The sequence below is a fragment of the Amphiprion ocellaris genome, chromosome 22 (genome assembly GCF_022539595.1).
Source record: "Amphiprion ocellaris isolate individual 3 ecotype Okinawa chromosome 22, ASM2253959v1, whole genome shotgun sequence".
In the NCBI taxonomy this organism is placed as follows: Eukaryota; Metazoa; Chordata; class Actinopteri; family Pomacentridae; genus Amphiprion; species Amphiprion ocellaris.
In genome coordinates, this window is record NC_072787.1 from 23,809,512 (window position 1) to 23,935,111 (window position 125,600).

Below are 125,600 nucleotides of genomic sequence, written 5' to 3' on the forward strand. Positions count from 1 at the left end.
TTTTGATAACTCCCGCGGTGAATGACACCCGCAGGAGGCCCAAAAAATTCATGATGCGAAGTAATTTCCAGACACCTTAAGACTGGCTCAGACTGCAGGAGTTTTACCGATTTACCCCAGTTTCACCCCTGACAATCGGAGGAGAAATCTGGTTTGTTGTCTTAGTCTGAACCAATGTTTGGATCAGATTATTCAGTAATGATTGGTGTTTACAGATCCAATCTGAAACCTCCTGAACTGCTTGCTGATAGTTAAAATCTCACCTCTAGTTCTCGCTAAAGAATAGAAAAAAAAACAAAACAAAACAAAACAACTCTCTTCGTAACCATCTAGATTCGTTCAGTCTTCTATTATTGTTTTTTAGTGTTACAGAGTCCAGTGTTCATTTTGGTACCAGATTTTGATTCAGCTTCAATATTTTGACAAATTTGTGCTTTTACTTACTTAGTTGCCATTAGATTTTTATTAATTTTAGTCAACAAAGCTGAAGACATTTTAGTCTAGTTTTCATCAAAGGGTCATTTTTGTGTTTTAATTTTAATATTTAATCACAGTCACTTAGGGCGGTGCCATCTTTGTGTACAGTTACCATGGTTACAGGTGTATGCTAGTTTATGACGACTTTAATTGACTCTCTTCTGTAAATCCTGTCATCATTTCCAAACCCTTCACCAGTCTCAAACCTAGCATTAGCATGACAGCAGCTACATGCTCTCTTCAGTGGTGAGCAGCAGCTCATTCAGTCTGTGATTCACTTACTTGTTCACTAAAGTCCTATTTTTTTTGTCTTTAACTTGAGAAGAGAAGCTAAATGGTTGGAAAACGTTTACTTAGTGAACATCTAGAGGACGCTTTACATGGAGCGCCATCATTAATCCGAGAACTGACTCATTCCTTATCCATTTCTGAATCCTTTTTGACTGAGCATAATGCTAGCATTACATCTGCACCATCTCTGTTCAGGTAGCAGTGTTAGATAGGCTTGCTTTGATATAAATATCAGCTGTTGTCTGCATGTTTGTAGTTTGCCTCCACTGTTTTGTTGCAGCTTCTTCTTGTAATTTGTAGATGAGTTTATTTTATAAATCTGTTTGCTTTTAAGAACTGCCAGACAACATTACTGCCTGACACGTTACTTTACTGAACATCAGGAAGTTCCTAATTAACTGCAGTACAACAGGTCAGACAGATAAATTTATTGAAGAAGAGATATTTTGAGAAACAGAGGGAACTTTGGTCGGGAGCTGCAGTGTGTCATTTCACACTAATTTGTTTGTCTTGAACAAAGTTAGTTGCTATTCATTGACAAACACTTCTTTTAGTTCCCATCTTGTCACATTACTCTTTATTTAGTCATAGTTTAGCTTCCATCCTTAAAAATGACCTCTTAATGATTATTTTTCATCATAGCTTTTATTGAAGAAATTCAATTTGTCACAGTCTCCATTTTGTTTACGTCTGTTTCCCCGTAAAATCATGTGAGGTGCTGCACTGCTCCTGATTACTCCCTATGACTCAATATAGTTAATATTATGTAGTGTGTAATGAAACGTTATCGTCAAATCTTGTATCGTGCATGTTTGAGATTATTAGAGGGAAGAATATCTATAAAGTTCCTCATGCAACACAATTTTAAAACTCCTAAATTATGAGCCTTGGAGCTGTTTTAGTGCTACAGTGCGGCTCATGAAGAAAGAGCGACATTATCTAGGCCACTGCCCTGCACCGTCACAGCAAAGAAAACAACATTAAAGAAACTTGCTTTGTGGAGTGGAAATGCTTGATTTGTGTTTTCCTCTCCAACACCCTCCTCCCACTCAATCAAATTAAAGCCATTCGCCGCCTCAGTGCCATCAGCATGGCGGCCCGGCGAGCTTCCCCCACAAGTCTTCATGTATCGGTTGACCCAGACAATCCTTTAACCAATGATGCACATGATGCGGTCCTCAGCAGGGGCCACCACCCTGGCAAGATTCCCTTTCGCTCTGAACTCCCCAATGAGGTCGCGGCCTCGCTCTCTATGGAGGTCACGGCCACAGATGGGGCCTTCACGTCTTCATTTGATTCCAGAGCTGAGTTACAGTCCAGGCGAGGCAGTCTGAACGAGCCTCTAAAAAAAAAAAAAAGAAAAATAGGTCTGTGTTTATGTTAACTCACAATGATTGGTTTCACTGAGCGCCAAGGATAATTACCAAGGGTTTTCCTTTATTGAATGGTAATTACAAAAGACAAATAGACTTCAAGCAACCGGCTTCCTGAGTAAAACAGCTCTCTCCCAGCGCAGCTGTGGGTGGCGACACCGCCAAGAGTCAGCATGTTTGTTGGTGTTGCTCTCTACTCAGAGCGCCGAAATAAATTGACAAAAGGTGGCTGATTAAAAAATGAATGTGTGAGGGAATAATTATACAGTTTGACCGCCTTTTCTGTATTTTTACTCGGCTCAAATTACTTACAGCTCAAGTGAGGGTAATAAATCAAAAGGCACTGCTTGCCTGTTGCTGCAGTCTGACGGCATTTCCAGTGAATGTGCTCTTGCACAGTCGATTCCAAACTTTTTTTCTTCCTTCTTGACTGACCTTCAGATTAATATTATAATGACCTTTGACAACCTGCCCATTCGCAACGTATACGTCCGGATATGGAGATAGCACATCATCACCGTAATTGACTTCTGTCCAGTTCTTGACTGAAGGTCACTCAGGCAGCCAGACAGATGAGTAATTAAAATCTCTTCTGCTCTTTAAGACACTCATTGAAGTCCACCCTTCATTTGGAACATCATTAGTCATGCTACAACTGACTCGACGCCTTATATCACGAAACTTCTTGGTGCACATTTGCATTCACACACAATGTATAATCATTAGCAATATCCTAAGTAATTGAAGGTGGCACTTGGGAAATGGTTACCTGACACTGACAAGTGGAGGATGGAGGGTACTGTCAGGGAGGTGCCAGGCTTGTTACCCTCCTTGCTTCATCAGTCACAATCTGTCAAAGGTGCGATGAGCAGGAGGTTAAAAATGTTCACCTCAACTTGGACTGAACTCCCCTTTCTTCACTTTGGAGAAGGATTAGAGCAAATTCACCGCACACGTTTAAATATCTAATCATCTCCGGTTAAACAGTGTGCTGCGGAGTAATCTGTGCACATTCAGCTCCGAGTGTTTGCTGTAGGTAAGCCCACAGTCATCAAAGTTAGCTTAATGCTTTGCTTTGAAAAGCTTCTCTGGAGCCTTTTTCTTTTTTCCTTAACTCCGTGAGAGGACAAATATCTCCAATCAACACTTTAAAGTCACGGAAAAGTCAACACTAATTACCTCTGGGATGTGTGAGCTGTAATAACAATGAGAGGAGGACATTTTTTAGAAAGAAAGTTTGCAGAAAGCAGTTCTAAATATTAAAATAATACATAGAAAAGAGCAGAAATAAATAGAAGTCTGTAAAAGCCTGTGTGTCAGCTGAATTGGGCAGTGTTTTATGTTTTTTCTTACAGATCTCATACTTGTATTCTATATTATATAGATAATCATTTTCTTTAGTCTTATCTATATATAGAATTTGTGGTTCTTTAGTATATACAGTACAGTTAAGCCTCAAATTATTCATACTGACGGCAAATTTTGATTCTTCTTCCTAACAATGACATCAACAAGTGACAGAAGGTGGTTGTGTTTGAGATGTTGATGATAAATTTGAACAGTTTCTATAGTTTTTGAATATTGACATGTCCAAAATTATTCAGACTTCTTCACCTTTATTTGCCACCAGACCAATCAAACACTTCTTGTGATTGCTAACAAGCTTCCTGCATGTCTCCACTGGGATTTTGATCTCATGGTCCCCAGTTCCCTCAAGTTGTTGATAGGAGTCAACTCAAAAATGTTCAAAATCCTTTCTTTCAGCCATTTCTTGACCACTTTGGTCATATGAAGGTCCGATGCTGCATGTTTTTCCATAGACTAACTCATGTTTTCCTCCAGAATCTTAATATTTCCCCTTGTGGCATTCATTTTAACAAGGTTGTCTGACCAATTGGCTGAAAAACACCACCGAAACCCTACATTCCCACCACCATGTGTGACATTGGGGATTTGTCCTTGTGTTTCAGTGTTTTTCTTTCAACCTTGCCTTCGTAAAACTCTATTTTGATCTAGTTTAGCCACAGAACTGATGACCAAAAGCTTTCTTCTCTATCCAGGTTACTTTTCTGTAATTTTCTTGGATGAATAGAGTCCTCATTGGTTGGTGTCCAAGGAGTCCAGCCTGCAGAGTCTGTCTTGACATGATGGGGCCGAAATTGCTCAGATTCAACAGGTGGTGATCCTTGGATCCTCTTGGCATCTTGCGCTACCATTTGTGCCAGCACAAGGGTCATTTTTGGCTTTCTACCACATCCTTGGAGATTTTTCACAGCATGGAACTCCTACCTTTTAATTATATTTTGCACTGCGTCCACTGGCACTTGAAAACCCTTGTATATGACTTTATAGCCTTTTCTGGTCTTCCATCCTCATATTAAGCTCACTCATCTGTTTGGTTGTAGCCACGGAAACATACTAGTAACTGACTAGAGAACTATGCCTTCAGCTATTCAAAATGTATAAAGTATTAGAACATGGTAGAAATTCCCAGGAACATTTGGAATACTATTGAAAATGCATTTTTTTAAAGGTTTACTGGAATTGTGAATAATTTAATACATGGCATGTAAACAGTTAAAAATTTTGTTCTTTTGTCACTTGTTTCTGTCATTTCCACTCACAAGAAACCTACTGGTCAAATGTAAATTCATTCTAAATCAAGATTTCGCAGGGGTATGACTAATCTGGGGCTTAACTGTTGATATTAGTTGAATCGAAGCAATGCGAGATAAATCCATTATCACACAGCTTATTCTGAGAAAACTCACTTGTGGGAGGTTTTGAAATGATGCAGATGTAGTTATTCTGCTCTCTTTAAGCACATTGTTCCATGATCCAGGAGCTTTCATTGTGACTAATTGTTATCTTGTTCAGTCCTTGAATGTGCAAGCATTTGTAAGCAGAAGCAGTATGCACCCAGTCGTACAGAAATGTGAGCTGAAATACCCATGAACATCCACCAACACACACAACAATCCAGTGAGAAACACTCACACAACCAGCCGCTGTGTCCCTGTGTTCTCGTTTCCAGCGTTAGCCGCCGCCACGCTTCGCCAACAGCGCCGCCAAGACAAACTTCCACCTTTATTGTACTTGGCAAATAAAGTGATTGTGGTTGTGATTTTGAAACAGCACACCCATAACTGGGAAAAACACACACACACAACCGCTGCACCGTACGGGCAACCACACATCCAGCTCCGGTCTAGTCGGCTGTGGTGAGCGAAGGGAGAATGGACACATCACAGCAGCCTGCGGTGCTGATGGAGCCTGGCCCATCCGTGGCCTTGCCAATCTGTCATCCACTGCGTGTCCTGCAGGGCACACACACATAGGCGCACATGTCCACACACAGCCCGCTAGCCAGCCCATGAATCAGTCATCTCTTGCTCTTCCACGACCTCCACTCATCACCGTTCGTTGCCTGACTGACAAAAGCAGCAGGCCGGCGTGCCACAGCTCAGCTCCCCCTCCTCTCTGCTGGAAACCTGTTTGGAATAGCCGCTCTTTGATTCCTGCCTGACCTCCAGGTATGACTCGAGCTTCAGGTCCACTTCCCTGCCCGGCAGTGTCAATGCCAGGTCTTTTTTTTTTTAGGTGCATTCTTGCTCGGTTCACTCGAGCAGGTGAGGACAATGTCATTTAAGCCCGGATGGAATGAAATAATTGCCCTGGAAACTGCAGGTTGCAGTTTCCCTTTCAAGGGAACCGTGGCACAGCTTGTTTGTAAAAAGAATGATATCCAGACCACATGAACAGGCCCAAACACAAGAGTTTATCAGCATAAAGAGGCATCTGTCGGCCAGCATTTCATCATACCCAGAGAGAAAAAGATGAACTGAGGACAAAATTCATTTTCAACAGCTGCTATTAACACGAGAGTAGGTAAAAGACAGCAAAGGATCCAATAATGATCAGCGACTGGGATACTTCAGGGAGTCAAATCAGAGTTATTTGCCCCACCACCCACCTCTACCCCCCACAGAACCCACCAAATCTCTAACCTGGCAGGATGACAGGTTACCAAAAACTTTGTCCAATTAACAAGCCACATGCGAGTCCATGTGACTTTTGTTTACAAGCCCTGGTTGGCTTATAATTGGGCATTGCCGACTTAAATGAGCCAAATGCAAAAATGCACCACGGCAAACTTCCACTGCGGTTGACAGAAAAGGAAAAACAAACTGCCGGGCACCAGCACTTGCAATATTGATGGCTTGTCCGATTAAATCTGAATCAGAATCAGAAACCTTTTTATTAATCCCCACTGGGAGATCGCTTCCGAGGAGTCCCTCCAGATCGGGGGAGATGCAAAACTATACGACCTCAGCAAGAAAGATGAGGAGTTATATAACTGGATGGTCACTGCAGGTCAATGTCATGTACCTCTGTGTACAAACAAAGATCCTGAATACAGCGTTTGAGTTGCAGATGCATTCATAGTTCTTCGTGAAACATTGATCCACAGCAGTGTATAAAGAAACTAGATGAATAGTTTCTCCAAAGGCATCAAAATTAACCAGGATGAAATGAAACTTTATTAATTGGCTGGAGCCTACCCCAGTTGACTTAGGGTGAAGGCAGGGGACACCCTGGACAGGTCAAAGGTCTATCAGTGGGCTACATATAGAGACAATCACACTCACATTCACACCTATGAATAATTTAGAGTCACCAATTAACCTCAGCATGTTTTTTGGACTATGGGAGGAAGCCGGAGAACTCGGAGAAAACCCACACATGCACAGGGAGAACATGCAAACTATATGCAGAAAGATCCTGGGAAGGCCGGGACACAAACTGGGGAACTAATAGCTTGCAAGGTGAAAGTGCAAACCAGCAAGCCACTGTGCAGCCCCATGTTACATGCAAAGAAAGATAAAAACAATATACAAAGAACATGCAGTTAACGTGAAAATCATGCTGGTCGAAGAAATTGGGAAAAAAAAGGAGCCAAAAAAGTTGGTGTTTAGAAAAAAGGTGCAAAAATAGTTGGTATTTACAATAAGGTGCAACATCGCCATATTGCTGAGTATTTAAAATACAAAAAGAAAAAATATTAATATCATGATGATATGTAAAAAAAAAAAACTGCAAGAGTATTTTCTCAAAATACATCTAAATCGATGATAAGATCCCGAAATAATTCTTGAGCCAGATGTTACCCTGAAAAACGAAGTGCAGTGCTCAAAACGTAGAAAGCAATAAGATATACATACATTACAAATAAGTGAGCTATAATAAGGCTAGAATGGAGCGATGCTGGCAATTATATGGTTGTAATAAGTAATATTATACATGATGATGAAAAAAACACCGCACATGAAAAATTAAATGAAAATTAAACATTAAACATCGTGACAATGCTGTAGATGAAAGTGAGCTGAAATGAAAATGAAATGTTTCACATGAAGGTGAAATATCACACCTGAGACATGACGCTATGAAATACTGCACATGGAAAGAAATGCTGCACCTGATGCAGGAACTAATATCTCACCAACTCTTGTTTAGATCTAAGTGTCTGCTAGTGTTTTATCTGCCATTCTCTGCAGAGAGGGGATGAGTTGTACAGTTTTGTGATTACTGAGCCAACATTAGTGCCAAGTTGTTACCAGTGACCATCTTTTTTTTCTGTCTTTTTAAAGCAGAAACGACTGCATCGGAGTGTTGCTACTCATCGTGTGTTATGTTGTCTGACAGACCTTGTTTTGCCAGGAAATCAGAAACGGAGGTAAGCAGCATTCAAACCCCACCCCGTCTGATGAATTAAACATTTTTCCAAAGACAATCAAACTCTCTTTGACATATACAGTCAAATCACACGCCCGGCTCTCTGATGGCTGTCGGCTAGAAACGCCAGCCCTGTCTTTTGTTGAGAGTGCTTGTGTGTGTGTGTGTGTGTGTGTGTGTGTGTGTGTGTGTGTGTGTGTGTGTGTGTGTGTGTGTGTGTGTGTGTGTGTGTGTGTGGGGGGGGGGGGGGGGGGGGGGGGGGGGGCGGAGGGGGGAGGAACGAGGGAGAGCAGCTCCAAGTCCATTATCTGTTCTCTCTCACTTAAACAACGTGGCTTCCCCTCGTTCTCCCCGCCATCACCTATGGACTTTCTCCCATGGTTCAGCAGCAGGGAAGTCTGATAATTGGTTAGACTGCTGCACAGTCAGAGAAACACTGTTCTTTTCTTACCTCATTAGAGACACCCATACAGCCGCATTGAAATTTCAATAAGCTGTTGGAATCAAGCCACTTTGACATTTGCAGATATTCTATTGACTGAACACATTGTTTCTTTTCTACACTCAGGATCACAGACTTGTGTTTGTATTTGATTTGCCCGGCCACATCTGAAAAGGAAACATCAAGCATGTTGAGGATCTGAAAGTAATGCCGAGTTTGATCTCAGCATTATGTGTCTTTCGTACACGGAGATGGTGTTTATTGCGAGCAGAACCTTTGATTGCGTTAACTGTGTTGAACTTTTATCAACCCGTACGTTGTTTTTTTTTTTTTTTTCTTTTTGCCCACCGGTCCAGATCTGAAAGATGTAAATACATCCATAAATCACTTTCTTTGCTCTTTTAACAGTTGTTTACATGTCTTTACAGATGCTTTCCGCGCATTGGTGGACAATACGGCAGCTAAATGTTGTCGGTTTAAAGGTTCTGAGGATTTTTCTCCTGCTGTTTTAAAGAAAAGCCAAACTGTCTTATTTACACAGGATCATCACAGCAGTTGATCGGACTATAAACTAAGATGACATAAACATTTTATCAGACCGATTTTTCACGATTGATTGATAGATTGCTTAAGGCAAAACTAGAATTAATGTCCATACTCTAAAAACAAATGTTTAAGATGGAAAAAAAAAACGAAATAAGGAAATCCAAATTTTTGAGTGGTGACAACTTCGAATGAAATTATGTCCAGCCAACAAATTATATTGAGTTAGGAGAAATAGTCTTTCCTCTTAACAGGGTTTTTAAAAAGAATTTTAAATTCTGAACTCAAGTTTTCAATCTCATTTTAAAAATTTACGACAACTTCAATTTAGTTTTAAATCAATGTGCACGGACATTAAAATGACATTGCACACAATATTAAGTTGGTGCAATTATCAACTTTATTATGTCAACACAACTCATAAAAACAATCTTATCTAAATCAGTAAAGTAGAAGTTTAATTTGAAATCATGCATTTAGGTAAGTGATGGTACAAGGTCTCTTGAACGACTTTTTTAGGTCTAAAATGGTATATTGAATGGATGCTATATAAATAAAACCAAAATAAACAGAATTTTGGCTACTAGTGACATTATGTTCAACCAACAAAATATATTGACTTTTTTCTCTACATGTGTTTTTTTAAGAACTTGAAACAGTGAACTCCTGTTGGAGAAAATTAAAATTTTCAAACTAATTTTGTTCAAGTACCTCAACCTGGATGTTTTGTTTTAATCTATTATTGCATAAATTTGAGTTTAAATTACACAAAATATTAAATTGGTGTATTTACCGACATTATTAACACAAGAGTTAATGCTAATGCTAATTAAATGTGAAATGCTAATTAGTTTTTCAAGCAGCTGTAATACATTTGCTACAACTGGAATTTAGTTTCAAATCACTTAAAGTTAAGTTTAAATTACATGCAATATTAAGTTGGTGTAATTACCAACGTTATGAAGTCAATACAGCTCATTTATCTAAATCCTTTTAATCAGACTTTTTATTTTTAATCATGTGTTTAGTTAGGTGGTGATAACAGGTCCCATGAATTACTTTTTAGAGTGCATGATGAAATATTTTGTGAATTGGTACTATATGAATAGAACTGAATTTAGCATAATTATCACAACTTGTAACAGAATATGTTCAACCAATAAACTATGCTGAGTTAAGGGAATTAGTCTTTAATTTTAAAGAACCAAATACTTAATAATTGTTGCATAAATGCAAGTTTTTAGGAACTTGAATTCCTGAACTTAAGGTGGAGAGAAATTAGATTTTCATACCAATAGAATTAACTTCCCACAACCTAAATTTCACAGAAATTTCAGTTACCAACATTATCATGTAAACACACTTCATCAAAATAATGTTTGCAATTTAAAAAGCTTACATAAATCAATGAATTAGAATTTATATCTTGCCACCAACCATTTAATGAAGTGGTGATAACAGGTCCTCTGAATTACTTTTTCTAGTGTAGCTGGGAGTGATAAATTTACAGCTGAACTCGGCTCTACGGAGCTGTATAATGAATTTTCAGCTCATTGTCTAGCTGTTCAGCCCACAGCTGTGTGTTTTGGTTCCTTCTTACTGCTCTTAAACCACTGTTTTTGGCACAAACAACTAGTTCCTCACTGTAGTTGAGCAGTTTTCTGTTTGGGAGCCAAAAATTCCAACCAAGAGCTGCTAAGAGACCAAAACAGCTTAAAGAGAGGCAGCAGTGATCTTGTACTTGCCAAGTAACCAAAAATAAGACTCAAAATGAAGAACAGTGTAATTCTACAGCTGCTGGATGTACGTTAAATGAATAGAATTTATATGTCAGTGTTCTGTTTACCTTGTTTTCTCTGCCTCCAAGTGACCAAAAACAACAAATCCAAAATAACTCTCATGAAAAGCATTGAAAGTTTTATTTACAGCATGTGAAAGTGTCGAAATTAAATACTATTATGAGATTACGTGGCAAGATGGAGCTACTCTGGGCTACTTTATATTCTGCTGCTAGTCTTTTTTGAAATGTTAAATCTTAATTAACTCCAGCTATCACATAGTAAAAATACCATTATGTTTCCTGAAGTGTCATAAAATGCAAGCATAAAGTAAAAGACAGTTGTTGAAAGTGCATTTCTTTACTTCACAGTGGTCTAAGTCACTATTTCCCCTGATAAAATTACAATGACTGCATTCCTTTTTGCAGAAATTGATTGATTCAGGATTCAATTTGTCATAATGACATCTTTATGATGAAGGAACTTCCCTGTGAAATGGATAAAAATAACCTCATGCGCCTGTATCATGTGAGTTTTCATCACACATCTATATGTAAATTCATCCCATCTGAAAAGCTATTTCACATGACAGGAAGGAGCCACGTGTGTGAATGCATCGCATGGGGAATACTGCATCCAAAACAGGTGTTTTTTTACATGTAGCATCTTACATTTCTCATTATGCTTTATGTATGGATATAATTTGATTTGATTCGATCTTAAATACCTCAAAACTGCATGTGTGAAACGGGGTCCCACATCTGATCAAAATGTAGAAAAGGATGAGTTTCTGTTTAATGCAAAATTAAAAAAAAAATAAATAAAAAAATAAAAAAAACCTGAGCTTAATGAGCAGCTCTTGATGAATGGTGAAGGAGTTTTCTCCATGCAGACAACACCTGTCCATTTTACTCCAAGGACCTGAATCAGCGCTGCTTCCCTTCTGTTTTTTTTTTCTCTACATCTGCATTATGTTTTGATGCTTCACGCTGATTAAAGTAAGTGTTATATTATATGTACGCCTTGTGAAAATTGACCACATGAGGGGGGAAAAGGAAGAAAAAAAAACACCAGCCATCTGATAGTTTTAAAGCAACTTGTTCTGTTTTTTGTTGTTCACAGCCGCTCATTATGATCCGGGATAATAGACGTATTTTTGCCTCAGTGTGTCGGTGATTATATGGGCAGGATGAGCCCCCAGCATGCCCCTGTTTTTGTCCTGCCATTTGCAAGGCCTTGTGGGATATGACTAATGGAGTGTTCTGCTTAAAGGATTGTGGTGTCTGGTGCGAGTGTTCCCTGGGTCGTGGTGAAGTTAATTACCTGGGATTGAACAGTTACTTTGTCCCTCTCTGGGGATCCGGTCGGCAGACGGGAAAGGAAAGCGATGCGTCTTGAACCGGCTGCATATCCAGGTCACCGTGGAGCAAACAACACCGTTGTTTTGTTGTTTTTTTTAAATATATATTTGTTTCCTCCCCTGCTTTAACCCTCCTGTGTGTCTCTTTGATCTCTGCTTATGGCTTAGCAGTCTGACTCACTTCATCAGAGCCATAGGACACCAATATCACCCCATGTGGAGATATTGGGAAGGTAATGGCCTCGTCTCTGTGTTTACTCTGAAAAAACATGGCAGAGTTATTCCCAAATTAATTACTTTACAAACTAATTTACCACATACTGTACGCTGCTTTTAAACATCCATCCGCGATGTCCTTGTAGAAGATTTTCTAAAATATATAAATAAAAACTAACTTAGCCACTCTTTTACAACTTTCTGTCACTGAATGATAAAAGTGGCAGATTTACTACTTGAAATTCTCAGTAATCTTTCAAATAAAGTGGCCTTGATTTGAGACAGAAGTAGAAAAAAGCTTCTCTTTTCCAGCCCGCGACCAAAATGACACCTTTAGCTGGAAGATTTTATCAGATGTGACTCACAAACGCTGTTGAATCTCATTTACTATAGTAGAAAATCGAGCTTTTTGAGCTTTTTAACCTATACATATGCTGTTTTTTAGATGGTGGAAGATCACATCATGAGTGAAATAAGGCACAATGACACTATGGCTGAACATTTCTGCCATGAACCTTCAGTGTACCAATGATAGTCTCAAAAATATGGTTTTTGGACTTTTGAAGTTTCATATATACTACTGTTCAAAAGTTTAGGGTCACTTAGAAATGTCCTTGTCTTTGAAAGAAAGGCAGTTTTTTTCAATGAAGATAACATTAAATGAATCAGAAATAGAGTCTAGACATTGTTAATGTGGTAAATGATTATTCTAGCTGGAAACGGCAGATTTTTAATGGAATATCTCCATAGGGGTACAGAGGAACATTTCCAGCAACCATCACTTCTGTGTTCTAATGCTACATTGTGTTAGCTAATGGTGCTGAAAGGCTCATTGATGATTAGAAAACCCTTGTGCAGTTGTGTTAGCACATGAATAAAAGTGTGAGTTTTCATGGAAAACATGAAATTGCCTGGGTGACCCCAAACTTTTGAACAGTAGTGTATGACAAACCTTTCAGAACCAATCCTGGAGGACTGAAAAGTATGACATTGTGTATCATTCTTCTTCTTCTTCTTCTGAATTGGTTTCCAATTTGAGCATATGTGGCAGAAATACTGCAATGTTACAACGTTCCATTGTGTGGCATAGAGAAATGAGAAGTTGTAGGTGAGCTGGTGTGCTTGAGCTGCAGCTAGTGGAGTGACATCTAAGCCATTTCAAGGCACTAAGGGATTAAATATACCTTCTAATATATATAACTCAGATATGTAGAGATTAGTTTTTAGGTCAAGGTCAAGGGTTAAATCGATGACCAGAAAGGGATTTAAAATGCGCAGTTAATCGTAGGAATCCAGGGCAGCTGCATAATAATGCAGCAGAAACTGCCCCGTGTTCGGTCCTTAGTTTGCGGTGGTGGAATCCTACAGCTTCAACCACAACATCAACTCTAAATGCACCAAAACAGCAACAAATACTAATTTCTGGACTTTACTCCAGTTCTAGAAGATCGTAGGAAGTAGAGGGGGTTGCCATGTTAGCCTATGTGGTGAATTTTACTGTAAAAATGGCAAATTGGCGAGAAAACTACTTGACGATGACGGAAAAGTGGTGTTTCTACGTTTTATGCATTGAATCGTTGTACAAACATGTTTTCTAGTAAAAAAGGGGTCATGAGTTGAGTTACAGATGAACTTAAGAAGTTTATATACCGGGGTTTAGACCCTACAATGTTATATTCATAGTGATTTACATATTATGGATTAAACCCATAAAGTACTACTTTTCCTGACCTTGAGACCCTACAGTGTTATTATAAGCAGAATAACCTAACTGATGTATTATTGTAGCTAAAACTTTACAGTGTTGTAAGCAATACATGGGGACTTTTAGATTTATATCAGATGTTAAATACTATTATTAGATTATTGGCCAAAATGGAGCTACTCCTGACTGCTTTATATTCTGCTGCTATTTTGTGGACTTATCTTTGATGCTTTTTAGAAAAGTTAAATCTTAATCAACTCCAGCTTCCAGCATCACAAAGTGTAAGTGTGAAGTAAAAGACAGTAGTTGAAACTGCATTTAGTTACTTGAGAGTGGTCTAAGTCACTATTTCCCATGATGAAATTACAATGACTGCATTTTGTATTGCAGAAATTGATTGGATTTACAAATGCACTTATCAAATCAGTGTATATACTGGGGTTTAGACACTACAATGTTAGATTTATTGTGATTTTACTTGCGTGATTTACATATAATGGATTAAACCCATCAAAAATGACGTGAAATACTACTTTTCCTTACCACGAGACTGTACAGTGCAGTCTAACTGATGTATTATTGTAGCTAAGACTTCACGGTGTTGTTAGCAATCTGCGTGGGGACCTACCTTGGAGTAGTAGTGCTTCTTTCTACGTTAAAGACGTTCTAGAAGGGCAAGTCTTGCGATCCGAACACTCTCAAAGGTTCAAGTTGAGTCGAAAACAGGCTAATGATATTTGAATACTTTCATAAAGACTGGTTCTTTTCACGCTAACACCTACCACACTGGCCTGTGCAGACAATTTTCAGCCTGTCTTATTTCTGTCCACTCTCAGCTGACACCTCCAGGAGGTGTCATCCTCTACAGCAGGCAGGGGTTAGTTAGTCCCCATGAAATGTAAGATGTGTTAATGCTGATATTATATGGATGCTCACTTCTAGTTCTACCTACAGTGGCAGTTTTTGAGGTTAGAACTTAACCTGCTGGATTGTGCGCAGCCTGCTGCTCTGTTCTGGCAGTTACTTTGATGGAAAAGAAACTACTAAAAATCAAACCCAACTTGCTATGAATTGGACGTTTTGAAGAGTTAGAATGTTGATGAACACCTGAGAGAGTCTAAGGTGGTTGAAAGAAAGGAAAAAAAACTCATTAAACTTTGTTGAGGAGTCACCTGCCTCAAGCTTTAAATGACTTCGCAGCTTCTGCAGATAGCGAAGTAGAATCAGTGAAGTCGACGTGGAAAAATATCAGAAAAGACCTTCTAGAATTCGACGCACTACCTGATGCCGACCTGAACCGACCAGCAACCTGTGAAAGTATAAAAAGCCGGTCTGGAAAAGAAGAAAAAAATATATATTTGAAAATGGCTGAATGCAGAGGGTGAAGAAATAAAAAATAAAATTAAAAAATAAGATGAAGAAATCCCTATGAGCGTTGGAGCGTTTATCAGGGGATATATATCCCCAACTAGTTGGCAAGTGTGCAATGAAGCCTGCCACAGTGTCACGCCGCACTGTGGCTTTTAATAGGAACACGGCTTAAGAGGCCCTTACATCTTTCGTTTCACTTGAAGTTGTCACTCAGTAATCCCTCGGTAAAGTGTAATGCCGCTGGATTAGCGCCGCAACCCCAGATTTCCAAATTATCATCTGAAAAAACCCACTGAATGATGTCGCTAATAGGAACCAAATTATGCAAAAGAAGGCCATTTTTCTCCCTTCCTTCCTCTCTCTCTCTCACTACCCTCTTTCAATTTGTCATGTCACTTTTTCTCTCTCGCTGTAACTTTTATAACGGGCAGATTAGCATGCCGCTGTGTCCACTAGCTGCTCGGAGAAGAGAAGGAGAAAAAAAAAAAGAAACGTCCAGATGAATATACAGCATCACAGGAGGATTTATTAATAGGGGGCAGTCTAAGTCCATCTGTGGTTGAGCTCAGGCCTAATCCTTTCCCTGCGACTGAATGAGACTGTACAAATTCCCTGTGATGGCCTACGTCAACAGCTCCTGGAGTGGGTGGGGAGGATGAGAAGAGAGGAGGGGGAAAAAAAGGAAAAGGAAAGCATCCAAGGCCTCCTCCCACTGTCCATACTCCCTGGAGTCATCTTAACTAAAGCCCAAACCCAGGCTGACCGTGTTTGTTGTGATCACTAAGCCCAGCGACTTCCACTTTCAGGATAAAGATGTTTTCCACCGGCCCCTTCTCCAAACCCCCCCACACACCAAGTTCCTTTTTTTGGCAAAACACTCTCGCTGTCTGCCTCTTTTCTTTCCACTCCTTACAGTACTTTCATCTCTCTCTGAGTTAAAAAGGGGCTGGGTAGACTCTCTCCCAGGGCGCATTTCAGTGCATCTCAACCATGCTAAATCTCGTGCACTCGGGGATCATGTGCTTTTTTTTTTTTTTTTGTCCGTACTTTGTCAACTCTGCATCAAAACGGCCACAAAGGCGCAGTATTGTGACCACACCGTGACTGCAATCGCTCTCACCCCACCCACCCAAAGACATCAGCGCTGATAGAAAAGAGAAAAAAATAAAAGAGGGAGTGCAGACATGTTTTTTCGCCGTTCTACTTCTTTCCTCAGACACAGCCAGGGGACATGGGAGGAGGGATGATGGTAGCTTCAACCTGCCCTCGCAGCACAATTGGGCTGCCTGCCATGAGCCCCATGATTTATGATGCCGTCAAAACGTACACTGTTTTTTTTTCTGTCGCTTCACCAAGGGTCACTGTGTTGTCTTAGATGCCTCTATCTCCCGGCGTGCTGTGATGCTCTCACTTCCAAAAAAGAACAACTAATCTCCGGCAGTCAGTGTCCATTTATCTGCCGTGCCGGAATATGATGTTAAAATGCTAATCCTGCATTTTTAATATTCTTTCTTTTTCATTCCTCGATGCTGTGATAGGATCTGTTCTCTCCCTTTGTTGCTGGAAAAGGAGCAGTATCTTAGATGCTCTATGCCTACATAGTCCTTAGATGTTAGCACCAATTACCAGAGAAACCTGCAGAGCTGCATATCTACATAGAAGGGACCATTAGGCTTTGAATTTCAGCCTAAATGGGGAACTCCGGAATATATATATACCTCTACATATGCATAAAGCTATGCTATTGAAACCTCTGCAGAGATGGTGAAAGAACTCCCACACGCCTTGCGGAAATTCCTGGAAGAAATCACGATCAAAGTTTAATGGGACACTTTTGTTTGTGCCAAATCTGGGCAAAAAGAGAATGATAAACTGTTCAGATGTGTGGCTAATTTGCTTCCCCGCCCTCCACACCCACACACCTCCCACCACCGCTGGAGTCGCAGCAGTTCGTCTACAGCAGTTCGTCTGCAGCAGTTCGTCTGCACTCCGACAGGGACAAGGATTTCACTCCGTCAGAGGACACGGCTCGGCTCGGCTGATTAGCCACGCTCACTGAGCATGCCCGGACGCCTCGGCCCGCTGTTTAAAGAGGTGGAAAGGATTCGGCTCCGGGTGGGGAGGGACGGGTTACAGGGTGGAGGGGAGTCATTTTTTTTTTCTCTCTTTTTATTTTTTGCATGTCGTTGCATGCTAATAAACACAGGGTGTCACAGTGTCATGCAAATCTAAACTCCCCTTGGCAATTTCACTGCATGTTTGACACAGTCCCAGTGTGCCATTTTCCTTCACTGTTGTCAAGGTGGCCTGAAGTGTACTCTCCAATTCAGCTTTTTTAGTTTCTGCAGAACATTAGGTCCCTCAAATGTGGGTCCAAATGCCATCAAAAATCCTTTTCAAATTCTCCACTGTGATTAATCTAACAGTATAACTGAACTGACTCAAAGTGCCACCACCTTCCCATTTCTCCTTTAAAAAAAAAAAAAAAATTAAAAGTGGCACTCTTAGTGCACTTTAGCTGCAGAGACGCCATGAGAGGCAGAATCATGACATTTTTATGCTTCTTCTATGAGCTTTTCAATAAACACGACAATCGAGACCAGATGATTTGCCTCAGCGTGTGACTCATCTGAAAGAAAACTCGCTTCTTTGCAATATTTCTTTGTTAGGAATATGAATGTTTGCCAGTAAAGCATTCACGATCTGGGATAAATTAGTCTCTTGGCCCCTCTGAGCTGCTGAGAATCCTTTAAAATATTCCCATTGACTAATCTGCTGATCAGCATGAGGTGTGGCTGCCATTCTGTCAGCAGAGAATTATGTTGATTATTGCACTATGTCAGAAAATCTGCACCGAGTTGGTTGGAGAGGGGGGAAGGTGGGGGGGGGGTTCCAGAAACAGTTATTGCACTGCTTTCCTCTGCATAGCACCAATCTTCACTCGCTGGAGAGTAATCAGGACATTTCGGTGTTGGAGCTGAAAAGAGATGGCTAAAGACAGATCATAATCCCTGCCTTGTGAATTTTTTTTTTCTCTCTCTCTCGTAGGAAAAATTGCAACAATATTCACTAATAATTTCCTGCTGAAGCTGAAAAGGGTGTTTTGGAAACTGGAAAAGGTCATCTTATTATTGGGAATTACCAGAGGGAGCCGTATCCTCATGTTCAGTATGTACACATAGAGGCCAAACACAAGTGCAAAGACCTTATCAGTCTTCCAAATTGGTAATATGTGCATGGAAGAAACAGCGCTAAGTCTGTCTCTGTGTTAGCAACGGAGATCCACACTTTAATTGGCTTCAGTGTATGCTTAGGTGCCCATGCCAGTGTCCTATTAAACCATGTTAGCCACTTTTTATTTATTTTATATATATATATATATATATATATATGTATATATATATATATATATATATATATATATATATATATATATATATATATATATATATATATATATATATATATATATATATATATATATATATATATATATATATATATATGGAGGCACTGTACCATACTGTAAGTTAGATTAAACAACAACAACAACTCCTCGGCCATTATAAAAAAGAGTTGATTAGTTGGAAGTTGCAGAGCAAAATACCATAATTTAAACTTTCATTTGCATGATCCACGGCCTAACCAGGAAACACAAAACTATCCTATATTAATGTGAGCAGTTTGAGAAAGAGTGACGTGTCAATGGTGGGCAGATGACCAACAGTATGTTAGAGATCAGTGCTTTCATGATCAACTAATGCTCATGTAAGCATGGTACATGAAAGTAGCGTAACCATTTTAAACAGAAGCAACTAGTGGAAGCTTTAGGCCGTAACTTTGAAGGAATATGAACAATTAGACCATATTTAGAAAGTACACCATTTAATTAGTCTAAAATCCTGTGTACATTAAAATCAGGCTTGTAGTTGCTGTGATATCAAGTAGACTTTTGATATTTCAGAGGTGAGAGAGTGACTGATAACTCATTTAATTGCCTATCTGAGTTGTGTTGGTTTGTTATTGCATCTACTGACTGATTCACCAAATACTGCTGATCACTGACAGCTTTGTTTCGTTATTATCTTGTAATTGAACAACAATTTAAAATAATTTGTATAGTTGAAATTGGTCTATATGGTAATAAGGCAATTTTTAATTAATATTCAAAGTACAGAGTAGGTGGGTACTTCTGTGTTGGCAAGCAGAGAGCATTGTGGGAGTTTAGCTAGTAAAGGAGCACCATGACAGAGACTTCAGAGAGGTTTATTGACCTCAGGCCAGCAAATGAGTGTTAAATTATGCTAGGATATACTGAGACAATGATCCAACACCCCAGTGGAACAACTTATGATTGTCCTAGTGGCTTGATTTTGCACTTTTGTACAAGAACAAATGTGAACAAAGACTTGTGCTGATCACTTTGAAAGTCCTATGATCGGCCCCAATCCCAAGTTTTGGATAAGGCTCAGTACATTCCTATTTTTGGTGCTTTGCATTTATTTTGATGACTTTAATTGAAGTCAAAGCATTTGAATGCATTGTTTTACTTGTAACAAAGCATTTCTACGCTGTGATAATGGTACTTTTACCAGATTTGAGGGCAAAGACTGAGGGGTGTTGACAACAGCCAGTCAAAAAAAGCGATCTACCCCATCTCTGAAGTCCATTTGCTTCCTCAGAAGATGATTTTCATCTGCGCTTGGTTCACGTTCACTCACATGCTATTCATACTCACAGGTTTTGAGTCCAATTAAATGGCATAGAAAAGTTCCTGTGGACAACTTCATGCATTTCCCCTTTAATCTGGGGCCGTTATTCAAATCCATTTCCACTAACTGACTACTGCGATTACAACTGCCGTCCTCCACAAAGGCTGTCGTGACAAAACTCTTGACAGGACTGAATTTAACTGAGGTGCGCTGGATCACTTGTGAATTAAACTTCCCATGCGAAAGAGTTCTTCTTTCAAAACTTGTGTAGCCTTTGCTTTAAGCAATATTCAGGGAGTCAGAAAGCCCCTAAAAATGTCTTTATCACCTGGGTATTGGGTTGACCACAGTTTATCTAGAGGAGCCTTTGAAAACCTTTAACACCGCCTACTTCCCTGCAACCAAATGTTATCAGGAGACTGTTATTTTTACTACGGTGCATATTGTCCTCTCCCAGATCAGCTCTATAGCAGAATTATTAATGAAAGCATACACACTGTGTATGAGCCTTAAATTGCACTCTACAGACAGTTGTGCAGAGCTCCTCGCAGTGATTCCCTTATCCGTTTGCATGTACTGAAGATAATGTCACATGTTCCAGAGTCATTAGAGGAGCACAGAGACATCCTTAGTGTGAATAGCCCTCTGACAGTTAGCTGGGCCCTTATATTCAGGTCTGCATTGGCTAGAAAAGGTGTTTCAAAGGCTCTTTCTAGAGGCGTCTGAGAGAGAAAAGTAGATCTCACATTTTAAGTTAGATTTTTTTTTTGCCTTAATCCACCTTTACATTGGTAATATTTGCAAATGTATCACATTAGCATCTTTGTTTGTCCGATTATCCCTTTTCTCCCACGCCGGAGGACTTTTTTATTTTTTCTACCTTCCTCGGAAAGGCAGCTTGGTCAGCAGTTAGCATGCATCACGCAGCCATGTCAAACCAATATTAAGGTCAAACCCTTAAGCACTGGAGGAAACAATCCACCATGCAGTGGAAAACTTGTGACCATCAGCCGTTTTGCCCGTTTCAAGTGTCAGTTACTTGAAACACTACGCCGATTCAAGAAAAGCCTCCAAAGATAATTACACAATGCACTGTATGTGCGGCGTAAACAAGCGCGGAGCTGAATCGCTTCCTTGTGTTAAACAGCGCTTCATCTTAGCTGAAAATGACAGCAGAAATATGGTCGACTTTGGGCGCTTTTGCAGTTTATGCAGGAGGCACTGCATTATTTGGGCTTGGAGAATATTTATGCCACCGAGGCCTCTAAGTCGAAAGATCCAGACATTTTGCTCTGTTTTTATTTCTCTCGGGATTTGGGGGAAAACTATGTTGATAAAAACTTATCTTTGCCCTACAGAACAACGCCGTATCTGATATTCTTTAAAGAAGACTATGATATTTGTGATACGAGGTGCTTGGGCGCCTGACTCCTCTGTGCTCCCTTGTTCACTTTCCTGTAGCGTATTGATCTTTTTCTGGGATTGTTTATAGGACTCCGTGTGTCTAAAAGGAGACCTATTGATTTCCTTTTTTTGGGGTTCTGCCACAGCGCAGCTCAAAGTCTCGTCTATAAAATGAAGTACATAATAAAATAAGTCAACTTAATCATCCATAATGAATCTCCAAAGTGAATAAAACACATTTATGATTGTCGTCTGTGATGTTTGGAGGTTTAAGTTATCTTTTATTTAATGTTTCTGCACCAAACTTTCTGCAGATGGCAGCATGAGTGATGCTGTTCTTTTGTTTGCAAACAATACACTATAAAAATACATGTGTAAACTGTTAATAAATAACATATAATGACTAATAAAAACATAGAAAACAAGTATTCATTTACATTTTAACCCTAACAAGACCCCCAAACTGTCAATAATGCCTAAAACAATGACTGACTGCAAAATAACACTATTTTTAAAATGTATTTAATTCAGAGAAATATGTCAAACAACAACATTTATATGCTATTTGTATAATATAATAATATTTATATATTATACATTTTTATATTTCTAATGTTCTATTATAAATGATTGTATTTACTTGTTTACTTACTCTAAAAATATTACACATATATATATATATATATATATTTTTTTTTTTTTTTAACTTTTTTAGAATGTCTGTAACAGGCAAGACTTGTAAATAACATCCATATCAAAAATTTGTATTTTCACAAAAGATAATTCATTCTTTGACAATATTTAATTGTAAAATTGCAGGATTTTTTGTCTATTTAAATATTTGCCCTCATTTAAATGACAATTATGTGTATTAAGGATTAAAAAGTGGCTAAATTGACCGATAAAATCACAGAAACAATAGCTTACATTAATTTACAACATCAAAATATTTATTTATTTTACAAAAGATAGTTTGTTCTTTACAATGTTTGACTGTAAAACTAGAGTTTTTTTAACTATTTAATCCAACACAAATGTAATTATTTTACATATATTTGCAATTTTTTTAAAGGAAATAATGTTTATATTAATAATTGAAAAAATACATGGTTATGATTATTTTGAAATAGCAAAAACAGAAAAAAAATATATATGTCGATTTACTTGTTAATTGTATAAAAGACCAAAATTGGATATTGTCCACATCAAAAATCTGTATTTTTACAAATAGTAATTCATTTTTTAGAATGTATGACCATACAATTACACACAAATATCGTTATTTTATAGATATATGTGTGATTTTCCAAGTTTTTTTTATTTTTTCCAAATTTTGAATGCTGGAGTTTTCCATCATTTTTTAAAACATATTTTTCTTTCTTTTTTTTTTGATAGAATTATTTTGTTTCCACAGTGTGGCATTGCTAGTAACTCAGCTGTTCTTCTAATCCAAAGAAACTGCCATTTGCTGCACTTTAAGCACAGATTCTATCACCTCCATGCTGGACCCAGACAGGTAAAAGAGGTAATAAACTTTGTGAAGGAGACACGAGAGAAGCTGAAACGGACATCTGCTGTATCTGCTAATGTCAGAGATTAGCACTTTAGCTTCTAAAACACCCCAACGCTGCAGAAAATGAGCCTCTGCAAGCTCCATTGTTGTCCAAAAACTATTAAAAAGACATCAGTGAATCTTGTTGTTGCGCCGGGTTCATTACTATAAAACGCGGTTTATTTTGTCCCACGTACATCGTCCTGATGCTGTAAAAAGTCATTAGAGATTCGAATTGGTTATGAATCCGCTGCTGAAAATAGTCCCTCCTCCTGTTTTTTAGACTCATTTTTTCTGCTGTTTACTTTTTGATTTTGAACATTTATGTCCCCGGTAGGAGGAACCAGTGGGCTTAGAAGTGACAGGCGGAGACGGCGAAGGGAAGGACCAATGCACTGCTGGTTTCATTATTTTACTTACTTTTACAAATCTGACTCCTGCGTTTACCCTCCAACAACTCAGATATGTAAATGAATAAACAGAAGACTTAAACCAACAAGCGCAGCTGCCAAATCGCCAGCTTTAATGAGTGAAAAAAATAAAAAAATAAAAAAAACTGGAGCTGGACCTGGAGGACTGAATCTGAGGCCGGACTGGTTCGCTGCCTCTGGATTGGCACCGTAGCTCATTGTGTCCTCTAGTTTTATTGGCATTTTCACACAGACTCTGGCAAGGTGAGACGCAAATTAATGAAATATGGACGTCTATAAACATGAGGCGATTATTTATTTATTTATTTTTTTTATTTTCCTGAAGTATCTCTGCTGTCAGGTATAATAGGAGTGCAAATTTCTCCGGAGGTTGCCCTCTACATCCCTCGTCCGACTCCTTGCCCCATAAATGTCCTTTTCCTGTAAAATAACACCGACGTGAATATCTGGGCTTTCTATTTTAACACCAGGCAACTTCTACGGATGCACAAACTGTGTTTTTTAATTTAACAAGTAACAGATACGACACGTTCTGACGGGGTTTGGTGTCTTTTCCACTGTTGTGATGCGTTGGTGAATTAAACAAACTGCACAAAATACTGAGGCATAAGCTCATTCGGCAGCAATGATGCAGTCAAGGGCAGCGGTTATTCATCTCGGGCTGATCTCCTGATAGAACATGATGCCAAATGCAGACATCCCTTTGGCTCACTGCATTTTGCGCTATAGGCAAGAGTTTGATGTTTGGTTGAGAGGACAGAGCAGCAGCAAAGTGGATGCTTGGAGCGCTTCCAGGGATTAAACTCATGAATCTAACAGCAGCCAGTGGTCATCATGACACAAACACTGCATGGGTGGTAACGCATGCACAGCGTGGGGTCTTTGGCTCAGAAAAAAGAGAAAAAATTGAAACCATAAAACCATAAACGCCTGCAGACTTTCCTTCCATCTTCATATTGCACACTTTATGTGCGCTGCATTTTTATTTGAAGTGACATGTGCTTTGTGGCTCGTGTCTTGCTGTAGATCTGTTCAGCATTTTGACACAGATGATGAAAAAAGCTGCCTATTTCAGCATTTCACATCTCTTTTTTTGTATTTTGCATGTCGTGCGTATGAATATACAAATCAGCTAAGTGCTAATTTTAATTTTACTCCCTTTATCTTGTGACATTATAACTTAATTATCCCCTTGTCTGGACAAATCACACTTTGTTTGTGCCTATAATTTATTATCTCCTTATCATAAGATAACACCAAACTGCTTTTGTAATATCACAACTTAATTACGGTTGCGGCGTCTGCCTCTTGCCGCACCTTGACGATGACGAAACCTCCTGGTGCTCGTGAAAAATATTCCTGTTCAACGCGTAACTCCACCAGATTCTCCTTAAAGGTCAGCGCTTGGTGAACGGTTGCTACGCAAACACACGCGTGTTTAATTAACTGTTAATCATGCGATAATTACAATAGCATTTTAATTATACACCGAGATACTTTTGTTTTACATTTCTTTCAACTTGAAGCCACTGAAACACCTTTTGAGTATAAAATATAGGAACTCTCATCTTTGCATTGCTGCACCTTCTGCATAAAAATAGCACGTTTCAAGTTCTTTCTCAACACCATGTGGTGTTTTCATGTGATTTTACAACATGCTAAGTGTTAAAAATGTGTGGCTTATCTAACATCATGTAAAATTAATGTTGGTTTTACGCGTGTGGCTTAATTAGTTATCATTATTCATTCAGTGTTTCGACCTAAATGTGTTTTTTTTTTTTTGTTTTGTTTTTTTTTTAATGTAAGGGAGTGACCTGCTCATCCTTCCTTGTTTTCTCAAGCAAATTGGATTTTCTAAAGTTCCTCTCCAGACATTGATTAAACCCCTAAAAGCTCATCTCCATTTATCAAAGTTACATATTTAGAAGCTTATTTTTCTGGGAAACGAATCCCTTCCTGCTTTAAAAAAAACAAAAGAAGGCTTAGGTGTAATTCTACACTGTTGCCCCCTTTAAGAAGGCGCAGATCTATGAAGTTTCTTCCTCTTTTTCCACCATCACCTCCATACAAGCGGTGTCTTGAGCACACCAGATCACCTACAAGAAACAATGTAAACAAAGTCCCATCCTGCAAGTTAATGGGATTGGTTCCTTTGGTTTCTTACGTGTGAATTTTTTGGTGGGGATGTGTTGTCTGTCAACACTTCTGCGGTAGGCAAGACTCCTGAGGGCAACACAGATCTCCATAGACACCGGAGTACTTAAAGGAGACCCTCTACCACCTTTCCTCTTCATCATCTGCCTAGACTATGCACTGAGGAATGCAATCTTGCCCTCTGACGGACTGACCCTAAAGCGTCGTCAAAGTTGAAGTCACCCCGAAGAAGTCCTCTTAGAACTTGCATTCGCAGATGACATCACCCTCCTGGAAAACACTCTCAGTGGAGCAGAAGAACTTCTGCATCGGGTATAACGAGAAACAAGACTGATTATTTCAGTCTGGAATAGGTGCACAATACATTTCACTGCACAGTATACTATGTATAATTGTGTTTGTGATAAATAAAGGTCTTGAATCTTGAATTTTGATTGGACTCTTCCCGAATGCTGGAAAGACGAAGTTCATGCACTGTAACCCAACATCTGAAGAGACATTGCATGCACTAGATGGGTCCGAAATCAAAAAAATTGACAATTTCCTATATCTTGGAGGCTACACTAACACAGCACATGATATAGAAACCAAAATTGGTAAAGCTTTGGGAGCATGAAAGTCTCTGTCAAAAAATATGGGTATCTACAACCAAAATGAGAGCATTCAAGGCGTCAGTGGAGTCCATCTTACTCTATGGATCTGACTCCTGGTCACTATTGAAGACTCAGATGGTACAAAACATCTCCTGGAAATCACACCTCACCAACAAGTTGCTATATGGCTCACATCCACGCTTGTCAACCATCATTAGGCAGCGTAGATCAGCCCTGGCTGGACATGTGGTGAGACCCAACGAAGCAGCTGGTTGAGTACTGCTATGGAAACCTGATACTGTCAGAAGGGTTGGTGGCCTAGCACAACATTAAGGAAGGTTCTAGAAGAAGACACTGGTCTGGAAGGCAGAGATCTTTTGACTGCAATGCTGGACAGAGGGAGCTGGATGAAGAACTATATTCATGTCACCGATTCTGTTGGATGCAATTGACTGAAAAAATCTGAATTTGTGCTTTTAAAACTGCCATCTATACTACAGTCTAAATGCTCAACTATGTGAATAACTACTTAGTTTGCTCATTATGGGTCCTCTTACATGTAAAAACTTTTAGCTAAACTAAAACTAGCCCACTTTTTTGAATAAGAGCTTCCTATTTAGCTGCAACACTGGAGGAAATTCTTTTTTCCATAACTTTCCATCAAAAAACTCAAGATTCAGACAAAAATTTTTCATATCTTTTAAAAAAAAAAAAAAAAAAAATCACATACTGCAAAGGCTGCTCAGCAGTAAATAGTGCTGTATTACACGTATATGCACACACGGGGATAAAATATAACAGATTACAGTGGGTATAATCTGGTCAAAGCACACAGCACTGGATAAAACATTTTATGAGCTGCATTAGTTTGATTACTCTAAAACCCCACAGTTTACATGCTTGGCTGGTAAACAGATTTCCCTCTAACCCTCTCCAAAAAAGGAATCTGACATCATTAGCAGCAGATCGATGGACTGTGCAGATTCAGTTTTTATTTTCCCGAAGTTGGGATGATCTTTCCTGCAAATAGTACCCACCCACAAAATGACAAATGGAGGCAAGTTTAGCTACAGGAAGCGACAAAGCTGAAAATTGAACTTTCTTAAAACAGCACCATGACAGTGTTGTAAACTGGATCCACTATATCCTTAAAAATGTTGTTGAATCAGGCTGTATATGTTAATCAAACACAACTAGCATCGTTTTGCAAAGGCTGGTACATTCACTGATAAACCTTCTAACAATATAACTGAAATATATTGTAGTATTGGTTTAGCTACATTTTTGTTGCACTAAATTTGGTAGTTGAGGATTTTTAGCACAGTTTCTGTCACAACAGTGTTACATAGATGTTATTTCTGCATGATTTCTTCAAGTCTCACTATGTTCTGTTGATAGGGACAAGTAAACCTTTGATATTTGAAAATACTTGAAGGTTTCTGTTATCCATAGAGACTGACATTGTTCAGTTTGGCCTTAGAGTTTTAGAGCTGTTGGTGACTGAAGTTGGGCATATTTTGCAAGGAAAAACCGCAGTAGTTTTAGCAACTTGTAGCTAATGAACAAGCTTGTTTTTGGTGCATGTTTGTACTACTACTACAACTACTACTACTACTACTCATAATAATAGTATTTGCATTAGTAGTGTTCATATTAGCAGCTGGAGCAGCAGGATGTAATAGAAGCAGCAGTGCCACACTACTTTTGCAGTGCATGGACTATTAATTGATTCCAAATTTGAAACAAAGCAATTAGCAAACAGCAGAGGCTGCAGTTTGAGATGGATGTTATGTAGCGCGTCTGACTCAGGGTTAAAACCGTCACTGGCTTTGCAAATTTTATGCCATCCTCCTTATGCGACAGTCACACATTTTGACGAGGTCTCATGTGGTAACGCTCCATCACATGTTTCACATCTATTTTACAGTGAATGTTGAACTGAGGCTTGACTTTAAATGTAAACGCAGCAAGTTATATTTTGTTATTCCAATGTACTGCATCAAGAAAAAAACAAGTATGCACTAGTCTGGTCTATGAGTGGACCAGAAATACCAAAGAAACAAGCCACATATCTGCAACTTTTAGAGTTAATGAGGTTTTAATGCTGCTTGTTGAATGTTGTCCTACTCCTCCTGAAGGATTTGGTGAAGCTGATGGACATTTTTACAGGAGAACATCATGTTTTAGGACATCCAGAGCTGTTTGAAATGGTTTCTTAGATGACAAATGGTCATTCAGTCTGTGGCATCGAGTCATTTGACTAAAACTGCACCTTTAAGGCTAGTTACTGGTCAAAGGAGTGTCTGTTTTCTGGTCATGTTATCTGATAATTGTTCTTTAAAGTTACAGTTGTGGATTTACTCAGTGGTTGAGAATTTATCAGCAGTTGAACACAAGACAAACTTCATGTGCACAACTGGCTAAATTTAAACCATTTCTAATTTGTTTCTTATTTAACTGTTTTTCTCTAAGTCAGAAAAGAAGATTGCATGCCGTGTTCATATTTTGTTCAGTATATGTCATGCAGCAGTCAGGGTTCAAACTATCCTGTCAGTGGTTTTAAAAATCCCTGTTATTCTCCATGTGTGAGAGTCACGCCTTTGGTTATATCTTGTGCTAATGCTCCATCACGTGTTTCAGGTCTAGGAATCTTTGATTCCTAATCAGTTCAAGCACACTTAAGTCTACAACACTCTGCTGCATGCACAAAAGAAAGAAAAGAAATCATGCAGTACAAAGTGCATTTATCTTTTTAAGTTGTGAAAATTTTGAATTCAATTATATCCAACCAACAAGCTACATTAAGATTCAATGGAATTAGCTTTTCCTCAATCATCAAATGTGTTTATAATTGTCAGTCTGAATGTTATGAAACTGTCCAGGCATATTAAAATAAAGAGTCTTAACATCTTGAATCGTGAATAAAAATTAATGTAATTAATTTATCTCAACTCTAATTTATTTGTACACCAAATAATTTTGAAATTTTGCTTGAATATTACGTTAATAAATAACAAATAATATTCACTATATATATATATATATATATATATATATAAACAGTAATTTAGAATGTAGTACTAACATAATAAAACACAGACTTATTAGCCCTCACTTGACAGTTGACGAAATACAGAATTAAATTAGAAAACTTGTAATTATTGACATTAATAATGTTGAACTAACCAACTATGCTTAGTAAAATAATATTGCTTTTCTGCTACTATTTAAACCAACCTGTGTGAACGTCAAGAAATCCTGAACTCAAGCAAGTTAGAATTGTTGAGTTGTCCTAGCTTGAATTTAGTTATATTTCAACTAATGCAAAAATATAAGTTGAAATTACACATAATATTAAGTCGATGCAATTACCATTTGGATACTAAAAGGTTTATTTTAATGACTATGTACGACTTGCTATCTTACAACTACGCATTTTAATAAGTGGACTACTTCATTAAATTGTGAAAATGGGTTTATTGTTAATGGCTGTTGTAGCTATGAACATACTAAAATACATGCTACAAAGGTGTCCATGCATGTTAAAATAGAGAAATCCTGAACTCAAGCTAGCTAAAGTTAATTCAATTCATTTATCTCAACTTAAATTTACTTGTAATTCGACTAACATAAAAATTTGAGTTGAAAGTACACAGAATATTAGGTTGAGCTCAAGCTCATCATAATATTTGCAACTTTAGTACCAACATATTAAACACATGCTTATTTGCCATGACAGTTCACTTCATGTTGAATTAAATTTGCTGTGGTCATCATATATGATCGGATTTATTTAAAGGCAGCAGCATCATTGAGCCTGGCTGGATGCTTTGACAAAACAATAACAATAATAATAATAATAATGAAACAGTGTGCATCAGTCTTCTTTGTGCAGTGAAAACATGTCCTAAAATTGTGTTCAACCAACAAACTATGTTGAGTTTAGCTAAGTTATAGAAATACTGAAAACAATCTGAATAAAAATGTGTTTTCTTGAGTTGTCTTAACTTGGATTTTGATGCAAACCAAATAATGCAAATACCTGAGTGCATTTAATTGAGTTGTATCAACATGAATTTAGTCATAGTTCAACTAACACAGAGATTTGAGTTGAAATTGCATAAAATATTAAGCTGATCCAATTAGCAACTCATCATAATACTTTAATACTAACATGTAAAACACATGCTTATTAGCCCTGACATGACCATTGACTTGATGCTAAATTGAATGAGCTGCTGTCACCATATATGATCAGGTTTATTTAAAGGCAGCAGCATCATTGAATCTGACTGAATGCTTTAACAACAACAACAACAACAAAGAGAGAGAGAGAGAAAGGTATTGATTGATTCCAGCCCACAGTCAACCTCTGACTGCAAATGTTAATGAGGGATTATGCAGATGTAAAGGAAACGCAGCACAAAGACATTTAGCTCCTTGTTAAACTTGAACATCGGCTGCCAGTTGAATCGCAGCAGCTCCGGAGCTCTAATCTGCGTTTTTCTACCATCTTCCTTTTGTTTTTGTCGCCCGTGTGCGCGTTTCTCTGTGTTTTGTTTTCTCTCTCTCTCTCTCTCTCTCTCTTTCTTCCTCCCCTTCTCCCTGTTTTTTTTTCGCCGTGTTCTGCTGGGGACTTGTGAATGGCAGCCAATGGGAGGGTTGAGTCCCCTCAGCCTCTCAGCCTCCCTGACATCCACAGCGAGAATTGATGCAGCGCGACTGAGACGCGCAGTTGAGGTGGAACAACGGGCAACCGGAAAGCTGCAGTGAACGGATACTCTCCGACGAGGTTTTTTTTTTTTTTTTGCTTGCTTTTGCGCCTTTTTCCACGAAAATCTGGAAGAAACTTCACTATCAGGTGAGATTATTCCTCTTTCTTTTCGCTTGTAACTTCTTCTCAACCCCTGCCTCATCTCATCCGCGGCCACTTCTCGCTTTTATTTCTTCTGCGGCGTTTTTTTTTTTTTTTTGAAACGTCCGATGAATGACTGTGTCGCGCCTTGGTGTAGATTCTAATAACTGGGGCAAGATTTCGTGTTTGCTTTGCGTGCTAATTAGTGAGATAACTTGGGGCTTTGAATTGGAAATGAGTTTGGAAGTTTATTTGTATGCGCGTCGTTCAACTTGGGTCCATCAACTTTTAGCGCATTGTGCTTTTTGCCCCCTCCGTGCGTAATTCTCGCCTCGGAAGGTGCCCCTCCTGGTGCAGAAGGTCCCTGCTTGCCCGACCGCACGACGCAGCGGCAGCGAGCCACGTTTTGCCCCGGCGATGCGCTCAGCTGATGCAGGCCGAAACCAAACGCACACTTTGGCTCGTTTTTGTCACGTATGAAACTTGGCCGCTTTTACGCACGAACCCGGTGAGGTTGATTTTATCCTTTCGTTTTCCCGCACGCCCTTCTTCTCCTCCTTCCTCCCCTCCGTCGATGATCTCGCTGCAGCCAGATCCACGGGATGTGAATCGATGCAGGTGGGACAGCGTGCTCTGATAAAGGCGGATGACTGTCTCTCTGTGGCTGCCTGCAGTCGCGCTGTGATGCTCTGCTGCCCTTTTTTTTTATTTGGCTACCACCTCAAAACAAGGCCCCCCGATTCCTGTTTTATTTCTTTTTTTTTCTTGTGGTGTTGCTCTCCTGGAGTTGACTCAAGTTCCCTCCAACAGCATGTCCTCCAGCGTTATTGACAACAAGATGATATCAGTGATGTGGCTGTGAATATTTAATGTGCTCCTTGAATAATGCAGACAGGACTATAAAGGGATTAACTCGGCTGTTTTACTCTAAAGTTGCAGGTATTGACAGCTAGGTGAGTGGGAGAGGTGTGGTGAATGTAAGAGGCCTGTGCGAATCCTGAAAATTGAATTAAGTGCTTGGAAAAAGTTTCACTGTTGCCCCCCTCTACTGCTTCATGTTGGCTCAAAGTGAGCCTGAGGTAATACGCCTGGAGGCGACCATGAAGTTGTTTGGGGGGGAGTTGTGAAACTACCCGGGGTGCATTCTCCAACTGCACACATGCTTTCAAAATTACAAACTAGTCCTTAGCTGTGCAGTGGGAAATAAAGAAGCTTTACATTTGATAGGAGTAGGTTAACTTCCTTGCTTGCTTTTTATGATTATTATTTGATTCTATTCAGCTTGGTGAAAGGAGATTGTCTGAACCAGAGCAGGGTTTTTTTTATGGTCCAGGTTTTTTTTTCATGCGCCGGTTTGAAGTTCAGAGATGAAAGGGACAGAGTGGAATCTGTAGCTGATCAAAGTCATACAGAAAACACGACAGGTACTGAATATTTAACGGCGGCTGCAAATAGCGCACGCATGTGTGTGGGGATCATACGGATAACATGGTGTATATGTATTTACGGGGCGCCCGGCTGTGCGAGCGCCTCGCCATGAAGACGTTAAAAGCAATATTGCGGAACTGATTTGACAGGCAGGGGGATAGACACATCAGCGCCATCAGCATTTTTTAAACCGCAGCTCAGATTACAATAGACAGTCGCTCGCATTTCATCTGTCTCTTCTCCCAAATATCTTCACTCTGCGGGTCAGACGCTCAAGGGAGATTCCAAAAAAGAAAGAAAGGAAAGTCTGAATCTGCCGGCCGACTCCATCCTGTCCCTGTGAGCGCTGACGTCACGGGGATGGTGGGTTTACCCGACGGCCAGACGACGATGACCGGTGACCCGAGTTGATTACATTATTTGTGCTCCAGATGGGCAGCATCATTTTTGATGTGTTCCTGCTCGTAATATTGAACGTTTTGTCGTCCTGTGCAGCAGCAGCATCTGGAGCTAATAAAATCATATCCCAGCGGCCGCTCCGATTCCCCCCGTGGTGATGTCTGCGGCCTTCCTTCTCCTGTGCTGTTGTGTTTGCATACTTGTGGACATTTGTTGATCCTGCATGTACAGCGAGTGGCTCTGCAGTGTGTGTGTGTGTGCTCGGAATGCTTGACGGCGGCGTCGGAGAGCACCGCTGGGCATTGTAGTTCGCCTGATGCACCTTGATTTTTTTGAGTGCATCAGTCACGCTCTGTGAGAAGCGATAATAAATCATGACGTTGCCTGTGCGCTGGGGTTCCTCCTATGATTTCCTCCTGCCAAATATTTATCTGGAGTTGCTTCAGCCAAGTGGAGCTTCTCGCTTATCCTCCTCTTTCTCCTCCGGAGCAACACCCTCTCTCCTGCTAGCAGATTCCAACTTTCACCCCCCACCCTCCAACCCCCTCTCCAACACTACCTACCATGACACTGTCTTTTAATTCTAGAGGCTTCTCGTGACCATTAGAGCAACGTTTCTGCAGGCACAATGGCAATTTCGCAACTGCTCCGTACTAATGAGACAGATTCCCCTCAGAGACGCCTATTTATGGAGCAACCAGAACCGTAATTGCGATGAAACCCAAAATAAGGGTGTTTCTTCGCCGCACCAACACACACAGAAGGAGGCAGAAAAGTGTGACGTGTTCTTCTAGTTATATTGCTATCGGCAGGGGCCCGCCGCCGTCACCTTCCCCGCTGAAGGTCAACTCCGAGTCCCAGATTGAATTTTGCTATGACTAAAAAAGACACAGGAATTAGACGGGACGGTTATAAGCCGCGGCGAGGCTGTTTCTCGACAGGTTTCAGCAGAGGGGATTTGAGCTGCTGGACGGTGGCCAGGAGAGTCGAACATCACTGTAGAGTCTGCACAAATCCCCCCACGAAAAGGCCAGTTTTGCTCTCTGTGCGTTTGGAAGATAAATGCACATGGATCAGACAAAGTATACCTCACTTAACAATGGTTAATTATCCTTCCCTGCTTTGTGTAGGAGAGCACCAATTACATAGAAATATACTCGTAAATCTATCTTCAGAGTGCTCGGACGGAGATGTTTGTGTGTTGTCTGTGTTGGATGAGGCTGATGGTGTACAGTGTGTAGCTTAAGAACTGGTGATAAGAGAAGAGTCCAGCTTTATACAGTATGGCACACTAGGACGGATGTGACTATGAAATCACTTAGATTCATGTCTTTGGGGTGGGAGAAAGAGTAAATTGCTGCCAATGTTGAATAATGCAGTCTGCCAACAGCTTTTTTTTCTTTTTTTTTTTTTTTCCTCCCTCTTCCCCCTCAAACTGTGGCTTGGCTCCACAGCTTTTCTAATTATGAAGTGGCTGAGAGATAGCTTCACAACTCCCGACACTGTAGTGGGGGTGAGCGGAAGCTGGCCGAATAGCAATCTAACTGAATTACCAACAAAGCCTGACAGACTTGTGGAGTTTAGCGAGCATATTTGCAAAAGTAACACCCCCCCACCTACCTATTCAGTCATGAAAACGTAGACACAGATGCACAGACGAGGCGCAACGCGCACATTTGCTAGCAGGTACACACAGACACACAAACAGGCACAAATGCAAGCAAACAAACACAGTACAAAGAGGGAAGGTGTACAGTTCTCCACACGCTTCTCAGCACAATTTAACAAGATATATTAGTCACCCAGGAGGCAGCAGAAAGCCAGGCATCCACAGTGTGCAGTAGACTGCAGTCTGACAGTGGGAGATAGTGATTTACAACAAAGCCCTGTAGACCATGGCACAATTTCAGAGTTGCGGAAATGACACTGGTAAAGCAGGGGCATGAAAGTCTATCTACCAGCCACGTCTCATTTCTTACACCATTTGCCCCGGGAAGGGGAGGGTTGAGAGCGAAGGGGCAGATGACAAATCCAGTATTGTAGCTTCCTCCACAATGCCCAAGTGGAGGCTGAAATCTTTTTTCAGGTGTCATCTAAAACATGAGCAAAAACTAGAGGGAAGCCACCTTTCAAGGACACCAGGCAGTCCTCCTGTCTTAAATTTGAGGTGAAATCGATATCTTGACCCTGCGAGCATACCGTTAGACTTTGGATTGGATTTGGAATTAAATCTCTATATCCAATATGTGCGTGTGTGTGTTGGGGGGGGACAATAATCATGTAATAGTGGAAATCACAAGTCCAGATCACTATCAAAATCTTATCAAGCGTTGGCTGGCCCCAGGCTGATCTCGCTACCAAATTTCATGGAAATTTGTTCGTGAGTTTCTCAGACGCCATGCTGACATACAGAACGACTGACAGGGGTGAAAATAGAACTTCATGTGAAGGTACAAATGAAGCACATTTCAAGATGAAGAACTTGATTCATTATGAGAATCACAGTGTGGTGCCATGTGATGTGAGGCTTCGAAACTTCATGATACATCTCTGTAATTAATAAAAAATCCAACTGAGTCTCCACATAATCCTGTTTCTATAAAGTTAAATTGCATTTCCAGTTACATTCTGCCAGACTACATCATATGTTTGCCATTTACTGCTTTACTGTTCATCTTTTTCAGCCAACCAGTCATATATTATGTTGTATTTTAACCCAAACCATGACATTATTGCAAACCTTTACCAAGTACATTTGGCACCAAACCTTAACCAAGCTACTAGCATGTAAAAGTGAAATTTCTAAACCTAACCATTGTAATGTAGTGCTTTTACTGAAACAGAAACAGAGTGCAACCAAAAGTAAACCGTGAGAGAAAAGTTCAGTTGTAATACTGATGATCTTTAGATGATCACGGGTTGGGAAACTTTGTGTTTTCAGTAAATAAAGGGTCGCTGGTTCTCCACCTCCTACCATGTAACACAGACTTTGTTGCTGTTTTAAACTTATTGCCTTTTATTGCAATACCTTCTTTGAAAATGAAATCATCTTTCCCTCCAATTCAGTCTCCACAAAGTCATATTCCTATGCAACTGAACTGCATTGTCATTGCATTTTGGGATCACGTTTGCATCGTATTACAAATATGTGTCTCATCAACGTATCTTTGCCATTTATTTTGCTGCTTCACTGTTGTTCCTTTTCAGACAACCAATCATTTCAAACATGTTGTTAAAGGGTCGTATTTTATGATGTTTTTCTGAACCTAACCCAAGTAATTCTGGCACTTAACCAACTGTCTAAAAGTGTCTCACAAATGTAGTTTTGGTGCCTAAACTGAACCAGGAAGTGAATGAAAACCAAAAGTAAACAACAAGAGAAAATTCAAAGTCTTGCCCATCACAAGATGCTAACCCTCGTATTCTGGGTGAAAATCCAGTCGCTGGTTTATGCCTCTATCTTCCTTTTGTTCCTTGCAACTTGGACTCTGTCACTCTTTCAAACTAGGCGCCGCAACTACCAGGTCAAAGCTCCAAATTCTCCAAATATTTTGCAGTGAAATTGCATTCCTGAACAACTCAAAATCACGTTTCTGTACAACTAATCTGCATATTCGGAATGTAATTTGTTACCATTGACCAAATAGGATTCGCTTCTCAGAATTGAATTTTGTTTTCTGCCATTTGTTTACTTTTAGTTTTCATTTGCTTCCTGGTTTCTCTAGGCACCAAAACTACATGATTTAACGCTTGGTTGGGTGCTTTTAATGTTACGCACCAAATTTACTTTAGCAGGGTTACAAAAAATGTCTCAGTTTGGGTTAAAATACCACCTTTTCACTGCATGTTTGAAGTCCAGTGTTCTGGGTTACCAGGATGACAAGTCCCACCCCATCTAATATATGATTGTTTAGCTGATAAGAATCAACAGTGAAGTGAAGCAGTAAAATCAATTTGCAATAGATGTGGTGATTAGAAACATATTAGTGATGCACGATGAGAATATACTTCAAAACAGATATGAGAATTCAGTTCACTTGTAGAGGTTTAGTGTCCAGATTTTGTCCTACGACCGAAATTGAATTCAGCACCTTAATATTAACCATTCTGTCAACTGCTGCTGTATGTTGTCCTACAGTAAGGGGGGAAAAAAGTGCTCCAGGAGTCGATGTCGTGTTCGTAGTGTGTGTTCCAGTGCTGCCTTCAGCTAGCTGGTTCAGGAGAAACATTGTGAGTGAGTGCAGCAGACAGATCATGTCCGCAGGTCCTGCCTTTCCCCTCTAGTTGGATTCCTGTCGGTGCAAAGCCCAGAGGCTTAACTCTGGCTGCAGTAAGTGGACTGAGGAACGCTAAACACTGTCTGGGGGAAGGCTGCTGAACATGACAGCCAGTTAATAAGTGTATGGAAGACGAGCAAGTGCACGAAGGGGCGGAGGAGGATGAAGACGAAGAGGTGGTGGTGGTGGTGGACAACATGTCTGACTTTTGAGACTTTTATGAAAGCAAGAGGAACAAGAGGGGAGGGGGTAATATTGACTGTCAGATGACAAGAGGGTAATAGGAGATCAGAGAGTCCAGCCACAGGACAAGGAGCATTAGCGCTTGACTGGAGCACAATGAAGACAGAAGGCACTGAAGGGAAAGGGTCGGGTTGGTGGATGAAAGAAGGGGAGACTTTGAAAGAGCGAAGTGGAGGGAGGTATGGTAAGACAAGGCGATAATGATGCTTACTTTACTCCTGCAAGGCAGCCGCAGTGAGAGCTGTCAGCTTCAGGCAAACGCTGGCTGGTGGGACACTGCTGGGATGCCTTGGCGTGTTAACCCTCCAGACACCGCTGGCAGTATGTGATAGATTACGGGTGTGTAATTACATGTGAGTGTTTGTTTGCGAGAGACGGCGGCTGGTTGGTCGGCCGGTTGTCGAGGCTAGGCCGTGCGTGTGCATATTGAGGTGTGCCTTTATGTGACTCTTAGCGTGTCAATTTTTCTTGGCAGCGGTGAAAGCAGAGTGATGTGATTTTCCCCTCTAACAGCCTCCAGGAGTAATGATCCAGGTTATTGCGGATGACGTGTAACACCTCAACCCAGCGGGCATTGGCGCTGCAAAAACCTGTCCTTATAGGTTAGGCTTCAGGGAGGCTGTTGTGTTGGTGGCAGCACTGTGTGCACAATTCCTCTGCCTCCCAAACCTGTCACCTTCAGACAGGCCCCTCCTTCTGTGGATAATGGTCTCCTGTCTATGTTGTGAATGATATCTGGACTCTATTGTGTGGCTGTTTCCTCTGCTGCGCTATTGTCCTGCAGAATGCCTTTGTGAGTTTTTTTTCTTGTTTTTTTTTTTTTTTTTCCCCCAGTGAGGTACAATGGGCAGGCTGTATTCTGAGGTGCTGTAAATGAACAGGCAAACACATCAGCAAAGGTCCTATTTACTTTCAATCCCGGGAGTGAAAAAGAGAGGTTTCCGCCATTGTTTTGGCTCCTCTCAAAACATTAGGATGGCTCATTGTGAACAGGAGAAACAGAAAGACCTCCATACAAGCTACCTGTCGAAGCAAAGCATGTGTTCCACTCTGGGACTGTATATTCCTCAGGGAAGGACACAATACAAGCTTTCTGCAGCAACATGGGACGTGCAGTAATAACTGCGCGCCACAGTTTTGGGCTGAATAATACCCAGGGCGTCTCTCAGACAGTCGGGGAAACCTGTCCCCTTTGAGAAAAGGTCATTCTTCAAGACCCCCAGCAGCTGAACACTGTGCTCTGACATGAATAACTGACAAACGGATGTGTTCGGGTCTCGGAGGCCTCCAATTACTGTTTGACGCTGCTGTCCGTCAAAGAGAAACTAGGCCAGACGACCTTCAAGTTGCAGGCAGCGTCTGAGTCTGGACTCTGCTCTGGAGGAGCTTTAAGCGCCCTGCAATAATTGAGTTTGATCAAATGAAGGCGATGCCAAACTTGGGTTATTGTTTGCCCGAGGACAATGCAACAGTCAAATTCGTTGTTGGGAAAGATGCCAGGGGAATTTCTTTGAAATGGAAAAATTGCATTAAACATTCCATTTGTATTAATTATATTGTGCCTCTCATTAACATCGGTGCTCAGCAGTGCTGCCGGTGGTGGTACTGGGCTTAAAGCGGCACTCGGAGCAATAATATTAGAGGCAACCATTCATGCCTGAGGCGTACTCAAACTGCCTGTGATGTCACAGAATGAATGAATATAGCTTTATTCTGGAGCATTATGTCTAGACCTTTGGTCCTACGAGACATCAGTCACTCAAGTTACACACCACTAGATTCAATTAATCATAGCCTTAATTCAATCCAATGGTCGGGCCTCCCAGCTGTAAGCCTCTAAGTGGGTTTTAAGAGAGCTGGAGTCTGCTGGTGGTGTTGGGTCCTCCATGCGGGAGCTGAAGGGCCCCCTGTCTACCAGGGATTTAGTGACACTCCACAGGTCAGGGGTTAAACTCACAAAGGCAGGTGGAGTGCTTACTTAGGTGCACTGGAATGAGTGTGCAAACACAAGTGTTTAAGCGCACACTTGAGCATTTGTGCAAAAAAAACCCCAAACATCTACATTCACCTATTCACCAGCCTTCTCCACCACATAAACACGAGGCAGCAGCAGGTGTGTGTTCACGCCGCGAACACGTCAGAACTCGACCTGCAGTAGCAGCAGCAGCTACTTGTGAAATGCAGTGTGGATCTCCTCGGTCTCATAAATAATGGACGTTGGTGAAGCATCTGTCAACTTTTCTGTCAACCCTCTTCCAGATGGGAGTCAGACAGGCCATGCCGGAGCAGCATGTTACATACACATAACAAACCTCCATCCAGTGCACTCGCGGCCTGTTTACATCAGCACACTGACACCGGCGCTCACCTACACGCTTCAACCCATCCACTGATTTATTAGGTCCTGCACCCAGGCTTCCTCCACCGTTTCTTCTTGGACGTGCTCGCCACACACGGAGACACAAATTCAATCATTGCAGTGAAAAAGAGCAAGTGCGCTCCGAGGACCTCACCTCAAAGAAATATATATATTCAGCTCTCTATCTAAATACACCCCCTCTAAAGCATCCTCAGCGGTTAGAGAGGCTGTAAACACACACCTCCCTGTGTTTGTTGACTCAAATATGGCAGCGCTCACTTAACATGAAACACTTCCAAACTCTGTACCCGCTAAGTCATTTTTCAGAGGAAATCTTGGGTGGCAGGAGGGCTCTTTGTGCGCTGGTACAAGTTTTTTCGGTCTCTTCCTGTCTTGCTTCCCTTCACATTGTGGCAGCTGGGGCGGTAGGATGAGTGGGCCGGGCACTGCCGGGTGGCGGTTACTGTACGGTTGCTTTATGGACTAAAGCACTGTCTTCCCGGCCTTGTCGTAATAGAGGATTCAGCTCATAAAGCAGCATCATGATTTGCAATAAGCAGAGTTAGGGGAGAGTAATGAAGGTGTAAATCAACTGAGCCATTCTTTTTTTCTTTTAATCTGACGTTGGCAGTCTCTCCCTCTCTCTCTCTTCTGTTCTGTCCTCACCCTCCTCCTCCTCTTCAGCTTCTTCCTCCTTTTCTCTCTCTCCCTTTGCAGTAATGGAAAGCCTGGCACTGTGTAATAAAGCAGAGTGAGCAGCAGTATTAGTAAACAGCCGCCGCAATCATTCAGCCAAGTCCAGCTCCTTTATTTTGTGTGTGTGTGTGTGTGTGTGTGTGTGTGTGTGTGTGTGTGTGCGAAGTATTTCATAGCCCCGTATGGTGTTAAGGTTGTGGGCGTGGGGGGCTAATGAATGAGGATGGAATGAAGAGTATTTAATTCCAGGCTGGGAGAGGGAGCGGTGGGGACTATTCGCTAGGCCTCCTCATAAGAACGCCTTTGTTTTCATTTTTTCACAGGACAAAAAAGCCTTCTTGTTCCTCTTTTTTTGGGGGGGAAGCTTTGGGAATGTAGATGCAAATTTGCAGCATACAAGAGGAATGGGACCACACAGCTGTCAGCAGGGCTTCCCCACCTCCATCTCCCCCCACCTACACTTTTTACCCTAAATAGAGACGTCGTCAGAAATTTTTTGGAGTTGGATTGGAAGCAATCATCAAAAAAGAGGAGAGGAGAGAGAGAGAGTGGAGGTCCAATACTCCCAGAGTTAAAATGCCTGGCTGGGAATCATGTTAAAATTTCCATTCCTCGCTCCAAATCGATCGTATGGGTCCCTGCTCTCCAATATCCATGGTCACCTTTGCTATAAAGTAGGGTATTACTTCTTTAATGCAGTGGAGTTTCATTCTGTGACCAGTGAGGAGAGGAAGGAAAAGAAATGTATCTAGTGACCTCAAACGCAAAGAAATGACGCCTGAGGATAATGAAAGAAGGGAACCTGAATTCATATAAATATATAGATATGTATGTGTGCGGTTCATGAGCGGGATTTGTTGCTTAAAGTCTGCCCATGACATTGGCTTGAATTATTTCCCTCGTCTGCCTGTTTAACTCCAGCTAGCCTCCACGTTAATACAGTATTGATTGTTTATCTGTAATAACACGGCGCTGCTCGGGTGACAACAGATGGAGAGGGAGGTAAGAGGGGGTGCCGCGGGTGGTAAGGTGGTGATAGATAATGCCCTCTTTTGACTGGTGCCTGGCGATTGTGAATCTGGGGGTAAAGAAAAAAAAAACGAGGTGCCTGAACATATCCTATCTGGCAATAGTCCAGGTGTGAAATGGGAAATAGAAACTGGGGTTGAGGACGTCAGTGCAATGTGGCCGCTGCTTGATAAGGCTGTCTCCGAATAATTCAATCTCCTGCTCCCACAGTTCTGGTAACTTCCCCAGTTGCCAGCGCCGCCGCCGTCCACCCCTCAACTCTCTTGCCCCTGGGCCCCGGAGCCCATATGGCCAGCTACAGTGTCTCTCCCTGACCTATGGCCGGGTCTGTTGTTGAGCCAAACCCCCCTGAGGAGCTCGGTAATTACAAATAAGCTGGAAGTCACACCAGCCACGAGGAAAAAGGTGAGTGTGATTAAAGATGTGTGTACAGCAAAGTTCAAGGGGTGCTCCACTGGCATGTGGGCGCGTCGAAACCGTGCGTCTCGGCAGCGCTCGGGAATCAAATGCTAACTCGGATCAATCAGGCTTCTTTGTTCATTAGAGTCGTCCGTTCCCCCAAGAGTGACAATAAAAAAACAGCCCATCACAGCGCTCATTTCAGTGATGAGGCCCCGGCGTCCCTCAGGGATAACAAGCCGAGGTAAATAAACATGAGTCACAGTTAAGGTCAGAGCAGATCGCGGCCGTCTGTTGTTCATCTCAGAGGATGCCCGAATCCCTTTTGACGTGATTGGACTGAGAACTGTGCAGAAAAGATCTTTATTTACCAGCAAACGCCGCAGGATCCACTCAGAATTGTATCGCAGTGAAATGAAAAGCCGGCTCAGGAAAATATGTATGTATATGCGCCATTTGATTCTGATGCCATCGCAAATTATGTGACTTATTCCTGAACGGTATTCATGCAATTTGTGCTATTTTTATTTGTTTGTTTTTCCTCTTTTTTTTAAATCCCGAGGCTGAGCTGAAGTCCTGCCCGTGACAAATGGCTTTCTTAACACTCGACTGCCTCTCTGGTTTTAGTTGGGTGCAGTCGAAGACGAATTTTTGTCCAATTTGAGGCGAGTCAAAAGCCGGAGAAATCAGTGCACGTCTCCGACTTCTGAGAGTCTCCACTATTAATAATGTAAAAACAGGTGCTCCTAACTGTCGCCGTGTTATTTTATGGTGGGCTTCGAGGAAAGGTCATTACTCTTAGTCATGAGGGGGGGAAACACATTTTCTCCGTGCGGCCCTTTTTATTAGGGCCATATTTTAGGCGTGGGTGATGTCTTTGTTTTAGCTCCATGTATTATTTAGTGTTGTGTGACAACTGTGTTTGTGGCCGCATCGCCGCTGACCCGCTGTTACAGTCGATATGCGCTTGGATGGAAATGTGCTTCCACGTCGCTCCCTCTCATGTAATTGTCACAACAGGGGAGGCCGAGAGAAACGTGGGAACACAACTCCTCTGCTGATTTTCAATTCATTGCACCAAGTTTGACCTTTGTGTAGTCCAATCAATGCATCTGCTTGTGGAGGCGCACTATTCATTTAAAAGTAGCCGCTCCGGCGTGATCTAATATCCTGGTAGGGCAATATTATTAGCAGGCAAACAGCGTTATTGATATAGAAATAACAGCTTTTAATCACCGGGCTTATTGTGAATATTATCCTTCCACTGATGCAGCTCTGGCCTTTTGCTCCAGATTTTGCAGGGCTTAAATGTACAGAGAGAAGAAAAAAACGCACAAGACTCGTGCGCTTGACTGCACACGGGACATGCAAACACTTGGGAAATGCTGATTTGCATAGAGACGGAGGCTCCAGTAACCACCAGTGTATTGCCACAAAGGCCACAGTGGGGGGAAAGCAGGAAGCCGGCGGACCTCCCATCCCTCCCCCCCTTCAGTTTTGCTATTATTGTCAACCCCCTCTTCAGATGACAGCGGTGTTAGACCACCGACAAAACATGTGCACACAGGAAAGCAAACATCTGCGAACCCCGGATGAATGCCATTAAGCTATTATTTCTTTGCTCTTTATGTGAGAGGATGTCTCGTGCCCATTTGTTCTGCCGTCGGAGCGAGGATGACCACATCTGTTTGCCACCGGGGCTACTAGGCGTTATTAATCTTCGCGAGAGGACATTTAGCGAAATCAAACCTCCATTTATTAGCCCCTAGCACGGCGGCTGAGGAACTGGCAAGAGGAGATAATGACTTTAAGCTCCCATTTAGTCAATTAATTCTCAGAAGTGGAATCAGAAACCGCTTGCTTTCAAAAAAAAAAAAGAAAAAAAAAAGAAAAGTGAGTCTCTGTTGTTTACAGTGACATAGTTCAAAACCCAGTCATTATTTGGCACTAGAGCGAAATGATGCTACCCTGAGTACACTAGGAGAGCCAGGAAAGGAGTGATTTTTGGAGAGGAGAGGCCCTTTAAAATAATGTGCTTAGAGGGTTCTCTTCCAGCCGCTCTGTCACTCCATGGTAAACACAGCCATAAACACTGCTGCAAGTTCATAGAGGCCCATCTTTGTTTTTGTCAAAGTGACAACAGGGAGAAGGGATGAGGAGGGAGCGAGCAGAAAGACGGAGCAGTGTGCCGAGAGCTGGCAACCCGCAATTTAGTCCAGACTGTGGAGACATAAAATCAAGTGCACTAGAGGAATGGTTACTTCAGGAGCCCTCTGTGGGTTCTTAACTGGGCCACTCCGGCGATGGTTTTTTGCTTCAGACTGAGTGATGCAAGCTCGGCTGAATGATGGCACGGGAGGAAATAAGTAGAAAACAGGCAAAGTAGCTCTCATTGACTTGGCCCAGATTGTATGATTTATATGGGTTATTTGGTATGCATTTGGGCAGCCAGGCAAGGTAATGTGTTTGCAGTGAGCTCTGGAGCGGTGCGCCGGGATGAATGCTGTGGGCTAACCCTGCGTCTGACACTATGAGCTAATTTGTTTGGATTACTGTCATCCACTCAGAGCCACAGAGTCACATCTGTGTCATGTGTGATCGGGAAATTGATTAACCGTAAAGTCCACAATGTGTGTGTTTCATACTAAGGATTTATGTGTAGTTTTTGCAATGAAAAACTAATTTCTCAGTGTTTCTTTAGATATCTATTGGTAGGAATTGGACCGATTACTGGATCCAATACTCAGTATTTTACCACTCATCGGTATTGTTTTGTTTTTTAACCTGTTCCCAATACAGTTAATAGATTTAAAAACCAATGTAGTTTCAAAAGGAAATATTGGTGTCAAAATTTAAGAAATATGCTTAACTGTTCGGCTCCTTTCAACATTTATCCTTTAACGTTGATGGGCTATTACTTATGCCGAGTAACCAATCAGATAGTGCCGTGGGCGGGACCTTGCTTGAGAGACAACTACAGAAGCTACAGAAGAAAGAAAGATGAAGTTGTAACAAAGCCAAAGTAGCTCTTTTTTTTACATTTATTTATTGTATCAGGATTCATTTAACTCTCTAAACCTCCAAACCTGTTCAAAAATCTGCAAAATTACACGATTGAAGTGAATGAGAAACTCTTAAAACAGAAAGAATTCAAGGTTCCTGATGGAAGAAGGTGTTGCATGGAGTTCTGTCAGGAAAATGAACATAATCTCAACTTTCACATCACTCCAGTCTTATTTAAAAATTGACCAAAAATGGACAATTTGTACTAGATCCTTTAAAAAAAAAACATAAAACAAAAAAAAAAAAAAAAAAAAAAAAAATATATATATATATATATATATATATATATATATATATAAAAAATAATTCTGCACGCACTAATTGATGCAACTCTCAGAGCCAGTAGCCTGTGAAACCAGAAAGAATCCTTCGGTTTTGACCTAATCGTGGGGAACACGGATTTCTGTCATTATTCTGCTTAATATATACTTCATTCTACATGTCTTGTTTAATAATTAACCTATAATTAATGGTTTGGTTGTAGATCCTGAAAAAACTAAAAATTCTGCGACCATTGGTGCACTTAGAAGCAATAAGTGACTCATCTGCGGCCAACATTCACATGGAAAAAATTTGACTGAATTGCAGGCATTGTGTTCACAGCGAACATAAAAGATAACTATGAAAACAAATTGAAATGTAAATAGTAAAATATCTATAGTATGTAGAGACACCATTTGTTTATCTGTTTTTTCTTTCTTGGTGTCATCTTTCAGTTTTATTTTTTTCAGTTTATGGAAAATAAATCTTATTTTTTTAATGATTTATGACATTAGAAGTATGCTATAGTGCATGAAAGACATGTTTGAGGTCTCCCTACTTCTAGTCACGAGGTGCAAGACTTCACTTTTATGGTGAAAAATGATCCAACGATGTGGAAAAAATGTGGAAAAAACACCAAGAAGCTGCTTGGGAGTTCAGACGGTTTAACATGCAATACCTCTAGTAACAGTCTATTGACAGAAGGATGAAGGTTTGAAGTTCTGTTTTAATTAAACATATGTAGAACATTAAAAAACAAAGGCATTTCTGCAAAGTTTTGTGTTGGAGTGTAAATTTTGGCTCGTAGATTTGTATTTTCACGCGTTTTGGCTGTGGATGATGTTTGTGCAGGGGAGTGTTGGTTCCACATCTTTGAGGGAAACCTGATTTGCTATTTAGAAGCAGAAAGGGGACTCAGAGAACCGTTAACTAAATCTTGGTGCTATTCCAGCGCTGTAGGTTGAATCCTAATTTTCGACTGGAGGTGTTTTGCACTACAGCGCTGACATTCAGTCAAGAATTTCTGCTCAGCTTTGCATTCCAATTTGACTGGGGATTTTCAGCTGTTTATTCGGCGGCGTTTTATGACAATGATTTTGTCCTCCTCAATCCTGTTTTTTTCTTTTTAGAAATGTTTTCCTTTGCTCTAATATCCCCCCCCACCCCCTCCACATCTGTCTGAAATCTCCTTTCAGTGATCAATTTCCTCACCTTAATCTGTGAGGCCTGCCTGTACATCACATCGGAGCGGGGTAAAGTTATTTTCAAAACAATGCAACAGTGTGTCTAGACACTGTTTCCCAGCTAAGCAAGAGATCAATACATATTGACAGGGAGAATTTTTCTGTTTGGTCTCATCTGCATCCATTTCGTGTCCCTGCAGTGACAAGGGACACGACAAGCTTGTGTTTTATTTGGAGCAAAAGCTCATCCAGATGCTGGAAGATGTGGGGGAAGAACTCGGCTGTGAACCACTGACCCACATGAGCAACAAGACGAATGGCGAATCCCAGATTTGGGTCAAGCGTAGTTTCTCCAAGTGTGAATGGCGGCCAAAGACGACAACCTGCACACATTAGCAGCCTTTAAGGGCCTCCTCTGTGGATTGTAACGCCACCACGTTACCTGTGGCACCCAGCCCTCCCATCTTTCTTGCCTTCCTCCGCATCTCGTCCCTCCTTTTCGCTCAACCCCTCCCCTCTTTGGCTGACATTCTCCTCTCTCACTTTTAATTGCACCCCCGGGGGTTTTTCTGGGTTGCTGTGGAAGTCTCCGGCTCAACAGGCGCGATAGGGTGCTTTGCCATGTCGCTCATATCCCTCGTTAGGAGAAAAAAAAAACAAGCTGGAAGAGGTAGAAGAAGGTGAGACAGGAGCGGCTGTAATCTAAGGGGTCAGTACCAAGTCTAGATTAGGCTACAAAAGGTCCTTTGTTGTCGAGCAGCACGTGTGCACCAGAAAAGGCCATTAGGCAGCCAGATCCGATATGTATTGATGAATGCATTTGTGTGACTCACGTTGCCCCCGTCTCTATCCTCATGGTCCCGTGTTCGATAAAGCCGATAGATACATTTAATAACTAATTGTTCTGATTCAAAATGTTATCCCAGGCAATTCTTTGAGCGTAGAATCATGGGGCATTCAAAAATTGGCAGCAGAAGCATTAATCTTGCTTACCCGGCACCCACCACAATGCGTGAAGCCTTATTGCTCCACGGCGACTCCACACAATCTGTGACAGGCAATTTAAAGCAATTTACTTTTTTCATTTTTTCATCAAGCATGTTTTTTTTCTTCTTTTTTTTAATGCAATTAAATGGCACATGATACGAAGCGAAGTCGGGCAAGGCGAGAGAGAGCGAGACAAAAAGGGAGAGAGGGTGTGAAGAGGAGGGAAGAAAATAAAGGCAGTCTTGTGCTTGTTGTAAACACTGCCTCTTAACTGGGAGAATATAATTATGGTGTCATGTTCTATTACACACCTTCATTATGATGACGGTGCTCCCTGAGAAAGCAAACAGGGGAAGACGAGACCTGTGGCTTCTTTTTTCAAAAAATCACCTCAGACAACAGGCATTCGAGGAAGATGAAACACAGATTCTCTCTTTTTTACACAGTTTTGCTCCAGTTCCTCCTTCGAAGTCGAGTTCATTGCAACTTTTAGACTTAATTTTTTAACAGCGTGGCTACTCAAAACAGTTACTTTGAGACACAGATTGCAAGCAGCAGAACCTTGTTAACTCTTTTCGCAACTAATCTACAAAGAGAAGTCTGTCTTTAAACATAATTTGCTCTGATTTAAGGCTCCTTGGATACACAGTTTACTTAACTTTATTTAAAAAACGCAGAATTTGTTGACATGCAGGTTGCACATGTGCACAGCAAAATGAGCAAGACAGACAGAAAAGGAAGATTTAGTTGCACAAAGTGATGCAGCATCAGTTGTGTGTAGCTGGGATGATTTTTACCAAAAACAAGACTTTAAGCTGATGTTTTCAGCTTCTTTGAAATGCTTTTTTTTTTCAGTTTTGATGCAGTTACACTCCCTAAAACTCACCCCAGTCATTCTAGAACGAGGAATTCTTTCCAAATAGTTAAATCAGTTCAGTTAATCTGGTGAACATTCCTCTATTTTTGCATACTGCAATATATATAATGCAGAAAAACCACATTTATTTATTTCCGGCATTGTGGATCCCTACTTTAGTTAACCTGTTTTTGGAGGTAAAACTAATAGTAAACACCCCAAAATCGTGGGATTAATGATCAGTATAAAGTTATACCACCTACAAGCTGTAATCGATGCTTGCAAAGCTTACAGTGGACAATTTGTTCAAAATAATTGTGTCTATGTTGGGTTCAGTGTAGATAAGGCAAGTCTTTCTTTGTAGTATTGAGGCCATATTGACAATAATCCAAGAATTACATTGGCACAAATCTGGTGAAAATTGCTTTATTTTCTCATATTGCAAAAATATATATTGCAGAAAGACACAAGTAATCATGTCTACGTTGGGCTTAGTGTGGTCTAGGCAAGTCTTTGTAATACGGATGCCGTGTCAACATTAATCCAAGAATTACATTATATAATACAGAAAAACTCAACTTTTTTCCAGTATCATACAGCTCTACTTTGGATAACCTGTATTTGGAGGTAAAACTAGAGTCAGCTCACCAAAATAGTGGCAGTAATGGTCAGTATATGGTGATACCATCTGCAAACTGTGATAGGTGCTTACAGTGGACAGTTTCTTCCAAATAATTGTGTCTACATTGGGTTTAGTGTAGTCCAGGCAAGTTTTGCTTTATAATATGGACGCCATGTCAACATTAATCCAAGAAATACATTATATGATGCAGAAAAACTCAACTTTTTTCTACAATTAAGCAGCCCTACTTTAGATAACCTTCATTTTGAGGTAAAGTCCAAAGTAATGAAACTCAAAATAGTGGAATTAATCGTCAGTATACAGGAATACCATCTGCAAACCATGATAGGTGCTCACAGTGGACTGTTTCTTCAAAGTAATTGTGTATATGTTGGGTTTAGTGTAGTTAAGGCAGATCTTTCATTGTAGTATTGAGGCCACATCAACACTCATCCAAGAATTACATTATATAATGTAGAAAAACAACTTTTTTTCTAACGTCATGCAGCCATACTTTAGATAACCCTCATTTGGAAGCTAAACTAGAAGTAAGCACACCCAAAATAGTGGTAGTAATGGTCAGTATACAGTAATATCATCTGCAAATGGTGATAGATTCTTAAAGTGTACAGTTTCTTCCAAATAATTGTGTATATGTTGGGTATTTGTGTAGTCCACAAGTCTTTCTTTGTGTTGAGACCTTATCAGTGTCAGTCTAAAGTACTATATTTGCGCCATTGGATCCAAGTCTTAAGAAGCCTGATTTTTCCTTCACTCTCCCTTCATCTTTCTTCCAGCTTCACTCTCGTGCAGCACAAATATAGAGCGGCAAGCGTTTTTCCGTTGCCGCCGGGCTGCATGTGGCACCGCGACGTTCTTAACCAGCCATGACATCTTTTGACGTAGCAAAATAAAGCTTTAGCTGACTTACTCCTAGTCGTGGTCTCTTGTCAAGAGAATTATCAGGGCAGGGAGCTGTACAATATGGCTTCCAGGGTATGACAAATGTGGTCAAGGGGCCAGCGCTCCTCGGGGACGGCGGAGCCCTCCATACAGGGAAAGCATTAGCTTTCCACAGTGACATTATGAAGAAATCTATTGAAAAGGCCGGCTTCCCAGTGCTGAGGGACTGGAGGTAGAAAGCTTCATGAGGCTACCCCAGAGACCGACTGGTATTTCCAACCACGCTGAAGCCTACAGCAAATCAATAGCTGAGTGTCCCACATGCTCCTCACCAGCGTCAATTAAGTAAATTCATAAAGTCGAGTGTGCTGGGAGCTGGAAGGGTGGGGGAGGGAGGGAAATAGAAGAAAAATAAGAGGGGAAAACACAGATGAAGAGAGGAAAGGGAAAATCAACCAGCAAATTTGGATGGGAAACAGAGCCATGTGAGTTTAGAGAAAGTGTGAGAGGCTATTCCTCCACGGGCGTTATTAAGAAGCCTGACAGTCCATCTCACTTTCCCCTGCCTCCATCAGCACACGCACTGTTGACCTGGGAGTCGGTGCTGAGCCAGGCAGAGGGCACATGCAAAGTGACTGGCTTTCAGTGAAAAGCCCTGCGATAATGCATATCAGCTCAGGCCTGTGCAAGCAAAGTAGGTGGTGGAGGGGGGGTGGTGATGGTGATGGTGATGGTGATGGTGATGGGACGGCGAGGCTGGAGGAGGGGGATGGTGACGGGGGAGTTGCTATAAACTGCAACGCATGAGGGAAAAGAGATAGAGGGGACCTAACCCCCAGCTTCAATTTGCCTCATAAGGGGAAAACAGGGCATGCCTGGGCTGCCTCTGCAAGACAGGTAGCGTAATGGATGGGCCGCTCTCCCAGCCTGACTGCTGACGCTGCTCTGACAGGACGTTTCTGCCTCTCCTTCAATGCCCCCCTCTCTCTCCTCGTTTGCCCCTTAGTGTTGTCACGGTAACTGCATCTGATGTCCAACTTTAAGCACCTGTGTTCTGGATGCTGAGGTTCCAACCCAGCATCTCTCCTGTTCAAAAGTCACCTCAACTTTGGTCATCTAGTTTGCACAGAATTTGCCATCAGTAAGTCTTATCGGTGCAAAAAAAAAAAAAAAAAACAAAAAAAAACCAGAGCAACCTAACAGCTGTGGAGTTACGTTAATTAAAAGGCCAAAATCATCAATCCTAAACTGGGAACCTGTACTGAAGTTTATCATTAATCTGTTTTTGTTTTTGTTGTTGTTTTTGTTGGTAAAATGTCCTGTTAACATGTTTTTTATATGCCGGAACACATCAGGAGTAAAATAAGCAATCAACACCATACAAATGCCATTTTTCTAGCAGTTTATTATAGACAATTTTTTTTTTTGTTTTTTTTTTTTCACAATTTCCTTTCATTTTGCAGGTTTTCTCTGTTTTGTTCAATTACAGATAACAGTTGGTAAAATCCCAGAAAAACTAGTTTAAATGTACATGTTAGCATGCCAAAATTGTAAATATTGGCCTTTAAAAAGTCTGTATTTTGACAAATTGGCTCTTTTGCGAAGCTTGACCATGAAATACCACTTAATCAATTAATTAAATAAGCCAAAATATAAATATTTTTACAGATACTTGCCATTATTTTTGAAAAATTATCAATATTAAGTACTGAAAATGTGTCTTTTTTCCCTTTTTTTCTATTTGCATTTTACCTGTTTTGTTTAATTACAGGTAAAATTTTGCAAAAATCACAGAAAAAAAGGAATAATATACATAAATGTTAATTTTAGGTGAGCGGGTGTGCTCAAGCTGAAGGCAGGGATTAGATCTGCACATCTGTAACGTGTTTCTGTAACACATTTTATGTCCATTGTTAAGTATTACATAGAAAAAGTTAATGGGAACAGATGGATGTGAAAAAACAAAAACTCCCAAGAAAAGTTTTTCTACTCCCTTGAAGTGGTTTTAGGTTTCCAAAAAGAGTTAATGTACTTCATGGGTCACGGAAACACTTTTGAATAAGTTCTGACGTAGCAAATGGTTCCAGTTTTATCTTCCAAAATTGAAAACACTTCCAGAAGACTTCTCTCCATTTTTCTCTGGTAGATGGCCAATGTTTTGTTTATTTCTTCTACTTCTACAAACAAAATAATTGTTTTGTTGTGTCATTTATTACAGCCATGTAATAAAGCAACCAAATGTATTTGCTCCAAAGCCGTTAATGGAAACAAGCCTAATTCACATTTCAATTTCTTGCAAAATTTACAAAATTTTCTTTAAAAAAATTGTGAGGAAGTTATCTGGAAACAACCCTTCTGATTTCAGAGATGAGTTGTTACAGGTTTAATCAACGACTGAAGAGGGACGTGAACTCTTGAACTTCTTCAAATCTTTGAGTTTTGGACTGTTAGTCAGATTAAGAATCCAAAAAAGGAAATCATCATTTGTTTTTGCTCAAAAACTGAATACACATCTGCTTAAAACATAGAAGTCAACCAGTGTGCTAAAGCCCTGATTGTACTCATGGATGGATGAATGTGAACACTGGATTAGCATGTACATCTATACTTACTACTAGTCCTGACAGCGAGAAAAGCTGTTTGGCTGTAAAACATGAAAAATTCCCCAATAAAGAGGAAAAGTTTGCACAAATAATGACACATGGAGCTACAACTAACAACTATTTCTATTGTCCACGAATCGGTTAATTATTAATCGATTAGTTGTTAGGACTTTAAAATGGCAGAAAATGGTGAGAAACATTTCAAATCTCAAAATGAGAACTGTATCAATTTAGTGTCTCAGAAGTGAAAGAAACCAGAAAATACTCACATTTAAGAAACTAGAATCAGAGATTTTAGGCTTTTTAACTTAATAGTCGCCAACAGTCAATAAACTGTTATGGCTCTAACGTGGACTCATGAGGACGAGGTCTTAAGTAGCAAGTAAACAAGCCAGAATGGTACCAGATTCCCATTTTCTTTTGTTGCTTTGTTTCCTTTATTCCCGTTTTCTCTCTTCTTCACTGTGTGAAGCATTTTTGTTCTGAAAAACGCCACGTACAATAGATGAAGTTTGTGATGTTGGGCAGCCCACTATGAGCCGCTCTCCGTTGGGTACGAAAGAAGCAAGAGTCTTTACATGACTCTGGAGTCTGTGGCCTCGCCGAACCCCGCGATGGGCTTCTGAAAGCAAAAGTAAACAAGACAGTCGAAGCGTCTTTATGAACCTCCGCCGGTGGAACAGACGAGCCAAACAGCTGAAAACACAATTTTTCCATTATGTTTTGAACCGAATCTTTCTTCGACTCTGACAGACGGGCACAGTAAGTGAAATATGCAGCTACTGTATTTTGTTTATCAAGCCTAACAAAGACGCCCAGCCGACATCAAACCTTCCCGTACAAAAAGTTGCTACAAAGCAGGCGAAGCATCTGTTTGTGCTGGATCTCAGCGGTGGTTCTGTGACACTGCTTGATGGGTATTTCTATTATTTTTAAAATTTTTTGCTTCATTTCTGTGGATTTTTGTGCAAACACTAAACGTGGTGACAGCAGCAACCCGGCACCTCTTCCTCTTCTCTCGCTCCATTTCCCATTCCACTCCTGTATGCAGGTCAGGCTACTTAATTCTTGTCCGGAGACGGCGTTTCATCGTCCCCCCAGCATGCCGTGCGAAGGGGAAGCCGACCAGACCTGTCGTACATTGGTGTCTGGACGCCTTCTGAGAGCACGCGATATGAAGGAACTCTGCAGATGCTCCCTAACGGACACCGCTGATAACCGTCCCACCAAACCCCCAGCTGAGGACGGCCTGGATATCGCCCCGCCGCCCAGGAATAATGAGAACAAAAGCATAATACATGGCCTTCTTTCTACCCACCCTCCTCCGCCGCCTCCTCCCGTTCCTCTTGTTCCCTTTCTTTCCGTTCGCCGGCGCTGGCCTTCGGAGGACAGAGAAAAGAGGACGGGCTGGGAGAAATAACCGGAGAGATACTCGGCTGCCCACGTCAGGGCCGCCAGATTTTCAAATAGTCATTTTGTTGGGTATCTTTACACTGATCTTAAGGTAATAAACTGGGGTTGACATTGCCCAGGGTCTCCGCTGGCATTCTGCTGGGTCCGATAACAAAGTGTGCCGAAGGAGATTGTTGGAAAAGATAGATTTACGCTCCACGTCCAGTACTTGCACTCTATTAGATGTTGATTCAGGGGCTTAATGCAGATAAAGTAGCTCTACACATGCTGGGAAAGATGTAAGCTGCATACATTGATGTGTAAAAAAAAAAAAAAAAAAAAAAAAAAAAAGTTCTAATCTGATGTTTCTCAGGTTAGGCAGCAATCAGCGCTGCACGTCAATCACATGACTGACATTCAACATACAGTGCAGCGGTGTGTGCACATGAATGTATATGAGGGCTCATGGGGATGTGAAATTTCGAGTTGCTTTTATCATTTCGGTCTCGTTTCTGTGTTTGACCCGCATTTGATCACTCAAACCCTCCGCCTCTGGTATTTTAATGAGTACAGATTTCACGATGATGGATCCGTATGAGGAATATGGCTGCGACTGATGATTATCTGCTGTGATCTTTTTCTAGAAATACCTGTTTTGGTGTCTCAAAAATCCCAAGGTGATGTGTTTACATCGATTGCAGGGCATTGGGAAGTTTGGTCTTGTTGGGGTTGCTGTTAAAGGCCTGTACAGATCCAATTAGAGGTTCACTACAGACTGTTATTGAAGGAAATTAGAGCACAATACATCATTCATATGATCAGCATGGACTCTGTTCAGTTTAATTTTTGGTTATATTGCAATAAATAAAATGAATGGCAAACATTTTGTTAATTTTTTAGCTTTGAGTTTCTGTTCACACAAACAGCAGCAGGAAAACCTCAGAAAATTGACTTCATTGTTTTACATTTTTACACAACACAAATGGGCAGATTGTGGGTTTTTTAATTAAAGATTCACCGATTGACAAACATGTTTTGTCAGTTTGAATTTGGAGCATCAGATTGGAGCGAACTGATGGAAAATTACCAGACAGATGTTTGTCGTCAGTCCTGCCAACCTGCACCATGTTGATACAAGTACTCTGGTACATTAACGTACACAAAAAGCTGGTGACATTATTGGTCCATTGCAGAGAATTTCTTTTGTACAGCAGCTACAATTGCAGTCAAGAACCCACATCTAAAAATTAGCATAAAACATAAAAAGTACTGTAGATTTTAAAAAGGGAATAGAAATGTGTGCAAAATGTAAAAAAAAATAATAAATGAATAAAAATATACATACAGTATGCAAGAAAAATGTGTTTAAATCATGTAAACAATGTTAATTTTTTTAACTTAAACTGTTCACATAAATACAAAAACAAAACAAATCAAAAATAAATGCTTGAAAAAACAAGAAAGAAAAATACTTTTAAATGATGCAGAAAACAATGTCATAAAGAATATGGTGTTTTTTTTATCACCAAAAATTATTCATAGAAGTACTAAAGTTATTCTGAAATACAAAAAAATGACCTGCATATCTAAATAAAAAAGAAGAAAATGAAATAAAAACATACATTGCAAACAAACAACAACAACAAAAAAAAACAGTAATTTTCATTACTAAAATGCAATTTCTAGCCTAAATTTTACATGAGCTCATGGCTTTTTAATGTTTAATGAAGTATATTTACATGCATTAAAACAATTAAATGACCTATACATAGGTTAGAATAATGATATATCACTGCATTACTGGGTTAGGGTTTAAAAAAAAAAAAAGCATTTTAACCACATATACCCAAATAGTTCTCACCAGCACTGACTTGGTAGGTTCTATTATTGTCAAAAAAATGAAACATGCATTGGTTCTAGTTTGTAAATCAAGAGTCTGTTTGTACGTGTATGATTTAGATTTAGCTGTAGGTTTATTAGAAGCTCTTCCAGACTCATAAAGACTTCAGGGATGAAACCTACTTTAAAGAACTGCTGAATAACGTGAGACTGACCCAGAACCTGCAGCCAAAAGACAAAAACAACTTTGACACAAGTGTTTAACTTGTACTTATCTCAGGTAATATCAGTTGTATTTTGCTGCATTAACAATTAAAAAAGCAGAAATTTAGCACCCTTTCCAGATGTTAAGTCAATTGAGGATTGCATAAAAGCGAGTTTTAGACATATCTAAGCTTGCATAATGAAAAGATCGGTGACCGAATTTGGCCTTTTGACGACATTTTGCCGCCACCAATGTATGGTTTCAGTCTGGCTGCATCATTGGTTCTTATGTATGCAAAGAGCTGGTGACTCTTTGCAAGTTTGTGCAGAGCTCAAATCTTTGCCAACGAGTGTCCGAGCTGCCAAAACACATAAGAAGGAGTCCAGAGATGGATGATTGACGAATGCGTAATGTCATTTCAGGATGCAGTAAATCGATTGCAACACTCCTGACCTTGATTTTTTTTCCGTCTCGTTCCCCCTGAGGACCATTTTTCGAGCTCCCTTTGCAAAGGTAAACTGACAAGGGGCTGTATGGAAAGTTCAGAATTAGCATTAGCCTGCTGTTAGCCATGTATTTGCATGGTAGCACTAGTTGTCGACGGTTAAATGCGTCTTTATAGATTGTTCACAATGGCTCAAATGCTGCCGTTTACATCCAGCATCCATAGATTATAAAAGAACATCCAATAATGAGCATTTTTCAGAACATTCGTTATGTTTTAAGCATAAATAAGGTGGAAAATTGCAACAAAAACAGCAATCCCAGCTCCGTATTCAGCTGCTGAATGAAAATAACACGTTTTGACATGAGATGGAATGAGGCAGAGATGTGTTAAGGTTTTACAGCAAGACTTTTTCAAGGTTGGCAAGGCTGTACTATCCACAGAATGTAAAGGAAAAATAAAATGTAAAAATCTTAGACATATGATGGTTTAAACCAGACAGAAGCTGAAAAGTCGAAGCCAAATAGTTATTTCAGTGTATTTTCGGGAGTTTGGGGCCAAAATATCTGATGAAAAACATTTTTAAACAAACAAAACAAAATCAATAAAAGAAATTAAAATTGAAAACTAGACACCCAAAATGTTGGTAAATATAAATATTAATCAAGAAATCTGAGGAATTTTATGTTTTTGCCTTGGGAACAGGCTTTATAAAGTGGCTGCTATAAAATCAGCTCAACACTTTTAACATCTTTAGCTCACTTAAAGCAACTAAAAACTTTTCTGGAAGTGGAGTTTCTTCTTTATTTTGTTGCATTTTTGTATGCATTTAAATAGCTCATAGGACTCCAAAGTAAATGTAAAGCAAATATGAAAGTGAGAGTAACTTTGGGTTCTAAATAAAAGGCTTCATAATTCAGTTTTAGTCCATTTGGGGCCAAAATATCTGACAAAGAAACACCTTTCAAGCAAACAAACACTCTGAGAGTTTAAAATTGAAAACTAGACACCCAAAAGGTTGGTAAATATAAATAATAGTCAAGAAATCTGAGGAATTTGCTGTTTCTGACTTGGGGCAGACTTTAAAAAGTCACCTCAACACTTATAGCATCCTCAGTTCACTTAAAGCAAGTGCAAACTGTTTCTTTTGAAGAAAACCTTTAACGTTAAAAAAGAAAAGTTGCATTCCTGCTTTCTGGAAATGGAGTTTCTTTCTTTTTATCATTTGTGTTATTTATTCCTTGTTTGGGCTAAACGTGCTTCACAGATCTTTATTTGTCTTTATTTTTTGGAGCGAGACATGTTGACGGGTTTTTGTTCTTGTGCACTTGATCTTCATTCAATCTCAGCTGCAGTGCATCTTCAAATAAAAAATAAATAAATAAAGCTGGGTACTAGCTGAGTTGTTCTTGACTGCAGGTTATGAAACAAAACGAGAGCTGTAACAAATTGCTGCCTCCCCTCCCAGTATTGACGCTCTGGTTCGTCTGTGTAAATATTTTTTAGGTGCCGGCTGCCGCCCCATGCGAGTCTGAGGAGCCTCTTCCTGCTTCAGTAGATTACAGCATGAGAGCTGATCCGATACTCTGACCGAAGAGACGACAGAAGGCCGTTGGAGGTGGTTGGTGGTCGGAGGTGGTGTGGCAGCCATGGACGGGAGGAGAGTTTGCGTACTCATGGTGCTGTGGGCCATGACCCACCTCGGCTCTCCGGGGCTCGGCCTCAGGGCCCTGCGGAGGACTACAGGGGGGCGGAGGGCGGGACGGATGGGCCAGGACGCCAACGGAGTGCCGCTGAGACGCTCGAAACGAGGTTGGATGTGGAACCAGTTCTTTTTGTTGGAGGAGTACACCGGGACGGACATGCAGTACGTCGGAAAGGTAACAATTTCCCTTCATCAGACACGCTGCAGCATCTACAGCATCTACACTAGAGACTATTGTGGCTGATATTTGGCATTTTTTCCAATTATCTGTGTCAGTATTTTTATTGACCAGTTATAGATAAATTAAATGCACTAGTCTCCTCTCTGTGGTCATAGAAATAAATCTTAAGCAGAGACTAAACAGGAAACACAAGCCACAAACCAGGAAAGTAGCTGCTCTCACAGTGGCTGAAACTATACTAGCGGCTCAGTTAGAAGGCAGCCACAATTAACCTAAAACAGTCATTAATATCGCTTTAAGATCTGGACCTTAGTGGACAATAAAAGTGACAGATCGGAAAGATTAAGAAACATTTATTTAGCATCTTTCTGGTAATCAGTATTGGTATTTTTATTGGCTGATTATTAATGAATTAAATGAGCTAGTTCAGGTCTGATGCGGCCTCCTCTCTCTGTCTGTCATCACTGTGGTCTCAGAAATGTCTTTCTAACAGCAAAACTAAGCAAGAAACACACAAGCTATATATATATATATATATATATATATATATATATATATATATATATATATATATATATATATATATATGTTAACTAGGGCAGTAAATTGAACATTTAAACTGATTTGTAGCAGCTAAAGTGTACTGAGTGCTTAGTGAAAGCATATCACGCATATTAAAAAATACGTAAATGAATCAGCAACCTGCTAAGTAACAAAAGCAGGTAGTGAATACCTGGTCAGATTCACAGTCCTGTCCACTTATTATTTGATCAGATAGATCTCAGTTTGAATTTAAAAAGTATTAAACTGATTGATCCTTGCAGAGTCCTTGGAAAGCTGCATATGTGAGCGAGTAAAATCCTAAGTTTTTATTTCATTTTGCTGTCAAGGTAGCAGAAAAAAAGTAATGTTGTGGAATTTATGCTGCTTTTAGCCCACATACAGACAAAGCTAACAAGCTTAGGGTGCATTTGCCCATATTTGTGGCTAATTTGTACAATTAAAAGCAGTTTAGCGCTTCTTATTTTAAAGATTTTGCATGGAAGCAATGCAGGTTTACAGTGAAATCCGTGTAACTCTCAAGGAATTTGAGTTTATCCAGTGAAAGTATAGATATTAGTCATGTTTTAGGACTGCCCAGAGGCTTTTAAGAGGATTCTGGATGGGTTTTTTTTTTTGTTTTTTTTTGCTCCTTCCTCAAAATTCAAACTCCCACTTCTTCAATTTCTGACTTGTGTTTGTTGCAAATGAAGAAAGGAAAGTGTTCTGTAGTTCAGCGAGAGCAGTCATAACCACCCATCATAGTTGAAAAGGAAAAAGAAAAGAGCCGCACGCACACAAACTCGGGCATCATTAGAAAAACTCAGGATGGCTGGCTGCACTGTTACCGTGATGAGTGGCCTCCGAGAAGAAGTGAAACCGCCGCAGCAGTGACCACTTTAGTGACGTCGATGTTTGCAGCAAGACTTCCATCTCACACAGTATAACTCCGTTTCCTGGAGTCCCTTGTTAGGTGTCTTTTTCCTCGATGTTCTATTGTTTGTTTACCCTTCTAGGATGCTTTTTTTTTTTAATCTTTCCATGTCTGCGCGACAAAACATGAACTTTTTACATGCCGACATTTGAAAAAGTTGCTATTTTGGTTCATTTAAAAATGCCTCATTATCTACTGTCTTGTCGATACCTATTTATGAAGACAGAGTTTGGCCGTTTTGGCTTTTTTTTCTTTGTTTTGTTCAGTTTTTTTCATCCATCAGTCCAAGTGAATGCAAATGTCTCCAGATATCTCTTCATTTGCATATTACAGTCGCACAATAAACTCTAAACTTTGTGATGCAGCAATTTTGGAAAGTTTGTTTTTTATTACGGCGCAGCAAAGGAGGGGAAACTAAACTACCTGTGGTGCCTTTTTTTCTCAGCAGCATAATGGATTTGTAGAGGATGCATGCAAACTACACTCACAGGAAAAGATCGTCTCTTAATGAGAAGCTTCTGAACAAATAGCATCCTGTGCAGGAAAGTATCGCTCTGAAAATTCACCGATCATCCTGTCATTTAATAGCCGGCATGACATGAGACTCCGATCGGGTAACGCTCACATATCGGACTTCCATCCATCCATCCTTGGGCTTTGTTTGCTGTTGGCTGTCCGATATAGTTTACGCTCACTGTCAGCTGCGTGGCGGCTTGCACGATGTCCATTCCGCTCACATCACACCGTCCTAAAGCGGCTGTCTCGCCCTACAGTGAAATACGACTTCCTCCGAAGGTATTATTTGTTCAACAGAACGAAAACACAGTGTCGACCCAGATAACGTTGGGTGACGCGCGAGAAGATGGGCCAAATAATGCTTGCTTTACATGCAGCCGAGCGGAAAGTCAAGATATCTGTCTCCTCTCCCAACCTACTGTAATTGAGGAGATTGTGAGGCATCGTGGCAAGGTCAGGACGGCTGAGGGGGGGAAAGAAAGAATGTTTTGTGCGAGGAGTTGAATGGGCCCGGTGCTTTGCATTCCTATCGTGCGTCCGCGGAGGATAGAGTCATCCAACCAAATGAGATTCTGCAACATACGTCCTCCCCGAGTGAGGAGGTTGACTTTCAGTCCTGGACTAAAAGGATTACAACGCTCGCCGTGGAATTAGGCGAACAAATACGGGAAGGAACAAAAAAAAAAAAAAAAAAAAAAGTTGAAAAGAACCAAAAAAAAAAAAAAAAGATCAAAAGTAAGCACAGAGCTTGATCAAACCACTTTGTCTTTGGAGAGCGGTGATTGATGTGCTACTCGTCCTTTTAGCTTGTTAAAGGACTAATAGCAAAAGAAGAATGGATTATCTGAGTGTGGTATACACTTAGAGAGCCAGAGGCCGTGGCCTAAGAGTCCATCTCCTGAAGACACCATTAAGGCATCAGCCTCCGAGCTGCACACTTAATCATGACTCTGAGCGCTTGTTGTTTCCCCCCCAAGTACATGCAGCTGGGTGCTTTTCCTCATTGTCAGCTCAGTAGCCGGTTGTCACATAGGATTGTAGTATGTAGATCTTATCTGATTGCAATTACTGTTTGTTAATTGCTAGATAAAGTACAAGTGATGAATGAGGCCCCAAAGGGAATGAATAGCTTTTTGAGTCGAACACATGGCTCAACGCAGCGAACAACCATCTGCATCCGTATCCTCAGGTGGAGGCCATGTTTTGGCAATGTAAGATGGTCTGAAAACGGGGGAAAAAATATGAAAAAAAAAAAAAAACTACAAGAAACACAAAAGAAAAAAAGGCTGTTGTCACTGCGAGTGACATCATGGCAACCGGAGAACACAGCATGGAACAAAACCACTTTTGTTTGTGGTGGAAAAATGAATTGGAAATAACACAATGACAGGTTATTATAAACAAGGGAGCAGCTCTTGACACACAGTAAAAGATAGAATGATGAAACTGTACTTGAATTACAACATCCCGTCTCCAGTTATTTGGTAAACTCATTCTCCCCCTGGTTGCTTTTTCCCTTTTTTTTTTTTGTCTTTCTTTTTTTCTGTAACGGCTTTATCTAGCTGTGAAGTGCAAACAAATGAAATTGCAATCTTTCCTGAACAAGCGCAACAAAAGCAGTTGGAAGAGGAAGAAATTAAGAGAAGAGATGAAAAAGAAAAGACGACTCTGGCAGCGTCTTCTTGGGGAGCTGGTTGGCTGCTAATCTTGCTAATCTTGCTGTATTGGCCAATGATTTTTCTGTTTTTTTCCTCTTCTTTCTCCTGCAGGAGGGGAATCGTACTCTGCCTCTCATTAGCAGGCGAGCTGCATACAGGCCTCAGAGGGCCTCGGCTGTCACTGGGGGGAGAGAATGTTTGTTTATTTCATTATTTCTTACTTTACCAAAGGGCACATATCCACTGAAAATGGTTAATGGCCTGTGGTTGAGGAGTGTTTGTGCTGCACTATCATATCTCATAAAGTATTTACAGCCCCTGATAGGCCCCAGTGGTTCTGGGCCTGGTGGGTAGACTCCACAATATAGTCCCTAGCAAGTGAGCAGTGTTCTCTGTATGTGAACAAACACCCCAACAAGCACACAAGCCTGCAAACACTCGCCTCCAGTAATGGGCTACGACTCGCAGCAAAGACAAAAAAAAAACAAAAACAAAAAAAAGCAAAGGCTGATGAGCACAGACATAATATGCTCCCCAGTGCTGCGTGACTCAGCGGTCGAGGCGACCTGGGGAAAGGACTCGAGCATCTTGTGGCAGCCGAGTGGAAAGGTGCAGGGATTTGTGTGTTTGTTTGTGGGGTGATTTCTTTCGTTCCCCCTCTGTTCTTGCTCCCCCATTACCAGCTGCTCACCTTGGCAGAGAGGCAAGGAGTTTGCAATATGGCACAGGCCTGGCTGTATCCGCGCCATGGCAACCCCTGCGGTCTCCAGCGGCGACCCAGAGCACGCGTTGGCAGTGTTTATTGATTAGGCGATAAGTTCCCTCTAGTGCGCCGGGAGGGGGCGACTTCAATTACGCTCCCCACTCCTCGGCGGTGGAGGACCAGGGCGTGATGAGGTCTTGCGGTGACGACACCCGGCAAACATCTGTCTGACAACGTTGCAGGGGCGAAACGATGTCTGATCGAGATACGCCAACAGCAGCGGCGCAGCACCTGCAATTATCTCCACGCTATCGCCTGGCCGCCGCCGCTCCAGACACCTGTCGGTTTTTGTCAGGACCAGATTAATTAATCTTCTATCGTCAGCATTCAGGCATCTCTGCTTTAAAGTACTTAAGTCGACCAGGAGTTCCTCACATGAGGGGAAGCCTCCCACCCGCTGACCACCTTCCTGATTAGAACCAAAATAGTCCATTTATTAACCCCCTGAATTCCAAGTCACACTTTGGCTCATTTTTCACTGCAGTATAAAAACCCTTGTGCAGTTATGTTAGCACATGAGTAAAAGTGTGAGTTTGCATGGAAAGCGTGAAATTGCTGGGTGACCCCAAACTTCTGAACGGTAGTGCATATATTTGGTTGTTTCCATACTTGTCTCCTATTTGCTCTGTAAAAACACTGAATGCAGTTCAACCCAGGTGTGATAAAAAAGTCTTTCAATTTTTGTTGCGTGACTGTTGGTTCCATCTGAGTCCCTAATAGCATTTCGATGCACCAAGGAGTGCTTTTTTTTTTTTTTTTTTACAGAATGTAGTTACTGCAAACCATGTGCTTTTTAGCATTTTTTTAAAATGAGGAGTGCGGACTAAAGTAATTTTACAGAAATTCCAATAGTTTCTAATAAAACAGGAAGTCAAAGATGAGTAGTTCAAGGACCATCAAAAGGTCAACAATCTGACAATTGTTTATATTTTTACAGTTTCTGGCTCTGATAAATTGTGTAATTTTGGAATTAAAAAGAAAAAATGACAACATGCCTTTCAATCCTGCCCGTAGGTTTCCAATGCCTTTATAGCCTTTTTGAAAAATAAATGTAATTTTATTTCATTTATTTGTTTGTTCACACTGTAAAGAATTGCAAAGTGTCGGGTCATTTATATTCACATTATCTTGGAAAAAAACAAAACAGTCATCAGTTGCACAATTTTCGAGGATTTTTTGTGTATTTTATTGTTTTCAAGCTGATGTCTTCTTTCTGCTTTAGGGTCACAAAAGATTGAACTTTAAGTATGATTTTTGTTGGGAACAGACTGCAGTATTTGTTCTTGGCTGGCATAAAATAAATATACATCGTAAGTCTTGTTTTACGGTGGGAAAAGCAGACAAAATCAAAGATACTGGGCGTAAAAATGATCAGAAAAAGCCTCGTGTACAGCTCTGACCACACTATCCTGCAGCAAAGTGAGTACAAACTGTTTACAACCACCTATAATTAGAATCTAAACTATCATGTCGGGTTTATGCATGATGCATGAGACACAAAACAAAAGATGTCAGATGTCCACGAGATGGAAATGTATGTTTACTGAGCTGACATTTCACCTTTAAGTTTCTGCAGCTCTGACTGCATATCTCAAGTTTACACATCACCAGACATTTGATGGGCTATTTTTGTGCTCACTCTGAGGCTACCATCTGGCTACAGAGAAGGCAGCCAGTTCTCGACAGGCCAGGACACAAGGCCTTAAAGGCTAACTGGCTAATTGCCCTAAGCAGCCCATTTCCAGTGCCATCTTTTTGGCCTAACTCGAGTGAAGCACAAATAGCGGCCAGATCGAGTCTGCGCTAACATTTGCTGCACTTGAAGCTGATTAATTTCACAAACAAAGATGGCTCGCCTCTAAGTTCTCACACGCAGATGTCTGATGAGTGCCACTTCACTTCTCAGCTCACTTCAAACTGAAAGATGAAGCATGTAGGAATAGAAATAAATATCTTCTCCTGTGACAAAATGCATACCATTGGAAATATTATGGTGTCACTTAGCAGAGAAGGCTAACTGAGTGGAAGGTTTGGAAATATATATATATATATATATATATATATATATATATATATATATATATATATATATATATATATATATATATATATATATATATATATATATATATATATATATATACATACATACATACATACATACATACATACATACATACATACATATATATATATATATATATATATATATATATATATATACATATATATATATATATATATATATATATATATATATATATATGTATACGTAGCATTTTATTCACGATGGAACGGTTTAAGTAACTGCTTAATAGTTTGTTTCACAGCTGATTCTCTGCAAAGAAATCTTCCCCTTAAGCCATTTTTTGTCTGTAATTGAGTCCTTTAAGTCTTATTTTCTCAGAATGGGAGAACAGTTCAACCTGTTTCCAATGCAAATCAGCGCGTTTCAAGTATTCTCTGAAATCAAGTTTTATTTTTCTTGATGTGTGACTTAGTGCAACTTTCCCTTTTTCCTTTGTCTCTCGGGATACTGACGGCAATTTGAGAAAATTATTGCAAACTGTTTGACACAGTAAGTTGCTTTAAAAGAACAATTTGACATTTGGGGAAATGCTCATTTGAGGAGATTGAAGTCAGTCTTGTGTCTTGGTAAATATGAAGCCAGTTAGCTCGGCATAAAGCCAACCAAATCTCTTCTTTTAATCTGACAGCATCCAAATGAGCAAGCGTAATGTCTGAACCTTACTCACTTCTCCGTTAAAGTACGGACGTCAATCTTACAATACCTAATAACATTCATGGATCACTTTAAACACAACAGAATGACATGGTTTGAATTGTGTAAATTGATTTGGGGATGATTTTTACACACATTTCAGTATCTGTATTGGTCCAAAAACCTCATGGGGAGCTAAAGAGTGCCAAAATTACGAAACCTTTGTTAACTTTGCCCCACAATTTCACATCTGTTGCAAACTTACTAGTGAATGCTCATAAAAATAGGACGTTGCTGCAAAAGAACAGAGTCTGTAACAGCTCAACTTAGTGAGACTCATGATAACTGATACAATCTAGATTTGACAGATTTCGTAGATTCTGGTGGTTTGTAGGAGTCTTTTCTCTGAGTTTATTAAATACCTGCAGCAGGATCCACATCAGGTTCTCCAAAATAAGAACGTTGCATGTATTTAACCACATGGAACAGCAGCTATATCTTCATTAGTCACTTATAATTTAAATCATCCCCAACATAGAGACATGATGGCTCAGGATCTAATAGTAGCTTGCACTGCAGACTTGCTTTAGAGTGATAAAAAATTCAAGTTTGAGCATGTTAAATGACTAAAAAAGATGATTTTTGATGCAATGGTAGTTAAATTACTACATAAATCCTGTTTTGCAGTGGACAAATGTAAAGATAATGTGATCATAAATGTAAAAAATTAACAGAATAACCCTTAAAAACATCCCTGTGTGCAGTTTGTGCTCAGTTCTGACCACCGTATCCTGCAGCAAAGTGTTTACAACTGCTTATAATTAGAAGGTCTTAATGGAAATAGCGTCATGCTCTCTGGCTTTTCTTTTCTTTTTTTTCTTTTTTTTTTTTTATGATTCGCTACCGTAGGAGGGCAGAGGAGAAAAGGCGAGCTATCGACATGCCAGGGCTTCTTGGTGACCATACCGACTGCACATGTGGCTTCCTTTTCTACCCCCGTGACAGTTTAATTGTATTTTCGATATAAATTGATCAAAGGGCCATTGTGAATGCACGTTGGGCTGCCACATTGATTTCCGGGAGAGTTTTCTTTTTTCCTCTTTCCTTTCCCCCTCCTCTTAATTTGAGTAGAAGGGCAGCAGTAAATTTTCCTCACCAGCAAGGTGGGCAACTGGGAGGGATGGGGTCACTGCAGCAGGCGCTGGGCTTCAATACTCTGTAATATCCTTCGAGGGGAAGCAAGGAGGAACTCTGCACCACCATAAGATCTCTCTGTTTCCATAGAAATGACAGTCGACGCAGCATATGTCACACTGTCTATCTCACATCTCAGCCGAAAGGAGAGGACTCGACGGTTATTAACTGAATTGTCGCGCCGGCAGAGATAGGCAGCTTGATAGACAATCATAGAAGAGGACATTGGAGCTATAACAGCAGGAGAAAGATAATAATGTTGAAGTGGATTGTTTTCAGCCAACTGAGTCTCTGTTTGGAAGCATGTACTGTAAAGCAGAACAGAAATCAAATAAAAATTCTGCAGAATATTCTCCTGGCTTGGTTAGACAGAGAAAATAAGGCGAAAAAAAAACAAAAAAACATGAGTTGTTTTGACCAGGATTCAAGTGGGTGAATGAAGCGACTCTAGATACTAATCCGAACATACTAAAATTCTGCAACACACTCGACTGGCTCGGTTAGACAGAAAAAAAGGAATGAAAATAGTCTTTTTTTTCTTTTTTCTTTTTTTTTAAACCAGCATTCAAGCAGGCGAACAAAATAGTGTTAAAGATGCTAATCCACAAAGCTGTTCGTCTCACATGTGCCAGCTTTGCCCCTGATAAAACAGCATGAATTAGTAAAGCTTCGGAGCACCTGGGATGAAAAGCTTTTTAATATATGATGAGAAGGAAGACTTTGCAGCGTGCTTCCACGTGACCCAGCTGCAACGCACAATATCCCCCCTCAGTCTGTCCACCGCCACCGGAGCCAGCAAACAGCCGTGATGGGCAGCGGCTGAAAAAATGCATTCAGGCAAATCAAAAAACACTCTTGAGCTAACGAGGTGTCAATAGCGGACCCAGAATTATGCCCACTTATCAGGGTAAACATTCAAATGACGTTGCTTGACATGTCTGCAAACATCCCTTTTCTGCCCTTTTACCTCTTCCTGCATGTCCTTGGTTATTACAATTTTTTAAAAAAGAGGGAAACGGAAAGTAGTCATGCAAAGCGGTGGGAGGGGAGAAGAGACCGGACAAGCTTTTGATGAGTTCTCTGAGATAAATATGTTGGAGGGGGGATTTCGCAGCGGAATTAAAATGTCAGAGCAATGCTAAGCTGCTGTTCATGCAAAAAAAAAAATTAAACAGGAAGATAGATAGAGATGGAGGGGAGCAAATAATAATGAGAAGCTCGGCAGACAAGTGGACTCTCGTGGTCTTCTGGCATGTTGGTCGTGTTGCTGATCCATCAGGGATTGGCAGGCGGCGGACGCACTCATGCTGGTACTTCACAGACTTCGACCCACTGGCATTCTGTTTTACAGCGCTGTGAAAATGCCACCGTGGCCCTGCGGTAGAGAGGAAGGAAAAAATAAAAAACCTGCATGTAACAATAACCAGTAAATGCAGCATTTTTGAAAAAAAAAAAAAAAAAACACACTCCGACTGTGTGTTTTTCTTCTTGGCAGGATTTCACGGAGACGAGGTGAAGCCATGGATGTGTAGCGTCAACAACGCAGTGACAGTTTACTAAAGATAATATGAATCTGTTAAATAACACCAAACACACTTATCAAAGCTGTCAGTGTTTATTTGCCAAGGCCTAGATTGGTCAGATCCCCGATATGTGCACAGTGTATCAGAAATACTTATGTGGAAAGCTGTGATTCAGCTTTGAAATTTGATTTTGTTGACATCTTTGGTACAAAGTGTTCACTGCCTAGATGTGTTTTTTCATATTTTTTTTCTTGCACTTCACTTCTCAGAGATCACCTGTCAATCAAGCAGGGCAGCCAGCGCTGTGATGTTTTATTTCTTCTCTCTTTTTTTATTGTAGACGAGGTTTCTGCTCACTGGTGCCATTTCTGCTCACGCTAACAAGATTTTCCCCCAGTAAAAGGCTAGCTGACACTTTGCCGTTCATAATAGCAAATTAAGCAAATGTGAAAGCTTTCATAAACCCGACTTTGAATCACTGTTGTGCTATAACAATTAGCAATAAGAGAGCAGCAAAGTGGAAATTTATTAAAATGAAAATGCCACAAACTGTTGCTGGAAGTGGTTTGTTTGCTGCAGGGATCATATTTTCTTTTATGTGTGTTGTTTTTTTTTTTTTTTTTTGTCCCAGCTTCACTCGGATTCGGACCGAGGAGACGGCAGCGTGAAGTACGTCCTCACCGGGGAGGGAGCCGGGTCGCTTTTCAAGATAGACGAGAAGTCGGGGGACATTCACGCCACCAAGAGGCTGGACCGCGAGGAGAAGGCCTACTACATCCTCCACGCCAAAGCTGTCAACCGCTTCACCAACGAGGCGCTGGAGGGCGAGTCCGAGTTCATCATCAAGATCCACGACATCAATGACAACGAGCCGCGCTTCACCAAGGACCCCTACATGGCCAGAGTCCCTGAAATGTCCGACATCGGTGCGTTTGCCATAAATATTCCCCATAATTTCCACGCGTGCACATGCATCAACGCCGCACGGCTGGCAAAAAGCACGTTTATTGATCATAAACCAGACAATTAAATGTTTACACAAATCAAGGTTTGCACCCGCGTGTGCGCTGAGCTGAATTAAAAGGATTATGATTCAAATAGGATAGAGACGTTGTAAAATGCCAGTCTTACTGGATCAATGGGACTTTATCAATCATAATAATGATGCCGACTCAACAAAGAGGCCCGACTAATTAAATGAGAAAGACGAGGAGCTGTTTTATGACCGGCGAATAAACAAGGTACTGTGACGGCTCCGGCGCTGGAGCAGATAATCTTTTAAATACAGTATTGTATCTTATTAAAAACAGTATTTGATTTAATTACCAGCATTGTCACGCCAGAATAACATGCGGATTTCATGTCTGCTGTTTCTCAGATTACCATTTGCTCATGTCACTCAAATTAAACTTTAACCGTGCACTGTGGCTCGAGCTCTTAGCCCCCCAAAAAGCGCATGCAAGCCTCATGAATATGGAAAACTATGTTAAAAAAAAAAAAAAAAAAAAAGGCTCCTTGGACGACTGCCGACGTCTGACGTTACGGTGAGCGTTTTGCGTCACTTCCTGTTGTAGCGCTGTGTTGTCTTCTGTGACTGTTGTAGCTTATCCACTCCGATAATTGATATTCATTAAATATGTGTGTAGCGGTAATATTTGAATCGTAACATACACGCGTTTTCTTCAAGCACCTTCTCAGTACTTAATTGTAAGTTAATCTGTTATCTCTGTCCGCTAGCCTAGCACTTAGCAGTTAGCATGGCTTCTCCCTCTTCCTCTCCTTCTCTTTCCTGCTCAGTGTGTCACATGTTTAGTTACTCCCCTGCCTCCTTTAGTGATAACTATACCTGTAATAAATGCAGTCTCTTTGTAGCTTTGGAGGCAAGGCTCTCTGAATTGGAAGTGCGGCTCCGCACCATGGAAAACACCCCGCTAGCTGTTAGCCAGGTCTCCTTAGCCGGTGCGGACCGCAATAGCATAGCTGCTAGTGTAGCTTCTGCTAGCCGTCCCCTAGCAGCTCCCGAGCAGCCGGGAAGTCAGGGTAGCTGGGTGACAGTTCGTAGGAAACGTAGTCCTAAGCTCAAGCCCGCTGTCCCGGCGCCCCACAAACCGCTTCACGTTTCTAATCGTTTTTCCCCACTCAACGACACACCCGCTGAGAAACCAACTCTGATCACTGGCAGCTCCGTAATCAGAAACGTGAAGCTAGCGACACCAGCGACCATAGTAAAATGCCTCCCAGGAGCCAGAGCGGGCGACATAGAAGCAAATTTGAAACTGCTGGCTAAAGGTAATCGTAAATACAGTAAGACTGTTATTCACGTCGGCGGTAATGACACCCGGTTACGCCAATCGGGGGTCACCAAAATTACTGTGGCATCGGTGTGTAACTTTGCCAAAACCATGTCGGACTCCTTAGTTTTCTCTGGACCCCTGCCTGATCTGCCTTGTGATGATATGTTGAGCTGTATGTCATCGTTTCGCTGCTGGGTGTCTACATGGTGTACTGCAAACGACGTTGGCTTTATAGACAATTGGAGCTCATTCTGGGGAAAACCTGGTCTGATTAGGAGAGACGGCATCCATCCCACTTTGACTGGTGCAACTCTCATATCTAGAAATATGGCTGATTTTATTAGAACTCCTAAAGCATGACAACCCAGAGTTCAGACCAGGATGCAGAATTGTAGTCTTCCACACCTCTCTGCAGTTTCCTCTCAGCTGTCACCCTCCAGTAATTCAGTTAGCTTCATTGAGACTGTCTGTCCCCCGACCACCAAAATTCAATAAATTAAACAATTCAAAAATAAACAAAAGACATAGTAACCATAAAAATCTAATAAAAATTAATACCACTATTTCAACTGAGTGAAGAAACAGGACAATTAAATGTGGTCTGTTAAATATTAGATCTCTCTCGTCTAAATCTCTGTTAGTAAATGATTTGAAAACTGATCACCAGATTGATTTGTTCTGTTTGAAACCTGGTTGCAGCAGGAAGAATATGTTAGTCTAAATGAATCAACTCCTTCTAGTCATACTGTCATGTTCCTCCAACCACAGGCCGAGGAGGAGGAGGAGGAGTGGCAGCAATTTACCTCTCTAGCTTAAAAATGAACCAGAGACCTAAACCTAGTTACAGTTCATTTGAAAATCTTACTCTCAGTCTCTCTCATCCAGATTTAAAAGCTCAGAAACCAGTTTTATTTGTTGTTGTATATCGTCCTCCTGCTCCTTACTCTGAGTTTTTATCTCAATTCTCAGACTTTTTATCTGATTTAGTGCTCAGCTCAGATAAAGTCATTATTGTGGGTGACTTCAACATTCATGTTGACGTGGACAGTGACAGCCTTACGACTGCTTTTAATTCAATATTAGACTCAATTGGGTTTTCTCAACATGTAAATAAACCAACTCATAGTTTTAATCATACCCTTGACCTCGTTCTGACTTATGGCATAGAAATCAAACAGTTAACAGTATTTCCCTGGAACCCTCTTCTTTCTGACCATTTTATGGTAACATTTCAATTTACAACAATAGATTGTATAGGAGTTAAGAATAAATATCATTACAGTAGATGTCTGTCTCACAATTCGGTGACTAAATTTAAGGAAATAATACCCTCTCTATTTAGTCCAGCACCACTTACTGATATAATGGAAGGGAAATATTATAATTTTACCCCCACAGAAGTGGATTATATTGTTAATAATGCTGCAGCCTCACTGCGTACAACACTTGATAGTGTTGCACCTGTAAAAAAGAAAGTTCTATCTCAGAGAGGACCTGCTTCTTGGTATAATTCCCAGCTGTGGACTTTAAAGCAGGCGTCCCGAAAGCTGGAAAGGAAGTGGTACTCCACTAATTTAAAGGAAGTTTATGTAGCTTGGAAAAATAGTCTAGTAATTTATAAAAAAGCTCTTGGTAATGCCAGGACAACATATTATTCATCTTTAATAGAGGAAAACAAGAACAATCCCAGGTTTCTCTTCAGCACTGTAGCCAGGCTGACAAAGAGTCAGAGCTCTGTTGAACCTTGTATTCCTTTAGCTTTGAGCAGTAATGACTTCATGAGCTTCTTTACAAATAAAATTATTACGATTAGAGAAAAAATTAATCTGGCCCTTCCTACAAATATTGTGAAAATCAGGAACATCCTGTCTCAGAGTGATGCAGAAAAACTAGTCCATGCATTTGTTACTTCTAAGCTTGACTACTGTAATTCCTTATTATCAGGTTGTCCCAAAAGCTCTCTGAAACATCTACAGCTGATCCAAAATGCTGCAGCCAGAGTACTGATGGGAGTTAGCAAGAGAGATCATATTTCTCCTATACTGGTTTCTCTTCATTGGCTTCCTGTTAAATCTAGACTAGAATTCAAAATGCTTCTTCTGACATATAAAGCTCTTAACAACCAATCTCCATCATATCTTAAAGACCTGATAGTACCATATTATCCTATCCTTCTACCTCTTCCCCTCTACCTCTCTACCTCTTCTGTCCCTCTCAACCCGCCCGGCCAGCAGCAGATGGGTCCCCCCACATTAGAGCCGGGTTCTGCTCGAGGTTTTTTTTTCCCTGTTAAAAGGGTGTTTTCCTTGCCACTGTCGCCTTTTGGCTTGCTCTGGGGGTCAGGCATATGGATTCTGTAAAGTGTCTCGAGACAATTTGACTGTAATTGGCGCTATATAAATAAAATTGAATTGAATTGAAAAATTAATCAATACTTGCATGAAAACATGGAGTGAACTCTGTTCTGCTGCTGCCGCTGAGCTGCTTCGGGGACTGAGGGATGTTGGTCTTGCAGTCGAGACATGTGACAGAGTTGTCACTCGGTTCAGCTTCCCCAAGAGAGCGGCCGGCACTTATCTAAGGGCAGCACGGGTGCCCATGGCAACAACCGAGGTGTGATGTCACCGCTTGGAAGAGCATGTGTTCACGAGTGACTGCGTTGAGACACTGGCCCTTTAAATGTGACATACACTTTGAGTTTCATTACAGCCGCTGACATTCTTCGCTCGGACTCTCCATCAGGGACGACTTTGACAACTGAGTGATTACAGTTGGGGTAATTTACTCCCCTTGCGCTAAAAAAGGAAAAAAATAGAGAAAAAAAATGCGATTATTCTTGACTTGTTTGTCAGAAAATTCTTCTCTCAAAGCTTAAAGTCAGCGACGAGATGGCTGATGTGGATCAGTGATATTTTCTAAAAGCCGCCATGTCAGAAAAGCCTCTTTGAGTCTAATTCCCTAGTTAAAGGTATTAGCGATCAAGGTTCGGTGAACTTGCTCAAGAATCCTCCCGAACTGTCACTTACACCAAATCAGACAGCCGTGGTCCTTCTCTGTCGGCTCTCTGGTCCCTCAGCTAGTTTTTTTTTTTTCTTCCTTACAACATCCTTCATCCATACAGATGACACTGATTTTAAAGAAGGGGGAAGCTCTCCTCTTCACCCTGCACAGATCTGAACTGACATCAAATTAGAGAAGTTTCATGAGGTCGTTATCCCATTGTATTGCACAATTCTATATTTATACCACTTTGCCATTAAATATTTCTACTCAATTAATTTTCTTCTGCATGTAATGAGGCAACACTTGGCCCCGGAAGGCGCCATTTGGGAGGTAGCACTTGGCTAACCGTTTCCCTTTGTTCTATTGAAATAGGGCTTCAGCCTCTCTGGAAGAGAAAATGGATCACAGTCGCTCGCCTGCTATCAGATATTTGGCTTCTTAGACACTCCAGATCTGTGGATACACTAATAGGCTTCTTGGGGTTTGCAAAGAGCCAGTATTGGTGCCGCTTACGTGCTTAGAGAGATATACTTAGAAAAATACATTAGGACTTATCGATTAGCTGCGAAAATCAATCACGCATAAGGGTATAAGTGGCCGAGGAATAAAGATCGCTTTGGGTAACGCGACGGGACAGAAATGATCAGTCACATTCTGCATGAGCGTGATTAGAAGAGGATCCGACACCTCATCAGAAGGTGCATCAGCTTAACCAATTATCCAGCAGGCAATTTTCAGCAGTATTGGGGAGTTGATCTAAATCATTGTCATGAATCTTCCTCCCGCAGGCACTTCAGTAATTCAGGTGACAGCCACCGACGCCGACGACGCCACGTATGGGAACAGCGCCAAGGTGGTGTACAGCATCCTGGAGGGCCAGCCGTACTTCTCCGTGGACCCAGAAACCGGTCAGTGTTGCGTTAAATCACAAAAAACCCCACTATAAACACCCTTAAACCCATTCATACACAGATAATCAGTGCTATACTTTCTGCTCCTGCTTGTTTTCCTCTCAGGCGTAGACATCATTACACCCGCTTCTTGGAAAAAAAAAACGGCAATTTAGGCAATCAATCAAAAGTCTACACTGCAGAAATCTCCATTTTAAGTCATTTCTGGCCATAATTGGGTCCTAAAAGAAGTGGGGCAATCTGACGGAACAGTATGAATATTTAAACCTGCGTCCAAGAGAAACCAACTTGTGTTAAGATTTCTGGAAAACTATTTCCTCTACGCTTGTCTGAGGAGAACAAACATGTTGATTCGTCTACTTTGCCTTGTTTTTCCACATATAATGGTCACGATTTGATACGAGAGGCTTCTCCAAGACATGGCTAAAATTCCTAGCTGAAATGTTTCTAAGACATGAAAAGCTTTAGATGTCTACCCTGCACTATCAAAGGGAAAATTCTCTTTTATTGGAGTTTTTTACCATAATGTTGCAGCTATACAAGAAGGAATCTGTCTTTAAAAAGGCAAAAGTGACAAAGTTCTACTGGCAGAAGTGAGCTGGAAAAACAGAAAGCCATTTATTAGCAGCCTTAGAAATAAATAGCAGCCTCCAAAAAGTAAAAAAAATGAAAAAAATGAAGCAGAAAGGGCAAAAAAAAGGTGACAGTCACTATTAGCAATGTGAACATTTAGCCAACGTCTCAATTCGTTGATACCAAGTGGTCAAAATAAGCAACCTATCTGTTATCCCTTCAATATTTACCTTAGTTATTCGTAATTGCACGACCGTGTTACTTTTGTTGCTCAAATAGGTTTTATTTTTGGCTAAATATGTGTAGTTTGTGTCCATTATTGTGTCCTCTTTGCTTGGTGTAAACACAGCCTGCAATTCAACCGAAAAGTCTTGTAATTTTTGTTCTTTGTTACTGTTGACAGAAGCCGAGTCAGTCGTGGGTTTGTTTGTTTGTTTGTTTTTTTTTTCAATTTATTATATTTTTTACTTTTTGCAGATGTTAGAATGAGACATAGACATAGCTTAGATTTAGTTGCGTTTAGCTGCAGAATCACACGGCAGGCGTGATCAGTTCAAGAAGTGTTGAAAAGTTCCGATTCTTTTGTTTCTGGTTTAAATAAATGGTGTAATTGGCGTTTAGAAAGAATATATAATTAAAGATCAGTAAACTGATTATTATGATGGTTACATGGTCGTACTGTACAATTGCAGGCATACAGCTGCCTACACTTGGAATGTACATATAAGTTTATTGACCATAGATGCTTTCATCTTTTAATTTTTTACAGAATCTGGTTTATTTTTGGCAATTCTTACAAGAAGACATGCTGAATATAGTCATTTTGATGAAATATCATTATTTTTAAGCTTAGATTTGGCTAATTTTCCAAATGAAACTACACATCACATATAATTACATCAAGGACTGTCAGAAAGTTGAAAATTTGCAGATTTCTTTTATTTTGACAGTTTATGTATGTGATAAATGGTGTAATTTTGGTGATTTAATTAAAGATAAAATCTGCCAGCAGATTTTTAAGGTTCAAAGAGTGAAACACTTGCACAAATTGGCTTCTACAAGGGACACAATCTGACAAGTGATGACTTTTAGCGTTCAATTTGCTTTTTAAATCTGCTTTAACAAAATCAAAGAAGCAAATTAAACTAAAGTGAAGTAGAATTCTGCTTTCAGCTACACTTACATGAAGGAAACAAGTAAACAGAACGACGTGTGCTTAATATCAGGCAGCCGGTGCTTCCTAAAGATGATATTTTCTCCACGTTGACTGCCAACCAGCATGAACTGAAACAGCTTCTTGAGTGGACAGGCTCTTAATGCCACTGCACTCTCCACCTACATATGTAACCCGCAGCTCGGTGCAACAGGTTTTTACACCCTTCGTCTGGAGGAGGAGGCTGTCATGGGAAACATAACAAATCACGTAACGAAACAGACACCGAGGAGGCACGCCGAGGGAAGGCTGCCTCGCCGGGAGAGTAAATTAAAACTATTTATCTTGAGATAACTCCAGGAATGCTGCGAGTTTCTGAAAGTGATTTTAAAACACACCTCCTGTGTTTGTGTGCAGGCTGACAGAGGGGATTTTCAGTGAGAGTGGCACATCACCAACCCCAAAATCTAGCCGCTTGCTACTTTTAATCATTAATGTGCGCTTTGGAACATATCCTGCTTTTTTTTTGCTTAAACAAAAGGGAAACGACACACAGGGGGTGGGGGGAAAGAAGCCATTTGCAGATTAGCGTACGGATTAACAGTAATATGGTTTATCCCACATGTGGTATGTAAGCTGACATCCCCCCTTTACACAAAGACATGCCTGGACATCACATTATAAGCAGGATTTGTTTCCTCCCTTTTCTCGTCCTCTTGTGTGTGATGTTGTAGTCATTAAGCGGCGAACAAAGGTAGACGGATGTAGGGTTGGCTATATGTTTTGCTTCTGCCTAAACATTTGCCGCTTTCCTGAACGACGTGAGATGAATTGCACGTCGTCAGCCTCATTGTGCCTGGCATTTGTGCCCATGTTCTGTATGGGAGGATGAAAAAGAGCAAGTCGGAGGGCCTTTTGAACAGCGTAGGCCAGTCTGATCTGTCAGCCTTCTTCCTTATTGTTTGATATGCGGTGAATCATCTATTCAGCCCGGCGAAGTTTGTCAGAGCAGTTTATTTAGGGTGAAATTCTGTTTTTTTTATCTTTACTCTCCGCCGCTGTCTCCTCCTTCCCGAAGCGGCGTCTCTTTTATGATGCTTCAAATTCAAATGTGTAATAGCAGGCGGGTTTCTAAGACCGACTGATGGATCGCACCTTTTGAATATGCTGCCAATTACAGCTTCACTCGCTCCCCGTCCCGACTCCAAACTCCAGATCTGACGTGTCGGGAGCGCAAGAGTAAGCAACGGCGGGGGCGCTTGAAAGGCTTCAACGTTAACAGAGTGGTAATTCAAAAAAAAAATTAAAAAAAATAAATGGCGGTGCATTGGGCCCCTTTTTGGTTTACTCACTAGTTAAAATAATCAAAATGTGGCCCTCGGTGGGCTTCACAGAGGAAAAAAATTTTCTCAGTGGTTTAATTCTGTATATCCTTAATTCAACAATAATGTAGATACTCATTTTTAGGCATGTGTCAGGTGAGCAGAGGGATTTTTTAGATATACGCAGTCTACCTGTGGAGGCAGTTTGTCATTTTTATGCTACATGCCGGATAGATTTTACGAACGTTGTGAGTAAAACTGACAGACAAGCGAGAGTTAGAGCTGCACAGACAGTAATGTTCATTCATTCTGTTCATATCACACGTTACGTTCACTATTACTGTATTTTTCATCAGTTACTCTTCTTATTATTGTCTCAAGGCGACAAATGTCCGAACAGCGATCCAAAACCCAAAGATATTGTGTTTACATTTAAAAATAGTCGATAAAATCAGCAAATAATCACTAGAGACGCTTGACTAAGGCTTAATACCAGAACTTATCATCATAAGTTTCCCAAAATACTGCTTTTTTTGTTGTTTTTCATAGTTTTGAGGCAGTTGATGAACTCTGAACCCTGAGGAGTTTCTGTTTTTGTTTGTTTTATTAATATGAATATAATGCCATAAAACATAACAAGAAAAAAAAACCTGTAGTTACATTTATGATTATTTATTTTACAAAAAAATGCAAAAAATTGGAATCAAAGTTTACAACATTTTCCATTACGAATACTCGAGAAAAAAAAAGATATTTTAGTACTTAAATTTGGACAATCTTAATCTGCAAATCAACTCTAGAAAGATGTTTCACCATGCTGAATTTATCTTCCAACAGCTTGCTCCTCTGTTTGCCGTTTTTGAACCAAGCAACATTTATTTTTTTAATCAAATTCTCTTTATTCTCTGATAAATCTCCCTATTGTGTTTCCATACTGGTCTCCTCTCTATTCTGTGTACACTGCCTGCAGTTCAACCCACAATTGTTTTAGTTCTTGTACATAATCTGGTGCAAACTGTTTATTTTTGGCAAATGTTTTAAAGAGACATGTAGAATAAAATGATTTCGATGAAATGTCACAGTTTTTAGCTGACATTTGATCCAGTTTTTCCAGACATGATTAGCTCAAGAAGTGCCTGAAAGTTAAAAATCAAGCTTTTCTCCAGTTTTTCCAGTGTCTGGGTTGGATAAGTGGTGTAATTTTGACAATTTCCTTTAAACAAGATAATGTCTTTCACAGTAATCTAGCTGCACTTGCATTGAACATACTGTATATAAGTTAGAAAGAGAATAGAATATAGTAAGGACAGGGAAAATGACTTTAAAAGAGCACTTATATACAGACATATCTGTCATTTGATGTATTTTTTTACAGATTTTCAGCAGAAAATCTCCTGTTATTAAAAGGAAGCAGGTTTCAGTTGGCGTTCGCTCAGATTTTATGTTTTCACACAACCAAAAAAATTAGCAGTAAGAGCTGTAAAAGTGAGCAGTGACCGCGGGTGAGGGGTGAACGAGGTCGCTGGGTCCTCTTGTTGCCGAGTGCACCTCAGAAAGAGGCTTTCGGTTGCAGGCGGTGAAGAGGAAAATGGGCAAACGAGCTGCTGATTATGCTGCAGCGGCTCGTTTTCTCTCCAAGCAAATAAACACGAGCGGTTCAACTTTTGAGAGTTTTGTGCAGATTGTTGTGGCATTTCGTTGTTGTCGTTTCCCTGATTTGTGCACCAAAGTAGCACGTAATCAAATAAAAGCTGAAGATAATGACTCCTATAAAGCTCCAGATTGCCAGATCTGTAAATATAATCAAATGCGTGGTATTATGTTTGTAAATCTGTGTTTTTTTTTTTTTTTTTTAACCCCAAATCAGGCCTGATCAAGACAGCGCTGCCTGGCATGGATCGAGAAGTGAAAGAAAACTACCAGGTTGTGATCCAGGCCAAAGACATGGCCGGACAGATGGGCGGACTCTCCGGGACCACGACAGTCAGCATCACCCTCTCGGACGTCAATGACAACCCGCCACGCTTCACCAAGAGTGAGTTTATCTCGAAAAAACACAGAGTTGACCAAACACTCACGGGAAAAAAACCCACTTGTCAGCGCGAGCCGGTGCCAGGCAGCCAGCCCCCATCTGGTGTCAGTTTCAAAATGAATTTGGATTATTGCAGGGAGCTCTGGGGTTTTGTGCCACTAAGGCAGCCCTCTTAAAGGCAGCGAATAATTAAATATAGAGCCATATGACGGAGCGAAGGGTCCTGCAAAGTGCATCAGATCAGCCCCGTAATCCCTATTAAATGAAGAGAGTACATTCACTGGGTTTTATCTCCCCTGCTCTTCCTCTCTCTTTGTCTATCTCCCACTATTAAGTCTTTCTTCTGCTGCCTTTTGCTCCATAAAACCAGTGTTCTCAATTTAGAGCTTTTTTTTTTCTTCGCTACTACACTCTCAATCATCAATCTTTCCTTTCTACTCTCTTTCTTCTCTCTCTGGCGAACGGCAGAAGCCAGATCGGATTGACAGATTACCGGTGTTCCCCCTCAGTAAAGGCAGGAAAAAAAAAAGCAGAATACCCCCCACACACCCCTCTCCACCACACACCCCTCTCCACCACACACCCCTCTCCACCTTCCCCATTTATCACTGGCTCAGGAGAGGAAGGGGGTTGGAGGTGGCTGTCGACTCCACCAACGAACGAGCAGCCGGAGGAGGGACGGGATGGAGGGAGATGGATACGACGGGGATGGAGGAGGTGACAGGAGATAGGAGAAGAAAGAGGAAGAGTGAGGCGGACGACAGGAAAGACACCCAGTGATGGAGGGGGGAAGCTGAAGGGGGGAGGTAGATTGAAAGGAGGGGAGAAAGAGGAAGAGATATTGTAATGGGACACCCAGAGGAGGTAGAGTGTCAGGCAGCGATATCATTGTTGTCTGCCGGAGTGATGCCTCCTTCTTTTCCACCCGATGCTAAATACCTGTTGGCCTAGGGAAACCTCCTCGCGGCTCGTGCGTCGCTTTATTCCTTCCCCCTCCTCCCCTCCCGTCCCGTCCTCGGTGTGTGCGAAGGGTATTTTGTGTGTGGAGGCAAGTGTCAGTGTCACGGAGACCTGCCGACTCAGGCGTTGCCAAAACACTGTCAGCATGTTTTATTAGTGTGTCAGTGGTGTTTGTCTCCGCAGGCTGTGTGTATATCACACCCGCTTCCCTTTCCTGCAGTCCGGCTATTTATTTAAGCATACGAGATGCAGCCGGGGCCGACAGGCAGCCATCAATTTAGCCGCCGTGAGCCGTGAAATCATCTCGCACAGAAGAAACAAGAAGAAGAAATTAATTTACGCAAATTGGCCGAGAATTTATCCCCTAAACTTTCGCAGCCAAATATCTGTTTTCGGAGATGAAATATGTTTTTTATCGGAGATGTCTGCTCCCAACAGCTGATCTGCAACTAAATCTAACACTCCTTTTCACACGCTCTCCCTTTTCCTTGGCTGGCTCTGGCATTGCCGCTCTCTGATTGGCTCTGACTCACTACTCTCTCCCTGACCTGCTCTCTTGTGTTGCCGCTCCCTGACTCACCCACTTACACTTTTTCACCAACAAGGTTGTAAAATAAATAAATAAATAGTCACGTTGTGGGGCTCGTCGGCCCAGTTTTGTGTTTATAAATCGATGTCGGTGTGCGGTTTTAGGGTGTTCTGATCTCCCATCGATTAAGCGAGCCTTAAAGGAAGCCTCAATTAAATGAATCGCATCTTTGTGTGGAAAAAAAAAATGGAAATCTGACATGAATAGAAACAGCAAGGATGTGACCTTGGTTGCCATAGCCCTTCACACTCAATCTCTGACTCGCTTTCACTGCATGCACCTTTCTTTTTTCTAGCTTTTTTCTGCTTTCTTTTCCTTCTTTGAACATCTTGACAATCTTGCCCTGATTGACCAATTCTTCTTTTCACAAAATCTCAGTGATGCGTTTCTTTGTGTGCAGCTCTCTACGAGTTCAGAGTGCCCGAGTCCAATGAGGTGGGATCATCAGTGGGAGTGATCCGGGCCATGGACGCCGACATCGGCCAGAATGCGGAGATGGACTACAGGATCATCGGCAGCGACGGCCCGGGGATGTTTGATATCACCACCAACAGGAGCACGCAGGATGGCATCATTGTCCTGAGGAAGGTGAGGCGTTCACTGCCGGTCTTTTGTGTGTTTGTCTTGTTTTGTAGGGTCATCTGAACAAGGACATAGCTTTCACTGCTAATATGTGGCTCTTTTTCCCCAACATTTTAAGAGTTTCAATTGGTTTACCAACTAAAAAAAAAAACATTCTAAACTGAGTTCTCTTATTTTTTCTGCTGCAAGAGGCTCTGGGATCTGATTGGTGAAGGCCCTGCAGGCACAAACCAGCAGAGATACCCAGAACAGTCAGATGTATTGCATATTTTCCAGGAAAAATAAAACATTTGTATTGCCAGGAAAAAGCTTGTTGACACATGAGAGGTGGCTGACCAACATGTGAGTCACTTCCAGCTGTTTCAACATTCTGTTTTATGGCATTTCACTTGTCCCACGTGCAACACTGTGTCATGATTTTAGCTTCCCAGAATTAAATGAGTGTGCTGTTCATAGAAAACTGCCCGTGTAATAAACTCACTCACTTCTGACTTGGGCAAATCTGACAGTAGAACTCCTTATTTCACTGTTTTTATTGTAAAGTGGAGACTAGAGGCTTCTCTGTGCACAGCCGACTAGCTAACATGTACTGTAGTTTGCATCGAGGCGTTTAGGGAACATTGGTAAATTATAGTGCCTGTCAGTAAGCAAGTGTTCAGCAAATGGTTTCATTGATATTTTGCCTCTAGAAAATGAATTCAACTGTGGATTATTTGCAGGTTTGTACGGCAAAACATGGAAATGAAAGCTCATTTATTTAAAATACATTTTGTCCCTATAACCAGGGAGTAAAATAAAACAGCCGGATACAGTATGGTTGATTTACTTCTTGGGATTTGCAAGAGTTAACTCTAGCTGCTGCCTCTTCTTCCGTTACCTGCTATAGTGTCCAGAATTCCAGGGGAAAAAAAACACAATTTTTACACCATATCTGAAGCATTTGGTGTCTTTTCTGACAGTAAAAATCAGTTAAATGCTTTTAATTTGAAGCAGTGAACAGCAAGACTGACACCAGTGAGATACAATTAAAGACATTAACGCAGGATTTAATGCTGCGTTGTGCTCTAACAGTAAAAACTGCTGTATCAAGATGTAATTAGTGAATGTAAATATATTAAGTGACTATTGCGGAAATGTTTTCGATTGGGCCGATAAGTTTTTTAAATTCGGTTTGCAATGTATTATTTGATCTGAATAAATGAGGCTACAGGATTGGAGAACCTTCATGCTCCCTCCTCACTTCCGAAGCCCGACCTCTGCTAATGAACATCACTCTCATTTCAACCAAAGAGGATAACAACCCAATGAACTGTCTTTTCATTTATACTTTTTTTTTTTTTAATTTCTGTATGCTCTGACAACCAGAAGACAGACAGATGAGTTATTAGATTTCAACTTACACTTGCCCACACTTCCAGTACATTTATTTTGAGTGAGATTCCTTCTCCCTACTCAGCTGAGACCAAAGCAGAAATATTGATGCTCGGTATGGATCGCAGCATTCAGCTGTGGTCTGTTTGATGTATTCAACAGTATCTGGCAGTTGCCTTATCAAGCGCCCTCTCTGCAGCCTTCAATCGATAGCTTCCATCATGCCATCATTAAGTGGGAGATGACATAATTGCCTTCTGTAGCCGCAGAGATGCAGCAGTGGATGTGGTGTGTGTGGGGACTGAGCATGCCCTAATTCTGAACCTGCTAATTAAATGGGCTCGTCAAACGGGAGTGCCGTCCCATCTCGGCTCGCGTCGGTCCTTCAAAGCAACATATTCCTCCCGCGGACATGCCCCCCCCCGCCCGGTGCCTTAACACGAAACAGCCAAAAATCAATGACTCATAATATGTTACTATTCATGGTTGCGGAATGCGCCTCGTTCCATCTGGGTTTGTTCAAGCTTTCGATGGCTGTTTCCTGCGACCCACCATCCTTTCATATGTACAGCAGGCAGCCGGCGAGAAAGCTCACTCTGATCCAGCTGCTAGTGTTTGACGCCGGGTGTGCATTCATTAAAAAAGCACCGCTCCCCAGTTATTTCCTTCAATGGAGGGGGATACCTTCGGCGGGTGGAACTTCAAAAATAAGTTCAGAAGAGGGACGTGCAAGCAAAAGCCCATTCTGAACAACAGAAAGCATTAGAAACGTGCAGCAATCAGGCTACTAATCATCATACACAGCCTATAAATTACAGGATGTAGCAGTAGATGCAGGATAATAGGGGGGTCATACATTAAAGATAACTAAGCTGCTTCCTTTTAAGTGAACAAATGGGTCAAATTAAATGTAGTGTATCAATCAATAAGGTTTAGCCCAAGTATAGGATAGAGCTGTCTGCAAATAGCAACCACGGAATAAAGCTTTCTTAGCAGGATTGGGATTTCTAACATTTTGAGATGTAAATGCAGCATATTTTAGTTCAGCTTTACCTGGACCGAGCAGCTACTTGCACTTCCTCAAATGGCCACTAAAGACTGACTCCAAAAGCGAGTCAATCCTCATAGACCCCCATGTTAATTAGCCCAACTTTAAAACAGAAATAAACATGTTTACAGCCTGGTACAAAAATCAGTTTTGGTTTCTAGGAGTCATTCACCTTCAACATTGCTGTGATTTGTCCATGTTTGAATACAGTCTATAGCCTGAACCTAAAGAATAAATTTAAAAGTAGTCAACAGCTGTGTCCTTCAAAAGAATAACAGGATTTTATTGTACTTTTTTTTCATAGACCGTCTATAAAGATGAATGTACACTCCAAAAAATGACATTAGCTGCCAGTTCCATTTACTAACGTGCAATAAAATTTCATGTTTCCAAATTTAGCATCGTTAAATAATGCAGTATTTGTCTGATATTCAACAACATTTATTAATTTAATTCATGTTGACGTAAAATCTAGCTTATCATGCAGAAATCCTTTTTTTAAGGACAGTTAGCTAGGTTGATTGTGTAATATATTAAATTAAATCATGAATAGTACTTCCATGTGGTGAAATTAGTATATTTCATCCTTAAGCAATTATGCTGGACGAGCTTAACTTGATGAACTACTTTGTGTTTTTATTACTACATGATGAAGCTAAGTTGGACCAAACCCTTTGAAATTAGGTAAGTCATCATAAATAAATTATAGTGACTCAACACAATTACATTAAGTTGGATCAACAGAATTGCTTAATTTAAAAAAAAAAAAAAGCTATTGAAAGAAGTGGACATACTTTCAGTGATTTAATTAAGTTAATTCAAATAATTATTTTTTGAGCATAGTAAAATATATTTACAGCCAAAAGTTTGGATTAACTTAATTGAATCAGTGGAATTATTTCCATGTAATTAAGTAACTTTCTTTCATCAGTTAGCAATTCTGTTGGACAAACTTAATTTACTTGGGCGGAATCAGCCTAATTTACTTGTGTAATTTTTCAATACTGTTAAATTAGTTGGCTGAGCATGATTAAGTTAAGTTGGACCAAACCCTTGGAAATAAGTTGAATCAGCTCTAATACATTATATTGATTAAGAGCATTGTTTGGTGCTTAAGGTAAGCTATTTAATCATATGGGAATACTTTTTTTTGGTAATTAAGTTTATTTAAAGAGTTATTTTTGAGTACAATCAAGTTTGTTTGCACTCAAAAGGGATCATTTGGATTAACTTAATGAAAAGTATTTCAATGTGATTAAGTGACTATTTCAGCATGAAGCAATTCTGTTGGACAAACTTCATTTACTTTGGTTGAATGAACTTAATTTAGGAGTGTATTTTTTATTTTTTTTCATTTTGTGAAATTTGTTGGGCCAGCATGATGAAGTTAAGTTGGATGGGACTCTTGGATATGAGTTGAATCAACCCTAATAAATTAAATTGACTCAACACAAGTACATTACGTTGAAACAAAAGAATTTATTAATGCTAAAATAGAGAAAAAGCTTTTTAATCACATGTAAATACATCTAAAAATATGTTCATTGAATAAGCTTATTTAAAGATCTGAAAAGTCAAACCACTGTGGAAATGCATTAAACCTGCACTATTTATAGCAACCAGGAGGGGGCGAGTCCTCTGGTTTTAGTAAGAAATAGAAGTATGTGACAAAATGACCTGATTTCTAACTTGATTTGTTACTTCAGTAAACATTTTCTTAATTAGATTATTGTCTCAATTTGTAGTTTCAGGACTTTTTAGAGCATTTAGAGTAAAATAGACCATAAAGTAGAGTATATTTATGGGCGGGCTTTAGTGGGATTTTATTTATTTTTTAATCTGTAGCATCAGAAACTTTTTCAGAATGTCCCTTAAAAACACAAGATTTATAACTTGTGATATTTGCGTGGCACTGATAGGTTTAATCAACAATGCGTGAACGTGTTTGAAGAGGGCTTCAAAGTAACAGACTTTCTTTTATATGTAAACTCCAGCAGATGTGGTTTTTTTTTTTCTGTCAAATGGAGTTCCACACCCAAGTCTTACCATGCATCGTCACCGCACTAATCTGGCACACTGATCTCTTCATTTAACACAAAGACAACAACACCGAAATGAACAGATGTCACCCTGCGAAGATGGAAAAACACAACTTTGATTGATTGTTTCATAGCGCCTGCAGTGTGCCTCGGATCAAAATCAGGCAGAAAAGCACAAACAGGCAAGACGCTGAATGTTCTGGTTTTCAGGCTTGTGTGGCGAAGAACACCAACTAATCAGATTTCTTACAAACACTGACATGAATCCTGTTAAGCCGGCCGCGTTGTTGTCATGTTAGTTTTCCACCAAAATGCCACATCAGTCACATTATTCAGCGGCGGTTTGCGAAGTGTCCGACGTGAGCTCGGTTCTGATCTGTGCAGCGGCCCATGTATGTCCATCAGCGGCCTTGTTAGTGTCCTTGAACAAGACACTCAGACCCTTCACATGTGCTCATTAGATGTTCTGGAAGAGGTTGTCAGTTTAATGAATAAAAAGGAAAAAACGTCTCACCTCAAATTAAATGTGGCGTGATGCTCGGAATGGAGATTAGCCGCTCCCGAAATCAACAGCGGAGCACGGTGACGCATACAAATGTTTAAAAGTAAATAATAACAGACAAAAACAGCAGCCACTGGAGGAAGTTGCAGCAGACGTTTGTTTTTAATTTGGTATCTCTTTGTTTCGCAGCCTCTGGACTTTGAGAGGAAGCGTCAGTACAGCCTCCGTGTCCAGGTGGAGAACTCCCACATCAACCCTCGTTTCTACTCCATGGGGCCCTTCAGGGACGAGGCCACCATCAAGATCGTGGTGGAGGACGTGGACGAGCCGCCGGAGTTCGAGCGAGCCAGCTACGTCATGGAGGTGAAGGAGGATGCCGCCAAGAACACCGTCATCGGATCCGTCAGCGCCTCGGACCCAGATGACAAAAACAGCCTCGTCAGGTATGAAACTGCACCACAGCTTTAAAAAAAACGCTTCTCAAATCATCAGGTTCCTTCTGCTCCACCATTTCTGATTGGTTTATCATAAACTGTGTATTTTTAAGATGGTATCTGTGGAATTTTAGCTTCATAGAGTAAATTTGAGGCTTTCAGCGACGATATCTCAGGAACTATTAGAGATAAAAAAAAAATTTAAAAAAAACCCTGACATTTCCACCATTGTTCTAATCGTCATTGATCCAGAGTCTGTAATACTGGACAAGTAGATTGAATAGTCTCATTAAAAAAAGAAAGAAAAATCATGAAAAGTTGCATATATGAGCACAGATTCCCCAAAAATTGTTACACCTGTGATACTGTCTGAACCATATGTAGTTGTAAGTGACGATCATACAAAGAAAACCCATGAAACACTTTTAAATATTAAATATTTGATTACATAAATGGGAAAAAATAGTTTTTGTTAAGCTTTCGTACTGTTTGAGCAAGTATGACAAGATGTACCATGGAAACAACCCAAGTAAACCACAGTTGTGCAGTTTGAAAGTGTTTCGCCAAACATACGCGACCATGTACTAACATAACTGCACAAGGGTTTTCTAATCATCAGTGAGCCTTTCAACACGATTAGCTAACACAATGTAGCATTAGAACACAGGAGTGATGGTTGATGGAAATGTTCCTCTGTACCTCTATGGAGATATTCCATTAAAAATCAGCTGTTTCCAGCTAGAATAGTCATTTAGCACATTAACAATGTCTACACTGGATATATGAATGATTTAATGTTACCTTCATTGAAAAAAAATGCTTTTCTTCCAAAAATAAGGACTTTCCTCAGTGACCCCAAACTTTTGAACAGTAGTGTAAATGGGGGAAAAAGTTATTGTTAAACTTTCATACTGTTTGAGCGAGTACAAGTTGTTCACGAAAACAATCCAAGTAAACCAGAGTTCTGCAGTTTGAAAGTGTTTCTCCAAATATAACTAAGAAAATAGTGCTTTAAACGTTGACATATTTTTCATTTTTGGACTTTTTTTGTTGGAAATTGTTCTAAAAATGTGGTAATTTGGGATGGAATAACCCAGGTAACCTTTTTGCACAATGTGCTGCATCATTTCAAGTTCAGTTTCATTTTTATTCATCTCAGTGCAGCACAAAAAACAGTAAAAAAAAAGACAGAACGCGATTCCCCACTCAAGCTCCAATCAATAGTTCCTTTTCCGGAGCTTTCAGCCACATCTGGAAATGCTCTTCTCTCTGGAGCTTTGAGTCGTCACAAATAGATCTTAAAAGTGCAGATAAACATCATGTTGAAGGAATTGTTGCTGAATTAAACGTCATTGTAAAAAACACTAATAGAAATAATCTGCTGTAATAAAAAATACATACAAAAAACAGACTGTGAAGCTAAATATGTGCTTTTAGTTAACACATAAGACTGTAAACAACTTGTCTTTTACACATTTCAGCTCTGACACTGTGTATAATTTCCATTTTTACCGTTTTCAACTTAATTCTGCTTTGGATTTTTGTACGTATTTTTCTCATTACTACGGGCAGCCATTAACTTCCGTTAATGTTCCCATGGAAGGAAATTAAATCAGCCTGTACAAAGTAAAACGATTAATGCAACCTTAATGGCAACTGGAGCCAGAATGACAAATCATGCTTCGTCTTTTTATTGTTTTTTGGACTGTACTGAAAGGAGACTTACACTTAATGGTAAGAAGGGATTACTTTAATGGGGAAAAACTTTAATGCACAGAGAAACATTTTTAAAGGTTAAACCAATGAATGGAAGAAACTTTAAATTATTATACGTTAACTAGTGATAGATTTTGATTCATTTGGCTGTTTTTATGATGTATTAATCAACCACTTGGACTAAAAATGTCAGAAATATAATCATATTTTCCTAAATCTAAAGCTGAATTTATTAAAAACTGCTTATTTTTGTCGAGCTTAAACAGCAAAACATTTAATTTACATTAAGATAAAATAAGTTTTTGGCCTGAAAAATTACTGAATTAAATTAGTAATCTACCGTATTGGCCCGAATATAAGACGGTGTTTTTTGCATTGAAATAAGACTGAAAAAGTGGGGGTCGTCTTATATTCGGGGTCTAGACATTATACCCATTCACGACGCTATATGGCGCCAGATATCATTGAAGCGAATGCTGAACTTGACTCCCCAGGCCAAAGCGAACCCCTGTCACGAAGAATAAAATAAAAATAGCGGTAGCACGAAGAAGAAAAATAAAAAATAGCGGTAAGAAAGAAAAGAGAAGAAAATAATAGAAGAGATAACAGAAAATGGAGAAACGTAGCGACAATCTGGAGAAAAGTGGGTCGAAGATCGGCCAGGTTAACCGGCAGCTGAGGAGAAGTTATGATGTAAACTTCAAGATGATGGTTATAAATGAGGCAGAGTCTTCAAACAATTGCAAAGCGGCTGTGAAATATGGTGTCACAGAGTGTAATGTACGGAGATGGAGAGCTCAAAAAGATCACCTAAAAAATGCTCACAGTCAGAGAAAAGCTTTCCGTGGTCCTCAGAGCGGCCGCTTCCAAGAACTTGACAGGAGGGTGTGCGCGTACGTGGACGAGAAACGAAAGGACGGGATGCCCATCAGCAGAGCTGTCATTCAGCTCAAGGCCGTGGAAATAGCCAAAGAGCTAAACATACCCACCGCTGACTTCAAAGCAAGCCTCGGCTGGTGTAAAAGAATGATGCGGCGTAACGGACTAACGCTGCGACGCAGAACAAGTCTAGCCCAGCACCTGCCCTCTGACTTTGGAGAGAAGCTGTTGTCTTTTCAGCGCTATGTCATCAACTTAAGGAAAAAGCACTCTTACCCACTGGATCAGATTGGCAATGCTGATCAGACACCTGTGTTTTTTGACATGCCAACACCTGTCACTGTACACAAGAAAGGTGAGAAATCAGTTATTATAAAATCCACTGGAAATGAGAAGAGCCGCGTTACCGTCATGTTAGCCTGCCTCGCAGACGGAACCAAACTCCCTCCGTATGTGGTTTTAAAACGTAAGACAGTACCTAAGGAGGCGATGCCAGCTGGCATTATTGTACGTGCCCAGGAAAAGGGCTGGATGGAGACCGAGCTTGTAGTGGACTGGCTCAAGGTTGTGTGGGGCAGACGGCGTGGGGGACTCAGAAAAAAGAGGAACATGCTGATTTTGGATGCATTTCGTGGACACTTGTCTGATCCAGTCAAAAAACAAGTGAAGGCGATGAACGGCGACTTAGTGATCATTCCGGGGGGAATGACAAGTCAGCTGCAGGTGTTGGATGTTGTGGTCAACAAACCATTCAAAGACAATCTGCGAAAGAAATACACAGAGTGGCTCCTGTCTGGTGATCACGCACTCACACCGACGGGAAAGATTCAGAAGCCTTCGGTACGTTTGCTCTGTGAGTGGATCCTCCACGCATGGGATGCAGTTTCCCCAAAGAGCATCATCCACGGGTTTAAAAAATGTTGTATATCAAATGCCCTGGACGGCAGTGAGGATGACGTGCTATGGGAGGAACCAGCGGAGCCAGAGGATGGGAGTGAGGACAGTGACACTGATCACAGCGAGGCAGAGGATGTTTGTGAGGAGTAATGTTCTGTCATGACAAATCTCAGCTACTCTCAAGTTTAACCAGTTTGCATTATTTTATTGCAATGTTTTTCCTTATTCAGATTTGTTTCAAGACTACAGTTACAGTTAGACTTCACTTTGATGGTTAATGCAGTTATTGCAATTTTGTTGTTTTATCACAATAGATTGGTTTATTTACATTTCAAAAACCAGAAGCCATTCATTTACGAATGTGATTGCACTTTAGTTTACATATTTAAATGTTCAGATATTAAGATTTGAATGAGGCAAAATAACATGCTTTTTCTCTCAAATATATTGTTATAATCATTTGTTTCAGATGTACTGTAATTATTTTCTGTATAAAAATTAATTTGGTGTTCAAAAAGTCTTTTTTCAAACTTGAGTCTTGAAAAAGGGGGTCGTCTTATAATCAGGGCCGTCTTATATTCGGGCCAATACGGTAATTGTTTCAACTACATCATCAAATATAGTCACTGAAATCCTAAAAATGAGAACCGAAAACCAACTTTTTTTAAACTATATTCAGCCCAGTTGATGCTCAGGATTCATTCCGCAGACGATCTTCCAACATTAAACAGTTGTCACACAATTACAGATGTTCAAATTTGTTTTTTTCAGAGCTTCCACAACATTTGAGGACTTTTTTTTTTTTTTTTTTTTTAACACGAAGCTTGATGTATAGACCATTTGTACTCCAAACAACTGAATTTGGAGCTAATAAACATGGAAAAACACTCATTTTTTTACCAAAATACTGCAAGAAAGTAGAGTTTATTCAGGGATTAGTGGAGCTGTGATTACCAGAAAGCAGCATATGGCTCCGTTGGCAGAAAACTGACTCTTGAGTTTGCATTTTGAGGAGGCCAGATACAATTCCAGTTTATTACACTGAGTTTAACAGAAGCATTATCTTTGAGTGATCAGTCATCACGGTTGTTGTTCTCTGCGTCCTCGGCTACACTTCATCACAGCAGGTTCAAGTATAAATCGCTGCCGAAACAATGCAGATAAAAGCCACACGAACCTGAGATCTAACGAGGACGATGTTCTCCGGTAACCTTGAATGTTTTCACGTTCAGAGGAGCATCAGTGATGAGTTTCCATCACAGCAGTTCTGAATGACACTCGCTAATATCTAGTAAGAAACAGGCCATTATGCTGCTGCTGCTGATCCTTTGTGTTCTTTCGTCTGTTCTCCACGTCATACGTGTTCCCGTATGCAGACATGTTCGCCCAGCTAATAAAGACTCGGCGGCTTCCGGATGCCAGGCAGCCTGCAGGCCTCCTCCTCTGCAGCGCGGCTTTAAATGCCACAGGGTAGCTCCCCTCCTTGATGATGAGCGATAAAAGAGAATGATATCATATTTGACACCTGCAATAAAGTGCTGGAACTTCAACCTTGAGAGCCAACTCCCTTAGTGCGTCGTAAAAATGAAAAAGTCGGAGACGGAGTCGAGCTGCAGCCTCACAACCGGCTGCCGTTACTCCCGTTTATTAGAATGCCTGCATAATTTCCATTAACGAAGTGGCGTGAGTGAAGTTTTGGCACGTTTTTAGCAGCGTTTCATACACCAAACAGAACACTCTGTCTCTGCAGAGGCCTCGGCGTTTTAAAGCTGTTTATATTTTCAGCGAGGAAAGATGGAGTCATGAACCTCCCGATAAATTATTAGTTAAATAATTCATTTAATGGGAGCTGCTGCTATTGAAATAAGTTTTGTAATATTCTTATATAAAAAGTTCACACAGCAACTTTTACCTTCAGGAACTTGCAGACGTGTCCAACACTGTTTCCTTATTGTAGAATGGAGGCTGAAGCTCCGGGAAAAAAGCCCAGAATTTAGAATACTTTATCACACAGCAGGTAAAAGTCAGTACAGTTCTAATGTTGTAGGTTAATGGACATGTTATCTTGAAAAACACCCCACAAAATTTCCACCAGAGACTGTGAAATCCTAAAAAAAATCTATGGATTTTCAAGTTTCCGACAGTCCTTGAACACATCGAGTGTGACATGCAGTTATTTCAGAAAAAATAACCAAAGCTAAGCTTAAAATCGCAATATTACATTAATATAGCTTTATTCAGCATATCTTATTTGATAATTCAACAAAAATAAACCTGATCCTGTAAAAAAAAAATAAATAAATAAAATTGACAAAATTTAATTTCTTTATTTACTTAAAAACCTGGAATTGATGTGTACGGTGTACAGGTACTTACAGGTGTCATTGATACTCACAAAAATGGTTTCACTGCAAACTATAGATATATTACATCTAAACGATTGGTCTAGAACATTTTATTTAATTCATTTTTTATTATATACAATATTTTTAAGTGCTCACGAGTTTTATTAAAAAAAACTGCACAACTGTAGATGTTTTACTTCTAGATGAAGGTCATTTTTCACAAGTATCTGACAACTTTAGGTCTAATTACCAATAAATATGTCAAAAGAACCGCCAAAATAATCAAAATTAATTGTTAGTTGCAGCCCTGATGTATAATACTTAAAAGTTCATCTCCAGTCATTAACTTAACACCTAAAAATTCATCTTTGTTTCAGTTTTTCTCCATGAAAATAATCCCTTTCTTAGTCTAAAATGGCCTACATGTAACTTATTTCTCTCTGAACCCCAGTAGTTTGTTGGCATTTTGTGGTCTTGTCAGGTTTTTCCTCAACGTGGGTTCATTTTTCACTGCAATATAAAGTCCTGTACCTCTATGGAAAGAGAACAACCATGACTAGACGTAGATAGAACTCTTTTTGATCATTTAAACAGATAAAAACTCATCTCTATGCAAGTTGTTTTTACTCTTAGCCTAAAATAAACCTTAAATCTACACTCAGCTAAGGTCAGACTTTGGCTCTCCTACTAGACTCTCATTGACCCTTTTGTCCTGGAATACCGTCTCCTGGAAGCACCGCGGCGATCCGTCCAGTCATGTAGCTGGTCTCGCTGATCACTAACATTTCTGTAACCCTCCGTGTCCTTCTGCTCGGCCTCCCGTCCGACCAGCTGCCTGCCTGCTGAGAGCAGCACTTCGGATGCCCGGTCAGGACGACGAGCGCCGTTATCTCCCCGTTATTAATCAGAGGAAGGGGTTAGAGCTCGGCCGGCTGAATTATTGGGAATATTAGAAAAGCAATTAGTACAGCCGACGCAGATTTAACGAGGTTAGAGTTACCGCGGAGTAATGTTCCCTGTAATTTTTCCTGAGTCTGAGCAAAGACACAAACTCCCTGAGCGTCCCTTGGACCACTGTGAGCAACATCAGACGTGTGCACTGTGGTCACACCAGCATCACATCCATTCAAGTTACATGGTTCATTAAAAGAATCAAATTACAGCATTTACATTTCTGTTAAAACACTTTGTCAACAGGAGCCAGTTGAAGGCTGCAGTGATTTTAGTGACACTACAATGTATAAGAGTGAAGTTATTGAATATTTGTCTCTCTTTACTGTTGCAGCGTTTTGCAAATTGCAGACGGACCCTGTTCACTCCATAGACACCAATGTTATTCTGTAGCTTGAAAGACAGCTACTTTTGATAAGACTGGGCTTGTAGCACATTGTCTGCCTTGCAACAATGGGAAAGAGGCACCGTTTATGTTTTGACAACCTATATCTAATGAGTTATTGATGCTGGAAGTCTGAATCTGTGAATATCTTTCCAACTTTACTGAACTTGAGGCCACTACCACCTAAGGAGTGATATATTTAATTTTGAAAAAAGCATTTAGCCATACTTAAAGCTTTACGTGCTTTATTAACACGGAACTAAAAATTTTGTATTGTTTTATTATCACAGGTTCTGTCTGAAAAGAGGTGGCATCATTTTAAACAGTGAAATCAAACCAATAAAATGTAATGACCAACCAGTGAGCAATACTGGATTCTGTACAAACATAAACAACTTTTTTTAAAATCTAAATCTTAACACAGTTAATGTATTAACTTATTTTTGTGTGTATGTATGTATTTATTGATTTATTTAGTACTGTTAACACATCAGAGTTCTGAGTGATTTTTTCTTAAGATAGACAAAGGCCATTTATTGATTACATATAGGCTGTTAAATGTTTATTAAAAACTAAAAAGCATTTTTAAAAAAAGCTAGTTAGGCATTTATTGAGTCACTAAAATACTGTAGAGTACAGACCACATCAGCATGATTATAAGCATCCTCTGGTAAATGAACAACCAGATACTGATGTCTCTCACCATATGGACTTCAGGAGATGACTGGGGGATGATAAACTGTGACCTACTGGTTGGGTTCTCTCTGTTCTCATGTTTCTTACATGTTTGTCCCCTGACAGCCGGGTCCTAATGTTTTTTGAGCAACACACCATACTATGACGTTTTTACAATGATGGTTCTACAATGGAACCAGTTTGACATGTTCAGGTGTTCTTTGTGTGAAAACTCAGAGATTTCAGGTATCAGAAGGTGGTTTTCAACTTTCTTTGTTAACTTTCTGCTTCAACTTTAAACTAAATTTCCTTGACTAAGCCAGCCCTCTGGACTTCCAGTAAGCTGTGTTCCTATTGGCTGTCCAGGTGGCTGCTTGGTGTTATCAGGAACACCTGAGCAGCTTGGTGTTATCAGGAACACCTGAGCAGCTCAGTGTCTTCCTGCTTTATTTAGCTGCAGACAAACATTTCCTCTGCTTCTCTTCACCAGTGAACTGGGTTTGGTTCCATTGCTTTAGTTTGTTCTTTAGGTGTTGGCTTGCAGCTTCCAGCAGTAAAATCGTCTTTAATGTGTTTCTTGGTGTGTTTTAGGGCTTTGTACTGGATAGTTGTCTTGGTAAATGTGGTTCTTTAGCCACAGTTAGCACATGGTGCTAATGTGTGCAGTGATTAGTGGATTTGGTACAGCTGAGTTGTGTCTTTATCTTGGCTGCAGTGAGTCTTCAGAGGTTTTTGGTCAGACACATTCTGTATTCTTGTTTGTTGGTTGTCCAGAAGGTAAGAGTTCCTGTCCTGATTCTCTGTTCTCAGAGGTTCTCTGGTAGGCTGCAGGACACTTTAGCGTTTGGGTTGTGCTAGTTTGGTTTTTGTATGGTTTCATTTGGACGACTATCTTGAGGCCCCTCCATGTGGTTTAGTGAGGTTTTCTGGAACAGTTCTACAAAGCAACCTGCAGCAGAAGAGATTTTGAGAGTTTTTAGGAAGTTCTGGAGACCAGACTTTAGAGCAGCAGAAACATTTGTCAGCAGTTTGAGCAGGAGAAGGTGAGCTTCAGAGTAGAAATGAGGAGAAGGAAACCTTCTTGACCCGTGTGGTGAGGTCCTGTACCAAGAGTTTGAGCAGGTTGTGAAGAGTCTGTAGCTCTTTGGTCTGAAAGCACAAGAAGAGTTGACTCATTAAAGGAGAAAACAGGAGATATTGTTGGTTCTTCTGTCATTCTGCAGTTTTCAGTTTCTTTAGACTGAATATCAAGTTTATATTTTAAATGATTTACCATGTGAGCCCAAAAATACTTCAATAAACTCCTTCCATCCCCTGGACACAACGCATTTTATTACCATGTTAAATCTTTTTTTTTTTTTTTTTTTTTTTTTTTTTTTTTTTTTTTATGTTTTTGAGTTTTAGTCATAGTTTTAATCATAGTTTTTTCTCTTTGCTTGTTTAGTTTTGTCATCTGTGTGAAAGGTGCTAAACAAATAAAGTTGAATTGATCAAGTGAATAATTGACTAACTCATGATTGTGACAACAGAAATATTTTCATTGTGATTTAAGGGTTTGTTTAATTTTTAAGGTTTGGGTTAAAATCTTGAAAGAAAAAAGATTAAAGAAATAAACTGCATTTAAAAAAAAGCAATTAAAGGAAAAAAGCATTTAATACAATAAAACTTTTTAAAAGAAAATTAAACATTAAATACTATTAAATTATATTAAACAGACAAAATATGTAATTAGATAATTAAACAGAAGATACAAAACATGTAATTATGAAAATAAACAAAAAAAATTTAAACAAAAATATTAAACATTAAAGATGAAATATTTTAGATAATTAAACATTTAAAAAAATACAAAACATTTAATTAGATTATTAAACATTTAAAAAGACAAAACATTTAATTAAAACATTTTGTTTAATTAGAAAATTAAATGTTAAAGACAATAAAACTTTAAATAGGAATTAAACAGAAAATACAATGAAGCATTTGAAAAGAAAATTAAACATTAAAAGGTGGTAAAACATTTAAAAAGAAAAACCTTAAAGATTTAATCGAAAAATTAAACATTGGGAAAGAAAAGGAAAATTTTTCAAACAAGCCGATAAAACATTTGAAAAAACAACAATTAAACATTAAAAAGACAAAACATTTGGAAATCAAATCAGACATTAGAAAAGAATAAAAGGTGAGAAAAGAGCAAAACTAAACATTTAAGAAGAATCAGACTAAGGACAAAACATTTGAAAAGACACCAGTTAGACTTTAGAAGATCAAATTAAACAAAAGAGACAATAAAACGACGAAAAAAGAGCATAAACAGATCAAGGTCTTAAAGCGTTTTCTAGTCTGAAATGAGAACAAATTGTTTCTTCAAACATTTCTTCTTTCTATGTTCTTGTTTTGATTGTGGACAGATTTACTAGGAACTCATTTCAGAAAAACTGCTTTTCAGATAAAGTCTACTAGTAGTTGAAGGCATCGATCAAACTAATGTTACCTTCTGATCTCCACAAACTTTACTGTTCAGTGAAGAGAATCAAAGTTTGTTGAGGATTTCTAAAAAACCCACAGGTGAAGGTCTGAGAAGAACTCAGATGGATGGTCTAAATGTGAAATCAAGACTCATGGTCACAAGTTTTAAGGCTTCTGTTAACCAGAAAGTTCAAACTAACAGAGAAGTACTGAGAAACTTTTAAAATTTCAGTCCTCAGACTGTCTAAAGGTTCAAACTAACAGAGAACTACTCAGGAACTTAGAAGATATCAGTCCTTGGACTGTCTGAAAGTTCAATCTAACAGAGATCTACTGTGGGACTTAGAAAATTTCAGTCCTCAGACTGTCTGAAGGTTCAAACTAACAGAGAACTACTCAGGAACTTAGAAGATATCAGTCCTTGGACTGTCTGAAAGTTCAATCTAACAGAGAACTACTGTGGGACTTAGAAAATTTCAGCCCTCAGACTGTGTGAAAGCTCAGGTCCTGAGGACTCGGGAGGTGTGGAGGCTTTGGAAAGTCTTGGAATTGAGGGTTCCACCCTCCAGCACAAAGCCCGAAGTCCAACCTCCTGAGAAAAACGGTCAAGTCGAGACTCGAGTTAAAAAAAAACTCGAAAACGCCAAAAAATAGATGATAAATGCGCAAAAAAAAGAAGAATTAGTATCTGAGCGAGTAGCTCAGGGGGATAAGAAGAGGACTACCAAGCGGTAGGTCGCAGGTTCGAGACCCGCCACCGGCCTTTTTCTTTCTTTGTCTTTGTCAGGATTTTGAGAAAATTTAAGAAGTGTCTGGTCTTGAACCAGCGACCTGCAGCTCCATAGGCAAATCCTTAACTCACTGAGCTACAGATCAGATACAAAGAAATAAATTCGTCGTCCCTTTGGCATCGTAGTTCCTCAAGTGACCACATGGGCGGAGCCAAGGCGGAGTCTGGGTGGAGTCAGGGCGGAGAGTAGGTGGGGAGGTGGGTGGCGGCCTCCCCCCTCTACTCCCCCACCTCCCCACACCACCCACCACACCTTCCCCCGCCCCACGAGTTCTTCGAGTCTCGACGAGTTCTTCGAGTTTCCACGGGTTTTCCCGAGTTTCTGGAGTTTCCACCAGGTCGGAGGCAGAACAAGTTGTCATGAAGAGGTGTTGAAGTCGGCCAGGATGGACTGACTTTTTACAGCGACTAGAAGGAAGACCACTAGAAGAGCAGGTCTTTAACCACCATCCATAAAATCCATGGAGTCACTCCAGAGAAATGAAGGGAGGTCAACTTTTATCAACCTCCATCCAGATGTTCAACTTCATATCTTTACTTGGACATTTTTAGCACCACAAACCTTTAGTATCACACTTTATTATCATTTATTAGGACTTTAACGGAATCCACCAGCAGATTTACTTTTTGTTGACAAACTTTATTCTTGTCGTCGTGGGACTGCAGTATTTAAAACTGTTCCTTCTATTTTACCTCATGTTTATTAGTTTTAGTGGAGAAACTTATTTTAATTGTCCATTAGTCTCTTAAAAACCAAATAATAAATTGGATTAGTCAAGAGCTTTACATTTCTTAGTCATATTTCAAATAGGACAAAAAATGTATAAAAATAAAGCGGCTTGAGACAATTTGACCTGTAATTGGCGTTATATAAATAAAATTGAATTAAAATTCTATGTATCTTGTAATGTTGGAGTAATTCAGCCATATATGTTGGAAAACACATTTTCTTTGTCCATTAATCTGTTGATTAATTTCTTGTTTTGGTTTATAAAATGTCAAACCCAAATATATTCAGTTTACTGTCATAAAAACCAAAAAGATTTACATTCATGATGCAGGAATCAGGCAGTTTATCACCTTTTATCTTAGCTTAGTCAGAAAGATAGTTGATAATGTGTGAATTGTTGCAGCTTGTGAGCCGTAAAAGGTTTTAATCTTTGCGGCCGAGTGTCAAAAAACATTTAGAAACCAACATCAACAAAACACGCAACAAAAAGAAATCCAACTTTTGCATGACAACGTCTAATCAAAGGACATTTATTTCCAACGTAAATGTGTGATATTCATCCTCTGGAGCTTTCTCTTCACATCATCTTCCACCTGGACTGGTTTGGTCGGGAGCATGTGCAACAAACATTTGAAAAACTGCACTTTAACATCAATAAATGACACTGAAGTTTAATCTCTACATAAATGAGACTGAGTCTGGATATGCTGCTCTGTCATTAACTCCTAAGTTTAGGTAAAGTTCAAACAAAAGAGGACAGTTCAGATCAGACTTGAGAATGAGCTTATTCTGAACAAACATCTCAGACTTTCTGAGCTTCAGCACCTCTAACAAGATATTTTAACAACATGCAACTCAAGAGATCCTGAAGTTGGAGAGAGTTAGCTTTAGCTGAGCCAAAGAACATGTGGGACGCTAACCTAGCAAACATTTCAGACTTTTCTCTGTGAATTCTGAGAAATAATTTCCTATTTAATGACAGAGCTACACATCTTAACTCAGTCTCATTAAAACACACTCTAATTCAGTATCATCCATCCATATTAAAGTGCAGTTACCCAAAATGTTTGTTGCATGAGCTCCAACAAAACCTGTCCAGGTAGAAGGTCACTTTGACAAACAGGAAGTGGACGATTCCAAGCAGGTTTATAGAAGGGGGAACCGGACTGTACTAAGTGTGGTCCAGTATAGAGGGGTGTTTTGTGGGTCTTTAAGGCTGATAATGATTATTAGTGAGACATTTGGAGTAGATACTCATTTGCAGTAAATGAAAGTATTTAAAATCTTGGAGTTAAACTTAGAAGAGAAGAACACAAACTCTAAGAGAAAACTTTGTTGATATGTTTTTGTTTTGTTTACAGATGTTAAGTTAAAGGAGTTTTATTCGTGACGTATAACCAATCAAATCACTCCAGAAGACAGAGCGACTACAAGTAGATAAAGGTTCAGAGCCAAAGTAGCGCCATTTTTAAATGTATTTATTACCATAAATCAGTAAAAAATGAAATACTGCTAATCAGTAAATCAATCAGCCCACAATTACTACAATTCTACAATGTATGTCTCTTTCCTTTGACTTGTTATTTGTAGAATATATGATGTATATGATGGCGTTTTTTTCATACCAAAGGCTATGCTATGACGTTTTTTCCACATTTTGGACGACATACTAAACTATGACGTTTTTTCTCATATTTTGGACGACATTCTAAACTATGATGATTTTGAGACATTTTGGATGACATACTAAACTATGACGTTTCAGTCCAATTTTAGACATCTTCAGGAGAGGATGTCCCCTTATCTGTCATCATTCATCTCTAAAATATTCTTTAAGAACATTCACATAAAGATCAGTGAAGTTTTACTGGTATACATACGTGGACAAAATTGTTGGTACCCCTCGGTTAATGAAAGAAAAACCCACAATGGTCACAGAAATAATTTTAATCTGACAAAAGTAATAATAAAAATTCTATGAAAATTAACCAATGAAAATCAGACATTGCTTTTGAACAGTGGTTCAACAGAATTATTTTAAAAAATAAACTCATGAAACAGGCCTGGACAAAAATGATGGTAATATTAATGGTAATATTAATATTAATATTTTATTGCACAACCTTTCGAGGCAATCACTGCAATCAAACCATTTCTGTATGTGTAAGAAAAGAAAAGAAAAAAGACAAAAACTAATATTTTCAGCTGAACTAAAGACAGATAGTGATTTTTCTGCTCACATGTTGTGTTGTTGTAAACTTACCCTTTCAAATAAATATCCTCCTAACCCCCTGAAAACCAGCGTTTGTCCTGTTTTTGTGTTGCTCCTCGGCGACCCTAGACAGTCGGGTCCTAATGTTTTTTGAGCAACACACCATACTATGATGTTTTTACAATGATGGTTCTACTATGGAACCAGTTTGACATATTCAGGCTTTCTTTGTGTGAAAACTCAGAGATTTCAGGTATCAGAAGGTGGTTTTCAACTTTCTTTGTTAACTTTCTGCTTCAACTTTAAACTAAGTTTACTTCACTTACCCAGCCCTCTGGACTCCCAGTAAGCTGTGTTCCTATTGGCTGTCCAGGTGGCTGCTTGGTGTTATCAGGAACACCTGAGCAGCTCAGTGTCTTCCTGCTTTATTTAGCTGCAGACAAACATTTCCTCTGCTTCTCTTCACCACTGATCTGGGTTTGGCTCCGTTCCTTGAGTTTGTTCTTTAGGCATTGGCTTGCAGCTTCCAGCAGTAAAATCGTCTTTAATGTGTTTCTTGGTGTGTTTTAGGGCTTTGTACTGGATAGTTGTCTTGGTAAATGTGGTTCTTTAGCCACAGTTAGCACATGGTGCTAATGTGTGTAGTGATTAGTGGATTTGGTACAGCTGAGTTGTGTCTTTATCTTGGCTGCAGTGAGTCTTCAGAGGTTTTTGGTCAGACACATTCTGTATTCTTGTTTGTTGGTTGTCCAGAAGGTAAGAGTTCCTGTCCTGATTCTCTGTTCTCAGAGGTTCTCTGGTAGGCTGCAGGACACTTTAGCGTTTGGGTTTTGCTAGTTTGGTTTTTGTACGGTTTGGTACGATTTACCATGTGAGCCCAAAAATACTTCAATAAACTCCCTCCATCCCCTGGACACAAAAGATTTTATTACCGTGTTAAATCTTTTTTTTTTTTTTTGTTGTTGTTGTTGTTTTTTTATGTTTTTGAGTTTTAGTCATAGTTTTAATCATAGTTTTTTTCTCTTTGCTTGTTTAGTTTTGTCATCTGTGTGAAAGGTGCTAAACAAATAAAGTTGAATTGATAAAGTGAATAACTGACTAACTCATGATTGTGACAACAGAAGTATTTTCATTGTGATTTAAGGGTTTGTTTAATTTTTAAGGTTGGGGTTAAAATCTTGAAAGAAAAAAAGATTAAAGAAATAAACTACATTTAAAAAAAAGCAATTAAAGGAAAAAAGCATTTAATACAATAAAACTTTTTAAAAGAAAATTAAACATTAAATACTATTAAATTATATTAAACAGACAAAATATGTAATTAGATAATTAAACAGAAGATACAAAACATGTAATTATGAAAATAAACAAAAAAATTTAAACAAAAATATTAAACATTAAAGATGAAATATTTTAGATAATTAAACATTTAAAAAAATACAAAACATTTAATTAGATTATTAAACATTTAAAAAGACAAAACATTTAATTAAAACATTTTGTTTAATTAGAAAATTAAATGTTAAAGACAATAAAACTTTAAATAGGAATTAAACAGAAAATACAATGAAGCATTTGAAAAGAAAATTAAACATTAAAAGGTGGTAAAACATTTAAAAAGAAAAACCTTAAAGATTTAATCGAAAAATTAAACATTGGGAAAGAAAAGGAAAATTTTTCAAACAAGCCGATAAAACATTTGAAAAAACAACAATTAAACATTAAAAAGACAAAACATTTGGAAATCAAATCAGACATTAGAAAAGAATAAAAGGTGAGAAAAGAGCAAAACTAAACATTTAAGAAGAATCAGACTAAGGACAAAACATTTGAAAAGACACCAGTTAGACTTTAGAAGATCAAATTAAACAAAAGAGACAATAAAACGACGAAAAAGAGCATAAACAGATCAAGGTCTTAAAGCGTTTTCTAGTCTGAAATGAGAACAAATTGTTTCTTCAAACATTTCTTCTTTCTATGTTCTTGTTTTGATTGTGGACAGATTTACTAGGAACTCATTTCAGAAAACTGCTTTTCAGATAAAGTCTACTAGTAGTTGAAGGCATCGATCAAACTAATGTTACCTTCTGATCTCCACAAACTTTACTGTTCAGTGAAGAGAATCAAAGTTTGTTGGGGATTTCTAAAAAACCCACAGGTGAAGGTCTGAGAAGAACTCAGATGGATGGTCTAAATGTGAAATCAAGACTCATGGTCACAAGTTTTAAGGCTTCTGTTAACCAGAAAGTTCAAACTAACAGAGAAGTACTGAGAAACTTTTAAAATTTCAGTCCTCAGACTGTCTAAAGGTTCAAACTAACAGAGAACTACTCAGGAACTTAGAAGATATCAGTCCTTGGACTGTCTGAAAGTTCAATCTAACAGAGATCTACTGTGGGACTTAGAAAATTTCAGTCCTCAGACTGTCTGAAGGTTCAAACTAACAGAGAACTACTCAGGAACTTAGAAGATATCAGTCCTTGGACTGTCTGAAAGTTCAATCTAACAGAGAACTACTGTGGGACTTAGAAAATTTCAGCCCTCAGACTGTGTGAAAGCTCAGGTCCTGAGGACTCGGGAGGTGTGGAGGCTTTGGAAAGTCTTGGAATTGAGGGTTCCACCCTCCAGCACAAAGCCCGAAGTCCAACCTCCTGAGAAAAACGGTCAAGTCGAGACTCGAGTTAAAAAAAAAACTCGAAAACGCCAAAAAATAGATGATAAATGCGCAAAAAAAAGAAGAATTAGTATCTGAGCGAGTAGCTCAGGAGGATAAGAAGAGGACTACCAAGCGGTAGGTCGCAGGTTCGAGACCCGCCACCGGCCTTTTTCTTTCTTTGTCTTTGTCAGGATTTTGAGAAAATTTAAGAAGTGTCTGGTCTTGAACCAGCGACCTGCAGCTCCATAGGCAAATCCTTAACTCACTGAGCTACAGATCAGATACAAAGAAATAAATTCGTCGTCCCTTTGGCATCGTAGTTCCTCAAGTGACCACATGGGCGGAGCCAAGGCGGAGTCTGGGTGGAGTCAGGGCGGAGAGTAGGTGGGGAGGTGGGTGGCGGCCTCCCCCCTCTACTCCCCCACCTCCCCACACCACCCACCACACCTTCCCCCGCCCCACGAGTTCTTCGAGTCTCGACGAGTTCTTCGAGTCTCCACGGGTTTTCCCGAGTTTCTGGAGTTTCCACCAGGTCGGAGGCAGAAGAAGTTGTCATGAAGAGGTGTTGAAGTCGGTCAGGATGGACTGACTTTTTACAGCAACTAGAAGGAAGACCACTAGAAGAGCAGGTCTTTAACCACCATCCATAAAATCCATGGAGTCGCTCCAGAGAAATGAAGGGAGGTCAACTTTTATCAACCTCCATCCAGATGTTCAACTTCATATCTTTACTTGGACATTTTTAGCACCACAAACCTTTAGTATCACACTTTATTATCATTTATTAGGACTTTAACGGAATCCACCAGCAGATTTACTTTTTGTTGACAAACTTTATTCTTGTCATCATGGGACTGCAGTATTTAAAACTCTTCCTTCTATTTCACCTCATGTTTATTAGTTTTAGTGGAGAAACTTATTTTAATTGTCCATTAGTCTCTTAAAAACCAAATAATAAATTGGATTAGTCAAGAACTTTAAATTTCTTAGTCATATTTCAAATAGGACAAAAAATGTATAAAAATAAAGCGGCTTGAGACAATTTGACCTGTAATTGGCGTTATATAAATAAAATTGAATTAAAATTCTATGTATCTTGTAATGGAGTAATTCAGCCATATATGTTGGAAAACACATTTTCTTTGTCCATTAATCTGTTGATTCATTTCTTGTTTTGGTTTATAAAATGTCAAACCCAAATATATTCAGTTTACTGTCATAAAAACCAAAAAGATTTACGTTCATGATGCAGGAATCAGGCAGTTTATCACCTTTTATCTTAGCTTAGTCAGAAAGATAGTTGATAATGTGTGAATTGTTGCAGCTTGTGAGCCGTAAAAGGTTTTAATCTTTGCGGCCGAGTGTCAAAAAACATTTAGAAACCAACATCAACAAAGCACTCAACAAAAGGAAATCCAACTTTTGCATGACAATGTCTAATTAAAGGACGTTTATTTCCAACGTAAATGTGTGATATTCATCCTCTGGAGCTTTCTCTTCACATCATCTTCCACCTGGACTGGTTTGGTCGGGAGCATGTGCAACAAACATTTGAAAAACTGCACTTTAATGTCAATGAATGACACTAAAGTTTAATTTCTACATAAATGAGACTGAGTCTGGATATGCTGCTCTGTCATTAACTCCTAAGTTTAGGTAAAGTTCAAACAAAAGAGGACAGTTCAGATCAGACTTGAGAATGAGCTTATTCTGAACAAACATCTCAGACTTTCTGAGCTTCAGCACCTCTAGCAAGATATTTTAACAACAAGCAACTCAAGAGATCCTGAAGTTGGAGAGAGTTAGCTTTAGCTGAGCCAAAGAACATGTGGGACGCTAACCTAGCAAACATTTCAGACTTTTCTCTGTGAATTCTGAGAAATAATTTCCTATTTAATGACAGAGCTACACATCTTAACTCAGTCTCATTAAAACAGACTCTAATTCAGTGTCATCCATCCATATTAAAGTGCAGTTACCCAAAATGTTTGTTGCATGAGCTCCAACAAAACCTGTCCAGGTAGAAGGCCACTTTGACAAACAGGAAGTGGAAGATTCCAAGCAGATTTATAGAAGGGGGAACCGGACTGTACTAAGTGTGGTCCAGTATAGAGGGGTGTTTTGTGGGTTTTTAAGGCTGATAATGATTATTAGTGAGACATTTGGAGTAGATATTCATTTGCAGTAAATGAAAGTATTTAAAATCTTGGAGTTAAACTTAGAAGAACACAAACTCTAACAGGAAACTTTGTTGATACGTTTTTGTTTGGTTTACAGATGTTAAGTTAAAGGAGTTTTATTCATGACGTATAACCAATCAAATCACCTCAGAAGACAGAGCGACTACAAGTAGATAAAGGTTCAGAGCCAAAGTAGCGCCATTTTTAAATGTATTTATTCCCGTAAATCAGTAAAAAATAAAATACTGATAATCTGCAAATCAGTCAGCCCACAATTAGTACAATTCTACAATGTATGTCTCTTTGCTTTGACTTATTTGTAGAATATACGATGTATATGATGGCGTTTTTCATACCAAAGGCTATACTATGACGTTTTTTAAGAGACATACTCAAGATTTCATAATGAAAAAAAGAGCCAAAAACTATTCTTACCTATGAAAAGTCATTCCAAGTTTCCTTGTCTCAATCGTACGACGCAGTGTGTAATTGTATGCAGCACAGTGAGCCGGCATACTTGTTGTTTCCGTTTTCACGCCATCTACATCAACGGAATGCACTGAAACTTTGCCCCCACTAGCTTAGCCTCGCTGTAGCACGCAGCTCAAAGGGGCGTGGCCTATCTACTCATTCATATCTATGAGAACAACGGTGGCTGCACATAAGGACGCCTGACGTAGATTAGCTGCGTAAATACCATTATATACAGTCTATGGTAAATACATATGTGAATCGCATCATTGGCTGCAGCAGCCAGTCACTGATCACTCACTGACTCACACTGAAAAATAGCACAGAATGAATTGTTACGTGTTTATTTTATTTACAATTTAGGTTGGATTTTTTTTTTGTGCGCAGCGCAGATTTTGTGTGTGCGGAGACCGTGTCAGTCGTGCGCAATTGCGCACATGCGCAGCTTAGAGGGAACAGTGCCGCGGAGGAAGGGTTCGGATAAAGACACCGAAAGGGTTGATGCTGGAGGAGGCGGGGGAGGTGGCGAGGGGAGGGAGCGGTGATGCATTCAGAGACCCGGTTCATAGTCTCCCCTCGGGGGTCTCCTTCCTCTTACGCCGACCCTCCTGATGCCTGCTTCTCCATTAATCACACTGATGTATGGCAGGAGTCCTGGAAGCAGAGAAAAACAACACGACTGGATAACCTGTTGGCTCTAATGTGGGAAAAATCCTTCATCATCACCACAGGACGGACTGTTCTAGACGGCAAGCCTCAGGGATCCAGTCATTTAGTGTTTCTAGGGCGGATACTGATTATTGGCAATCAAGAAAACCCATAATAACCCATATTTACAACCAATATCCATTAAATGTCATATACACTGCCCATCCAAAAAAAAAAAGATGCACACTCTAATATTTAGTTGGACTGCCTTTAGCTTTGGCACTCATTCACTGTGGCATCGTTTTGATAAGCTTCTGCAATGTCAGAGCATTTATTTCTGTCCAGAGTCGCATTCATTCTGCCATTCTGCCAAAATCTTATATTGATGATGAGAGAGTCGGACCGCTGCACAAAGTCTTCTCCAGCACCTGATCCACTCACTCTCAATGTGAGCCCCATGAATCCTGGTATCATCATCTTGGAACATGTCCATGCTTCATTGATGTAAAGACCTGGTCATTCAGTATCTTCAGGTAGTCAGCTGACCTCATTCTTTGGGAACATAACGTTGCTGAACCTGACCAACCCCAGATCATAACTCTAATCTCCACAGGCTGGTAGGAACTAGCCATGATGAGGGCATCACTTCATCCACCTCTCTTCTTACCCTGATGCACCCATCACTTTGGAGCAGGGTAAATCTGGACTCATCACACCACATGACCTTCTTCCATTGCTCTTTTTGCTACCTACCAAAATTAAGCATTTTCTTTTTTTTTTTTTTTTAATTTCAATTTTGACTTGCTGATCAGTGGTTTTCTTAGAGCTACAGGTGGTTAGTCCCAATCCCTGGAGTTCCCTTGCCATTGTGTATGTGGAAATGCTCTTACTTTCACTACTGAACATAGCTGTGAGTTCTACTATTGATTTCCTACAATCATCTAAGAGTTTATTCCAACCACGTGTTCCTTGAAGATGATGGTTCTCCACTATCCTTCAGGTTTTAATAATGCGTTGGATGGTTCTTAACCTGATTTTAGTAGTTTCAGAAATCTCTGTAGTTGCTGTCTTTGCTTGATGCAGGCCAATAATTTGACCCTTCTGAGACAGATTAACATCTTTTCCATGACCACAGGATATGTCTTCCAACATGGTTGTTTAAGAAATGAGAAGCTCCTCACTGCATTCACTAGGGTTAAATAAGTGGTTGCAGCTGAAACACATTCATCACTGCAGTAATTATCCAATGGAAGGCTCTTGTCTATATGCTTAGTTAAATCCAGGTGGCGACTTTGTTTTTTTTTGACAGGCAGTGTAGTAACAGCATTTGACAGCAGGAAACCTTTATGTCATAACTAGACTTCTTCAGTAACAATGATTAATGTAACTGAATATGTTTAATAGAAGTAGAAGTGATGATGTCTCCTGCTCTTCTTGTATTTTCATAATCTTTCACCATTCTGCCACTAAAGCCCAGATCTTAATGTGTCATGGTTGCCATGAACTTAGCTGCTATGACATTAGCTAACATCCTAATTTGTGGCAATGGTTTATGCTTGTTTAGTTTTTCCAGGTCGTGTCTCTGCTAAAGATACATGTCCGTCAATTGAAGCAGATTGCTAAAGTTGATCTTACTTCAGGAAGATGTTACAGTGGTACGATTAGCATTAGCTGCAGGCTAGGAAGCACTGTAAAACTCATAGAGTTAGCCTAGCATCTTCTGCAAAGTAAGTTCTGGTTGTCAACAAGTAAATTATTCAAGCATATTCTGTGTAGAAATTAAATTTTATATATTTTATCAGTCATCATTTAATAACAAATAGGAATATTGATAACCCCCCAAAAAGATAAAAACTGGCCTGGTCCAGTTTATTAAAAATTTACAGTTTTAATGCAGTTGTTGTATCTCGCTGCCTGGATAATTTTTGTGCAAAAGTTTTTCCAATACTTAAGGTTTGATTTTGGAGTTCAGCAACTGTGTTTCCAACTCAGACTACTGGAAAAACTGACATTGTGACCTTTAATTTTTCTGCTAATAGGAAAATAAATGCTCAATAAATACAGTTTATGTCCAACTTAGCAAGTCCCTTGTAGAGCTGCAGCAACTATTCTATTAGTTGTCAGGGGTTAGCGTTGAATATTTTGTGGTTCCTTTTGTCTTTTATGACAGTAAACCGATTGTCTCTGGGTCGTGGACAAAACAAGACATTTCAGGACATGATCTTGGACATTTTTCTCAGTTTTCTGACTTTTTAGACTCAACTAATCAATTAGTCATCAACATTATCAACAGATTCATCGACAGTTAAAATAATTGTCAGTTGTTCTCACTTATATGATCATTTTTGCAATGATGGTCGTCATTAATAAAGTGGACGATAAAACTTGGCTGGACCATCATAGTTTTGCAACCACATCTTCCTTTTAAGGGTTTCTAAAGTGTTTCTTGCTCATTTTGTGCTCACTCTGTGTACCCAAGAACCCTAGAATTGGAGTTAATGATGTTTTATTAGACAGACTTCTCTTGTAGATTAATTACAGAAAATGAGAATCGAGTTTGGTTTTTGGATCAAGCAGGAAAAAGACTTGTTTCATTTTGTGTTTGAATGAATTTCTCTGACTTCACATCATCGATAATGACACGACATATAATGTAGCCTGTTATACCTAAAACTGTGTTTAGAATGACACCTCTGCAGTATTTCAGTTGCATCGAATGTTTCAAAGACATATGTGAAAACTCCGGCTTACAACCCTGAAAATATCCCTCTGCTCAGATAACACAAAGGCTAATTGAGGAAACGTTTTAGTGATTTCTGTAAACTGAGCTGTTTAGAAGCTGTAATTAACTCCTGCAGCTCATTTGCGCAGGTAAAAAAAAAACAATTTTGTTCTCTTAAGCAAAGTTGGCCTCTGTTTCTGCTGCACCGATGCTAAAATTAATCTTTTTCTTCACGTCCTTGAATAACAGAAGGCTGAGAGGTGTCCATCATGTTTGCTTAGGCTTGGGGAAGCACTCTAACTGTACTGAGTGTCAATTTAACCGACCTGATTCACACCTGAGAAGATCTGTAAATGTGACTGTGGCCTGTATCCGTTGCCTAGGGAACGCGTTTTCCGACACCAGTTGACACCGCCGATCTTTTTGTGTGTTGCAGGTACTCCATCGATCGACGCACGGACATGGACCGAGTGTTCAACATCCACGCCGGCAACGGGTCGGTGTTCATCCTCAGGGAGCTGGACAGGGAGGAGAACGCCTGGCATAACATCTCCGTCATCGCCACCGAGTTCAGTAAGTGCAGCCAGGCAGGAAGCAGACGTTGGCCGTTCGCACCTTTTCCTCCCGCTCTGTCAGAAAGAATTGGATTTCTGGAGTTGACACTAATCTCTGGTAGCTGCTGTTTGTTTCCCAACCCCTGAGCAGCACTTGTTCACTATAATTCTCCTCAGATTCTAGTCATTCTTTTCTAATTTGTTTTAATTCGATGACACCGTAAACTCGGATCTTCCTTCATCTTTACCAGCTGTCCATGCACATCTTTTCTTACAATTCCCAATGTCAGAAGACATATTAGTATTCACCCCTCTCAGAAGTTTTCCCTTTTTATTGCCTTCCAACATTCAATTCAATTTGGCTTTTATTGACAAGAGCGAACTCTTTCATGACAACAGGTTTCTGCAAAGTAATGTCAATAATTGAAATTTAAAATGTACAATAAGGGATTGCACAAGTTTTCACCACAGTAGATGCATGTTTGGCCGCAGTTGGATAGGTCTCAATCAGCCTTGCACACTGCAGTTTTACCCCATTCTCCTTTGCAAAACTGCTCATTTTGCCAGGTGGTACATCAGTCCTGAGCTCTTTTTAAGTCCAGCCACAAATTCACAGTTGGATTGAGGTCTGGATTCTGACTCCACCACTCCAGAACATTCACCTTGTTGCCTTTAAACCACTTTTGCGTAGCTTTGGCTGTTTGCTTCAAGTCATCGTCACGCTGGAAAACAAATCTTCACCAAAGTCGCAGTTCTCTTCAGACTGCATCAGGTTGTCCTCCAGGATTTCTCAATACTTTGCTACAAACACTTAATTTTTAAGGATGACCTGTTCCCAGCAGAACCGCCCATGCGCCACATTCCTTCTATTTCTTAATGATACATTTATTTGTACTAATTAATTGGCATTACCTTGTAGATCTGTTTTATGTTGACCATAATTTGATGCTGAAAAGCACTAAAAGGGGAAAACTTCAAGCACGGTGAATACTTGTAATAGGCACTGAATATAATATCTCCACCAAGTTGTATTTGTTTTGTCAGAAAAACTTCTCATGGAGATATTTCACATCAGTAACAGCAGCTCAGAGAAGAAAACACTTAGAAATGAAATAACTAAGTGTAGCATCCAGATATTAATGAGTTTGCTCGGAAACGAAGGGCCAAAGCTGCACACACGTACTTATTTGTGTAAACTCACTGTGGCCACCTTTTGTGTTTCCTAGACAACCCGCGGCAGATCAGCCGGGTGCCGGTATACATCAGAGTGCTGGACGTCAACGACAACGCTCCAACATTTGCCACCAATTATGAGACGTTTGTGTGTGAGAACGCGAAGGCTAATCAGGTTAGTTCTTACCAAACACTGGGCCGTCGTCATGGTTTCATCACCACTTCTTCGTCAGGATTATGCATCTGCTTCCACTTTAGTGTGTAATTAACAGGCCTTGGGGTTGATTTCTAAATATGTTCCATGTATTTTAAGCAATTCCATATAGCAAGTGTTTCTGGGGAGCAGAGTTTTACATGATTAAAAGTTTTAAGGACACTTTGTTCGTCCGAATAGACTGAAAGAGGTCGTTTCTCTCAAGTTAAAAACCCCCAAATGTTGCGACACATGAGGTATAAATGTCAGTTTCAGTCTCACTTGTAAACTCCCATATTTTGTGCTCATAATCAAGTCTCGAGCAAAAAAAAAAAAAAAAGTGTTTCGGGGCCCCAGCAGGGCAGCCCTTTTAACATTTAATCAGTGGGCCAGACGAGTAGCAAATTAGTTTTCACCTGTGAAAATTACAATTTGACACGTTGAAATGTTAATTTATATCTATATATAGAGATATGTAGAAAAGTGTAATTATAGATACCACTAAATCCTTCATCATTAGTAATACTGATTATAACAGATATGTTTAATTGAATTTCGGCACTTTGAAAAGGAGTTACAGCTGGTGGAACGGTAACTTCCCATTTCAGATACCAATAATTGCTGGTCGGACACATCAACAAACCCTTTCGGTTACAATGATAATCACAATAACCTAATTTATGAAGCAGTTTTAAAAACAAGAGCAAATATAACAAGACAAAGCCAGACAATGAAGCTAAAATGAATGAAAAGAGAATAATGAAACCAATAAAACCTTTAGAAGCAGTAAAAACACAATTATATCACCCTAATTAGCTTATTAATCTCAGATATGTATCACTGAGGATATCTACAATATTTTGACTGGTAGAAATTCCATTTTAATATCTCAAATTCAAATTGGCCAGCTCTAAAAGGAATTGTAGAACTCTTATGTAATTTTTATTCACTTTACTCTAGATATCTGTAATGAAATATTTAATAGCTACAATCCCAAGCAGACATACTGGTAATTGAATTTTGACTAATTTTAATAGAATTTCAGAATCCTATCATATGAAATCTGTAATAAAGAACATTCTAAGATATGTGCAGTAAACATTGACACCAGCAAGATTGAATGATTGACATGTTTAGATTTACTCCCAAGAACTAATGTAGATTAAAGTATATTCATGACACTGGACTTTGATTAAGGCAGGGACAGAACTACTAAGATAACTTTCATGCAGTTTAGTAAAAAGCCAGCAGTGCTACAGTAAACAAATACTGTGTTTCAGGTCCTAGAAGTACCATAATGCTAAGCTAATGTAGCTTAATCCACACTTGTACTCATTACTCCAACCACAACATGCTAATTTGCCAAATTGTGACTCCTGTAATGTACATAAAACAGGTATTAGGTGTGTGTCTGTTGAGTCCTCTAAGCCTTGTTTGGTGTCTCTGCACACCATCAGAAAAACTCTCGAGGTTTGTTACTCGTTAGCTCGCCCTTAACTGTTTGTCTTTGCCAATTCCCCAAAGACCAAAGGATCCCTTTAATCTGAATAAACAGCCAGGTTATTTATCATAGCTGCTGTTGTTAACATTAATGAGCTTGTACTGCGGATGTCTTTAATTACATGGTTTACTGTTGGAGAGACGCACGCCGAGAGAAATTAATCACTTTAATATCACTGATTACATGAAGCACCTTTTACCTTATATGTGGCCTATTGTGTATAAAACATGTAGTACCTTCATGTGCCAGGTGCTTAATTTACTCAGTCTCATTTAATCACACTGATCTGTTTAGAAACGATCAATTTACAGCTCTACCAAACTTAGCTGCTACCAGTAATCTACCAATTAAACACCAGTCAGGTTAGCTGAGGTGAAACTATCCAGTTAAAAAGTTCAAAAACTAACATAGATACAGAATTTAAATGCAGCTGTTTGTAGACAGTGTTGAGATAAACTCTTCACAACTGACATTTTTAATTTGCTTCCATATTTATCTTGAATCTGCTCTGAACTTCGGTTGGATAATCCCAGAATTTTTGTCACATAACTGAACTAATAATGGCTTTTCGTTTTTACAAAATCTGTTTAGAGAAAACTGCAAAATATCACATTTTAAACTTAGATTTGGTTAAGTTTTCCAATGGAACAGCAAGTCATTGATGAGTAGTTCAAAGACTGTCAGAAAATTGGAAATAGGACGATTCTTTGGGTTTTTTTGCTGATAAATGCTGCAGGGGGAAACATTTTTAAAAAGATTGTAGTCAACATTACAAAAGTAACAAAAAATTCAACATGAAAATGCATCTTAAAAGAACATTTCCTATTTCAGTGATAGAAGTATTGCACAAATATTGACCAGACTGTCAAAAATGAATACTGTTTATATTTTACATTGTGATTTCATTGGCACCACAGAAAACCTACCCAGGAATTAGCCTGGTTCTTAAACCCTGTGAGCATTTACAACCTCATCTTCATTCCAGAGGGTTAAATGTGTTTGCTGGAGGTTTCTGTGTTACTGAGCAGTCGTTTTCTTGTTCCAGAGGATACAAACCATCAGCGCCACGGATCCTGACGAGCCGCTCGCAGGACATCGCTTCTTCTTCGGTCTTGCACAGGACGCTGCTGGAAAAGCCAACTTCTCTGTCCGTGACAACAAAGGTAACAAACTCTGAGCTGAGGAATCATCTGTAAAAAGTTCCCATGAGGCATGTATACATGGTGACAAACTGTTAGAACTGCACTGCGGATGTTTTATTGATATCTCACATGGCACATGTAGACTGTGAAATATTCATGCAGGTTATTGATGGCTGCATAGTAACCGGATATTGTGTTGTTGTCAGACAACACGGCCGGGATCCTCACACGGAGGAACAGCTACAGCAGCCTCCAGAAGAGTGTCTACCACGTCCCCGTGGTCATTTCTGACGGAGAGTTCCCCATGCAGAGCAGCACCAACACACTGACCATCAGGGTTTGCACCTGCGACCGCGAAGGCAACATGAAGCTGTGCAATGCCGAGGCACTGACGGCGAGGGCAGGACTCAGCACTGGAGCCCTGGTGGCCATTTTGCTTTGCGTCATCATCTTGCTCAGTGAGTAGCGGCTGCTCTGGGAACACATTTATTTTTCAGGTTGAGCTGTATTTAACCAGGGAGGCTTCACTGACAACCGGAATTTAGAGCTTCTTCCTAAAGCAAAGCGACCACTAGCAGGTGTTAAAGAGACAGTTTTATAGTTCGCCCCTTAATTTGATTTATCACTTCCTGTGGGTGGATAATCCTGCCAGTGACCACAGCTGTCTTTTTAATTTGATTCCAGCAGCAAAGATCTACAGCATCTCAGCTGGCTGAACAGGACACTGTGCTTTATTCAAATGTGGGCTTTATTTTATTGCATAGAACCACTGCCTGATGCAGCTTTCAAAGCCAGATTTTGAACATGTATAAAGCAGCAAGCAGTTAATTTCTATGTAAAGCTATAGAGGAGTATTAGTATTTTTAGCAAAAAGCAAAGCCACACTTCCTCTGTGAGTGTTGTGATTCCAGCAACATTTTGTGTGCATGTGAGTCCCTCCCACTGAATCTGACCATACCAAAAAGTGCAGTCCAATGTTCACCCAATGCCCCATAAAACAAAACAACACAAAATTATTGTATTTATGTTATGTGCCTAATTTAGGTACAGTCCCTTCATTCCAACTTAGTCATGATCTTTATGTCTGTTTCCACACTTGAGGAAGCAGAAGTGAAAGAAAGACGAGAGCTGCAACACAGTAGTAGAAAACACATAAAACACCCAAAAGTCCAGATTAACTTTCTTAGCCTCCAGTTTGATCAGACTAGTTTATTATTGAGTATCTGCCCGTATCAAATCCCAATCTGACATCAATTTCGTGCATAATACACTTCAAGCATTTCAGATTAGTTATAGCATGTGGGTGTGCCGCTTGTATTGTTAAATAATATAGTGTCCAGAGGAGACAGGCAGCGTTGTGTTATCAAGCAGAGAGCATTGTGGGAGTTTAAGTAAAATAAGGGCACCGTGACAAAGTCTCCAGTGATGCTTAATGACCTCTGACTGCTGCATTTATGTTAAATGAAGTTGGGATTAACTATGTTAGCGGTTCCTACATCCAAGCGGCATGTGTCTAGTCAGCTATTGTTGCATTTATTAACCATTTGATGCACAATATGGGTCATGAGACCCATATTCCATTGAATATGGGTCACTTTTAACCCATGTTGTTCATCAAAGGGTTAAGAATTTTATTTATGACACTTGTGTGACATGAAGGATTGGACTTGTGATATTTGTGCTGATACTCATCGGTTAAATATTTATTTAGAATTCTTTGGGTCCAGTTGAGCACTGTACTGCACTTTCTGTCTTTCTGTTTAACAACGAAGTGTTGGGAGTCACTTACTCTATTTATAAACATAGGGAGTGCCTCACATGCACTAACATAAAACCACAACCAGCAACCACCAAAACATCCAACAGAGAAGCTCAGACAGAGGGAGTATGACTTCATTCTATACAAAGGAAACAATAGTTGTTGCTATCAGTAGTGCAGCAGGATTAGCTCAAAACATACCTTTACTGCCAATTCCATTAGTCATAACAAACTATAGATGCTTCAGCTATAGTATTCATGCCTACAAATCACTGCTTTCTTGAAAATGCAAAAGAAAACAACTTCACAACCACAATCAGTTATTGCTTTTAGACACTAATAACTGTGTTTTCATTGAGGCCAGGATGCAGTTCTGCAACTGTATAATCAATGATTCCATGTTTGCCTTGAAGAGACAGTATTGTTTGTTGAAGTGGATTGTATAAGGTACTTATTCATGGTCAAAGTACTACCTACATTCGACCACACTGAATAGAATAATGTTACCTTGCTGGCAGACAGCCCTTTCGTATTTGTGTGCATCAGCGCCGTGGACTGGATTATACTGCTGATCTGTGAAATAATACAGTATGTAACGTGTGTGTTTGAAAGTTCTGGAGATAAAATGTAGTGCTAAAGGACAGGGCTGTGTATCGGCAAGGGAAACTGGTGAGAATATTCTAAATATAGCACACGCTTAAACGGCGATTGAGTTTCTTAGGTGGCTGAAATACATTTTGCTGCTGACCTCGTTCACTGCTTAGCTTCCCTGCCAGCAGTCCTCTCTGCTGCTTCAAACTGGGGGCGTGTTGATCTACTGTACATCTGTGGATAAGTACCCACACAAGCCCACTTCAAAGAACCATCCCTTTAAGTCAGAGAGGCTGGGTCACCTCCAAGTCATCACTCACATGTCATAATGCTCCTTAATGGCACTGAAGTTGACTTTGTAGCACACACACTTCATTCTGCTATGTACTTCAACTGGCCTCCTATAGGTTCTTAAGCAGCAGTGGCCCTGAGGAGGGAGGAATACATAATGCATCCTTGTGGTAGCAGAGGCTGCTCTACAAAATCAGACAAAGTCCCTGAACATCAGTGAACACTCATGCAACATCAACAATTCCCCCTGGATGGTTGCCGGCCTTCAGAACAAGGAGAGGGAGCAAAGAAACAACAGCAGAAGTCACCAAACTCTCTTTGTTTGCTCTCTTTGTTTTCCCTGCAGTGATCGTGGTGCTGTTCGCTGCCCTGAGGAGGCAGAGGAAGAAGGAGCCTCTGATCATCTCCAAAGAGGATGTCAGAGACAACGTCGTCAGCTACAACGACGAGGGCGGTGGCGAGGAGGACACCCAGGCCTTCGATATCGGCACACTGCGAAACCCAGAGGCCATCGAGGAGAGCAAACAGCGGCGGGACATTGTGCCCGAGACCTTCTACCCTCCGGTCCGACGGCCAGTTCTGCCCCCGACCCGGGACAATAACGGGGACGTGAGGGACTTCATCAACCAGAGGCTCCAGGACAACGACAGTGACCCGACGGCGCCGCCTTACGACTCCCTCGCCACCTACGCCTACGAGGGCAACGGCTCGGTGGCGGAGTCCCTCAGCTCCCTGGAGTCGGTGACTACCGAGGGCGACCAGGACTACAACTACCTGAGCGAGTGGGGGCCGCGGTTTAAGAAACTGGCGGACATGTACGGGGGCGATGACAGCGACAGGGATTCCTAACAAGAGCCTTGGCACACAGACAAGGAAGTAATGTAGAAAACTTTCGGGCAGTTCTGGTGCATGTGCGGTGAGTTAAAGGACAGAGGAAAGAGCTCGGTTTCGTCCAAAGCGCTCTTTTGCCGCCTTTGACCACCATTCATTGTCCCTCCGGTGACCAGACGTAGGCTTTGTGTGTCCAGTCCGTGTTAGTTGCGTTTTTGCGAGGGCACAGTAAAAAGAGACTTTGTGTCGAGACTTTTTTTGTGTGTGTATATGGGGTGTACACGAGGCCCAAATATATCTATACTGATATTTTTTTGTTTTAGTTTCTTTTGGTTCGTTTTTTTCCAAAGCTGCCTGTGATGGACACGCTCTACAAGCAGTTTTGTAAACCAACAGATATGCCTATGTATTTTTCAGTGTTTCTGGGACAAAAACATGCTGCATATTGTGAGTTCTATCTTAGCTTGTGTATGTACGGTAACATGATACGATACGCTGTACAGTTGTTTTGTTTTTCTAGGGATTTCTATCTTCCGAATGATCCCCCCTCCTTTTCAGCGACGGTTGCCTCACATTAACCACCCTTGAGTTTGAGCCACGGGAAGAATGTTGCACCGGATTGGACAGGAGAGGAGCAAAAAGCAGAGAATGTTCTTCAAAGTAGCAGTACAGGATTGTGGGATTTGTGGCTTCAGAAACGCACCACTTTGTCATTTTTTCAGCTTCGAGCATCCGCTGTGAGGTGAGCCCAAATACCAAATATTTCCATCTTGAGCTGAATGTCGTCAGAGCAGGTTTTTGAGAAGTGAAGTACACAGCAGTGTTATTTTCTACGCTACAATAAAGATTCTAGGCTCAGTTAGAGGAAAATACTGGTACTGTCAGCCTTTTTTTTTTTTTTGCTCACTTTACCCCACAAATGTTGGAGGATCAGTAAGTCGAATCAGTGCCGAGACGATACAGCTGAGCTTGAAACTACAGCATCGAATTACATTAGTTACTATTAAAATTCATTACGCAGTTTTATTTTCTTCCCCTAAATGGTTCGTTTTATCCGTTCAAGTGATGAAGGAAAAACAGGATTTGAATCAGTGCAACAAGCAGCAGAAACAAGTATTTCAAATTTGATTCTGTCCGTCTGTAAAGTCCAATAAATTAATTAACAGTTGCCTTAAATTACAAAAGTCAAATCTACACAATTACAAACTAGATGTTCTCGTTTTTGGGGTCAGACTGTTCTCATAAGGAAATAAAGTATAAATGTACCACATGACCTTCCTTAGTTTCAAGTTTTTCTTTAAGATAAAATTAAGGTTAGGTATTGCTTGTATTTGGGCTGCACAGTGGCGTAGTGGTTAGCACTTTCGCCTTGCAGCTAGAAGGTCCCTGGTTCGCGTCCCGGCTTTCCCGGGATCTTTCTGCATGGAGTTTGCATGTTCTCACTGTGCATGCGTGGGTTTTCTCCGGGTACTCCGGCTTCCTCCCACAGTCCAAAAATATGCTGAGGTTAATTGATTATTCTAAATTGCCCGTAGGTGTGAATGTGTGAGTGCTTGTTTGTCTATATATGTAGCCCTGTGACAGACTGGTGACCTGTCTAGGGTGTCCCCTGCCTTCACCTGAGTCAGCTGGGATAGACTCCAGCCCCCCCCGCGACCCTAGTGAGGATTAAGCGGTGTATAGATAATGGATGGATGGATATTGCTTGTATTTGATCGATTCTGCTCATTGATTCCGGTTCTTAAGATTCTTACGACAATCCTCCTTTCACATTAATGTTGTACTTTATTATAAGTTACAGAAGGGGTTTTCCCCGTATTGAGTACTTTGAGTAACAGTTTCAATGCAAGACTTCTACAATGTGGGATTAGTACTTCCATCTTCATAAACACTTAAAAATCACAAGAATTAATGTAGTTACTGTGTTTTTTACACAGCTGCAACTTATGAGCCACTAAAACCGATAAATTCTATGTAAAGCCCAAAATTGATGCCAACGCTGCAACTACAAGAACAACAGTCTTATTCTACAGAATACATAAATTCCAACCTATTCTTGGCCTCTGAAAGGACTAGAAAGTAGCATAATAACAACTAGTGGACTTCACAGTTTGAGAAACTTTGACTACTTTTACTGTAACAACAGTGAAGTCTATTTGTTAAAAGTGGGGCTGGAACTAACAATAACTTTCAGTCTCAATTGTTTTCTCAATCGATTTGTAATTTGATCTCTAAAATGTCAGAAAAAATTGTGAAAAAATGAACAATAACTTTGGTGAAACTAATAAATGATCTAAATTGTTGGCATTTTAGTAGTTGCAGCTCTATTTTTGTTGGCCGTAAGTTTGAATCTAATGTTGGTTGGCGGATAAGTTAATAGTTGACAACTGATCAAATAGTGGTTACAGCTCTGCTTTTGTTGTTTTTTTGAATTATTGTTTAAAATATAGAAAACAAAAGTAGTGTAGCTTCCTAACATTGGCTGTGTTGCTTTTAATGTAACTCAGTGTTAAAGGTGGACCCACTAGGTCATCATCCATTCGGAATCTAAGAATTTTTCTCCAAATAGCTGGCAGTAAAGTTAATAGTTGACAACTAATTCATCAATTGTTGTAGTTAGAAGACAGTCACAGAAACTGTTAGATTTACAATTTATCAAGACAAATGTTCATTTCTTTAGGACTAATCAGAAAAATTTGTTCAGGAACCGATGAGCAGAATTGAAATCAAGTCTTCTCGATAACTACTTTTGAAACATTTCTCGATGCCCAACCTGATAAAAGTCTTGTTTGATGGATATCGTCTGTCCTGCGCAGTGGAATGTAAAGTAATGTAACATAGCAGTTCAAACATGCCAAAAAAATAAAAGCAAACTAACACCAGTATTCCCCTTTAAAGTCATTACTGTACTCTTTCGAATGTTCAGGCCTCACCCGGCTGATTTCCTCTGGGACAAACAGCCTTTTCCATAAAGATGCTCGTCGAGGAGCACCTGACCTTTGAGTGGAATTAGGTTCTCAAACCCAGAAGGTTTCGTCCTCATCTGGGCGAAGAAGGTCAGAGCGCCATCCTGCAGCAGAAACACAAATCTGAGGAGTGACTCTGAAAACAAAGAGGACGTGAAAATGAATCTTAAACATTATCAAATTACTTTGAGACCTCCAATAAACAGCTTGAGAGGGAGGGCAGGTGGGAAAAAAACGCAAAAAAATAAAACAAGCTGTGCCCTCGCTTTAGCTAAAGGCCAAACTGTAAGGAGGCTGACATTTATCAGGCATTTCAAATGGTAATAACAAAACACAATGACATAATTGCCATTTTTTCTTCTTCTGCTCTCCATCAGCCCAATAAACAACCCAATTGATAAGACGGAGGATGTCGGGGGAAGGAGGAGAACGCTTTGACACTCATGTACATGTGTTCCCCTTGTTTTGTTTATTAGCTTGTAGCCGGAGCTCCCATTGTGTGAAGTGGCCATTTTCCGAGTGCGGCGGTGTTGCCATAAGCATTTAATAGGTTTAAAAACCCTTCAGTCTAAAAGGAAAACTGCTTCTCCACCTCAAGGTACAATGTGAGGTCTCAAATGGAAATCAACATGACAGTGGCACTCACCGAAAGTGGCTCTTTTTCTTCGGTCTTCACCATTTTTCCGTCTTCATACGGGGTGTCAGCATATCGCCATTACGAAGACGCTCTTGTGTTTTCCTATGGAGAGTATAATTGCCTCCGAGCATTGGCGCCATGCTCGGCTGAGATAACAGGAAACAGGTTTTTTGTAATGTTTTTTTTTTTTTTGAGGCAACTAGATGGTGACAATGATGTCCCCTTTATTCTCCAGATACAATAGATCTGTGGTTGTTGGTGTGTAGACTCAGTCGGGCCTCCGGGGCCTCGACTCCACTACGCTATATTATGTTGGTGACAATGTGATCGAGCAGTTGAGTTTTGTCAATGTAGAAGCAAAAATCGGAGCGGTTGTGGTAGTGTAAGGGGCCATTCATCGATCTGCTTTGTAAACCGTGATATTTTGTACTGAATATTTATATGACACAATTAAATATCTTTAAAAATCCACCGTCTTTGTGAGTTTTTTTTTCAGGAAAACGTGACAGCAGTGATCTAAACTCCCTCTCAGGTGTGTTATCTTCAGTAAATCTGAGTATAAAAGACTCCAAGTCTGTGTGTCAGATAGTTATTAATGTGACGGCCGTCGTTAAATAGCTGGATCCAGAGGCGACTGAAGCTGAGGAAATTGTTAATTAGACAATCTATAATTAAGATCTGTTACACAGCCAATCGGATTTAGAGAGAGGTTTAAAAAAAAGGGGAAAAAAAAATCACATTTTGATTATTAGAGGATGAGTGGCAGATGTGAGGCAGATGGTGACACTAGTGGATGAATGTAATTGACTCAAGCCTTTTAATACAAAAGAGAAAAATAAATCAGATTGGATGGAACAGAAATCTGGGACTTTACAGTTGTGATTTAATGTTTAACAGTTTTTTTGTTTTTTTTCAGTTTTTGGCATTTGTCAGTAACACTTTGAGGTTGTTTAAAACTCACTTTATATTTAATTATGAGTCAACAAACACAAACGTGAGAGAACATAAGGCCACCTTTGACTCAGCATAAAACATGATGCCTTCATTTCTAATTCTGTTTGCCTTCTGTCCCACTTTTACTTTGAAAATTGTGGACATGAAAAGTAATTTCACTCTTAAATGTTTGTTCGTCTTCACCTGAATCTCATCCACAGAAAAAACAGTCCATCATCGTCGTCGACTCAAAGCTCTCGCCTGGAGGCGAGGTTCTGACCCCGCCAAAATAAAAGCGCCGTCACTTCCTGGCCTCCTCCACCTCGTCGGTCTCCTTCTCCTGCCGCTCCCGCTCTCGTCTCATCTCCTTCAGCTCCTGTCGGTATTTCCGCTCGATGAAGCGCTTCTGATGAGCCATCTGTGGGAAGTTATCTGGTGCAGGGTGTGGAGAGGCAGAGCGGGAAAACAGAGAAAGTCGACCAAGGAGAACAGATAAAGAGACACAGAGGCAGAGGTGTGAAGAGACAAGGTCAGTTTCCAACCAGGCGGCAATTTAGGGGCTCAAATTGCAGTGACTGGAGTTTGCATAACAAGTGTCTCACTGCTGTCACTTTGGTCAAACGGGTGAAAGTGATGCAGGCAGCGGCGTGGCGATTAAATTGCCCCTGCATTGTTATTTCATTAATAATGATGAAGTAACAAAGAATTAGACAGGCCTCGTTTGGTTTCAGCACAAGGACGAGATCTGATAACATAATTACTAGTGAACATTTCTAAATGAGATCTGGAATAAGATGGTTCAGTGTGACAGTGCACAGAAAACAGACGTTAACATATAGACTCTATTAAAAGCTTTAGCTACAAGAGCCTCTCATTTTTTTAACAAAACATTTTACTTTTTATTATAGTACTGATTTTTTATACAATACTACATTATGTTTTTTTTCACTATTTTAATATATTTTTTAAAAATATTTGTTTGCATTTTTATTATATATCTAGTTTTTTAAAACAGTACACAATGATTTTTTTGTACAGTACTACCCTATTTTTAAAAAAATATTTTGAATTAAAATTTATGAGCTTTCAACTTTTTTAATTATTGAATTATGTTTATTACTATGTTACCATTTATTATTGTACCATACTATGATTTTTTTGCATACTTTATTTTTGCATATTTTTTTAAAAAGCATATAAGAACAGGATTTTTTATAACATAATATACTATGGCATTTTTGCAAAATATATATATTTTTTATACAATGGTATGTTAGTTTTATAATATACAATACTATGGCATTTCATAACATGACTCTTTTTTATAACGTATTATATTAACATAAAATGTCACAAACATTTCTCAGTGAGATCTGTAATAAGACAGACATAAAACAGAGATGTTCACATATATTCCAGCACAGACAATCTTTAAAAAGCTCTCAGAACCTCTCATTTCAGACTTCATTTAAATCTGACAAATGCTTCTACTTGGCGCTCAACCAGCAAACTGCAGAAAATCATGAATGCAGCGTTTGGCTAGCAGAGCCATTACTTAGTAAAGAGAAGTTCTGAAGCCTTGATTTGGGTTTTCTGCTCGCTGCCAACTCTGCTGGAGCCTTTTCCAAATCTGGTAAAACACATAGAGAGCCAGAGCAAATATGATGAGAGCCGAGGAACAACCAGACTAGTAAAATACTCGAGACTAAAGGTTTGAAAACTTCTTTCCACGAACACTGTTTGAAAAAGTTAACATTTGTTTGTCACATACTTGTAGAAACAACTACAGCAGCAATAATAATTATCACATTTTGATGGCATACTTTCCTATGATGTTTTTTTGATATTTTTTGTCGACATACTATACTATGATGTTATTGTGATACTTTTTACGACATACTATACTATGTTTTTGTGACATTTTTGACAACATACTATACTATGACTTTTTGACAAAATTTTTGTCAACATACTACAACTGACATTTTTGTGATGTTTTTGTCGATATACTATATTATGACTTTTTTGGACATTTTTGATGACATACATTTTTGTGATATTTTTGGCGACATACTATACTATGACGTTTTTTAAGACATTTTTGTCGACATAGTATACTTTAATGTTTTTGTGATATTTTTGTTGACATACTATGACTTTTTTGTGATACTTTTGTTGACATACTATACTATGACTTTTTTGACAACATTTTTGACGACATACTAAAGTGTAACATTTCTGACGTTATTTTTAACAACATACTGTACGATGACGTTTTTGTGACTGTTATCATTTGCTGTTGTGTGCATGGTGTTGTTTTCTGTGATGTGTGCATGTCGAATATTCAAATAGAGTTGCGCTGCACCACCGCCAGGATTGGACGACAGGAGGTGGGGTTGGCGCAGGATTGGTCGGGCTGCCGAGGAAAACCAGGATGACGTTGCCTCTGGGTCAGAGAGGGACAGATCAGCGGGCCATCCTCCATGCCGTCCAGACCGACACATATCCAGCACAATTTGTTTGTTGTATAGCAGAACAAGATACTGTAGTGAGCTGCTACTTTTTGTTTTATTCATGTTCACCTGTTTGAGTTAGAGAGGGAGGGAAGACTTTGTATTTAATTTTGTCCTTTTATTTTGATAGGTAAGTCGACCTCCTTAGGACTAGTGTGGTTTTGTTTATTTTTGGCGTAAAGCTCACCCCTAATTCATTTACACCTTACCTTTGACTTGTTTTTGTTAACCTCAACCTTTGCTTTTCGAGACACATTTAATGTAAATTCTTTGAGAAAACGCTGTGTGTGCTGCTTCAGACACATGTAGTCAGGCACTTCATGTTGCGTTCAGTAACCCCTAGGCTGGGCTTAACAGTGACATGTTTGATTACGTACTATGATGTTTTACATACTATACTGTGAATTTTTGTACATACATTACTATGACTTTTTTACTATGGCCTAATATACAATGAGATATTTGTTTCCTGTGAAAATTGATTTTACAACATGTAAAGGACTTGGGTCAAAATTGATTGTTTAGCATGTGAAATGCATAAAAACAAACTTGATTTAAACTGGTATTGATGTCATTTTTTTAGCAACACTACATGATGACATAAAATACCTTCCTATGTCGGATTTTGACATTCCATATTATGATCATTTTACGAATGTGTTACACTTTGATATTTCTATAAGTTAAGACAACAATTTTATGACATGACTTTTTTTCACAGACAACTCCAAACTATATTATGCTATTTATTTATTTATTTTTTTAAAATAAGACATATCATGTCATACATGTTTTTTCACCATTTTTGGCCACATACTAAAGTATGACATTTTGGTGACACTTTTGACCACATACTAAACTGAAATTTTTTTGACACTTTTGACCACATACTATGGTGTTTTTTTTTGCCAAAATTCATGATGATTTTTTTTTGCATAGAAAACCTTCCTGGAGTGTTTTTCACGCTCTCCTTTACATTATTTCATCTTATGGCACGTTTTTACAACATGTTCGAAAAAATGCATTTTTTTTCAACATAGTATAGTAAGGCGTTTTTT

General features: G+C 39.9%; 1 protein-coding gene across 4 annotated transcripts; it reads left to right on the forward strand.

Moving 5' to 3' along the window:
* Positions 1-30,632: 30,632 nt before the first annotated feature.
* On the forward strand, positions 30,633-121,565 carry LOC111565026 (cadherin-6-like). 4 transcript variants are annotated; one of them, XM_055006966.1, is made up of 13 exons: positions 30,633-30,999; positions 41,635-41,829; positions 57,690-58,063; positions 68,551-68,845; positions 74,005-74,124; positions 79,043-79,210; positions 81,157-81,344; positions 86,488-86,741; positions 109,895-110,031; positions 111,239-111,360; positions 113,925-114,042; positions 114,228-114,479; positions 117,009-121,565. In XM_055006966.1, the coding sequence occupies exons 3-13, from the start codon at positions 57,833-57,835 to the stop codon at positions 117,509-117,511; spliced, it is 2,388 nt and encodes a 795-aa protein (XP_054862941.1). In that variant the 5' UTR covers positions 30,633-30,999; positions 41,635-41,829; positions 57,690-57,832; the 3' UTR covers positions 117,512-121,565. The 4 variants fall into 4 exon arrangements, with proteins under 4 accessions (XP_054862941.1, XP_054862940.1, XP_054862943.1 ...); XM_055006965.1 differs by lacking the exon at positions 41,635-41,829; XM_055006968.1 differs by lacking the exons at positions 30,633-30,999; positions 41,635-41,829; positions 57,690-58,063; positions 68,551-68,845 and adding an exon at positions 69,485-69,626.
* The last annotated feature ends 4,035 nt before the right edge of the window (positions 121,566-125,600 follow it).

What these genes read in the sequence shown, in the direction of transcription:
- LOC111565026 (XM_055006966.1), top strand. Translation starts at nt 57,833, where the DNA reads ATGGACGGGAGGAGAGTTTGCGTACTCATGGTGCTGTGGGCCATGACC. An exon ending in CGTCATCGCCACCGAGTTCA is followed by an intron (nt 110,032 to 111,238) that starts GTAAGTGCAGCC and finishes TGTGTTTCCTAG; the next exon opens with ACAACCCGCGGCAGATCAGC. An exon ending in AGAACGCGAAGGCTAATCAG is followed by an intron (nt 111,361 to 113,924) that starts GTTAGTTCTTAC and finishes TTCTTGTTCCAG; the next exon opens with AGGATACAAACCATCAGCGC.